The following is a 127,247-nucleotide window of genomic DNA, read 5'->3' on the forward strand; positions in this document are numbered from 1 at the left end:
TTATTTTCCAGATATGCTTTACAGCTTTTGAAATTTGAAACACACATGCCTAATTGGGGTGTTGTCTTAGGACTCTGCTGAATTCAGATAACTTCTGTTTGGTCTGATGTGACCATTAAAAGTAATCTAGAAGAAACTAATAGGTGTTATATGGCCAAAAAAATATAGAGGCAAATGTTCCTCTACAAATTTTCAGATAATATCTCTATTGCCCTCAGCAGGAAGCAAGTCTAATGTGTGGAAAGGATTGTTTCATTCTGGTTCTTTTTCAGCTGATCAGCCCCAGTGAATGCTCCTTTTTCTGAAAGTTCTCAAAAGATGAGCTCCTCTGAATGCAGATGAAAGGCATACACTAAGCTTGTGTTGCTGGACAGAGATACTTTTCTGATGTGGGACCTGGATCTGGGATTCCACAGTTCTCTTCCTTTTCTCTATTTGCTCACCATAATATATTTAGTATCTAGCAGAATGTCCTTTCCCTGGGCAGGGGACTTTGCGACAGCGGTAGCACCAGAAACTAGATGTAGCCTTCACAAATTCTGTCATTATTTATTCAAGTCAGGATCAATTTCAAATATTTTCTACCACAGCATCACTACAGAAATGTATCTTCCTAAAGGCAGCCATCACAATACTGATTTGAAAATCAGTTTTTTGTTAGAACCAAGTGAGTCATACCAACATATTGGGTAAATAATGTTTTTATGTACATTCTTAGATCTGTTCACTTCCAAGACAGCAGGGAGGGATCATGCCTGCCTTTATATTCCTTCCAGCAATATAGAGCATATGCCTGCCCAGTTTAGCTGACAGACACTAATGGAGTTTTGCCCTTGATGGTTCCTGTCTATGCAGATGGCTTTAAAAATGCTACTGGAAGAGAAAACAGCCTGCACTGTAGGAAGCACCTTATACAGGAGTGTTGTGGTTTAATCCAGAGGGCAGCTAAAACAAGCACACAGCCATTCATTCGCTCGCTCCCTGGCCCCCCACAGTGGGATGGGGGAGAGAATCAAAAAGAAAAAAAAGGTAGAACTTGTGAATTGAGATAAAGACAGTTTCATAGGACATAAGAGGAAGAGAATAATATTAATATTAATAAAAGAATATAAAAAACAAGTGATGCACAGCACAATTGCTTACCAGCTGAAGCTGATATTCAGCTAGTTCTCAAGCCAAACTGCCTTCTGGCCCACCCCCCAGTTATATATTGAGCATGATGTCATGTGATATGAAATATTCCTTAGGCCAGTTTGGGTCACCTGTCCTATGTCCCCTCCCAGCTTCTTGGGCACCTCCCGCCTTCTCATTGGCAGGGCAGTATGAGAAGCTGAAAAGTTCTTGACTGCTTGGCAACAACTAAAACATCAGTGTGTTGTAAACATTATTCTCATCCTAAATCCAGAACGCAACACTATACCAGCTGCTGGGAAGAAACTTAACTCTATCCCAGCTGAAACCAGGACAAGGAGACAAGACTTAACAAGGAAAACTGTTTTCATCCTTGTCTCCCACTCAGCTTGAAAACTTGAGCACAATTTGACTGTGGTTCTTGAAACTAGATTTAAACTTATTTTTGTCTGTTATATTTAGTCATGTCAAGATTTTTGACATGATATTTTGAAGATCTCATTTCAAAGATTCATTAGAGGTCTGGATATTTGACTTGCCTATATTAGTCATGTTTTTCATTCCCCTCCAAGTGGATGGAAGGGAAGAATTCAGGTGAATCACCCTCCGCATACTTCTTCGCACTTGCCTTTGGATGGAATGAATCACTCTGTAGAGACGGCTGTGCCTTTCCACTGACTGCAAGGGGAACCTAGCAAAACAAGATGTAGATAAACTATAGATAAGGCCAGCGTTTCATTCCAGAATCGTATTGAAGTCAGAGAAAAAGTTCCCATCACTGTCAGCTGTTACCAGGCCTCCATCCTTTGTCATATGAATTGTCAGCTGTAGGACTACTGCCACCAGTTTACAATAATAATGTGCCTCAGCAAAGTATGTATTTCTTTTAAAGCTGTGGGTGGTGGAAATTCTAGCAACAGGTTTTCCTGATCCAGAATATGATTCATGCTTATTCGCTCATTAAAACAATAATTTCCTGACTGTCTGCATTCATATCTGGCTGATCCCACCCCCCACCTCCTCAGCCCAAAAAAACAGAGTGGTACAGAAGAGCTACCGCTAGCTTTTACCTTGGCCTACAGTGAATGTAAATACCAGAGGTGAAATCTGGCCTTTTGAGCTCAGTGGGCCTTTTAACATTGACTTCAGCAGGACTGAGGTTTTGGCTCAGAAAAGCCCCTTTTTTTGTGGGCTAAAACCCCAACTACAAAGAGTACAGAGCGTAATAATATATTACTTACAAACAATTAACTGCCCGTTTTACAATTCCTTTAACATCAGTACATACTCACCTCATCTGGCAGTTCACGAAAACTGACCATAATACAATTTCTGTCAGGTTCAAGACGATGATGATAGTCTTTGACACTGCAGTTAGCTGACACTGCCGTTGCGCAACAACCACCATATGTAAGCCTGCTATGGCAGTACAGATAGATACGGTGGGCTAGCACTGAAACAGAAGTTAAAAAGAGCGAGCTTGCAGAAATTAATAGATGCCATTAGCTGGGGTAATGGAACTATCAGGACTTAGTGGTTTTCTCATCTTTATGAATTCTAATGGTAAAATTAAATACTTTTAAAAATCTTATGGTAAATTTGTAAACAAATGAAACTGCTGTATATGCAAAAAAAAAAATAAGGAGTGCCTTTGAATGAATATCATGGAGATAGAGGTACATAATCACTTCATAGACATCCTATCACCTTCATTAAATAACAGAAATCAGAAAACAATTCTCTCTGACCATTTGATCTTAGAATAGTCAAATTCAGAAGCATAATCTTTGAAACCATATCCAGTGAAAAGTTCCTGTATGTCAGTGATCACCCATGTACAAGTCTGGAGATAACACAACTGTTGCTTAAACTTTTAAACATCCATATTTTTTATGTTAGACACATTCTCCAGTTTAATTTTTGCCAACACAGGATTCAGAAGCACACAGTAAAGTTGTTGATTTTGAAGCAAAGTTCAATTTTGTACAATGTATTCTATGAAGTTAATCTGCGCTGAATAGAATTTACTTTTGAACTGAAGTTCAGTCAATTTTAGATGAAATGCAAAAATAACTCTGCCTCGGCAGTGCTACAATGAAAGCTTTGCATAAACAAATGGAATTTCTTTTTCTTCATTCTAAGTAGGAGGAAGATTTTTATGCAAAGTACCTGTAGTACTTGGAAGTAATTTACTTCATTAGGGAAGACGATATTATTCCTGGGAAAATTATAATGAAAGAGATGTAAGAGGCTGTCAGAAGAATGTTTTGTGTTAAAGACAGAGGTTTGTTTATCAGTGTTTATCGAGTGTTCTGAAGAATGAAGTAACAGGTAATTAGTCATCACTCTAGACCCACAGATATTTACTCCAATCAGAAATATCAATTTCCTAGACAGGCAGCAGGCTAGTAGCTACTTCAGTGTAGCTACTGTATAGAACTGGAGTGTACAATTGTGTCCCTGCTGACAGCGTATTGTGAAGCTGTTAGGTACATCTGAGAGCCATTTAAATGCAAATAGGATGGGAGTTTGTCAGTGACTAAAAACAGTCTTCCAGGCAACTGCCTTAGTAATTAGAAACCATCTGGTATCACGAAAGAATATAATACTTTCAATATATCCACAGGCCAAAATGATGCATTTTGTCTCCTACAACAATAGAAACACCTATGCTTATATATTAGAGCCCTGACAATTAATATGTAAAATCAGATCCATCTTGCTGTTTTTCCTCTGCGTCACTCCTGGAAAGGAAATAAATGAGAAGCGTGGAAGAGAGAGTGCCATAAACTACAAAAAGGCAATTTAAGAAGAACACACACAAACAGATGAGTACCTGACAAAATGAAAGAGCCTTGTTGAAATCTTTACCTCCTTTTTACCTGATAAGATTATGAAAGACATCACGCAAAAGATAAGTTTGATAACTCACCTGTCAGATTGCCTTACAAAATTATGTTCTGTATTTTCAGTGTGTGGTACATAGAAGCAGATTCAAAATAAACTAGTTTATCTAAAACCTCTCTCTTCTCTAGCCCTTAAAAGCTCAGGGTTTAGGGTTCTAATGCTGCAGAGACTGAAATGAAAATATTCTAGTTTGTCAATCTAAACCTAAACTACCCTTCATCATCTTTGTTTCCTAGCTGATATACCCTACAGAATATATGGGAGAGGTTATTCTCTATTGAAAAAAAAAAAAAAAAAGAGAAGAAAAAAAAAAGAAAAGAAAGAAAAAAAAAGAAAAAAGTAAAACATCACAACTTCAGTGCTAGTCTGGGAGAATAAGTGATAGTTAAATACTGACAACAGGTAATTCGAAATTTGAATTGATAGTTCTAGTAGTTGTCTTCTTCAACATCATATTCACATAACATTTACAATTTTCAACTTCATTTGGCAGTTTGTAACAGCTGACAGCAGTACAGAACTTCAGCTCCAGAATTTATTAGTGATAACTATTTGTTAAGGATATGGAAGAAAGCACTATCAAGATATTTTATTTTGAGAGTTTCAATAGTTAGAGGAGTAACAGGAGAGGCCCACTGTAGTCATGCAAAAGATGTAGTTTTCATGCATAGTGAAACTGTTGAAACATTCAGGTCTGTGTATCTATAAAAAAAAAGAGGTGGTGGTTGATCCACAGTAGTTCTGTTCAGCTCGCATGGGAAAGATTTATCAGAGCCAACAATGCATGTTGCCAGGCTGATTAAATGTCTTCTGCAGATCATCTTAGAGCCTGTACCATCACACAGCTGTGCTTCTAGGACTATATACTACAGAAACTGAAGCTATTTCTATACCTTATTCTTACATGTGCCAAAACCATATCTCTATTTGCTGTTCATACAATTTATGCACCATCTTCTTTCAAAACCTTCTCTCAAAAATAAAACACACCAGAAGTACTGAAACTGAGTCGTCAAAACAGTGAATATCACATGAATCAACTGTGTGTGAAGAGGGTGTCTCAGTGTCTGTGTGTCTGTGTATGTGTGTAGTACATTTTCACAGCTCAGTTAAGAAACAGTATTTTTTCCTTGTATGAGTATGGCAACTGAGACTTTCTGTCAATCTCTTTTCAAGACTCAGGATTTCCTACATACTAGTACTTTGGGATATACCAGCTCTGAACAATGGAACTAATTTCCAATGACATAAATCTATTTGAGACTATCAACTGTGAGTCGGAATGCTTATTCTGTTTTCTGGGTGTAAACTCTCAGGTAAGAGGCCTTAATATGGTTTCTCTTCTAACATGCATCGCTTCTGTACAAAATCAACATTATCACTCTCTAGTACTCATAAAAGACATCTCTCCACATTAATGGATTGTTTTATACCCTTATTTCAATCATTGCATGCAGTATAAAAAATCAATATTCTTTGCCAACAACAATGCTTCATTTAATATCCCTGTGTGTAATAGCTATTCAACTAATTAATTTTCATATCAGTGCCCATTTGTTCTTTTTTTTTGCATATGAGAGGATGAATTATTTTTCTGTATACTTTTGAGTTATTGTCCTAAATAAACCTTAATCAATGAGAAACAAACCTCTATAGACATTCAATTCCCCATAACTGTGTATTGGTTTGGTTTGGGGTTTTTTGCCAACTTGCCCATCAGAATGTTTTTCTAAAGTTCAGCCATTTCACCTCTATTCTCAGCTACTGCACACACATCAATTTGATATGAGAAACTAGCGATATGAGAAACTAGCAATAAGATATTCCTGATGTATTTGAAACAGTGGTAGTTTCATAGATAGCTACATAGCTAACATCACTTAAAAGATTCTTAAAGATAAGACTGTGGCAACTCTTAGGTGGTCTGTAGATAACATAAAGTTCTAGAGATAACATGTAAAGATTCTGCAGAACATTCTATCTGAGCTGGGACAATATGCCATTTGCCACACCACAGTGGCATATTGGTATGAATTCTGGCATTTCATATTTATGTGTTATCTCAAAGAAGAAGAAAAGAAAAGAAAAGGATAAAAAATAAATTGTTTTATGTAGACACCAGAAAAGGAAGTTTATTGACATCCTTGTAATTTGGTCACTTTCAATTATCACATTCTGTAAAACATATGCAGATTCTTTTTCAAGCTGAAGATGTAAATCATCATCCATAATACTAAATACAGTCCTTCTTTTGTAAGATCACTCACACAACAGATCCTCCGAATCCCCATTCATACTTGCACATGTATTTTCATTGCATGATTTTTTTTTTGCCAAAGCTGTTGAAAAGTTTATAGTCTGTGTCCTTCAGAGTTTGCCAGCTCAGCTTTACTGAATTAAAATCTAATAACATAGATGACAGAAACAATTTGCACAGTATAGAGGAAAACAATTCCAAAACTTTCCAGCAGTGTTATCATACTATTTTTTCAAGAATATAAAGAGGCACAATACCAACATTCTCTTGCAAGTTAGAAAAAGCGATTCATTACAGCAGGCAATATATTATCAGTTTTAATTAGTGTTCTTGCATGAAGTCTAAGAACTAGCAATAAGAAAATTATAAACTGAAGTGAAGAGACTATATCAAATAAAAGAACAAGTGAATGTAACATTTATTAGGAAACTACACAATATAAGAGCAAGCTTCAAAACCAGCAGCCCAAAGTCAACCTCAAGACTATACTGACAGTTTACATATACAGATTTACAGTTTCATTGCATTATAAACTAGTCATGCCAATCTGACCCACAGAATATAACTTTGCAAAACTTAATACTGCATCTTTCTAGTGTTCAAAGAGAATTTTTGACCTATACAAGATTTTAAACTGCACAAATGGGGTCAAATAGAGTCACATCAATCAAGGGAGATACGAACTATCACAAGAGTAACCTAGTAAGAAATGTTAACTTTTTATAAGAAAACAAATTATCAGGTGAAATAATGATCCCAATTATGATACATACTTTGACTATAAAGTTTCCTACAAAATTTGCTGTAAGTGAAAAGATTAATGTATTCAACTTGCAATGGGAAAAGAAATTTGGATTATATACAAAAGCAAGAATTCTTGAGGAGTTCTACCATATCATTCTATTTCCAAAACAGATTTTTCAGGCAGCTCCATTTTTAGTCAGCCAGGGGACTTTACCTTTATGGAATTGTTGTAGAGGATGGAGCCACCTCAGAAGCACCAACAACTTGGCTCATACTATTTGTTCAGTAGAAATTATTAGTTTTGTCAAAGATTATGCTAATTAAACACTACAGATAACTCTCTTCAGAGGTGCCAGATAGAACAAAAATTTCAGAGATATCTGGAAAAACAAAATATTTCTCTCTATGCATCTCATTAAGCCTGGGAAAGGAGCACAGAACTATGCTAAAAAAGTGACAATTTTTTGACTGAATTTTCTACAAAGTACCAGAAAGTAATTGCTTCAGGCTGTTGGCCAGAAGTGAAAGATATGAGCATCCTCACATGGAAGGAGGAAAAGGAGAAAGTATCAGGAGTGTCTGGACTTGAGATGTCTCTGAACATCTGGCAGAAATCTTTCAGGCTCCCTTTTCTTCCCTTTTCAAAACACTTGTTTTAGAGCTGTGGAAATTGCATTGGCAATGTCCAAGTCCTCTCACTTTTACAATAAGGATTGCTGGAAGTCCAAATGCTTGCTCAGCCACTTACTTCATTCTTGAACCTCTAGCATTGATTGCAAGCTTTTTCTTGGTCCTGATCAGAAGGTTTTAAGGTTCTCAGTTTGTATCAACTGAGGAGGGAGGCAGAAGCAAATCATGTGCTCAATTACACACATGTATTTTGAGTCGTCGTATTTATTCCTTTCATAATCAGTGGAGGGACAGAGGTAGTTTTGGGGCATAGTTCATCAGATCGACTTTAAATGACTGCATAAGCATGATAAGACTTCTGCTACAAAAGTGTTATCTGTAAAGGAAATCTTGGCCAACTAGCTCAGACATCGAGATAATACTGCAGATGTCTAAAAGTCAGACATCACATAACTAATCAAGACTATGAAGCCAAAAGCCTTGAAGCCATTGCTCAGTCTGTGGTCTCAGGCATTCTGGATTTCAGACATTTACATGGCTTGAAACAGAACTTTTCCCTTGGAAAGTACATGGGTTCAAGTGATAGGGGAGGATTTAATTTTTTTCTACTTGTTCTTTAATTTAGGAAAATTCTTTAAACTTATTCAGGAAAAACAACAACAACAAATCAGGAACGCTGTAACTCCCTATTATTTGTCCATTTTAAAGAAATCCTTTAGTTTTCTTCAATTTTGTAACATATTTAGATCCCTTTTATAGAAATAGAAGTTTTGAAAATGGTCACTCCTCATAGAAGAATCGATGATTTTATGTTGGTATTATGAATTTTCATTACAGTCATTGTGACAGAAAGTGAAGTCTCTAGTGATATCATTGCTTTTAATTTCTGAATGTCAAGGATTCATGTCCTAGCATTCTGGGAGTTTTAAACTTAAATTCTCCCCTTCCCCTTGGGAACTAAGAAATACTCAGAAATTTATTTGCATTGTTTCTCATAATTTACAAATTTATTATATGAACATATATCCTTGCTTTCTAGATCAAGTGTTCTGAATGTGACCAGCAACGCTTAGATTTTAAGAGTTTTCTTACACTGGGTGCTCCCCATGAGCAGTGAACCATACATACAGCCATACTCTTGAGAGAAGTATGAGTATACTATTATCTTCAGCATCTTCTAAGATCTCAGGAAAGGATGCCACTTGCTTACAGCAGACGTTCTCTGTGAGTCTATTCATTTTAGGAAGTAAAGGCCTGATCCAAACCCCGCTGAAGTCAATGGAAAAAGACTCCCATTGACTACAATGGGCTCTGGATCATGCCCTAAGTCCAATCTCTTCTTTAATGCAGGATTAATAATAAGATGTCTTTCCAGTGGCCTGGAGTACCTAAGGTCCCAGAACTTTCAGCTGAATAATTTCACTTTAGGTTGCCGTCCATTGGAATTTGAAAGGTGAAGCCAAAGTCTTTTTCAGTGACAAGAAAACCTTAACTGGGGGCATTTTCAGTTCCTAGTTATATTCAATCCCACCAGTTCAGTCAAAATCCTTAGGCATCCTAATGAGAAAACAGCAAGAACAAGTGAAGCCAAAGAATTATATGTTGTTCAGTGCACGCTTCAAAAACACAGTAGGCTCTGTTTTGACCAATGGGCAGACGCACGTTGATGCTTTTGGAGAGATCAGCGTAGAGCCTGACTACACAGGACAAATTAAAAGATTATAGCACAGTTAACTATATAAGGTTTTGGTTGTATTTCTTTTTAAACTAACATATAAGGTGAGATACAAGGCTTCTCAAAGTGTTTTCTCAGTTTGCATAACAAAGCACAATCAGTTCATAAATAATGAAAAGTGGCAGAAAGATATTAACATTACAAATAGTAATAACACTCTTAAGTTCTCAGAACTTGCAGATGTGAATTGTGAATGTTATATTAGTACAAACTTTGTCAGACAGAAAGTAAATGGATAGAATTACTATAGTGTTATTAAATCAGATACAAAAATATATCTGTATTATAATCAGTTTGATATAAAATAAAAGTCTGAAATAAACACTTTGTGCTTTTACTGTTTAAAACTTGTATTTCTGATAAACCACTGGACAGATCAGTCAGTCCAAAAGATCTCTAGCTTTATCCATTGCTCACATTTTATTAAATTGCAATTAGCTGTACTTACTATTTTACCTGGGTCATTTATACTGACAAGAATGGCTCAAAAGTTGAAGCATTTTCTTTTTGTAATCAATAACTAATCATTCCACTAAAAAAATATCATCCAGCCTGCCGTGCACTTTATAATAAAGATCTTTCTAAAGTTTTATTCTATTGCTTAATAAATAAATAAATAAATAAATAAATAAACAAATTCAATCTAAATTTACCATAATTTCAATAGGATTTACTATGAAGAGATCAGCACATTCATACTTGCAGGCATGTCCCATTAAGCCAGTGAAATAGATCAATTTAGGCTAAGTTTTGAGCTGAAGAACTATTTTTGCCTTCACTTTTACTGCAGAAATTTTACTAGAGCCATTTCTGCAGTAGTTTGACCACTCAGATTTAGCTTTAAGCAACTCAAAAACCTGTTGATAACATTTATACTGATTAATTTTAGAGATAAAGGAAGCAGATCTTAAATCTCTACATCAAAATATGACAGTTTTCCAGAGGAATAGATTTATTTTGCATATGCCTAAGTACAAACATGCTCATCCACGGATTCTCCTCAAATATGGAAAAACCTCAGGTTTGCATCCATGGTATGAATCACTTCATGGTATGAATCACCATCATGTATTTCTCTCCAAACCACCTGAATATTATAATAAAATTATGTGGTTTGGATTTCTTTCTTTTCCTTGTTGAATTTAAAAAAAAAATCACTTGATTATTTTGTAAAATAAACTGATGTCATTTTACAAATCTTACCAGTTTCTGGTAAAGGAAAAACTGCCTGGCTCTACAGCATAACTTTAATCATCTCTAAAACTCACAGAATCATGAGTGACATCAAGGAACACCTGATCTGAGATAAATGTCTATGACATTTATTTCTTTTTCTTCTTCATCCAACAAGTTCTGGCCAGATACACTACTTCAGCTTAGAATCCAGTATTTAGTAACACAAAAGCTAACCCAACTGCAAGCCTGATGAACAAATGAAGTACAAGGCCTGTTTTCAGTTTAACTCAATTTCTGTTTCCATCCCTTCGTTCTTGTTTAAAATGATATGTAATCAGTACTGTTTCATTCAAACTGTAGTCTCTTAAAATTGATGGAGAAAATGAAAGCATCCCACAACCTGGATCAGGTGGAAAAAGAAGAAAATTTATACAGTTTATATGCTGTTGGCTGAAGCCAATATAGACAAAATAAAGTTTCACATCTATTTGTTTAAATAAAAGGCATTAATTTGCTTTGAGGTGGTTTTCAATTTATCCAAGGATCTCCATTTATCACTTTCCAAATGAAAGGTATGGTTATAATCAGCAAGATCGATAGGCATCAAAGCTCTTAAAGCAAGGTTTAGCAACTGCTTGCTCAAGGCATATATAGCTTGGCTACTAAAATCAGCCTGGGTCGTTGGATTATAAATAACATCTTGATCTATGGGTCCCATTTCATTTAACTAAACAACTGTTAAATTCCTGCCCCTAGAGTCTCACAGTGACACTGGCCAAAATTAAAACCCTGGAAGTTGTCCAGGATGTACAGTGCATAGAAAATGTTCCCCATTGATTTTCAGACAGAAGGAAAAAGTATTAATCAAGATAAAATACTTTGGTGGAGAGGATTTCACAGCACAATGCTGTATTGAGAAAAAATCTTTCTTGCCCTTACTACATCTACAGCAAGGAACTTAAAGTGTGCAGAAGGATGCTCACACCCCCTCGTCAGAGGGAATAGTTAATGCCATGATGACATCCAACACATTGTTTAAGCTAGTTTTAAATTCAACAATTAGACAAAGGTATTTGTGTATTAAATAGATTGTTTTCAGCAGTTCTAAGTCTCTCACTATACATCTGAGACAGAAATTTCAGATCAGTGTGTAATGTTCCCTGGAGGCTTAGAGAAATGGATAAACAAGGCCATAATGAATTCATAAGACAGTTTTGTCATTAGAAAACCTTGTAAGCAGCCAACAGTTTAATTCTTACAAGGAGTGGGAATCTCTATTATGCATCTAACACCCTAGACTGTGTAATTTAGATTTTAGAATAAAAAAAGTTAGCAGACTTAATTACATTGTACACCATTATAAATAACTTCTTACTGACTTGGCAAGTCAGTAGATTGGATGGGATTTTACTTTCTCCTCTTCTATCCCCCTACAGTTATTAAATCCAAGTAAAAAATTATTTTTTCATTAATTTCAGATGCCCTACAAAGGTCTTCCACTATCATCTTGCGTATACCAATATGTTGTATGTACCTGCACAGAAGAGAGATAACTAATATCTTTTTGGCCTTGCACATAAGGCCTAAGTCAGCAACTGTAGTGCAAAATCTTCGCTTAGACCAAAGTTTTGATTTTCAAATATGTACCTGAAAGGAAGGCAATACACACTCAATCAACTATTAGCCAGGCAGCTCTACTGGTACACATCCTGCAACCCAACAAGTACATGGTCACTAGAACAAATCTGAATGAAAATCAAGCCAAATCATTCTCTTTATCTTTCCCTTCTGCTCGCCACCACTCAAGTAAATATCTTCCTTCTTCATGGAAGAACATGCCAACATTCAAGTATATTTTTACAGGTGTTGCTTTGCCCACATCTCTTCCTTCACGTTCTTATCTGAATCTGTAGTCCCTGGTATCACATTCTTTTCACCCGTATTGTCCTTCATAGCAACCAGTGCTACGAATTGGATCAAAAGGCATTACTTTTAGTTGTCAATGATGTAAAATAATAAGCACTGATCTGACAGGTTTAAAAAGAAGGAGTGGATAAGAATGTAACGAGGCTTCAGAAATGAAACCAACTATCAGTAATATTAATCTTGTTTTCACAATGAACGTTCTATGAAAGAAGAGGTTTATTTTCTCTGGAAAGCCTTGATGAGAACCAGGATTCTTATTAATCAAATGCTTTTTTTTTTTTTTTTTAATTAAAAGAGGAGAGAGTGCATGCTTGCTCTCATATCCCTTATTTGTCATCTCATTTCCAATTCATCCTCAGGCAAGCACACTTGGTAGATTAGGCCTCCACTAGAAAAAAACTCATGTTCATGTTTTTTTCTCTTTAGAAACCATCAAAAGTGAAGCATATCCTGAAAAGTTTTAAAATAAAACAGCCCCCCTTTACCTACACACAAAGGAACTCTTAATTAAAACTTAAGGACAGAACAAAAAGCAATAACACAATATCAAGGGACAGGTAGACGAGGAGGAAGCATTCACCCTGAGATATTTAATATTTTAATTGGTTATCATCTGGAAGAAAAAAGAAACTGAATGTTATGAGTCTGACTCTAACCTTATTAAAGTCAGTGGCAAAAAGCCCAGTGACTTCAATGGGGCCAAGATGAAGCTCTAATTGAATTAGGAACTGACTTTAGATAAAATGTTATGCTCTTCCCTTCATCTTCCCATTCTAGCAGAAAGAAAGTAAGAAAAATGTATTGAAATGTGTCACAAAGGCAGGTAATTAAGTTTGTTTTGACCTGGATCAAAAGAAATAAGTACTCATGAGGAAAGTAACTTTGACTACGAATTCACTGAAATAACAATGCTGGACACTGAGTTTTGTGATAGAAACTGACTGCCCTACTGCACTACTGCAGTGTCTAAAACCTGTCCTGCACAAAAACATGAGGTGTCTAAACACCTTGCTGATAAGGTAGCTCTATTTAAACACAATAAATATTGAACCTTGCTCTGAAAAAAAAAAAGTAAATGCAAAATTAGTTGAAGGGGGAAAGGCACATCTGCTTGTGCTTACAGTCCCCTCTGCCAGTCAGCACTTGCTGTAAATTCACATTAAGGTGTAAGTTTGCATAAGGAGGAGCTGCCCAAAGAAACCTTCACTCCCTTTTACTGGAGGCAAGACGACTTATTGGTTGTTACTGGTTAAAGAGCAGTAATAATAGACCAGGAAAAGACCACCATTTCCCTTTGCCAACACCACCACCTCAGGATCTCAGTCCTTCAGCTACTACTGGTTGCTGCCACCTCTTTAACCTTGATCATTTGTGAAAGTGACTGAGCTGGGAGGAAGGGAAACTCGGCTATCTAAGGCATATGTTGGGGAGCAGCCCTTCTTCTGTAGGGATTTTCTTCCAGCCCTCAGAAGCAGGAGGTTTGAAATTCTACTGGAACAGCAGAACTGAAGCATGGAGAGACAGATGCAGTATCACACTTCTCTTCAACTGGAAGGTTTCAGGTAATGCTACCTAAAGCTGTGAATTCAAGTAACTTAATGGAAATAATGTTTTATTCTAAAACTAATTGCCTGCAAATGCAACGCTCTAGCTGTTCTTGCATAGTTCTCTGTTAAATTACTCGTGAGAGCTATTCCTTTTCTGTTTAAAGACAACCATTCATTAGAACAAGAGGGAAAGTGAAGGGAGAGGAGTGAGGCAAAGTCCAACTCTTTGGCCTAGTGGTTAGAGGCCATTTTCTTTCATGTGGGAGACATGAAAGCTTGGTTTCAGAAGGAGATCGGTTTCAGAAAGAGACAAATTCTATTTATTGAAAACTAATACAGATGAACAATCACCTAGTAATAAACTAGAAGAATGTCAGACAAATTGAATGTACCTCTCATACCCTTTTTGATGACGGCAATAGATGTACTTTTACAGAAGAGGGACTCTGCAGTGCTTTGGGTTTTGATGTACAATAGATTTAAGGAGTCCAACAAACCTCTAGCAGTTTTTCAGAGAAGGCTGTTTCCTTCCCTACTCTCCCTGCAGTGGCAGAGGCTTGGGGAAATGCCAAGTACCCATCGTTCCCTTTGGCTCCTGCTGTATTTATCCCAGTAAGGGTCCAACCCATCCAAGATCTTCTTGAAGCAAGATTCGTTTTTGAGACATTACGTACCTTTGACTAACAGCTTTTAATATTCATTAAGAGTGACTGAAAGATATAAAATCCAATACCAAAATACAAATGAACTGAGTGTGGAGTTTCTTTAGTCATGATCTGGTAGAACAGATGTTTTCTAAGTATCATGACCTTTTAGCTACATCTTTTTCTCCCCCAGAATAAAACACTACCAGCATCTTCAGAAAGCAAACTGATAGATCTTTTTAATTTATGTTCATCATCATAGCAGTTGAAATACATTTTGTAATGCCAACCATGAAATGTTCTGGAAATGGATGAAAGCCTTCCTTTGTATTTCTCTGTCCAACTTCTTTGTGCAATATCAGTCCAAATACTTGCAGTATTATCTTGGGCACATTTGCAGTTTTCAGCAATTTGATGACTGCTTATTGCTGTCTGGGGACATATAAGCTCTTGTGTTCATAATGGAGTATCCACGTACCTGGGAGATATGCATACTAAGTGATGGAAAGCATGCTATATTAGAAAATTGATTGAATATGTCAGCATATGCACCACATTTTTACAAATTAGTCTGCGTTAAACTCCACTATATGCGTGACTGGGGGGAGGGATTCATGACTTTTGTTCAAACTTGAGCTTCCTGCAAATTTTTAATCTGGAATGTATTTCCTGTTAAAAACAGCAAAGGCAAAATGCTGTAATATTCTCATATCGTGTTTATTGGATTTATGAATTTTATGAAACTTCAATAACAAGCTTGGGGGAGGCTTGCATAAGCATCAGCATTACATGTTATGATTGAAAGCCTGTATCAGCACAGAATTCTCTCCAAATAATACATCATTCAAGCAGTAGATGTAGAGATAAGCATTACTATTATCCTGAAAGAAAAAAATCTGGATTATGTTTTTGTTCTTCCTTTCTCCTTCACAATGCTTGTTATCATTTTAGACATCAGCATACGAAAAAGGATAAATTCAAGCTCCTCAGAAATAACTCTGCACTGCCTTTTCACTAAAAGGTCCTTTTTCAGGGTTCTGTGGACTGGGTCCTCAAATGTGACCTTACATTACATCATTGCATTTTTCCCCTTCAAACAATGCACTATGATTACAGTACTGGCTAGATGCCATAGCTCTGCAAAGTTTTTCTAGGGTCAACAGGAGTTTCATAGCGTAGTTCCTGTTTCTAAGTGATCTATAAAATACATAGAACAGAGGAAGGTGTTGGAACTGTCTGTCTAACAGCTTTCAAAAGTATTTAGGAATGTAGATAGTTCATAATAAGAACTAGATGAAGCAAACATAACTAAAATCTTAGCAGACAATCCCTGATCCATGTCTAAAAAAACAAACCCCATAAACTCATTAGAGGATTTGCAAATTGTCCAAAAGCAAAAGAAGAGGCTCCACTCCATGGCATGCTGTACATTAATTTTATGCACAGTGTACAATGATTTATTTACTTACCACTGCTGGAGTTTTGGATGTTTTTTTTCTTAGCAGCCTCCTTTGCTTTCCACTTTCTCTTGTATGTACTTTGAAGCTGAGGATAATACAGACTGTTTTCACATGGCAAAAATACAACTATGGCATAAACCTAGCTAGTTGGAATTTTCAGGGTTTTTTTCTCCCCTAACAGTAGAAGGATCCATGTGGCTTCAGTAGTCAGGTTGTTCTTCACATCGTGAAAATATTTTAGCAATCTTCAGATGCAAAGATTTTCTTCTTTCTTCTGACCCAGCTGGTACTCATCACTGACAAAAGTCAGCTCCAAACTGGATAACAGTTTCTGAGAGGCTTGGAGAGCTTTAAAATGTTAATAAATGCCAGGGGTGGGAGGAATACAAAAATTTAGATCTTCAGAGCTTCATGCTCAAGCTAAATGTTGTTTGAGCCACAACATTCAACAAGAAATTCTTCAGATACATTTTTATCAATGAACAACATGTCTCAAGAATGCTAAAGAAAATCCAGAGTGATAGAATGTATTTTAAATTAAATGAACTACCCTTGTTATTTCTACTTTGACTGCTAAAATATAAAGACAGATGCAGATGATATAGATATATAGTTAAGGCTTGACAAGAACAAGTTCTCCATCACCCACTAACTTCTGTAATTACCATCATAGCTGGAGATGGGATTTGCAGTGCTAACAAAAATGACAACAGGTCTGTCGTGAAGAGCATCGCCTCTGAATAATCAGCCAATTTTGTGTTACCAGCAACAGAGGGTGGTGATCCCACCATCACAGATTGAATGACAAGATCCTGATTCAAGAACTAGACAAGAGTCTCAGTAAGAAAAGAACTTTCCTAGTGACTTCACTGGATATTACCCCCTTGGTATGTAGCAGCTTGAAAACATATGTCTTATTGTAAGGAAACCAAAAAGGGAGATGTTAAGTTTTGCAGTATTTCAGAGTAGTATTTACTAGGTTCAGAATCATACACCATACTTCCAAACACCATGATCTACTTCTGTTGCTTCTTAAAGACTGCATTTTATACCTACTATTTAAATGTTTTGTTCATCACAGCTCACAGATTCTACAGAAAGGAGCCTGTGCAAAATCTGTTTGACTAATTCTGAGATAGAAGAACCATTCCTTTTCTCAAACCATTAAAAAAGTTCCTAAATGTTCCCTTTATTTTCTCCATACACTCCAAACAGATGTGTGTTTAAAACTTTATGCTATATAAAGTTTATGTCCCTATTGAGATTTCCATAAAAGTTTATGCCTGTTGAAATTTCTGTCTTTTGATCAAAGCCAGTTGAATAATAAAATCTTAGAGAACTAAAATCAAACAGAGCTTCTGGAGTACTTTCCTATTTTTATTTTTATGCATCTTGGATCTAGTAATTTTCTAGCAGCACATTAAATGATTCAACTAAGCTCTGACACCTGATAGCCTTTTTTTGAAAAAGCTGTGTATTATATGTTATCGCAGCAAATATTTTTTTCCTTTTGAGTCCCCATCAAGATAAGCTACTGAATTGCAAAAGAGATGTTCATCCAATAAACATATACAGGGTACAAAGTTTGCATTACAAAAGGGTGAGGGGGAGTAAAACTAAGATTTCTAGCTGAATTTACAAAGGAGAATCACACACCTGAAAACCCATAATAATAATGTCACATTATCTTTGCTCCCTTCTGCTGTGAACTGAATGTTTTCCATGTTATTATCACTCTTTCAATCATCAATGTGTTGGTGATATTAAGAGATGGAGATGCCATGTTTATATTATTTCTAATAATTTAAGACTTAAGTTATTACTAGCTAACTAATATTTGCCTAGATTGGTGTAGACTTTCCACCAACACACTAAAAGTTAGTGAGATCCTTTACGTCACTAAAGTTACTCTCAAATGACAGCATAAGTCTCTGGGCCTGGATCTTTGCCATGCAACTTAGATAACAGTTGAAGAAATTCCTCCTGCAGGCAAAGCTGCAATGTACTGTTTCATTACTAAAGAGGTGCCAGATATGCTCAGAATATCAAACAAAACCACCCCATGGGTGTTTTCTACACCAAATCAACCAGTAGAATGTGGGAGTGAAAAAGTTGGAAAGGAATTAAAAATTTCTTCCATTTGGCAAGGAAAACTCAAAATGCAGGGACTTGGCTCCGAAAAAAAGAAGAAAATAATTCTTTCTGGCCAGAAAAATCTGTTGTATTTAAAATGTCTGTCCCAAAATAAAGGATATCAGCTCCTTGATACAGATTTTTAAATGTTAGATTTATAATTTTAAACTGGTATACAAATATAAAAACATTCGTATTCCTCAGCTGAACTCCATTTTATGATAATATGAAATTTGTTATGCAAATGGGGGTTAGGATTGGGTTCGTATAGTAACCAAGTCTTGGTTACTGTACCAAGTCAGCTGTTTGTCTTGTAACTGTTAAAAATGTTATTGCTGCATTAATCATTGAGAAAATATGCTTACTTTAGATTCTGGCATTCTCTTTCATTGTTTTACTTCTTTTCTAAATAACATGGGTCAGTTAAGTATGGAGCATTACATTTGCTTTGAATCACTGATTTATCAAACAAAGGGAAAGAGCAACTCATCTATATTTTCACTGATATTGAAAACTCGGCTAACACTAAGCAAGAAATGTGGAATGAAGTTCTCTTTCCCCAATGTAAATTGTATTCTGTGCTTCACTAAAGATGGGAAAAACCATTAGCTTTCAACAAACTGATTTTTCCTAATTAAAATTTTCACTGAACTCAGAAAAAAACAGCATCTAGAGGGATAACGTGAATAGACCATAAATCAAGCCCTGCAGTTCTATTAGCAAAATCTCAGATGGAAGGTGTCTTCATTTACTGACGCAGCTGATGCAGCTGAATGCTTCGTGTAACCAGATACACATCTCTAGGATCTATGCAAAAATCCTTTCTTATTTATTTATTTATTTATTTATTTATTTATTTACAGTAGCTGCAGCAAATGCCATGGATGCCATTCACATCCAACTAAATTAAATGCCAATTAATTACTTTCCGATGAAGCCACCATTTTAGAAATAGTTGAGTGTGTTTACTACGTCTCTCACTGGAGCTGAGGAGGACAGACTGAAGAATGGCAGACTTAAAAAGTGGAAGTAACTAGATGTTGCAGAGATGCCCACTGCACGTTGCAGCACAAGACCACCACTACAGGCCCAGTAAGTCCTTGTCTGCCCACAGGCATGCAAGCAGCTGTTGAGTCCTTCCAGAGCCCTGAACAGAATCGGTACTCACAGTTGTGGTATCCTGCTCCCTGGGATAAAGAAGGATCGCACTTCTTTCTTCCCTTATCTGAGAATGAAGAGATGAATGCTGCTGCATGGTGTTGGTCAGGCCTGTTACTTGGTAATGAAATCTGAGCAATCTTGTTCCTTCCAATTTTTACCATGGGCTGCTTAGATTGTCTCTCCTAGTTATGGTTTGTTGCTTGAAGGGGACGGCAGCTTCCCTTTTTTCCTATATTGACTTTATTGGGAGATTGCAGATCAGCAGGACTCCTTTTCCTGGGAGAGAAAACGGAGGCAAGCAGCAACTCCTGCTTCTCCTGGTAGCTGATGTTCTTACCTTGCAGATGATAGCTCTGCCACACCACTGGCAGGTGTTTGCCAGCCTATGTGGCTCAAATGTGTTTTAATAGGCATGTGAAGGAGGCTAGGACAGTGATTTATGTTGTGTGGAGGGACACACTAATAAAAATACAGCACAGAAGGAAACACAGAAGCACTTGAAACAAAACTTGTTTTGACAATGGTGCAGGTACCACTGGGAGAAGAAAAGGGGTGGAGGTGAGTTTCTCTTTGTGGCACACTGAGGTATGACTATAGCAGGAGCAGGCATGACAACCCAGAGCTAGATGGCCCACACAAAACTGATGCACAGTCATTACAATACAAATTTTGTATCTCTAAAAAGTCTGTACTCCAGTCCATCCCAATACATCTTCACAGTTTTTGTTGTGTTGCATAAATTAAAGGTAATTAAGATATGCTGTGATCACATGTTTTCATTTTGCTGTTTATGGGCAGGGTGAGGTTAAGATGGCTCTGAAATGATAGATGGGAAAGAGCCAGGTGGATGAAAGGGTAACACAAGGTCAGTGAGCTGATAAGATTTCAGCATTTTCAATTAATTTGGAGTAGAGAAGGGAACAGAACTAAACTCACTGTGGACAGGAATGAAAGGTAGCAGTGATAAAGATGTAAAATGATCATCAAAGAGCAAAGAGAGATGATGCTAAGGTAATGATGAGGAAGAGCAGTGGAGCAATGAGTCCAGGACTTCACATCAAATGTTGAGTCAGGAATGAAGAGATAAGAGACTTCCAGATCAGATACAGACTTTGGTCATAGGCTTGACAAGCTGGTGAAGAAGGCTTTAAACAAAAGTTGCCAGGGAAGGGGAACGTCAATCCATTCCACTCCTACCAGTTTGATGCCAGTGCCACCAATAGATGCCCAGAGATGGGAGACGGATTACAGGTCAGCAGGAAAACACCTGAAGTGCAACACAAAGGAATTCCAGCAAGTAAGTCAGCTTCTTCATGAGCCCAACCTAAATGCCTCTGTGCATACATATGTAGCATGAGGAATAAAAAAAGAGGAGTTAGAGATGTCCCCACGCCTGCAGAGCTATGATCTCATTGGCACCACGGAGACATGGTGGGATGGCTCCTATGACTGGAATGTTGGAATGGAAGGATACGGGCTGTTCAGGAAGGAAAAGCAGGGGAGACAAGAAGGCAGTCCATGACCAGCTGAAGTGCATGGGGCTCCACCTGGGGATGGATGAGGAGCCAATCAAAACCTTATGGGTCAATATTAAAGAGAGGTCAGGGACAGGGGACATTATAGTGGAGGTGTACTACAGGCCACCCAACCAGGAAGACCAAGCGGATGAGGCCCTCTATAGACAGATAGGAACAGCCTCTCATTCACAAGATCTGGTCCTCGTGGAGGACTTCAACCACCCCGATACCTGTTGGAGGGACAACACAGCAGGGCATAAGCAATCCAGGAGGTTCCTGGAATGCACTGATGATAACTTCCTTCTCCAAGTGATAGAGGAGCCCACGAGGAGAGGTGCCATGCTGGACCTTGTTCTCACCAACAAGGAAGGGCTGGTGGGGAATGTGAAGCTCAAGGGCAGCCTTGGCTGCAGTGACCAAGAAATGGTGGAGTTCAAGATCAGCGAGGGCACACAGCAAGTTCACTACCCTGGGCTTCAGGAGAGCAGACTCTGACCTCTTCAGGGACCTGCTTGGGAGAGTACCATGGGACAAAGCCCTGGAGGGAAGAGGGGCCCAAGAAACCTGGTTAGTATTCAAGGGCCACCTCCAAGCTTGGGAGTGATGCAACCCAGCAAAGGGGAAGTCAAGCAAAAATGCTTGGAGGCCTGCATGGATGAGCAAGGAGCTCCTGGGCAAACTCAAACACAAAAAGGAAGCCTACAGAGGATGGAAGCAAGGGCAGGTAGCCTGGGAGGAATACAGAGGAATTGTCTGAGTAGAGCAGCCAGGGAACAGGTTAGGAAAGGTAAAGCCTTGATAGAATTAAATATGACAAGGCGTGTCAAGGGCAACAAGAAAAGCTTATATAGGTACACCAGTGATAAAAGGAAGATAACAGAAAATGTGGGCCCTCTCTGGAAGGAAACAGGAGACCTGGTTACATGGGATATGGAGAGAAGGCTGACATACTCAATGACTTTTTTGCCTCAGTCTTCACTGGCAAGTGCTCGAGCCACACCAGCCAAGCCTCAGAAGGCAAAGGCAGGGACTGGGAGAATGAGGAACTGTCCACTGTAGGAGAAGATCAGGTTCAAGACCATTTAAAGAACCTGAAGGTGCACAAGTCCATGGGACCTGATGAGATGCATCTGCAGGTCCTGAGGAAACTGGCAGATGAAGTGGTTAGCCACTCTCCATCATATTTGAGAAGTCACGGCAGTCTGATGAAGTTCCTACTGACTTGAAAAGGGTAAACATAATCCCCATTTCTAAAAAGGGAAAAAAATGTGGGGAACTACAGGCCACTCAGTCTCACCTCTGTGCCTGGCAAGATCATGGAGCAGATCCTTCTGGAAACTATGCTCAGGCACATGGAAAATAAGGAGGTGATTGGTGACAGCCAACACGGCTTCACTAAGGGCAAATCGTGCCTATCAGATTTGGTGGCCTTCTCTGACGGGGTGACAGCATTGGTGGATAAGGGAAGAGCAACTGACGACATCTACCTGGACTTGTGCAAAGCATTTGACGCTGTCCTGCATGACATCCTTGTCTCTAAATTGGAGAGACGTGGATTTGATGGATGGACCACTCGTTGGATAAGGAATTGGCTGGATGGTCACACTCAAAGAGTTGCTGTCAACAGCTCAATGTCCAAGTTGGAGACCAGTGATGAGTGGTGTTCCTCAGGGGTCGGTACTGGGACCAGCACTGTTCAACATCTTTGTCAGCAACATGGACAGTGGGATTGAGTGCACCTTCAGCAAGTTTGCCAATGACACCAAGCTGTGTGGTGTGGTCGACACGCTGGAGGGAAGGCATACCACCCAGAGGGACCTTGACAGGCTGGAGAGGTGGGCCCGTGTGAACCACATGAAGTTCAACAAGGCCAAGTGCAAGGTCCTGCATGTGAGTCGGCACAATCCCAAGCACGACTATAGGCTGGGCGAGGAATGGATTGAAAGCAGCCCCGAGGAGAAGGACTTGGGGGTATTGATTGATGAGAAGCTCAGCATGAGCCGGCAATGTGCGCTTGCAGCCCAGAAAGCCAACCGTATCCTGGGTGGCATCAAAAGAAGCATGATCAACAGGTCAAGGGAGGTGTTTTTTCCCCTCTACTCCATTCTAATGAGACCCCACCTGAAGTACTTCGTCCAGCTTTGGGGCTCCAACATAAGAAGGACATGGAGTTGTTGGAGTGAGTCCAGAGGAGGACCACGAAGTTATCAGAGTGTTGGAGCACCTCTCCTGTGAAGACAGGCTGAGAGAGTTGGGCTTATTCAGCCTGGAGAAGAGAAGGCTCCGGGGACACCTTACAGCAGCCTTACAGTACCTGAAGGAGGCCTACAAGAAATATGGAGAGGGACTTTTTAAAAGGGCATGTTGTGATAGGACAAGGGGTAATGGCTTTAAACTGAAAGAGGGTAGATTGAGATTAGATATTAGGAAGAAATTCTTTACTGTGAGGGTGGTGAGGCACTGGAACAGGTTGCCCAGAGAAGCTGTGGCTGCCCCCTCCCTGGAAGTGTTCAAGGCCAGGTTGGATGGGGCTTTGGGCAATGTGGTCTAGTGGAGGGTGTCCCTGCCCATGGCAGGGGGGTTGGAACTAGATGACCTTTAAGGTCCCTTCCAACTCAAATCATTCTGTGATTGTATGATTCTATGATTCTCTGTTAGAAAGATTTTTGAATGGTGCAGTTTTCATACTTTGTATCACTTAGTTCTTCATCTGTGCTCCCTCAGCTGGAATATCTTTGTGCTACCAGGGAGATTGCATATAAAGTAGCAGACAAGAAAACACAAAAGACCAACTTCTTGTTTGCAGGACAATGTTCTATAAAGCAGAGGTATTATAGCTATCTTTTGGAGTTGGGCATGGACAGTACATTTTTATTTGGTGGCTAAGGAATTTATCTGTCCTAAAAGTGTCTGTAAATTTGTGAATGGGTATAACCAATAATTCGTCATACTCTTCTTCTTATTAGCATACTTTTCTCTATTTCTTTTCTTTGTCTGCCTTTTTTTTCTTTGTGTGTGTGTGTGTGCACTAGCAATTGCTTTTGAGCAGGAAACCTTTCTACTTTCTCTCATTACCTCCCATTGATTACATCATTGCTAGGTTCAAGAGAATATCTCCAGCATAAAAATTGGAGAAAAATAGAATGAGGCACTAACATTTCTCAGAGTCTTTTTTTTTTTTCTTCAAGCTGTTTTTAGAATTGGGAAGATAGAAAAGGTTTACAGTGAGTTGGTTTATAAAATGGACTTCCTGAGATTTTTAAATTATGCTGCACAGGAGACTTCACAAACTGAAAAGACTATATTTCCTGGAGCAGAGAAAAATGGTTGGGAGTGGTTGTTCACACTATCATCTAAAAAGAAAAGTATGTACATATCACTACGGCCATGGGAGAAAGGAAAAAAAAAAAAAAAGCAAAGCTATGAACAATATGGCAATGCACTGTGATAACAAAAACTCATCTTTAAAAAAATATATAAGAAATAAGTGTACTGTCAACACGGCTATACATCACACACATTGCACCAGTCAAACCAAAATGGTCTAGTAACTACCATTCTTAGTTTTAGCTTAAGGCAAACATGAGGTAAAATGCATGAAGCTAAAACTACCAGCTCAGCTAGTCCACAGTAATTTACTAGGTTGTTACGCAGAATATATGTAGCGGTGTTAATTTAACAAGCCAAATCTTCTTTCCATATAATGGAAAAGGTGTGATAGAATAGGTCAAATTTCACTTATAGTATGTGGTCAAATACCAGTTTCAAGTATTCTCTTTATAGCTAATTGAACTTGCATGAACTTGAAGTTCCTTGAACTAGCTTGTCTGAACTAGCTTGCTTGAACTGCTTTCTGCTTTTAAAAAAGTGAAAATGTCTTTGTAATAATAAAAAATACTCACAGGAAAGGCAAACTGTTTACTTTCGGCAACAACCCCTTTTATTTTAATATCTTGAGTTTTATAGATCACATTAAAATATCCTGCTATTGTGTGATACTAAAAAGTTATCAACTTCACCGTTTGCAGTATAGTGGACTAGGCTATTATTTACACTGACTATATACAGAATATAATTACTTATAAATTAAATATTTAAATTCTAATATTTTAATTTGGTTTGAATTTATTGTTACTTCTCTTTATAGATAATTTCATAATTTGATGCTCTTACCCCAGTATAGACATATTTTGTCAATTACAGTGGTGTGTTTTTTAAGGGTATACTTAGCTATTAGACAACATGTTTCTAAAGGAGTTTCCAAGATCAAGTAAGCATTACCATTCTCACTTTGCTTGACCTGCTCTATTTACACCGGGGTTTATGTTTCTCACGCATTTTCCCTGATGCAATTAGGTTTTTGTAAGAAAGCAAGGATGTGCATGCAACAAAATTATTAATATCCATTTCTTCTCCAGTTAAGTTCTCTCAGTCATATCTCCACTGGAAAAATCATAAAATGGATTTCATTGTGTGCTTGTCTAGGAGGGACTAGACCAACTCTATGTTTCAGTGGGATTTAGGCACTTATATATATAGCAACTTTGACATCCAAGGCTTGAGCATTTTTCTAGGTGACTAATGTAATTAATTCAAGGCTAAATTCACATATTTAGATTTCTCCTTATATATTTATTTATACACTATCTCCATTAGCAAATATTTATAAATATCCATAAATGTGTGTGCATGTATATGCATTTCTTTCAGCAAGTCTTTCATTCTTCTTTGATTTTATAATGGATGCGTAGATGTATCCATTTTAAGCATGGATGTGGCAAATAACATAATATACTTAAGAAAGGATCATGAGATAGGACTTGGAAAGATTAAGGAAAAAAACAGTGATAAAGTATATAAACTTGGAAAGAGATACTGATCTGGAAATGAACTATTAGTGCATGCTAAAAATCTATGTAACTGAGAGATGACTCAATGACTCTCAATGACTGCGGAGGATGAAGGACTGTTTTTTGCAGCTAACGTGATAACAAACAAATTAATCAAGCTACAATCGAATTATGTAAAATACATTGCAAACATAGTGTACAAAAAAGGAAGCAAAATACCTGAAACCCTTCTTCTTCTCATGTCATTTCTAAATCACATTTGTAGAAAATGCTTTGTAGAAATCAGATTTCCTGTATTTTTAATTATGTAAATTATGTACTATATATTTAAAGAGCTGATATCGATCACCTTAATTTTTATGTCAGTCTTTCAGGTTTTCCATTTTCCCATCTATTTATGCTTTGGGAAGACCTATGGAAATCTTCCCACTTTTTCAATAAAACTAGCAAAATTTTTATACAGAAAAACCTAACAAGCATGAATGACAGAATATGTTTAAGAAGGAACTGGGATTTGTTTTGAAACAGAATTTGGAAGACAACACTTTAAATAGATAATGAAACTATGGTTTCAGGCATGGTTATTGAGTTCTTAAATGAGGGGGGTTTCAACTTTACATTACTGTGGCTTTTCAGCCTACAATAATTTCTTAATAACTTACACCTGTCAGATTTGATTTTGGTGTTGGTTACTAATATTTATAGCTTGAATTATGAATATAATCTTATCTTGCATAAGGAAGTGATTTATATCTGTATCTCTAAAATTGGAGCCTAGCCATAACATTTGTAAAAATTATAAAAATCTGCTACTCTCCTACACTGAAGCAAACTTCCTAACAATTGTCATGGAAATAAATTAGTTAAGAGTACAGAACTGAACACAAAGGTTATCACGAACCTTTTAGCTGAAATTAGGTGAATAACTTTATGTATTATGAATTAATTTGAATCTCAAGAAATAAATGTATTTTGCTTTTCAGTGAGGGATGAGAGCTGATTCTCTGATGTATCTGGCTTTCAAGTTCCTAAAACCTATGTTTTGAGCTTAATGTCCTGAAATACACAAAATTTGTAACTTTGGTAAAAGAAAACATTGCCATTAAACTCAAGGTAAGAAATTATTATACATTGTTTTATGTATCTTTATATAAAAAGTTACAGGTAGCAAGCATATGACACAGAAATGGAACAGTAACAGCAATATTTGTGAATGCATGCTTTTTACAATGTATCTAATAAAGGGATATTTGCCAACTCAAATATTCAGTAACATACATGCAGATTATTTTCTCAATGTCAAATTCAGTCATATTGCTAGATGCTTATCCAACAAACATTTCTACTGAAGTGATTATGAATGGCTAAATACCTGATTTCAATAAATTGTTCCTGAAATTGGGAATTTAACTTGCAACGAAAAGAAGAGAGAAAAAGAAAAAGATAAATGACCAATAAGCATAATAACCAAAGTCTTATTGCCTTCTAGTAATTTTACTCAACACTGTTTGCTGAATTTTGTCATGATATGAGATTAGCTGGTCAGAGAGTCCATAAAACCTCTAGCTGGTGTTTCCAAGGACGATAGTTTCACATTTCATTGTAGCATGTTCAAAATCACCCAGGAGCGCACTATTCTCAAGCAGTCTATATAATGAAAACAACGTACATATAACAAAAATTCAATGTAAATCTCCTTCCACATATCACACAACAAACAAGTAAATAACAGACATAAAACATATCAACTGAAATAAAACTAAGATTGAAAAAAAAAAAGGGGGGGGGGCAGGACAGTGTCAGTTAGGAGCTAATTTCTTCTTCAAGTTTGCAGCAAATCTCCAAATGTATTTAAAAACTAAGGAGCACTTGGTGGCCAGCAACAAAATTACAAAAGAAACATATTATTGTGCAACGGGAATATCTTGCTAAGGAGATAAGATATGTCTGTACTTCTTAGGTTTGGATAAAGGCAATGAAATGAAATTAGAAACATGTCCACTCTCCCTTTCAGACAGCTGAAACAATTCACTACAGATTTTTTCCATTCAGAGTTTGCATGACTGCATGAATAGTTGTCTGAAAGCAAAACAAAGTTAAAATATGTTCTCAGTATGAGGAAAAATATAGACAAATATTTACCTAAACTATCTAGAAGCAATTAAACCATTAATGGATTCTTTCCCAGCATAATTGCTGTATACATATATACACATATAAGCATGGATATATGCATGTCTGTATATATACATATACATATGTTAATTGACATAGTAGCAGCTTTCTATAACTTCATTATAAACTTCTGAGATTATGTTTATTGAGATCAAGTGTTGATAACAAATTAGACAAAATGAAAAGCCTAGGAAAAGACTGAAAATAGGGAGTTTACTTTGCAAACATTAACATTAGTGCTACAGAATCCCTGACTTTATCAGTACTACCATAGACCCTTCCCCCAACAATTCACAAGGTTGAATGAATAAAATGAACTGAAAACAGACAGTTCCACATCTTCCTGTCTTGGGTTAGATTGCCAAGTTTTACATGCTGGGACTCTAAATTTTATATTCATAAATTAAAAAAACCCACAACAACAACAACAAAAAAATCCAAAAACAAAAACCCAAAACAAACACCAGAGCCATGCAAAGCATCTGTTGTCTTTATAATGTGTTTGGAATGAAGATTATATTTAGCTAGGGGATGATTATAGTGCTGTCAAGAATAAGGAGTTAATAGATTTTACTTAGTTTACAAGGCTGAAGTGGTCTTTCAGTTTTCTCAGTATTCAAACCTGGCTCTCTCCATACAAAGTGACATATAACTTGAGAACTAACATGCATTTTAGCCATATAACAAATAAAATGGAAAGGAACAGATGGTTCAATTGTTGTATAGGTATGTTTACTTACCTTGAGTTTGTCTCTTAGACCCTAGTTGTGTTGTACTCAGACTCATGTTTGCTTAGAGACCCAATGAGGCAGAACCTGGAATGTTATGGCTATTTCATTCAAAATAATAATGTTTGCATAGAAAAAAAGAAATATATGCATATAGATACTTAATGAACAGTACACCTTGATAATCTGATCAATATTCATGAAGTAATTTACGTTGGCATGCAATTAGATTAAAATTATCAAATAACTTATTTTTTTAAGAGACAGAAATGCCTTAATGTGCAAAGAAAATATGGAGGGCATGTAATCAGTCACAAGAAGTGCATAAATAATGCATGCAAGAGAAAACACAAGTATATATAAAAAGTTTCTGTCTTCTTTTTCAAATAAATGGTTCATAAATGTTTCTGCTTTTCTTTTTCTTTTACTTGCAAACTTTGTCATTCATATTTACAGTCATTCAAAGTGCAATATACAGTAGAAATAGCTTTTATTAAAAATATCATGCTTGAATTTACTTTTTTATTGATTAGAAAGTTCCCTTTTAACTACATTCTTATGTGTAAATATATGAGTATTCTCTATTCACTATGCTGTCTCATGTTCTAATCAATATATATATATTTATGTTAATATGACAAGCCAAGATACTGTGATTAATAATGGAACAGATACAGTAAAGTTTTGCAAATATTGTCATTCATTATATAAAAGATAATGTTTCATGAGAAAAGGGGTTTCCTTACCCCAGGATTGAGTTTCTCATTATTGTGCCATGCATCAAAATGGATACATGTATTTTTTTATTTACTGATGTATTGATTTAGATATGTTAGACCAACAGTGGATGATACTCAAGGCCACCTCAGTTACAAGGAAACCACGTGTATGTGGCTCTTTCAAAAACTAGATTCACACAAAATCTTCTTTGGTTTTTAAAAATTGTACCTGTTCTCTGTTGATCTGTGCGTGTATGCATGTGGGTATGTGTAAAATAGTAAAAGAAAAAGAAAGATATAAAGTAGAAAGGTAAAACTGAGATACAAGATCCTTCAGGAAACAGGAGCAGAGATGAGAGAAAGAGAGACAGGAAGAGAGAGAGAGATAATATAATGGTATGTGCTATCAGGAAACAGAAATTTAAACAATAAATAAAGAATAAAGAAAATATGTCTTTACTGAATAAAGAGTGACTATGTTTGGGCAATCAAGTCCTTACACAATAGTCTTCATCAAAAATCTATTGATACTGACCGCTGAACAGCTTTATCATGTCTGGACAGCCTGTGACTTGTGGTTGGTACCTCTTCAATTTCGTCTATCTCACACGCATCTGCAGCATCTTGTGAGTAGCTATGCTTCATGACAAGGATATTTCTCCTGTTCACGGGCTGAATGAGTGGTTTTACAGGCTGGGGTTGTATTTCTGTCAAGACAGAAGCATCTCTTGTGCTGAGGTTACTACGGCTGCCCTTAATGCTAGACACTTGTGATCCACAGTGATGGTCATGAATGCATTTTGAAGATGATCGCCGCAGTTTATGATAATTTTCAAAGTCATCTGCAACATCAGCAAGGTCAGCTGTAGGCCCTGTCCCTCTGAGGGTGCATAACTCATAATGAGGAGGCTCAAAGACCTCCTGGAACACTGTTTGATCAAAGTCTGTTTTCCTTTGGACAAATTTTTTACGAGGCTGCTTGATCTGTACTATAACAGAGATAACAATGAGGATGATCACAATGCAAGAAGTCACCCCAATTATAGTCCCACTGGTATTGGTAAGTTGGTCCAATAGGTTAGCTTTTCTTTTTTCTGTGATAGGAGGGGGGAAAAAAAAAAAAAAAGCACAGCATTAATGGCAGTTCAAGAATAAAAACAACCATGATGGGTTCTCAGGTTACTGCAAAGCTGAGCCTAGTCTATGTCTGAGTTCACTTAATCAATCTCACTGACAAAAACGAAAAAGGAAGAAATCAGGTATTCATGAAAGCCAAAGAAACAACACACAGGTCCTCTGTGTGCCTATTCACTTGGAAAATGATTTATTCAGGGTGTATTACAAGCTTAATTAGATGAAAGAATTATTTACTTTTTTTATAAAAAGCAACCACCATAACAAGCAGATGGCTTTAGTGTCACCTCTGAACTCCATTTGCTGCTAAAGCCCCCAAGACTGTTACAGATGTTCTCTTCATTATTTTCTCTCTCTCCCAGTAAATACATGCAACTAGGACATTAGGACCAATGAAAGAGAAAGGCTTTACAGGATTTAAAAATAAATTCTTTTTTGCATTGGGAACTTCAGTGAAATCCTAATATTTATGAGCTGACTGGGACTGTTGACAGTATTCAATGAAAAAGCTAAATCAGGAGAAAGTAGAAAAGTTATTAAAATTGAGATTTCAGAAAGAAAAAAAAAAGTGTGCAAGTTATTGCTTTTGTTCCTGCCCTATTAATTACCACAACTTTTCTAAACATCCATAAAAATCCAAAAGCTGATCCTACCTACTATCATTTACTGAAGGGCCTCTAGGAAGTTAGCCAGCAAATTCAGTGTTGTGAATGAAGAAAAACAGAAAATATGCAGGAAAATAATAAAAAGGAAAACAGTTTCACCCTACTGTTGTGTATATTTCTCTGTGATTTATTTTCAGATGGCTGCAGACACGTGAGACGGTGACTGAGCCTTGCAGAAATCCAAGCTGAAAGCATTCGCATCAGTCTCTCTCTCACAGGCATAGCAAGACTTGACAACTGTGATTAAGTTTCAACACCCAGTTTAGTGTATTTTTTTCCTGGCAACCTACAACATATCAATGGAGTTAACAAAAAGCCTTTGAAATGAAAGTTATTGGCACCAAAACAATAACATCCATCTCTTCATAATCTCCTAGATACCAAAACCGAACGTACCAGTACTCCCCATTGCCTACTCCTGTGGATTCACCTGGGGTTTCTCTAACTGACACAGACTCTGGGGAAGTAGCAGAGTTAGAAAAAGCAACACAGCAGCAACCAACCTTTTTGCTGGAATCAGCAAACCGCCTTTTTCTAGTCAGAAAAACAAGAAAGAATAAATGCACAAGACCAAATAAAAAGATACTTGGCAAATGAAAGATTAAAATCATTCTGGAAATTAAAGAATGGGGAAGGTTTGCTGTTTTCCTCTGTGCTGAAGAAGTAGAGAACAGATAATTATTTCCCAATTGTGTGTTACATTCTTTGAAGAATATTATTCCATGCCACAGTTTTGCTGTGTTCTTTTGAAGTATGTTTTCATTTGTGTTTTACCCTATTGCACTGCTTGTCAGGATTTTACAGGCTTCAGCAGACTTATGGGATGACTGCTAATCCACCTCATTCTGAATTTTTTTCTTGATTGGTTCCTAAATTTGGCATATCCCATGTTTCCAGGAACAAATCTGCAGCAGCAAGGAGGGGCGAGAGGGAAGCAAACTGTCTCCCTAGCCTGCAATGTAAGTTAGTTAAGCTCTTTTCCCTGAAGACAACACAGATGTTGATTTTTTTTTTTTTTTTTCCCCAGAAACACAGAGCAATATTTAGAAACCATTGTCAGCACCTGGTCAGGAACATCAGTTCCTGTCTATGTACTAGACATTACAGCTGCTTGTTCCTTGCTCTTCAATGTCACTTGATTATAGGTAGATTTGGTTGCTTTCTTACAGCATTAATTCCACTTCACCTTGATATTTTAGCCCACCTGGGCTATTATAGACATGGTATGCAGCTGAAAGACACCTGCTACCCATATGGTACTCCACTACAAAGGTAACTATGGCAAAGGAACCAAAATATGACTTTCAATTACATTTTAGATTGTACGGGAAACAGAGACGAAGTGATCAGAAAGCCTGCCAGGACATAACCAACCAGAAGGACATAACCAACACAAATCAGCACCGAGCAAAACAAATGCAAACACTGAAAGTAAAATCCATCTGTATTTTTACTTGTCTTTGTTTTCTCTGTTGCTTTTTGTATGCTCTCCCTGAATTACTCTTCCTGAGCTTTGACCCATCTGGCACATACTTAAGAGGAAACTAAGGATAATATGCTGTATCCCATGCAGCCTAAATGACTTGACATTTTGAATTCCACACATTACCTTTGCAGTGGTTTTCATCCCAAGGATACACACAATTCTGGAGTCCATTGCAGACCAATGTATTATTAATACACATATTACTGTGGCAAAAGAATGTGTTGGCTTCACAAGGGGCTAAAAACAAGAGAGAAAAAGCTGATATTAAGTAGTAAATCATTCAGTTCTCCCCAACAAACACATCTAGGAGTGATCATGTAATCTGTAATAGGAAAAAGCGATACAACACAGGTTCCTTGAGCATATTTAATACTTGACATGCAGCAGTGAGAGCACTCAAGTCACACGCTGTTTATTATTCTGTGGCAAGAGATGCTCAGTTCTAAGATGGACAGACTTTCCCGTAGTCTGACTCTCATGGCTGTAGTGGGTTGGCCCCCCATACATTGGTGGGGGGTCACTGATGTGTTATCAACAGTTTTAGCCACAGATCCAAAACACAGCACCCTGTGGGCTGCTATGAAAAAAGTTAACTGTATCCCAACCAGATCCAGTGTATGGGAAATAATTTGTTTTAAAGTTTATTGCCAAAGCTCCAGTTTTATAAGAAAACTTGTGACTCAAAGAAGATACGTACTTTAGTGCCCATATTAACAGTGCTTGAACATTAATCCACAGAGAAAATAAAATTATTTTAAAAACATTGTGGTCACAAGAAAGGCTACAGTAAAAAATAACCCTTTGATCACAAGTGTGAAGATTAAAAAAAGCAACAGTCTTCGGTGTCTCTGAAGGCCATGGTCTAGGAGAATCATGAAGATGAAAGCTGCAGGATGAAGGCTTTACTGAAGGCCATATACTGTTACTGTGAAGAAGCAGGTTAGAGGCCGTCAGAAGGAATTGTACACGCTACTAAACTGTGCTACTTACTCAAGTGTTGGGAGATCCTTAGGTGTTGGTTTTGTAAAGATACTACTTCAAAATTATGTCACATAGTAAAGATAAATTAGTCCTCACATTTCTTTTATTAAAACCAAACCAGAAGATCTACCTCCATTTAGAAAACATTTAGAACTATAAACTTTATCAGTGTTAAACCAGTAAAAATGAACCGTTTATGTATTTTTTAGCTCAAACAACCCAAACCCATTATTATAATCATTTTAAAGGGAAAGTTAAAAAATAACCTAAGACCTTTAACTAATCAGAAAAGACTTATGATGCTCATATTATTGATACTTAGAATTTGATGTTCATGGCTATTTTTCTCCTCTGCAACTTTAAAAGCAGTTCCTGTGACAACATATATGCATAGTGACTGGCTCAGAGCAGACAACTGTTTCAGTGGTTTGCCTACTAAGGACAACAGAAAGGATTTATATTGTAGAACTCAATGACTCCATATATCATGTCAAGAAATCCACTTTTCAATAAGTGCTTAAGTTCAGATATCCATAAGTGACTATAATGGCTTCTTCAGAGCAGTTATGGTCTGTTAAACAAATAGCAAATGCCATCAAAACTTGTACACAGCCCCAAATATGCAACCATCCACTTAGATATAACAGCATATGTGCACTGTATCTCTTAGCCAATGCAGAAGATGGATCAGCCAGACTAGTTCCACCCACTGTTCAATTTTTGGAAAAATCTGGTATACCATCTCCTAAGCTGCAGTGACCCTGGACAGATGGTGAGTTTGGTACAGGGAGGTTTTTATTTCAAATTGCGCAGAAAGTGCAGAACCGCACATGTGCATATTAGAAAGGGAGGGTGCTTCGGGACAGCCCTTATCTATCTGGTGCTGTAATTTGGGGACAGTGAGGGCTGAGCCTGGAGGATACTGTGTCACATCATGATGTGACACATCACAGAGGGGACCCACCAGAGGCATTATCGTCCCTTCACACACTAGCTGCAATCTCTGTTTCTGGGCAAGGCGAGGATTTTTTGGGACCAGTTCTTTCTAACACACAGAAAGAGTCTCGCTGCCTGCTCTAAACAAAAAGGTGAAAGAGAGTGGGAGAGAATTTATGAAAGGGAAGCCTAAGAAGACCTAAGCAGCCACTGATTCAAAACACACGGTAATAGATAGAGAGCGCACAAGAAAAGAAGACCTAAATGACAAATGGGGAAAGCACAAGAGTGACAGGGGAACAAGGGGGAAAAAAAAAAAAAGAAGCGCAGGATTAGGAAAGTTTATGCTACCAAAGCCATAAAGGAGAAAAAAAAAACCCACACCAAAACACCAAAAACCCATGCAGAGTGGCATGAAAGGCCTTAGAAGTGAAGTGGTGAGTACAGAGTGCTGTGTCTGAACAGAACCTCTTATATGTCTATGACTTGCTCTTGCCACTTTAAAATCAGTCTGATTTGATCCTGAATGCAACAGCAAAGAAAGGACTGATAGTGGAACAACAACCCCCAAAAGATAGAGAACAATTTAAGGGAAGGAAGGACAGTTGCGCAAGGCAGAAATAAAGGAATTTAGAAGTATAGTGGTGGTAAGTAGAAAAGGAAGAACTAGAGGAAGGTTGTAAAGGAAGTGAAAGGAAGAGGAAGAAAGAGAGAACCGCACAGCAAAAACAGACGACACTTAAGACATTCTGCACTGAAAGGAATGACAAGAGATTTTATATCAGATGAAAAATATTAGGAAATGTTTCAGAAATAAGAGAGAACAAATAAAAGCAGTACAAAAGACATTTTTTGCAGATTTAGGAAGAAGGGATAATTATGCAAAGTGATGGCAGGGAGATCCCTAAGTGCCACATCTACACATCTTTTAAATACCACCAGAGGTGGTGACTCAACCAGTTCCCTGGGCAGCCTGTCCCAAGGCTTGACAACCCTTTCGGTGAAGAAATTTTTCCTAATATCCAATCTACACCTCCCCTGGCACAACTTGAGGCCATTTCCTCTTGTCCCATCACTTGTAACTTGGGAGAAGAGACCAACACCCATGTGGCTACAACGTCCTGTCAGGTAGTTGTAGAGAGGGATAAGGTCCCCCCCTCAGCCTCCTTTTCACCAGGCTAAACAACGCCAGTTCTCTTTTTCATGTTTATAAAATTGCTATAGTCAAGTCCTCTCTGTGGTCCCTTGAACCTGGAGTGATTAAGCTGGACAAGAAATCAATATATTTTCTCCACTCTAATGAAGGCTTTTTGTTGGAATGAATGAAAGCATCAAGGGAAGCTGAAAACTTGTCAGTCCCATTGTACATTGGAAGAATTAGGTTTTTTGCCCTGAAGAGGCACAGCAAAGGGGTCTTGGGATGCTGCATCAAGGACATTGTAGTAATAGCAAAAATATAATGAACTGGTAGTAAACAAGATTCTTTCACAGCAAGATGGATCTGGTCCTGATGCTTTCCTGAAGCTGTTACAGAACCCTGGATGGGACTGGAATCAAGCAGACAAGGTATGTGACAGCAACACTTGATAGCTTAACCTAAGTCTTGAACATCATGTGTGGCAATGCCTCAATAGGAAAACATTAAAACATGAGGAAAAGTTGTGGATGTTTTCACAAAAAGAAGCTACTGTTATCACTAGCTTCAACTAGGTGAAGCAGCACAAACCTCTTTACCTAGCAGAAGCCCTACTCTATCAATCTATGGTCTTCCCCATGACTGTGTAAATGACCTTTACATGACAGAGCAGCAGGAACGCACAGAGCCCTGCCTTGGGTCGAGCGATGAGCCACGTGAGGTTTTGGGTCAGAATTAGTGGGCAGCCCAGTGTCAGCCCACAGCTACCAATATTGTAGTAGGTGTCTGCTATGGACTACCTAATCAGGGACAAGAAGTAGATGAAACCACCTTCAGACAGCTTGAAGAAGCCTCACATCCGCAGGTCCTTATGGGGCATTTTAATGACCTGATATCTGTGGAGGACAACACAGCAGGGCACAAGCAATCCAGGTTTCCAGAGTGCACTGATGATAACTTCCTGATATAGGTAATCAAAGAGCTGATGAGGGGAGCTCTGCTGGACCTCACACTTTTATAAACAAGCAAGAACCGGTTGGGGATGTGAATGTCAGGTGCAGCCCTGACTGCAGTGATCATGAGATGGTGGAGTTCAGAATGAAGGCAAAAAGTAGGATCACAACCCTGGACCTCAGGAGAGCAAAATTTCAGCATTGAGGGGTCTTCTTGGAATAGTGCCATGGGAGGTGGTCCTGGAAAGATAAGGGATCCAAGAAGGTTGATTCTATAAGATCACCTCCTCCAAGCGCAATAGTTGTCTATCTGGACAAGCAGAAAATCAAGCGAAGGTGGCAGTTAACCTGAACGGATGAACAGTGAGCTCCTGATAAAACTTATACATAAAAATGACACATGCAAGAGGTGGCAGCAGAGTCAAATGACCCCAGTAGAAATATAGGGGTACTAACTAAAGATGCAGTGATACAATTAGGAAAGCTGAAGCCTACCTGGAGTTGAATCTGGTGAGGGCTGTAAATGGCAACAAAAAGGACTTCTACAGGTACGTCAGCTGCCAAAGAAAGATGAGGGAAAGTGTGGGTGTGATGCTGAATGAGGTAGGGGACTTGGTGATAAAGGATATGGAAAAGGCTGAGGTACCAAATGCTGCCTTCTCCTCCATCTTTTTTTGGTGGGATTTGCATTTTGGAGTTCCAAGCACTTGAGATGAGGGAGAAAGCCTGGAGCAAGAAAGACTTACCCTCAGTGGAGGAGGACCAGGTTAGGGAATATTTAAACAAACTGTACATACACGAGCCTATGGGCCCTGATGGGGTGCCCCCAGCAGTTGGCTAAAGTCATTATGAGGTCAGTCTTGATTATTTCTGAAAGGTCATGGTGATTGAGGGAGGTTTCTGAGGACTGGAAGAAAGCAAAAGTTCCCCTGTCTTTGAGAAAGGTGAGAAGGAGAATCCTGAGAGCTACAGGTCAGTCAGCCTCATCTCAATCCCTGGGAAGGTGACAGAGCAAATAATACTGGAAACCATTTCCAAACACATGAAGGACAAGAAGAGTGTAGCCTACATGGACTTTAAGAAAGGAAAATAATTTTTGACCAACATGACAGACTTCTACATTTGGCTGACTGGCTTGGTGAGTGAGGGGAGAGCAGTGGATGCTGTGTATCTCTGCATAAGAAAAGCTTTCAATCCTGTTTCCAGTAACATCCTCATAGACAAACTGATGAATATGGGCTAGACAAATGGACAGTGAGTTGGACTGAAACTGGCTGAACTGCCAAGCTCAAAAAGTTGTGATCAGTAGCATGAAGTCCAGCTGGAGGCCAGCTACTAGTGATGTACCCCAGGGTCTGATACTCTTTAACCTCTTCTTTAATATGCTGGATGATGGGACAGAATGTGTCTTCAGCAAGTTCACAGGCAATTCAAAACTGGGATGACTGGTTGATAGACCAAGTGGTTGGGTGTCTGTAAGGATGGGTCTTAACAGGCTGGAGAAACAGGAACTTCAAGCAGTTCAACAAAAGGAAATGCAAAGTCCTGTACCTGGGTAGGAATAACTTCATTTACCAGTACATGCTTGGGACTATCTGAAAAGCAAGTTTGCAGAAAAGGTGCTGGTGTGCAGTAAGTTGGTCATGAGCCAGCAATGTGCCCTGTTGTCAAAGAAGGCCACCAGTATACTGGGCTGCATTAGAAAGAGCATTGCCAGAAGGTTGAAGACATGATCCTTCCTCTCTACTCAGCTCTGGTGAGGCTGCATCTGCAGTGCTGCATCCAGTTCTGGGCTCTGCAGCACAAGAGAGACATGGACATCCAGGAGTGAGTCCAGAAAAGTGCCACAAAGACCATTAAAGGCTTGGATCATCTGACATGAGGAGAGGCTGAGGGAACTGAGACTGTCCTCCTGGAGAAGAGAAGGCTCAGCGGGGGGATCTCATCAATGTGTACAAATACCTGATGGGAGGAAATAAAGAGGACAGAGCCATGCTCTTTTCAGCAATGCCCAGTGACAGGACAAAAAGCAATGAGCACTAAATGAAATACAGAAAATTCCCCTTAAATGCAAGAACAAACTTTTACTTCAAGGCTGGTCAAACACTGTGCAGGAGTTGGTTTCCCAGAGATGATGTGGAGTCTCCATCATTGAAGATATTCAAAACCCAACTGGATGCAGCCTTGGGCAACCTGCTGCAGCTGACCCTGCTTTGAACAGGAGGATTGGACTAGACCACATCCTGGAATCCCTTCCAACCTCAACCCTGACTCTCTGAAAAGATGGCTTCATAATTAGATTAAAAGTAACAGCTGGGAACACACAGTTATGTTATTTCTCTTGTGTCCTAAAGCTGCCTTGAGTCAAGCTCTGCCAAGGTAGTGGCCTAGAAATGAGTGAGATAGTGTATTCAGCACAAGGAATGATTATAATGATTATAAGAAAAGCGAGCAAGTTAGAACTACATATATAACTCAACCTGATGTATTTTAATAACTCTAAGTCTTTGATAAATTGTTGGATTTTTACAGCATGAAAGCTCTATAATTTAAATTAAATCACCAATTAAAGAAACAAATTACTAGTAAAGGTTCTTTTTCCAGTTTCGGTTTGAATCAATAATTATTTTTATGTAAAAATGTAGTTTATATAAATAATATATACAAAATTAAAAACTTCAAACACTTTCATTCTACATTATTTTTAATGATAATATTTTACTTTTAAAACTTTGTGTGGTATGTGTAGGAATACTTTGTATTTTAATATACAAACAGATTTTATAGTTATTGAATTAATTATAATGGCACGTCTTCAGATTTGCAACAAGTATTTATACTGAACACAAGATGGTGCACTTATCCTAGAAATATATATAAGCAAGTGAGTAACAGGAACAGACATGATATCCCAGAATGTTTTTCAGGTTTAGGAAACCTATACTGTAAAAAATCCTATAATAATAACCCTATTTCTGTTATCTGGCATGTAAATATATTTTGTTTCTACTACAAGTTAGGAGACTGTTATAATGGAGTTGTCTATATTTTCTCACTATTGGAAGGTTTTGGGAATGCACATGGAGACAATAATCTATATTTTTTTCATTTATTAATGCAAAATTCTCATAAATTCTTTTAATCCTGAATAGCCCTAAGGCAGAGGAACATAAAGAGCATTAATAGTTCTTCCAGTTGCCATGTTTACAATGTAACATGAAATAAAAGCAGTTGTATTTTATGTTTGGGTTTTTTTTTTTAAATACTGCTTTCACTGATGAAATAAAATAATCAATCACAGGTAATACATGCACATTTATACTATAAAATAACAATATTTATAAAGCACTATAGCAATTAAATATTCTGTGTGTTATTTGTAATTACTATAATGTTGACATGTTATGACATTAATAATAAAATACATTATCTCTGTGTGTTAAGCATCATTTTGCTGGCCATTACAGAATACTTTGGGTATAAAATACAAACACAGCCAGGTCAAAATATTTTTAGAAGATGAAGTCAAAATCTGACTTGTTACAGGCCTGGTGTGAAGCCTGGCTGTTCCACTTGAGTGCAGTGCTTTCCCTAGTGTATTTACTCTGTTTCTCAGCACCTTGCAGAGTTAGTGTAACTCCTTTGCTTCTAGGGTGTAAACTAGCTCTGAGCGAGCTAGCTTGGGTATCTACGTCGTACTTCATCAAACTGTGTGGATTTACCCTTTGAGCCTGTTTCAAGACAGGGATTTCAGTCTGGGACTCTCTAATCTTAGATGAAGACCCTACTTGCTATTTTTAGGCTTTGCTCTCTTCCACCCCTTCCCTTCTTGCTGTAAGATTTTTGAGAGGTCTTGCTTTATCCTGAGGGTGAATGGGAAAATTCTGAGATCTTAACAATGGTTAAATGTGAGAAATATTTTACACTGAACTCATTAGACATTTCACGCCTACTCCTCATGTCCTCAAGATAGCTCATTGCATCATGCTCTGCACATGAATTCTTTAAGTATAGATCATCTGGATTTCTCCCACTGTTCCTTACTGAAAAATAAAGCTTTCTTTCCTTCACAAGAGAAAGAAAAAATAAATTCTTCAGATGTTCCTTGAATCATCCTTGAAACAGAGGAAGAAGTTTTCCCTCAGCCTCTCCAAGGAACAGTTCATCAGTCATGCTGAGAGATTGTTTCACTTACTTTATTAAAATTTTTAAGATGGTTTTAGTACTGCACACTACAAGTATATTACCTAAAGTAAAAATACTTATCTTTTCATTTACCACTAATAAAAAAAAATCTTATTAAAATACAGCTATTAGAAACTCAAAAATGAAATGTGCTTAATGCTGAATTTTCTTTCTCAGTCACCTTCAGACAGCTCTGTTCAAGCTAAATGTAACTTTTATGGATAGTTAATACCAGATACACATCGATAATCTAGTCTTTAAAAAACACTTATCTGTGGTTTGGGGGGGTGTGGGGCGCTAAATACGAACTCACCCGAGAATGGCAGCTCAGGAGCGTGTGCCCGGAGCTGCGGTCCGGGTTCGGTTTATACGCTCTAGGCACCACAAGCGGTGGTTTTGTTGAGGGGCAGGGAGGCGTTGGGATGCTTCGCCAGGGAGGGTTTCTCACTACAGATAGCTGCTAATAGCACAAAGGGGCAGAGCACAGATGAGTGCTCACCAGTAAGGAGGCAACCCCAGTGTTTTCTTTCGTATATATTAGCGTGGAAGCAGGGAGAAAAACCAGCAAAGCTGCAATCTATTTACACTCCTAAGACCTTGCAAAGGGAAACCATCTCTTCACATGTGTTGCACTTAGCGCTTTGTTGTTCCCTTTCTCAGTAGTTCCCTTTGCATTACCACAACAAGCACGGTCATTAATACTGCATACCTGCAGTGCCTTTTCCCCATTAGAGAGCTGCCCATGCTGGGGTGATCATCTTCAGCGATTCTGGCTGTAAACAAGGACTTGAGTGCTGTTACTCGATAAAGCTGTGCACTACTCTTCTAAACATGGCCCTAGATTTCTATCCAAATACAGGTTTTGTAAATAAAAAGAAAATAAGAATGATGGATCTTGTGCTCCTTTAGGAAAGTCACGTGTGACAGGGCTTCAGAAACAGGCTTAGAGCTCAAAAGGGCAATAAAAGAAGAGGAATTATATTTTTATGGCCTGGGGTTTTTGACGTAGGGTTATGACGGAGAAGAGAGCAGTGCTACCAAACAGCAGTCAGAGGTGAGAGAATGAACATCTTGCCTGCTGTGCATACAGAGGGATTTTCTCTTATCCCATATGTGCCCTGGTTCTACGAATCTGCTTTTAGGCTAAAGCGTAGGTGTGTCTGCTCAGGAGCAGCTCTTTGAAGAAGCTGTAGGTGTAGCATGTCTGTCATTAATCAGGCTGCAGATCACTCTCACAGTCATGGAAAATGAAATGAGCAGTTAGTCAGCGGGTGAAAAACAAAGACTCATTTTTCAAGTCTTCTTACCAGATGAACAGACAGCTTTTGATAATACCAGTTTTCTTGTTTTCCTTTTTTCTGATTCTTAAATTAATTTATTGGATATTTGAAATCTGTTGTAGACAGTGACTGCCATACAGAAAAATATGATTAGATATATATGCTTAGAAGATATATTAAAGATTAAAAAGATAAGGACGTAAGTAGACAAAACCTATAATGATAGTTGGAATAGCTAATAATGTTGATCACAAAATATCAGATCACCACTCTAAATTATCAGCTATTAAGAATTAACTGGTTATTAAGTGTTACTTAGAGCTCTACTACTATTTTGATGATGTGAGAATCATTACTGATTTTCTGGTGTAGGAAATTTAACGACTTCTTGCATTGTATGCCTTTCCTTCAGACATATTTATATCACTATTGCTCTGCAGAGCATCACTGCTACAGGTCTGGAAACTTGTAAGACTGCTTTTTAGATGCCACCAAAAAAGACACATATATTTCAAGTATAATTGGAGCACACTGATCAAACTGAATGAAAATAATCACATAAGAAATCTCTAAGATTTCTCTGTTCTACACAAATATCAAGTCCCCAGGAAATGGCTCTGTAACAAGAATTAACGCTGAACAGACTTAACAATAAAAAAAAACATTCCTGAGGCTAAGTAGCCTGTTTCCACAAAAAAAACCACTTCCAGTTCACAGAGCCCTATGTAAGGGAAGACTGACAATATCGACAACTTAGCTCCCGGAGTTCCTCTCCTTAGTGTGGAGTTACAAATCACAACACCCCCTGGCCATTCCCAGAGCAACAATAAATACAGAAATTTTACTTTGTCACTCTTTCCCATGCACATAACCACAACATAAATGTGGTCTTCTATTTTGTTTCTTTTTCAGCTCTAGGTGAACAAAATAGATTTTTTTCCTCTTTGTCCCCAAGTAGAGACACAGGTGTCTGTTCCCTGATGCGCATCTCCCTGAATGAGGTCTGACATTCCTTCTCTTCCATGCAGATGATCTAATTATTCCCACACGCTGCTGAAAGACGTTGCAGTTTACATGCTCTGAGCTGTGTCTCTCAGTGCACACACCAGGTATCTGCTCTAGCTGACTTCTGACAGCCAGCAACAGTTTGCAGCATAGGGCAGCACCTACGGACAACTGATATGGTACAGCAAGTACAACTGGCATCACCTTTAAACCTTTAAAGTCAACTTCCAGTATTAAAAACACAGATGCAGTTTCTTCTAATATTTATGAGCAGGCTGTGTATACATATCTCGAAGCACAATTTAGCCCTTAATAAATTTTGAGCTTTTAGCGTGCAATGACTGTTCAGAATAAATTTAGAGAAAACACATCATGTTGATATTTTCAACTCCCCAGTTAGAATACCATGCAGTAGAAACTATCGTCTCTTTACAAGAACGGAGTAGCTCATAAGATGTAGCATGTCAGGTAAACACATTAGGAATACTATAAGAGAAAAAAAAGCACATTTTAACTTATTTTCCTTTAAAATATGAAAGCCTTGCAAACGCACACTTATTCAAACCTTCACTTCAAGTTAGTCATCATAGTGCTTCACTCTCCGGTTCTTTATATGCTGTAAACCTCCAGTGTCTATGCAGTTGTTTCTAAGGTAACAGATCAGGATGCCTTGTGAAAAAAAATGAATCAGATCTTGAATATTCAAGACATCTCCAGTTGCAGAAATGAGAAAAGGGCAGTATCATCTCAAATGAGGGTTCTCAATGTCTTTTAGACCCTGGCCTGATTTACAGACAAGAAAAATATAATCCGCCCTAAAGCTGCTGTGTGAGAGTACAGTGGCGTATGCAGTTTCAGGCATGTAGACTGTCAGAAATTTTTAATCAGAGCGATAATTAAGGAATTACGGAGGCTGTTCTCAACAGAGTCTCATTGCCTCATTGCAGGGTACACACACAGAGAATACAGATGAAGAATGTGTTTGGTAGGATCACGCCTTTATTCCAACCACTGACAGCCACACAGAAATCTTCCTGTCAGACATGTGATGCACAAACCAAAAAATACATTAAAAAAGAACATGAATCAGCATGTAAAAATAAATGCATATACTCCTTCCTCAAGGGACCAAATATGCATTATTTCCATCAAAGAAAGCAAATCGATATCTTTCACAGTTGGTTAAGTGAGTCAATCATTTTGAGTGAATGGGATTATTGGGTTTTGTTGAGGGTTTTTTGTGGTTTATTTGTTTGTTTGTTTTAAAGTGGCTAGAACTACTTTTTATTTCTTTCAGAGGCTGCTTTGCTTATTATCTGACTCCAGAAATAATACAAACATATGAATGCAGGCAAGGCGCATAGAGAAAATATTAACCAAAATATCACATAAAGCTTTTAGAAGACTTCTATTACTACAAAAAATTAACTGAATTCTTTGCTTAACAATATATGACATATATGTTTATTGATATATGCATTCTGGAATATGCACAAACACACCCACCATCTGCAATAAAATAATCATAAAGTATTTTTCAAATGCCCATCATAATGAGTTCTAAAAAATCAAATTTATAGAAAAGGATCAGGCTTGATAAAAACCTTCAGAGCTGTATTATTTTCCATGTTGTGTAAGGGAAAACGGAGAGATAGCGGCCCGGCAGCTTGAGGATCAGATAAAAGTAGCAGTCATACGACTGGACGGGTCATGACTACTCATACCCGTCTTCCTGTCTCTGAATCCTGTGCTCTATCCACTGCACTACTAATCATTGCACACTATAAATGCTTGGAATAAAAACTGTTCTGAGTGTTTATGTAACTTGTTTGGGAACATTCTTCAGTAACTACTCTGCATGAAGTAAAAATTAACAGTTTTGGGGACTTGAATCATTTAACAAACTGAAAGGCGACATTGATTAGGGTCTTACGTTCTTGGAAAGATGTGAAGAGCATCTGGAATCGGCTGCTTCGACTGCCTTCATCTGCCCACATGCGGATCACACCGAGACCTGTCCGCAGCATTACATCATTAGCAACAGTGCTGCAAAACTTTGCTTTCAAATCCTCCACAGAGCTGCTTCCGTCATAGACAGCTACAAAATTCCTTTTGCATTCATTGGAATTCTGCATCTCATAGTCCAAGAATCGCAAATAGATCTATGAAACAAAAAAACAAAAGCAATATGTACAGACATTTGAGAATGACTAAACAAACATTAAACAGCTTTGCTTTACCTTGTGTGAGAAAGACTACGCAACACCAACATCAAAATGATTTTTCTGAAGCTAGTGATCCACAGGCCACTTCCCTGGAAGGGCATTAATATGGAAACTGAACCATGTTTATACTTCCTGGTATTTTGTCTTGCTTCAAAGTAGAATCCAGCAGAGGATCTAGATATTTTTGTTCTTTGCAGTAAAGGTCCTAATTTCCAAATATATACCCGTCTTTGAGAAGTATGTACAACAGTGCTTCAAGCTGAAGGACAGACAAGCTAGAAATTTCTTCTTTCTCTGGCTGGCACAATATTGCTCTATTACTTGCCTGACATGGAAAATAATAAGGCAAATAATTGCTGCTCCCTCCCCAGAGTCAATATGTGTCATCTTTGTGATATGTCTCAGCTACACTGATTCAGGAAGTGAGAATCTGGGAGCCAGGCAGAACTCAATCATTAATCTTTTTATGTTTCCTCAAGCAATTTGGGCACCATTGCAGCTTTTCTAAACGAAGTCCTATGGTATATATCTTCATAATTTAACAGGGTTGAAATCAAAGTATTTCGTGGAAACTGCTAGAAACCTAGAAAGTTTGTTAGGAAATGTCTCTTGCATACCAGCTAAGTTATGTCATAAATGTAATAGATGTCTTGCCCTTTGCAAAGGACTCTTTAAATCTACCCAGAAAGAAGCAGGGGTGAGGAGAAAATGCTATTATTTAATATTCAACTCTATATGGACTTTAATAGGGAAAACCACTCATTTTAAAAGCAATTGCTAATACAAGCAACATCAAATATTCCAGTAACAGAGAAGCTAAGTAATATTTTCAATAGACATATGATACATAATCAAACTGCCAAGTGTACCCAGGAGACTTCAGGAGAATGATATAGAATGGTGAAGTAGGGCAGAAATGGCATAAAAAGCCAGTAAACATATTCAGCATCCGGCTATATGCATCTTCACTTGGAAAAATAAGAAAAAAGAAACTCCACTGTATTTGACATCAGATATACTTCTTTACAAACAATCTTATTAACTTCAGGTAGTTTTTTACATGCACAGAACAATTGCTTAAAAAGCTTCTCTGGATTTGCGTAAACATAGCATATCCTAGTAGCAACAGGACTCACCACTTCACCTCATTAATACATTACAGCTCTTATGGTTTGAGAATTATGTGCTATTAAGCAGTCTGCCACAGTTTAATAATAGCTCAGATTGTTAAATGAGCCTTTTCAGGTAGTGTATTATGGTACATTTTCATTCCTTGTTATGCTTTGCAACGGGTCTCTCTGAAAAGAATATTTGTAAAACAATTTTTACTAGCATATGAAATTTGGTATACCAAGTTTCATTTTGCTTGCCTAACCTTTTTCTAGCATGTTATTGCTTACAATAATCCTTACCTACGTTCCAACATTGCCATCCTCCCGAAGAACTCAGAGGTATATATTTCAATTAAATTGCAGGTAAGTGAATTCTACTTTCGCCATGTATCCTGGGTTTTAAATACTATAAATTAAGGAAGCTGCTTTTATTGATCTCTACAAAATGGATCACCAATACACAAAGTAATATTCAGATGACAATACCGTATATCAAGGAATACTTTTTATAGTGTTTTTCATTTCATCTACTGGTTGCTCCACCCCTGCAGTGGAATGAAAAATTACTAGAGTTCAGTCACCCGGCATTGCTGAAATTTTCTCACAATATCCATCACTTTTTATAAATGTGTTGTCTTGAAACGTCTCACCATCTCCTCTCCTACTGGGGGACATGCAGTTTCCATTCCTGTTAAAACAGGTTGCCTACTTCCTTGGTGAAGTCATACTTAAAGGCTTGGTTTGAATTCTGAAGATTTGTTGAGTGCATAAAATGCACTTCTGAAGTTCCTCTGCACTGGCTACATCCCTTTACAAGTCTCTTTTTCATTCTCTACTCTCTTCCTCCCTTCCCCAGGTGCTCAGACACATGACCCTTTAGTCCTTCTAGTGCTCCAAATCCTGGTTCTTGGTGTTCTCCAGCTATTTAGAGCATTTCTGTCTTGCCAATGCCTGTCTACTTTAGCCCCTCAGGTGTTCCTAGTCTTCAGTGTGGTTCCTGCTCTTTCCTGTTTGTATAACATCAGCCACTTCCATGGCCACCAGGCAGATGGCTGACCTTCACTGCCAGCTACTTCCTAGAAACTGTTGCATCTCTGATAGGAAGTGTATGAAAATGTGCAGAAATTAACTGGAACCAAGCAAAAAAAGAGCAGCAAAAGGCCAGCAAGAGAGCCACAGACAAGAATTTTGGGCCAGTCAGTGACTTGAACGCAGCCATGAAGAACTGGGGTGGGCAATGTGAGATGGGCTCTTACTGCTCACTCCCATGGTTTGATAAGACTCTCTTGTACTAGTGGCTCCTGGGGTCCAGCTGGAACAGTCACAGCATTGTCCTGCCAGAGCAAGATTATGTGTGAGGGAGGGATGTATGGGAAGAGGCAGAGGTACGATGCACACACCCAGCAACTGGCCATAGCTGGGACACACCAGAGAGCTGCTTCTGTGTCCTCGGGACCAGTCGCTCCTGCTCAAACAAGAGCATAACAGGCACTGTGAAACCCTGGCACCCAGCTTCTCCTGTGAAGCTGCTGAGATAGTCCATAGTCCATCTCTGCATAACGTTTCACGTAGAGCGGGGAGTTAAATGTGTGCCTAGCTTTTCTTTCCTCTGCTAACATAATCTGCTGGCTTCATTTGGGGGGTTCGGTGCTTGCCAGCTTTGTCACAGATAATGTCATAAAAACCTTCTGCAGCTGATTATATGCAATATTGTATATACAGGACTGTTTTCCAAGAAGCAAAGCACATCAGATAAATGTCTCGTAGGAACGCACAGACGGCTTCCAACACATTATTGTCATGAATAATTATTTTAATGCCATATATGCCTATCATATGTATACCACATATATGTTCTAACATACCATGTATAGATATGATAGATCATACAGATATAATGCAATGTACATATATTCCTCAGGAAAGCTCTTACTTCAGAAAAAAATATCTTGATCTGACTGCCAAACAATAGTAAAACTATACTTCATCTAATGGAGGAAGAACCTTTTATGCTTGCTCACTTGTTCTTCATTACAATCCTCCTGTCATATATATTCATTTATATGTACATATGTATGGGTGTATACATCTATATAAGCACACTTATATCTTGTATAGGGTATTCTGTTTCAGTATTGAGAAGGAATTTTATATCAGCTTTCATTCTTACAAGAAATGTGGGCTAATTCTCACTGTGGTTATAAAATACCAGCTCTCACAGCAATTTCCAGCATTCATCAATTATTCCTGATCCGTTCAAACAGATTGTTCATATAACAGTACAGCCGAAGTCTTACTTATATGGGCTTATCATTTGACATTCTCTAGTTTCTGGTGACATGCTAGCCTTATAAAATAGTAAATATTTCTTAGAGAAGCAGTTATAAATGCTGAGAAAGAATCAAGAGAACAATAACTTTGCATTTGACTTTGAATCGTTCCGTGAAGAAGCCAACACTTTCAGTTCTTCCCAAGCCTGAATTCTGCTGTTGGTTATAACGGTTCATTTCTCTGTGTGATAAACTCAGCTAAGTTCATAACAGACTTGATAGGCACTGGAACCACTGCAAAGAAATATTTGGCTTTAAAATCTATGTCCATCCTTCAGAAGAAAGATGGCACCTTCTCCAATGGCATGAAGTTTCATAAACTAGAGAAAATAAATTCCTGATATTCTGAGGTCAGTTGGAGTTTCATTCTCATAGTCTCCTTTGGAGATGACTATTCCCAGAACTTTATGTAAAGTAATGAGGACTTGATCCAAAGCTCACTGAAATCAGTGGGTATCTTTCCATTTACTTAAGTTCATTTGGATCATACCTATGGATTAAGACTGAAGTGCATTTTTAAAAACTGGAAACTGATTACACAAACTGACAACCTGATATTGGATCAGATTTTATTTCAAAGAGCTGGAATAATTTAATTGCATCTGCATGCCTCTGCCAATTTTTATGGTTTTATTACTATATATCTGCCATTGTCACTGGCTGCAAGACCCACACTGTCAGAAGAAAATGACTAATAAATTGGGCTCCCTAGGGAAAGAATAAAACTGATTATATGACAAACTGTTATCTAATGCAAAATGTTCCTGATACATAGTTTTCTGAAATCAGTAGCAATATTCTCATTACTTTCACTGGTATATGGATCTCACTAAAAGAAATTAAGCAGAAAGTGAGAGAAAAAATATCAATATTTCTGGTTATTTCATTTACTGAGATCTTAGTCATTACTTCTACCAGCAGTGGATAAGAAACTTTTCTCCCGCAAAAGAAAACAAGTGATCAAAAAAGAGGTCACGAACTCAAATGCCACTGTCTGCCTTCATTAAGCCTTTTTTCATTGATGCCAATGGGAGCTTTTAGAATGATAACATTTCTGTAGGAACTGACACATTATATTAGCATAATCGGGACATTATTGTTGAAGAGAACAGCTTATTTGAAAGAAGCAGCATAACAGCTGTATCTTCTTTGTTCGCATTTTTCTTGTAAAGTTTTAATAAGGTACTTTCCTCAAATCATCAGTTCCACATTACTTAGAAGAACAGGGAGCTAGTGCACAAGTATTAGCTTTTATTGAGCTTCGAGATGTCACTGCAAATGCCAATGCCATTAGCAACAAAACTGATAAAACCTCACTGCAACTGTGGCATATATAATTTACACTCAGTCACATTATATTTTAAATAATTGTCTTGTCACCTTTAAGGTTTGTATTGTCATCATAGTAATAAAAAAGGAAATGCTGGATAAGTTTTGCTATTTTTTATTTAAATTTGAAAACAACAGAAATCTCTGACTGCATATATTAAAAAAAGGGAAGAATGGTTGTAAACTATGAATAATATATCACCTCAGTAAAATGGTCAGATTATAATCTCTTCACAGTGAATCACTTTTGATGAGTTCTGCTTTTTAATCAATCACTGAAGGTTAAGGCTGACAACATGATTGATCAGGCCAGTCAGAAAAAGCTTCAAACCATATCCCAGCATATCAGACTTAATATATGTGCACAGACATTCAGTCCTTTATAATGCATCAACACAAACCAAACCAACCAACTAAACAAGCCATTGTTCAACTGCCAAAAGTAATTTAAACGTAAGACAAAAATCTCCTCTTCCTCAGGGCCTAAAGTCCAGATTTTGCATATTTGGCTTCTGGGTTCAGTCAATTCTCTTGCAAGCACAGGACTGTGTTAAATGGTCCTACGCCCTTCCCCGTTGCTTAGTGAACAGTTACAGCGTTTGCTTGTCCTGCATCTTGTTCAGCTCTATGTGATTAGTAAAGGAGTTTCAAGATGATACCTCCAGTATTTGGGCCTGGCAAGCCCAGTTTTTTTAAAGCAGATTGGGCAACACTAATTAATCTCCTTCAAGGCAAAAAGACAACAAGCATATCAGCCTAAAAAGCATATTACTAACAATGCTGAATTTGTCTTCTAAAGTAGCCTGTCCTGTTGTTTGGCTCCTAAACTTGTTTTTTGAAAATCAACCTTACTTCACCCTGGAAATGTTAGCAGTACATATTCTGTTTGGGTTTTTGTTTGTTTAGGTTTTCTGACATTTTTGGGCCTGCTGTTACCAGTCTGGGACCGTGCTGTGAAAACAGAGAACTCCATACCTCATATTTTCCTCTCTGCTGGGGTTTGGAGAATACTGTCTCTCAAAGGTGACAATCTTATACGGTACTTCCTCTAACACCCTGTGATTCACAGTCAGGCTCAGATATCAAAATACCATTTTCCTGGACAAGTAAAGCTCTTCAGATTTCTTAGCTTTGTCCTACTTGTTTCTTCAGACTTCCTCAAGTCCCCAGTAACTGACATTTATTCTAACTGTCAAGTCATCCTCATTTTTCTCTCGAACAGTGGAAAAATGCTCACAAGTGACCACCTTTACAGCTTCTTGGTGCTGTTCTGCTTTTTAACACTGAAAACTGTAGATCACATCCTGATTCTGCTGTTCTGTTTGGTAGATGTTTTATTACTTTCATCAGTAGCTTTCTTTTTATTTGGTTATTTGGTTTGAGGATGCTGAGGTTGATTATATTTCTATACCTGAATGGAATAGATTCATGCTAACTTAAAAGTGTGGGGTTTTGTTTGTTGGGGTTTTTTTTGTCAGTGCTACTCTTGCATGTGTATTACCACGCCTGCTACACACGTGCTTGTCTTGCATCATCATCTAACAAAACTGTTTCAAAGAAGTGATTTTGATGGTTTAACATAGTTAAACATTATTTTCTACTTGTTTAAACATAATTTGTTCACCTTGTTCCAGGGATGCCCTATAAATGTGTGGGATTTTTTTCATTCCTAGTATTATTTGCATTATCTGTATGTTAGCAAGCTTCAGAGCTTCTTCAGAGATGGAGCTCATCTGAAGCCTATAAAAGTGTCTCTGGCTATTAGGCTTTTCAGTCTCTAAATTTTATTTTTCTGTAATATTTGAGGAATCACCATTCAAATGCCTCCTATTAAACTTTAGTGTACTGCTTAAAGCTTCTCTTCTACATCTGATTAAGAAGCCTCCAAAAATTAGGTATATGCTAGCCTGCTAGTGCCAACGGCTGAAACTGTTTTTCTCTCTCATCTGAGAGCACAAGTTTCCACTTCACATGTGAGAACAGAAAATGTTTTGATTTAGTCAGTTTGGTTTATACAGACTTATAGCTCTGCAATTTGCTTCACCATGTGTTTCTTCCTAACTGTCTAGGAAACGTGCGTGTAACAGCTCATCCTCTCTCCAGACTACATTCGAATCTGAAAGTCAAGCACCTGGAACCAAAAGCATCATCTCTCTCATCAGGTATGTGGATACAAGGCCCACCATGAAAACAGTGATAAGTGATTTAGAGCCTGTACCAGGTAGCAGTACCCATCCTTTATAAATGTGCAAGTGTTTTGGTCCCACTTGGGCTTTTGTCCCATGCCCAGCCTCGAGTCTCACTGCTCCGGCCTCGCCTCGCCAAGCTGCCACCCCATCTCAAGCTATGGTTGGCCCCATCTCAAGCTATGGTTGGCCCCATTGCCACAGGCAAACCTAGCCACCGCCGTGCCCTGGCTGCCGTGGCTGGGCCTGCCCGGCTCTCCCTGTCAGCCATGTCCTGGCCCTGTGGCCACCCTCACCCTGGCTCCCCGCCACGTGCTGCGCATCCCCTCCCACTGCTTCCCCAGAATTTCTCTATTTGAAACAAACGTGACCGCTCATAGATAGTTCAGGTTTAAGGATACTGCAATAATATGTCAAAACTAGATAGCCATTAATTAATCCTTTCAGTTTCTTAAGCTTTTTATTAAGTCTTGCAACCTATAACCTGTAAAGATACCTTCTTTGCCCAGTAACGTGCTCAGGTGGGGTGGGAAAATGAGGCATTGCTTTGCCTAACTAGCTTAAAACTTCATTTTATTTCTGGTGGTGTGTCTAGACTCTTTGCTCAGTTTAAGTGTACTTCTTGCTTGTTCCTCCTGAATAGATAACTTCCACTAGACCGGATTCAAATTAACGCTTTATCTGTAACTTGGATGCTCTTTCCCAAGCTGGTCAGAGCTTCTGGTTATAAGCATTGCTTACTGTTTTTTCCAAGCATCAGAACATCTTTGTAAAGGTTTTATTACTTTTACCATCAAATTCTACTCTCTTTTTTTCCCCTACAAAGCCTCTTAAGGAGCAAGCACAATACAATGGCACCTTGCTGGGAAAGTTACCACCAAAGGGAGTGCTACCTGAGCACAAACATGCATTCTGTCTTCCTGGGGGGCCTTGTGAAACTCTGCTGACACATCCAAAATAGAAAAATGCTTGTTGTCAATGTTATCCTCTAACATGTCACCCTTAACAGAAAGTGAGAAAATACTATCATTCTTTTCATTTTCTTATTTTCTATTCATAAACAGAGGATTCTTTCTTATCCACTGCTGTAGCAAATGATACCTCTGAAATTTTTTAAATCCCAGTGCGATAAGCTCATCCACTTCCTCCTTTGGGCTTTATTCTACAGTGAAGAATTTTGGGATGGGCAGGTTCCTTCAGCTCTTTACTGTTTTGGGTAGGTTGGCACATTTGGTCAGCAGCTCTCTTCTTCATTTTCCACTCTTGCTCTCTACTGATTGAAGTCTGCTTCCATACGAAGTGCAGAACCCTCAGTCAACTCCAGATTCATAGCTATCTTACTCATCGGGAACTGACTTTGAATGATTACTAGAAACACACACTTTGCAACCAGTCACTGTCAAATAGGAGGTTCCAGGTGTATTGGTTGAAGTCATGTTTAAAATGCCTTCTGCTGTCTTCTGAGCTTCCAGAAAGTTTCAGTTCTGCATTCATTTTCAGCATTTTACTTTTGGTTCTATAAGGTAATCAGTGATGGCTCTATTTTAAGTGTGTGCAAGAAATTTGCTGTTCTCTGTCCCATTGAGCTTGCTGAAGATAGCAGCAATGTTACACCCAGACTGTCAGTTTGAAGCTCAGACTTAGAGATCTCAAGTTCATACTCCTTGACTGATCTCATTGCTCATATGTTGAGCTCAGACTTGGCTTGAATCTGGAGTTGCAAACCAAGGAAAGGACTTGCATCTTGCTTCTGCAGACAGTTTAGATTGGATGAGCTTAAGCCAAATGAAATTGCAAGCAGCCCCCATTCTGGCACAGTTTAATTAGGAAACTGTAAAGATCCAACCCAAACTCTGTCTGAGAAACTCTGGCCTTTTAGGCATAGTTCCCAGTAACAAACTGTGCAGCCCAAAGTACAGGAACATGTGGATTTAAAGACGTCTGCTGAGTTCTTACTGTTCTTAGCAGGAAAGCCTGTTTTCATAGGTGCAAGCTGCCATAAATTAGAATGATGTAACTGAATTATTATACTGAGTATGTCATTAGTTCAAGGTTAGATAAGCACAAAGGAAGCTGACTGTAAAATATGGACAATAGAATCCAGTTCAATAGAATTAGGCCCATAAACATTCTTACCATAAATCTTACTTCATGCAACGTTTTTTAAAAATTTATCCACTAATTCCTTCCTTAATATCTGCCAATTTTTCAACCTTTCTCAGTATGGCAATACCATAACCGTATGTGTGTGTGTGTATACAGTTATATATTTGTGTATATATTTGTATATATACATATATATATATGTGAAAACCACACTAAGAAAGTTCAAGTGCTAAACTGGAGTTACCCCTCGAAGATGAATCTAGGCTTGAAAACTGGGTTTTTTTCCTAGCCCGCTGAAAAAGCTTTCAACTTCATGTGTTAGGAAATACTGATTTATATGCTTTTATATTGCTCTATCTCTCTACCCAGAAAATTCTGTGAGATGGGAGCAATAGGATTTGTCAAGAGATGACCCAACTCACCCCCTCTGCCTAAAGGTACGATTAGTAATGTTTCACTTATTTTTCGTAGATTTTTGCCTAACCTGCACTTTAAGATCGCTAGCAATGCTGGCTGAACAAACTTGCTTGACCAATCATTCATAATCCCCTCCCTGCTGTTAGAAATTTTCTTCCCTGATATCTAACCTGAATCTTTTTTTTCAGAGTGCAGGACCATGGCTTATCCTATATACATGGACATCAGAGCATTCCTTCCTCTTTGTAAAAGCCTTTTATTATCTGGTATCATGCTCTTTCACAAAATCTTCTAGACAACATTAAACAATTTCCAGCCTTTCCTGAGGTTTTCTAGAACCCTCTCATCACTCTCCCTTCCAGATGCTCTTCAGCTCATCTACATTTTTTGAAATGCAACACAACTAAACAATGTTTAGTCCTCTATTAATGGTGATAGTGGGGCATTCTTCTGTTAAACACTGTGGTTATGGTTATGTAGCTACACAATTTGTATTTCTACATCAGGACTGAAGTGTGAATAAATCCTACAGGTAAGTAAATATGGTATTTCTAGCAAGACTTTGAATCATACAGAACTTTAGAGTTAGATCAAGTAAGAGTATCACAATGACATTTTCTGACCAACTAAGCATAAACTAAAATTAAGATTATAGGACAATTTTATGAATTTAGTTGTACGGATTCTAATAAGCACAATTCTAATTATCTGTTTACCTGATTTCTTTCTACTAATGGGTAATGGGCACAAACTGGAATACAGGAAGCTCCATCTCAATACAAGGAAAAACATGTGACAGAGCACTAGAACAGGCTGCCCAGGGAGGCTGTGGAGTCTCCTTCTCTGGAGATATTCAAAACCTGCCTGGACGCGATCCTGTGCAACCTGCTCTAGGTGATCCTGCTCTAGCAGGGGGTTGGGCTAGATGATCTCTAGAGGTCCTTTCCAACCCCTGTCATTCTGTGATTCTGTGGATATAACATATGCAATAATCATTCATCATTCAAGTAATTTCACATCTATAGCTATTTACTGTAGCAAAGTGGGAAGTTCATCTACTTAATTGAAAATCTCTATGAATATTAAATTTATCCAAAAGTACAAATATATATATATATATATATAAAACTATATTCTGGAAATAACTTACCTGTAATCTTTATGAGCTAACTATTGAACTCCTCTCCTAAACTTTGACAATAGAAAAATGCTGATACTAATGACTTTTTCTCTTCTGGAAACCCTTCCTCCTGTTTATCCAATACCAAATGCTGAAACAATTAGATATATTCAGGACAGTCTGCGCTGAGATTACACAAAAAAACCCCCAAAACTTATCTATTTAAAGATGTTAGAGATTAGTGTATATATAAATTCTACCTCGTAAAACCTTTCTTGTCCAATAAAAGACAGCTAGAAAAAATATAACGTGGAGTTTTCTTTAACACAGTGAATGAAAGTTGGTGGGAGGCACAAAGCTGTTCCAGTTGCAGAGAGAGGAGAAATGGTAGTGTAACCAGCAACAATTAATCCATATAATAACTGATAAATCATGGATAAGAGGGGACCTCAACAGAATCTAAGAACTGTTAAATTCATTGCAGCCTTCCCCTGCTTGTTACAAAGGCATGGCTTGCTGACTGTGGTGGGAGAGAAATGAGAACACTATCTCTTTTTGTCTGTGGCTCTAAACCAAATGAGTTAAAGGTCTCATACAGAGGAACGTGAATTTACCTTGGCTCCATTTTCACAGTTCCCAGATGAGAAACAATGATGACCTTAGGGAGGCAGAAGTGTTCCCTTACTAGTCTGTATATTAGGTATTTAAAATATATTGAAAATTAAAGTGATAAGATTACCTCCCGCTTAAGAAAATACATTGATTCTTTAAAAATATGACAAAAATTAAAGATTAATTTAAGAAAATTACTTATGGCACAAAAAGCACATTAATGCTGCCCACATTATTATTTATAGAGAAAGAAGGTTATTTTGGCTGAGGTGACAAATTACCCTTCCGTGGCAGAAGGAAAAAAATAGTTTACAAGTTCAAGCTGTAAAGTTATTAAACAAGATCTGACTGTACTAAGAAATGCACAACATATTAGAAAAGTCAATTTCTTAAATTAAATGGCAAATCAGCAAGTGGATGAAGGACTGACCTTGGATCGGGGTGGTGCTCGGATGTACCATTTACAGTCTACTGCTTCAGTTTCAGAAGCTTTTCCTTCTTTGACAATTTGTACAGATTCCACAATTCCTTCAGGTCCTCCCATCTCAAACTCACAAACTGAATAACAAAATACCAGAAAAAATGAAACCTGAACAGCAAACAAAAATATTTTCTACAGAAGAGTGCAAAGGCCTCCAAGTTAAAAAAAAAACCACAACACAACATACCAACCTGGCAATGGTTTCAAAACGCCAAGGTCCTTAAAATCTGGATCTTAAAAATTGAGAAAGAAAAAATTAGTTTTGTTCAATATCTTGGCTATAATGTCAGTGTGCTAAAATTTGACAATGCACTTCAGTGATATAATTATACATACATTTCTTGGAAATGAGAAATCTTTCAAAACAATGGCAACACCCTAATTATTAATGTAGAAATTACTGATACTATCATACCAAGTACTTTTTTTTTTTCTGTTATGAAATCCTACTTTTCTCTGCCTCGCTCTTTCAGAAGAGTGAGTTCAAAAATATTTCTGCATACACTAGCAAGCAAGAACATCACACAGCTAACCACATGATATTTTAATACATCAGTCTAATGAAAGAGGATATATTTACAGATCCATTCAGAATCCTTTTGCCTATTTTGCATTTTGCAGTATGATTATAACACTCAACTTAACTAGAGAAATCTAAACTTCACTCTGTGTTTATGAGTACTCTGCCATCCCCACTGAAAAGAGGAGACACTTTCTTTGTCAGAAGTACCCATTTGGTCTTCCTGGAATAAATACCACAAGGATTTACCATGGAATTCATTGTGCTAACAAATTTAATACATGTGCTATTTTCAATCAGAAAAACTTGATTATATTTTCTGTCTGAGATGCTTTGTATCATGTCTTTATAGTCAGCTATAACACATAGATTAAATGAGTTTGGTCTTAGACCTATGTCGCAACAGAGAGCCATCCATGGACAAATCATCATTTCACAAAATTTGGCCCAGTTTGAAGATACTGTCCAAAACCAGAAATGTGAAAGAGGCTAAAGTATTTCAAGAGAAGATGATCTCTTCAGAATAGACTGGTCCTGTCTGGGAGATTTTTTATCACTTGCACTGCTTTTCTACCTAAAATGAATGTTCTGCACTGTTTTTCTCATTTTTCAGGAGGGAAAAAAGAATAATCCACTGGTCTCTACTTTTTTTCTGGAAAGTTGATAGGATCTGGTCTTCTGAAATCAATAATAAACACTTATATACAAACACTCTTCATTAAGCTTCTCCTGAGCCATGTACATACTGCCCATGCCTCAAAATGTTTGAACAAGAGAAAAACAAAGGTAAATTTGAGCCATGTAGTCTACTCATGGAACTGATCTTATTGTTTCAGAATTGGCTCAGTGTAGTAAAAAGCTATAAATAAAACAATGAAGAGAAAGTTTGGAAGTAGGAAATGTATCAAATAAAAAAAAATAGACAACTCACCACCAAAACTGCTGTTGCCCTCTAGCCTTAGATGAGTCAGGACAGTAAGAATCATAACCAAACAATATTCTGAAAAAGCCTAGTGCTGTATAAGCGAGATCAGTGATTTTAACCCGAACAGTGAGAACGTGTTGACTTCAAAAATTGGAGCTGTAAAATCGCTTTTTTAAACTGTCCCTCTATAACCAGGCTGCTGTTGTTCTTCCCAGTTATCTTTTACACTTGCACAATATAAATCATGAGTAAATACTCATGAACTTAAGGGACTGCAAATATAATTGAGTAGGCAGTTAGCATTAATTGTTAAGCAGTTTTATAGATAAATAGATATGATAACCAACAACATTAAAAGTAATTAAAAATTTCAGTTAATGTACTCAGATGTAGATATATAGTGGTGAAAGCAAGATACTTAAAGGAAATCTACTTTGACTACTGGTTCAAATTAACATCCAAGCCGTGTCTAGTGTAACCATTACATTTCTTCCTATTGCTGAGTTTGCAAAGTACAGAGGAGGAAAGAAGGAGAAAAAGGCCCTGACAGGGTTTCTCCCATATGAAGGAGTTTTCATATGAAGGAGTGCTAGTAGCAAGAATCCAGGCTGAAGTGTAAATTAGACCATGCAGTTTGCCCCAACAACAATTCTGAAAGTATATTCTCATTTGTTAACAATACAGTTAGAGCAAAACCACATAAAAGTGCACAATCTGTTAAAATTCTAGAAATTTGGTACATCCTGCTCAGTTTTGAAAAATGATCTTTTTGCAGCTTTTCAACATCTCGAATAATATTGAAATAAAATGTATGACACCTGAGGTGATACACTTCAATAAACATTAATAATATACCAATGTTATTATAATAAAAACAACAATCTGTAAATAAGATATTATCAGAGATGCTGAAAATTCAACCATGTTTAAGCATATTTACCCAGCAAATGTTTGTTTTTTAAATAGTCTACCATTAAACAGATTATACTTTAGCAACTCTTCTGTATGTAATTCAATCAAATTGTTATTATCAGTCTGGCTGAGTCAGAACCCTTTTAATGATATCTAAACACTGACTGGCTAGATCTTCCGATAGACAGAGAGTCCTGACGAAAATCATGTTCCCATTAGGAAAACCTCACAAGACAGTGGACACGCTGGAGGGAAGGGATGCCATCCAGAGGGACCGTGACAGGCTGGAGAGGTGGGCCCGTGTGAACCGTGTGAAGTTCAACAAGGCCAAGTGCAAGGTCCTACACATGGGTCAGTGCAATCCCAAGCACAACTACAGGCTGGGTGGAGAATGGACTGAGAGCAGCCCTGAGGAGAAGGACTTGGGGGTATTGATTGATGAGAAGCTCAACATGAGCCAGCAGTGTGCGCTTGCAGCCCAGAAAGCCAACCGTGTCCTGGGCTGCATCAAAAGAGGTGTGACCAGCAGGTCGAGGGAGGTGATCCTGCCCCTGTCCTCCGCTCTCATGAGACCCCACCTGGAGTACTGCGTCCAGCTCTGGGGGCCCCAGTACAGGAGAGGCATGGAGCTGTTGGAGCGAGTCCAGAGGAGGGCCACGAAGCTGATGAGAGGGCTGGAGCACCTCTCCTGTGAGGACAGGCTGAGAGAGTTGGGGTTGTTCAGCCTGGAGAAGAGAAAGCTCCAGGGAGATCTAATTGCGGCCTTCCAGTACCTGAAGGGGCCTACAGGAAAGATGGAGAGGGACTGTTTATCAGGGAGTGTAGTGACAGGACAAGGGGTAGTGGGTTTAAGCTGAAGGAGGGTGAATTTAGATTAGATGTTAGGAAGAAATTCTTTACTGTGAGGGTGGTGAGGCACTGGAGCAGGTTTCCCAGAGAGGTTGTGGATGCCCCCTCCCTGGAAGTGTTTAAGACCAGGCTAGATGGGGCTTTGGGCAACGTGGTCTAGTGGAGGGTGTCCCTGCCCATGGCAGGGGGTTTGGAACTAGATGATCTTTAAGGTTCCTTCCAATCCAAACCATTCTATGATTCTATGATTTTGCTGTGAAAAACAGGATTGACCACCTATAATGAGAGAGAAAAATAGGAGGCAATAGGCCTTGAGGGGAATGCAATACATGTAAATTGTTATGGGGCTCTCCTTAATGAGGAAATGAAGTATGTAAAGAGGAAACCAGGAATTTTCATAGGAAATGTGAAAATGTGTAAAGGTTATGTAAATGGAAGACCTCACAGCCAAAAGACATTCTGTGGCTCTTTCCTGAAGCATTGAATGTCTCTTTTAAAACCAACCAAAACCAACAAAATAGAGGTTATCCAAAAATTTCCTTTGATGATATATTACAACCTATTCCACAAATAACAGATTACTGCAATGTTTAGTTACTATAAGCTTTTCTGTAAAGTCTCTGTGAAGCACAGAATTATATTTGAAACTTCTTACAAGATGCAAAAATCCATGCCAGGTTATTTAGAGTTATTGGCAAACAAGTGGAATGAGAAACTTTAGAATGGCCTGAGGAGAAAATGGTGATTCCCTTAACCAGTAAAAAAAAGGGGAGGATGAGCAGACTGGGAGGTGGACTGAAAATTGGCTGAACAACTAGGCCCATGATGGTGGTGATCAGCAACAAAAAGTCTAGTTGGAGGCTGGTAATGAGTGGTGTACCCAAGGGGTCAATACTGGGTCCAATCCTGTTTAACATCTTCATTAACCATTTGGATGATGGGGGAGAGTGTACTCTCAGCAAGTTTTTTAATGACACAAAACTGAGAGGAGTGGCTGATACACCAGAGGCTCATGCTGCCATGCAGAGGGTCCTCGACAGGCTGGAGAAATGGGCTGACAGGAACCTTATGAAGTTCAAGAAGGGGAAGTGCAAAGCCCTTCACCTGGGGAGAAACAACTCCATATGCTAGGGATTGACCAGCTGGAAAGCAGCTTTGCAGAAAGGGACCTGGGGGTCCCAGTGGACACCACGCTAACATGAGCTAATAATGTATCCTTGCAGCAAATAATGTCGCCAGTGTCCTGGGCAGCATTAGGAGGAGTGCTACCAAGAGGTTGCAGGAGGTGATCCTTCCCCTCTACCCAGCACTGATAAAGGCACACCTGGAGTGCTGTGTCCAGTTCTGGGCTCCTCAGAAGAGTATGTAAATGTCTCTGTTTACAAGCAAACTGCAGCATGTTATGTGGTTGGCCAGCTGTGGCATATCCAAACAGAAAGATGTTTACCCACCTATGCATGCATGTATGTATGCACTCTCTCACTCAAAGTCACTAATGCTCACTCCAGACTTGGCTGGCTACCTGAACTCCCTGGCTAACATTTTACTTTATTCTCCTATAAAATAGTACCTGATACTCTTTTTATCCTTCATGAAAGCAAAAAATCAAAAGTAAAGTGTCACTGAATACCACTTGTCTTTATCAGTCTCAGACTTCAGTAAAAACTAGGCAAACACACAACTCTCAGGTATGCGTTACAAATTAACAAATATGTACAGTTTAGCTATCATGATATAAGCAGAGAGGTTATGGCAGAAAACACTGTTTAATTAGATATTAATTTAGTTCATACATAGCAATAGGTTTAACAAAAATGCAATTACTGAGTTAAAAGAGATGAGAAAAAACACTCTCTAAAGCACAGTAAGTAATTCTAATCTTTGTTCATCACCAGCATGATTCTCCAGACTTAAAAAAAAAAAAAACAGATTGCACAAAATATGCCTAACATATATTCTTCACTGAGCACACACCTACAGATACTTTAATACATGATTATCTATATTTTAGTCTTGCACCTAATATAAGACATAGAATGAATTGGTTATGAGACAGACAATGTTCATTACCGCAATACTGCATGCAAATTTGAAAAGCAAATTCATGTCAGCATAGAGCACAGACCTCATAAACTTTGGACACATAAACTAACATTTTATTCTATTCCAGAACCTGTGTCCCTGTGCATGGGATTCATCTCACCCAATGTCAGAGGTTCAGCCTGGGTTAGCTGACCAGGTTCTCTGTACATTCCATAGCCATCATAGATGGGCACCTTTGGAAAATGATGCATCCCAATTTTTGACAGTTGTCTAAAGCAGAACAAATTTTTTTTCTGGGTCTCTTGCTCTACTGACTATAAGAACAGGGAAAGGTTCATTTGAATAAATGCCTACATGTTAGAATTAGGTGTGATAAATCCTACCACACATGCACTATGCAGAATTATTATCTCATGGAATAAGAGCTAGTAAATTTTTCCTAACCTATAGCCATAATAGAAAGTGAAATTCTTTAAAATTCTATTACTTGAGTGATTTCTGTTAAGAAACAGGTAGGTAGTATCTAACAAATTAAGGAAAATGCATGATGTTCAAACTAAATACTAGCAACATGATATTCCACTGGTGTTATTACAAATCTATTTATAAAAATCAATTTCTGAATAAAAAATACACAGCTATCAAAACTGTTCAACTTGTCTTGAAAGATGGATTCTGCAAGGTTATTAAAACTAAAGTCATACAGAAAAACTATCCTATTTTCTTTCTTACAAATGTACAAATTTGTGAGTAAACCTCTCGCATTTTATTCATCAGTTTCTGTAGCTTTTCATATAAAGTTCATCTGGACACTTTCTTACACTGTCGGCATCAAACCTGTTGCTTGTACTGACAGAAATAATAGATATCTCATTCTTGGAAGTCAAAAGTCAAAAAACCAACAACAAACAAGCCCAACAACAAACCCACTAAACCTAAGTGAAATAGATGTGCAAAAATACACAAAATTATTGTCATGTTAGTTGAAAATTAAATTTGTTCTGATGAATTTTTTCATGCCTGTTGTCTTGTTGAAACTTCAACATATATCTATATCCATATTAAAGATACCAAAAAGAAAGCTTATAGTTTGCTGGACACCCTGAAAAATAGTTCTGTAATAATTATAGCTGGCAATAGTATGTGCTGTATTTGCTCTTTGTTTTCTGTGTTCTTTCTTTTAAGAACAATATTGTGAGCAAGGGCAGCTATTTTAGAGGTTATATATTTATAATCTAAAACAATACTTCTCAAATTTTTCACTCCTTAGCACTGTCATGAAAGAACTCAAAGGTGGTAAGTACAAATGTAGCAGTGAACATGACTCTTGGTATTTCACCTAGAAGTTCTACCTGCTATTAGATCAACAAGAAGTCATATGAAGACAAATAAGCCAAAAAATATTTTTACTCTGGAGAAGTTCAAGAAACTCTGTTTTTGAGGATGTAACTCCATAAGGAGACACTACTTTGTCCTCCTTTTGGTGATCTGACTCACAGTAAAGTAAACTAAAGCTGCTATTTGTCTTAGGAAGAAATTTTATAAATTAATGCTGTGAGCAGCAGATGATGTAAAATCGTATTCAGAAAAAAACAGTCAACCTACTCAAGTTACTTTAAACAGATTCCTTGTATTGAAATAACACAAACTGTCACCGAGAAGTATGATTTCTAAAATTATTTTTTTTAGTTTTTTCTTTTGTCACATTTACTAATCTCAGCTCGTACTCACAATGTATATTTATAGTGTAATTAATATATTATACTGATTTATAAACTGCACAGCTATGGTGACCTCATTAAGATGAGGTATACTGCAAGTGTTAGCAATAGCTGGTCATCTATACACCAAAGGTTAATACTTGTTTGTTTAACATCTGTTTGGAAATGAAAAGGCAGTATCATCAGAAAAAGAAAATCCATCTCTTTGCATAACTTCTTGCTAAGATTGGTCAAACTGAGCAGCCGAGGAGTGCCTGAATGAAGTCCACTAAAACAGACCACAGAGGTTGCTCCTGGATTTCTCTTTTCATGCACACAGTGGCAAGCTTTGAGATCTTAGCCTGCTTGCCTCCCTTGTCTACTCTGTAAACTGTTTACAGTACAGTTTTTCTCCAGTGTAAATTCTGTATGAGTGGGAACCATGTTAGAAGGTAAGAGGGCTCATGAGAGCCTGGGTCTCATCCTCAGACAGTGTTTGGACTATTAGATATGTGCACCTAAATCCCAGAAGTGAGAAGTGCTTCCTGGAAGTGACCTAGTGAGAAAGAAAAGCAAGAAAGGGCAACAAGGTCATACTCAGGCTGCTGAGTGGAAAGAGGAAGCCTGGGAGCCTTGATGATATGTGTGGGATTATTTGGCAGATCATTTTTATTATGTTAAATATTTACGCTAGCAGCTGAGTGCTTCAATTAAGCATCATATTCCCCTTATGTAGCACACTGTGTGTGGAAACACAGGAAAAAATGATCCTATGATGAATATTTCAGGGGCTGCATATAACTTTATCTGCCAGTTGCCCAGAATCGTATGAAACAAGACCGAACGAGCTCAGGAGCCCACTTTATCTGGGCAATGCAGCCTTGCTGCAACAGGGCAGCTGACTTGACCGCCAAGACTGACTATCAGTCAAGGGCAGGACCTCGTATGCATCTCCCCACAGATCCCAGTGGCTTCCTGTGATTGACTAATGGTCTCTGAACTTGACTAGGAAGAAAGATGTGCGACACAGAAGTGCTATGAAGCTTTTCCCAAATGATGTTGAATACTAAGTATGGCCTAATTGTGCAATTTTGGCACAATACTACTAAGGCTTGGGATTTGTCTCATTGGTTTGTTAGAAATGACTCCTAGCCCAGACCAAGGAAATAAACCTTTAAGCTCATGGCATAAGTATAGGGGAAAATGATCCAGAGGGTTTAGCCACAACTGATTGCTAGGGATTACTTCTTCAGAATGAATCCATTTATACTTGGTTATTGCTTGGTACATGGTGCTAAATCTTCATGTCCTTTTTAGAGAGGCCATTCATGCTGTATGAGTCCATAGAGTAGATTTCCCAGGACAGAGGGAACTTATGGGAATAACTTGGTGATATAAAGTAACTTTTGTTATTTTATCATATAAATAATGCTTTCTGCTAGTTTTACCTCAGAACATTCAACAGAATTAATATATTAACTGCAATTTTCCCAATTCTTTTAAAGTTATGTCTTTTTCAGCTCTTATAGTCAACAGAATGCATTACTTATGATACTGCAAATAGCAGTGAATGAGCTGTAGTTGACTGCATGTTAAGACACATTTCCAATACAAACAGAAACATCAGAATAGTGTTTACACCTACTAACATTCCTTTGCTCTAGCTAGCCATTATGCCAGCTATGGCATGTATGCTATTTTCATCTTTTTGACAATAACTGCATCTCACATGAGAAACTCAAATATCTCCTCTAGCTCCCATGTGTGAATAGTTCATCTTCCACTTGAACAAGAGATTTCTTGCACTTTCTCCAAGCATTTTTCTCTTACAGCCTAGCAAAGCACTAGGTGGACCTTTGCTAAAGTGAATAACCACGTCAGAGAGCACTGGAAGGGAACTGAGTTGTGTTTGTAAAAACAACTGATTGCTTAATCATCTGGCCATATAAGATACCAGAAAGAGATGAACCAGGCAAAATACTCCTGAAAATATGATCCTTAGAGTGGAGACAAGTTAAATAGCCATAGGCAAAAAGCCATTCATTAGTTTACTGTGCAACTGCTAGATTTTTGAAAGTTATTGGATTAATTATATTGTAGTGCTCTCCTATAACAAAATCTTTGTATGATTCTGAAAGCCAATGTCACGGGATGTTTTAAAAAAGTACTTTATATCCAGAGTAGAAATCTGTTGGTGTTTAGCATCAAAGGGAGAATTCTAGGTTTTCATTCCCACTAAAGCCTGAATACTCTCTTTGTAAAGGAAAAAACCCCAACAAACAAAACCTCAACCAAACCAGAGGAAGAGGGAAACTCATTTGTTAAACCAAATTGTCAACTCTAATTGTAAATATATGTGCCCACCACAGACAATGCAATAGAGCTTCTAAAAGCCACACAGATCAATGAATTGCTGTGGAAGGCATATCAACATCAAGTCAAAGAAACAACTGTGGGAAAAATAAGTCTTCTGTCCTGTCCTTTCAGCATCCATAGCAGTATAGCTTTCAATGACCCCAGAGTTTTCCTTCTCTTTTTGCTACTGATAGGAGGTTTCCTGACTAGATGTCGTCCTTTTGGGGAGCACTGATCTGTTGAACCCAGCAGTCTTCCCAAATGTACAAAGCCCCCTCTACAGGATGAGAAGATGGGTTTTCATCAGCTTTAGCTACAGAGTACACGATGGAGCTGCCTTGGAGATATTCTTGCATTTTCTTTTGCTTCTTCATCTTTTTAACAGCATAGGGTAGAAGTTTTCTCTGAGGAAGAGTTTCAGTATAATCCAGTTGTCAGAAAGATGGTAATTCTGTGTGTTAAACTGTGAATTCGTACTTAAATTACCCATAGACTTATGAATTTTAGATTTTATTATACAAGATAAGCTTCAGATATTTAAGAGATATAAATAATATATGGGAAGGGAGCAATAACCCTTCCGCTCTTTCCAGTATTATGAAATTCAACTTCTCCTGAGATTATGGGAGGAAAATATTTTGATAAATTTTTGGTTAAGTATGGTTTTACAGCTGGTTTTTTTGCTGCTTCCTGGTGGTTACAACTGCATGAGGGTGACATTCCCTTTTGTTCAAAAAGATGTTTTTCCTCCAATTTCATGCAATTAAAAGTTCCAAAGAACAGTCCAAGCCATGATTAATTGCTAATACTGACCTAGCGTAGACATAATCTGTTAGAAACAAGACACTAGGTCAGCTGGGACTACTATTATTTTGATGAGGAAAGCTCTACTGTATATTTTACTATGTATTTGACTAAACCAAACATAATTCATACCAACCATAGTCTCAAATGTTTTCCACTTAAATTAATGAATAAAGATTGCTGCTCATCAGTAAGACATACTTTGTTGTATGCCCACATGAAAAAATCAACAGGATGTTAAATTCTAAATCAAAGGTTCTTGTCTTCAGCCTTTTTAACTTTTTCTTTAAACAGTAAGATCCTTCTAATGGATCCTCAGTCCTCTTTGAGTATCATTTATGCCACATGCCATGTGTTCACCAGTTCTCAAACTGATTTGTCATGAACATCAGCAAACAAATGGGTCTGTGGATAACTGGAGATCTGTAATCTAGAGTTTCAACAGATTTAGATTTGTGTTTATAAAAACTCAGTTACTGCTGACTTTTTCACACTCCAGAAACTCCAGATCCAGCTATCCCTAAACAGTGATTATATTCAGTACATATTAGCAACTTTTTAATTCTATGTCATAACTTGGGAATTTAGATTTTAAAAAAAAATATAGTTTCCATGGAATTTAACAGATTTTCAGGTTTTCTCCTCTATTCAACCTGTCTGAAGCAACAATTTGATTTCCACCATATTTACCCACAGTTCTAATATTCATTCTAACAGAAGCAGGTTTAGGCCCACAATCTGACCTGAATTTATAATTGCTTTATTGAGCCCTACACTGATTGACTGGCTCAGACTCATAGAAATAATGAAAACCGGACTTTTGCATTACTTTCACAAAGAAAAAGCCATTGTGATTCATTGAATCACATTTTGGAAAGGAAATGTTCATAAGTCCTTATGCCTACTTTATACAATATCCAATATTGCCTTAACTGGCTAAAGAGACTAGGAAAAGAACAGCAAATTGGATACTGATTGGAGATTGTCCAGCTCTGCCATTGATGTGGTAATATTAGAAGAAATGGGGTATCAGGACAATTTTCACTTTCAGCAGCAGCAACAGCAGGTCAAACATGATGGTCAGTCACAGTACTTGGGATTTTTAAGTATGGGTCAGCTGCTTATCCAACAAGCAGGCAATAATTAAATGTCATTTGACCACATCAAGTTTTTGACTGCCAAACAGCTGGATTTTTTTGTAGCTTGATTTGAAAGAATCATTTAAAGCTCTGGCGATAAATAAATAAATAAATAAATAAATAAATAAATAAATAAAATCAAATATAAATAAAACTTTTCATTTAAAAGCACTTGGCAAATCATTGATCTATATGTATATTGGAATATCACTGATATGTAATATTCTGGAATACAAACAACTATATTAATGTTACAAATAATTCCTGTGGGGAGAGCACATACAATTACAGAGATTCAAATTACCCAAATCTGATTTTTAAACTACTAAGACAGTATGCATTTTATTAAAAAAACCCAACCTATAAACTTATTTTATATAAATTCAGTATGGACTTTCTAGTTGGTAGTAGTTAATACACAACTGTCATACACATAATGAAATCAGCATTAAAGAACAAAATACTTTAAATAGTAATTTTCTGCATTCTCTTTTAATATTAATTTTCATATAGAGTTAAGAAATTAGCTACAGGAAAGAAAAGAAAGGAAAAAAATCAAGAGAAAACAAGAAGTAGTATCATACAATCTTTTATTAACCCACATACTGCAACCAGTAGATTTGATAACATTGTCTCTTGAGCTTCAGCTATCAGATAACATCTGGCAAATGATGTTTGTAAGTCCTGTTACACAACATCTTTCTGGCTTCTCAGTGTCATCTAGGGGATTGATATGTGACTAGAATAACACATTTCACGCTCCCTGCTTCTGTCATGCTAGTACAAATTTTTAATAATGGATGTGCCACAGACATCAGTTTATTTGAATTTGAATTCTCAGAAAATATTTGGCAATTCTGTTCTCATCATCTTACTCATGACTCAAACAATCTTTCTTAACACAAATTGCTGGATATTAGATATTAGTCTTTTGACATCAAAGTATTCAAATAACCTTTCTGCATCTCTAGTGTGGAATGATCTCTGAAGCAATATTTATAGAATGTTGATCAAAAGCATTTGCTTACTTATTTTTACAATTTTGCAATGAATTTATTCCTTTCAATAGCATTCTCAATTGTTTGGTAGATCTCATCACTCTAAACATTAAAAAGGAATTTTAATTGCAAGTCCATTTTAGACTGTGTAGCACAGACCAAAACATTTTGTTTCACTGAAGTTAAATTCTCCTCCTCAAATCTATTTGAGGAAACGCTAATATCAGACATTCACTTAGTGAATTGCAGACTATGCTGTGATCACGTAAACAATATGCATTTGACATAATCAAGCAGAGTCTTCAGAGCAAGAATAATCTGAGGGCACTGGATCTCTCAACTTCCAAAGATATTTGTGTACTTGAATATTTCTGGGGTTTATTATATCATGCATTTTTAATAAGAAACAGAAAATGTCTGTCTTGAGAATTGCTCTCTAAGGGCGGAAGCAATTTTGCTAACAGTAATGTTACCTGATTCGATTATGAATGACTGGCATATTTTTAATCTACAGTTCTCAGTTAGACTGTATGTCCATACGATTGCAAAGTACTCTTAAATCAGATTGGAAATACCATGGCAGACCAGAATACAAGACCAAACCCAACCTGTCTGACCGTGCATCCAAGTTCATTGGTATTAATTGAAGTTCGTATTCTTAAACCAGAGAAAAATTTGGCCTGTTTAGCTGAAATCTTTTCTATATTGTATGAAACTGTAGATAATGCTTTAATGCATCAGATTATACTAGTTAAATAATCATTAGACTGCAGTGAAACCACTTTGGGAAAAAAAATTAAAACTTTAGGAAGACAAGAGGGGTTAAGGAATGCTGTAGTCTTCATTCAGTAATTACAAATGCAAGTTTTGAAAGTAGTTTTAAATATTTCCTTATAGTAATAAAATTATCACATTTTTATTAATAGAACATAATTTCTAGCAAATAACCACGTATTGGAGGTTTATTTTTAGCTAAAGGGCAAAGAAAAGGCAGATAATACAAATTATAAAAATGCAATGGAAAGATAATGAAGTGCCAGGTCCACAAAGAAAATAAACTTCTTAAATCTGAATCTTCCTAAATCTAGTTCTTTTCCTTAAACAATTGTTTATTTCAACAGATGGCTCACCACCTAAATGTCTTTATGTTTACTCCTAAATGAATTGAGAAAATAAATGAACAGAGAATGTAGGCACTTTTAAATGTCTGCAGATTGCTGAATAAATGAATGAGTAAAGAGTAAATAAACCAGTGGTAAGTAGTCATAGCTGCCAACAACATACAGCATGGGAGGCAGACACCATTCTTTGGAAGATCCGCAGCTATGCTAGCTCAGACGCAAGAGATCTGAGTTTCTTCATTATTCGAAAGGCATGTGTCCTGGTTTCAGCTGAGATAGAGTTAATTTTCTTTCTAGCAGCTGGTATAGTGCTGTATTTTGGATTTAGTATGAGAATGATGTTGATAACACACTGATGTTTTAGTTGTTGCTGGGTAGGTGCAGTGCCTACACTAAGCCAAGGACTTTTCAGCTTCTCACGCCCTGCCAGGTGCAGAAGAAGCTGGGAGAGCACAGCCAGGACAGCTGGCCCAGGCTGGCCAAAGGGACATTCCCTGCCACAGAACATCATGTTTCCTATATAACTGGGGAAGCTAGCTGGGAGGTGGGATCACTGCTCGGAAACAGACTGGGCATTGGGGTTTGTTTTATTTTTCCTTCTAAATGTGGTGAGCAATTGCATTTATGCATCTCTTGTTTTATTGTTGTTGTTGGTTGTTGTTGTTGTTATTATTATTCTCTTCGTTTGTTATCCTATTAAACTGTCTTTATCTCAACCCACAAGTTTTCTTCCATTCTCCTCCCCATCCCCTTGGCAGGGGGCAGGGTGACCGAGCGGTTCCGTGGTGCTCAGTTACTGGCTGGGGTTAAACCACGACAGCATGCAATAGAGGCAAATACTCCTCAATCCTGACTCCTACTGAGTTCCAAATTCATCCAGAGTGAGGAGATGAGATTTTGCAGACAGAGCAAGATACTAAAGACCATCTTGGCTTTCCCTAGGTACCTCTTGTTCCCATTGTCTGGGAGTTTAACTGCCAATTTTAGAGAAAAGAACACATGATAACACAAAAAATCACAGGCTTCTTTTCCCATCAATAAATAATTGTACCTTTCAAAAAAGTATCCTTAAGTACTGCTCCATTTTTATTTTAAAAAACCCATTTGGCAATGGATGCACTACCACAAGTTTAAGTAGTGGGAACATAGTAAAAATCTACTGGAAACTGTATTTTACATTTAAAATTTAAAATTCAAGGAATGGAACAGTAGTCATTGCAAATGGTTGCAGAACCAGTATCGCTTCATTTTACAACTTGTAAATCTGATTGACAAACTGAGTTGGACCAAAAAACTTATCTGAATGAATTCAGGTCTAAGCATGGCTGAAGAAAATTGTACATTTTTATATACAGAAAAATAATTTCATTTCAGACAATTCTGAAGTGACTTTTTAGGGACAACAATAACTAGAGGAAAATAGCACAGGAAGACAGATAAATCACTAGTCATGATGTTCTAATGCCAACAAAAACTCAACTTGCTGCAACAGAATATGAAAACAAGTGAAACTGGGAATCAGTGAATAAGTTGGGCCGATTAAGGCTATGCTAGTGTGATATTGATCAAATAGACAAACACTGAATAGATAAATATCTAGCACATAATTTGTGTAAAGGTAGAAAACTAGCTTTTTGACTTGTGAAAAGAGTTGACAAAACAGTAGTTCAGTTCTCCACAATCATCAAATATTTCATTCTGACTTAGTTCAATAGATGAAAAGGTAGAGGACAGTATTTAAACATACTTACCTTTAAGTAAGTACCCAAGCCTAGAGATTGCCCAGATTTAGGCACATGCTTAAATGTAGGCTTCCTGAAGTTCTTTGCTAAATTGGGACTAGATTTAGTGGCTTGTCAGTGAAGCATTTGAGTATAGTAGGCTTAAGCAACTGTTCTTTGGAATTATCCTTGGGCATATCAGAAAGTAATTTCAGAGATTTTTGATGGATTACGGTGTTAAATTATAGTAGCTGTTATTTTTATTTGGCACGAAGGTCTTAGTGAAATGAATAGGTTTTGCAGAGAAAAAAATAAAGATACCTAGCATTTGGACTTGACACAATAAAAACCATGTGCAAATTGAAAATATCTGCACATTGAACATAAATTAAACAAAAATGACTTATTGGCTTTCCCAAACAAAGGAAAAACATTAGCTGTGATAGTGGCATTCTGCATGTAAAGATGATTTCAAAGATTTGTGGGAATGAAAATACTGTGAGAATTTTTCTTTATTTTAATTCAAAGCTAACTAATAAAACAGCTACAAGATACAGTGTAAAATATATTATTCGACATTATAGAAACAGACCATAGGAGGCTAGCAAATTCTGGAACTTTAAATAGAAATGTCAGACACTTGTGGCATCCTGTATTTGGTGGTTGAAATTTTTGTCAGTCTTACCCCATTGACTGGAAAAATACGCTACTCATGAGATTTTAAAGGAATATATCTGCATAATGTGAATGAATATTATAAGAAAAAAACCCCAAACTTTAATCTACTCAGCATTCACAAATATTAAACAACACTTAGAATAAGCGGGTGACTCTTACATGAATTCATTATTACCATTACATTTCTCTTCATTATAGATTTCCATATTTTAAAGTTTGGATTCTTTGAAAATTGGACTTTAAAAATTCAACTTCTCACTTCCTCAATTTGTCACAGTCATTTGTAGGATAACATACCTGCATTTATCATATACATAACATCAGCTAACGTTACTGAGATGGAGTTTGTTTGTAATTCCTCAGTGTATGTGTAAGGTAAAGGTATATATGGTAAAAGAGCTTGTCAGTAGCTTCAGGTAGGTTATAATTGCACAGAGAGAGAGAGTGAAGGAGAAAAAAGGAAAAAAAAACAGGAGTAAGAGTAAGTCCAGGTGTCCAGAGGCTTGATTCAAGCTCTTGATTGACCACCAGTTCTGTGTCTAGCAATACTTAGATTGGCTGGAATTAGCCTTGCAGATGATATCTACCTCTCTCAGAAATCTTTGTGTTTCTGTTCCTCACATGGAAGGGACTATGCATGATAGCATTTCTCTACCCCTTGTGAGTAGTGTGATATTGAAGACTGCAGAGTGTTTGATATCACATAATAAGAGAGAAAGAGAAGACAGGTCAAAGGCATAGATACTCTAATGGGCCAGCTAAAAGTTCATTTACAAAAAGTTAGGACAAAATTTCTATCCAAGTTGAAGAAAGCACGATCTTACTTTTGGACTTGAGCACAAAAAAAAGCTCAATGTGATATCTAAGATGAAAGAATTACATAGTCTACATTACTCAACTGATAGTAAACAAATTAACATTGGTCATAGCCATCAATATCACAAAAGACATTAAGGTGACAACATACACCTACTTGAACTGCAAACATACAAAACAATATTCAATAACATTCACCTCTGTACTGGTAAGTCAAAGAGATTCTCTGGATTGATCTCTTTATAAAAAATATAAATACTACCCTAAGAAAATGAACTGGTGCTAAACAGTTGATGAGTATACACAACAAAGGCAGAAAGAGGATATATTTTGAATTTGACACATTTACTACCCATTGTATACTGCAAAAATTTTCAATTCTAGCAACAGAAACATGACTGTCTTTTCCAAAGTCTACAGTGTGCAGAATCAGAGCTACTAATTATTGGGCAAGAACTCTTTTTATTAGTTACAGAGGACTGGGAGCTTTCTAACAAGGGTTTGTCTGCATTCTTTAAGGAGAATTATCTAGAAGCACTATTCAAAGAGTAAAAAATCTGTTGAGGAAAGCTAAGTATGTCAATAAAGTTCCTTACTTATTGCTGTTAGAACTGAGAAATACTTCATTAAATGAACAGATGATAACAATAAAATCAACACAGTTACTTGAATCAGTGCAAATATCAAATTAACAAATATGGGTGACTGAAAACAAGTGATATAAACATGGTTTTGTATCTAACATAAAAGCATCATTTTCTATACAGACAGCTAAAGAATCAGACCACTTGCAGCTCTGTTGCTAGAATAAAATATAGTTTCTCCGCCTAACAGAAGAGCCCCAGTCATGCTGATTAGACAAAAGCACTGAGGTGATTGTCAAGATTTATTGGCTATACCCGTAACACCTCAGAAACCTGTAGATACAATACATAAAGATGAAAATTCAACGGCTTAAGGAATGGATAAGTAAAGAAAAAGAATTGCTTCAAAACGTCAGCAGAATCTCTGCAGACATCCACATCGCCAAGGTCACTAAAAGAAACTATTACAGACAACAGTGTTGTCAGGATGAGGCCACAACACAGTCAGCCAGAAGTGCATCCCTGTAAGAGCTATTAGAAAATCTGCCAGATAAGGAAGTCAGATGAACTGGAACAACTCTGAAGAGTATTCAGAAACTCCTTACTCATTACATATGAAGCATGAAGTCTCTCATTTTTTCCCTGAAGAAATAGGTGTTAAAATGTTTCAATGAGAACTACCGGGTAAGATAGTTAACAATAGGTTTTAGAAGTGCTATTCTGAACGCGCATATTAGTAGTGAAAATTCTCATTACAAACAAGTTGTTTCCAAACACTTGTGGAAGACAACTACTCTGGCTTTCTGTTCAGTACAAATTCCATATTATCTTCCCTGCTCTGCCATTTCCAAGTGCTTCACAAACATTACAGAGAAATCAAGAATTAATAGGGAAAACAAATACCCAGGGCTCACTGGTTATTTCCACATTTTGCAAGTGTTTAAAGCAAAGGGTAATCACTCTATATCAGACCTAAGGTTAAGCTAATTCAGTATAGTATTTGCATAAAGCCTTAGGGGAAAGAGCATAAGAAAAGGACCATATTTAAGGAAAATCCTCTCCTGCCTCTAAGTAGTAGTTTAAATTGTTCTGTAACAAGTAATAATATAAACTATTTTGAGAATGATGACAACGGTGGTGTAAAAATGCAGCTTAAGAATGTTGGTGTACTAGTATTATTTTTGAGTGCACATCTAAGCCTGTTAAAGGTTCCTCCCAGGTGCTTCTGAAAAGAGACTTTTTGTCAGAGAAATGTGGTCCTCTGTAAATAATTAGAAATGCAACACCATATCTCCTTTATTGGTGAGATCACCTGCATATCAAGAGAGGTATTTCCGGTAGAGGTAGAAAAGATTTATTTGTACCTGTACTGCAGTACAATATACTAGTAAACCTCCTCTAGAAGTCTGTGTTCAACTTGTTGTGGAACAGAAACAGAAAAGAAATTCTTGGAGGGAGGTAGGGTGGTACCAGGCAAACCCAGCACATGATGACAAGGGGAACAAAGAGCCTATGGCATAAAAAGGGAATACAACTTGGCTTGTGTAGACAAGCAAACTGACATCTTAAAAGAGAGACGACTGCCCTCTCTAACTTCATGATGCAGCGGCATATAGTCCTGGTGAGAAAAAAGTTTTCAAACCTAACCAGTGACGTTGGTATAAGAAGGCAAAGACATTAAATGGGCTGTGAATAATCTTAGGTAAGAAATCAAAAGAGCATTCCGAATAAATTGGATGCTGGAACAGTCTTCCATAGCTGAAGCAGAAAATACCCAAATAAAATTAACTCTGAAAGTCCTCTAAGATCCATCAATAGAAGGATATGAATTTAAACATTTGTGACATGAGTGAGAAACTTGCTGCTTGCAGTCCCAGTGTGTGAGACAACACTACATGACCTGGAAAGCCCCTTCGCTCCGATGTTCAGACTCAGTCAATACAAATGACACTCTAACATCTCTAGTTAATGCAGCTCTTACCAAACCACGTGATAGGGTTTTTTCTGTCTTCCAATGTCAGAATACTTAAAACTATATCTTATTTTTTTATTGCTCTTATTTTTACAGGAAAGCTCAACAAAGTAGGAACTTAAGTGTTCAGCTTCTTTCTGTTGGTAATATGATACTCCTAGTATGCAAGGACTTCTAAAACAGGAAGTTCTGTAGTTGCGTTTTGGGTATTGTAGTAAGAAAAATGTAAGTATGTGATAACAAGAGGTAATATGGGACCTGATAATCCTGAGAGATATTTTAGATACTCATTTGCTCCACACAAGGAATTACTTTTCACTTGAAATTTAAAATAAACATATTATCCCATTACATTCTCATATTTATGGTATTGAAATACTCTGGATCTATTCCTACAGTTCATGTAAGATAATGGAATATATAGAACAGCACAACACAAATCAAATTCCCTTGTAAGGACCATACTTATGTAGCTGATCATGATTTTCAGTGTAACATTCTGTTGGGTTTGTGTGGCAAGGTTTTGGTAGCAGGGGGGGCTACAGGGGTGGCTTCTGTGAGAAGCTGCTAGAAGCTTCCCCTGTGTCTGACAGAGCCAATGCCAGCCGGCTCCAAGAAGGATCCGCCCCTGGCCAAGGCCGAGGCCATCAGCGCCTCTGTGATAACATATTTAAGAAGGGGAAAAAACAGAGAGAGCTTTTGCAGCTGGAGAGAGGAGTGAGAAGGTGTAAGAAACTCTGCAGACACCAAGGTCAGTGCAGAAGGAGGGGGAGGAGGTGCTCCAGGCGCCGGAGCAGAGATCCCCCTGCGGCCCCTGGTGAAGACCATGGTGAAGCAGGCTGTCCCCTGCAGCCCATGGAGGAAGGATGAGGCGGTGTAGAGATTCCACCTGCAGCCCATGGAGGACCCCATGCCGGAGCAGGTGGAGGCACCTGAAGGAGGCTGTGGCCCGTGGGAAGCCCACGCTGGAGCAAGCTCCTGGCAGGACCTGTGGACCCGTGGAGAGAGGAGCCCAGGCTGGAGCAGGTTTGCTGGCAGGACTTGTGACCCTGTGGGGGACCCATGGTGGAGCAGTCTGCTCCTGAAGGTCTGCACCCCGTGGGAGAGACCACGTTGGAGCAGTTCATGAAGGACTGTAGCCCGTGGGAGAGACCCATGCTGGAGCAGTTCGTGAAGGACTGTCTCCCGTGAGAGGGACTCCATGCTGGAGCAGGGGAACGATGAGAGGAGTCCTCCCCTTGAGGATGAAGAAGCGGCAGAAACACCGTGTGATGAACTGACTGTAACCCCCATTCCCCGTCCCCCTGTGCCGCTGAGGGGGGGAAGGTTGAAGCCGGGAGTGAAGTTGAGCCCGGGAAGATGGGAGGGGTGGGGGGAGGTGTTTTAAGAGTTGATTTTATTTCTCATTGCTCTACTCTGTTTTGCTTAGTAATAAATCAGATGAATTCCCTCTCTAAGTTCAGTCTGTTTTGCTCATGACGATAATTAATGAGTGATCTCTCCCTGTCCTTATCTCGACCCACAAGCATTTCGTTATACCTTTTCTCCCCTGTCTGGTGAATGAGGGGAGTGATAGAGCGGCTCTGGTGGGCACCTGGCCCCCAGCCAGGGTCAACCCACCACAAACATGCAAATGCATCATCCTAGATGTTACAGTGAAATTTCTTCATGTTCCCAAGACCAGATGCCCCAATATGTTATAAACAACAACGAAGTGCCTGACTGTTATGCACTTGTATGAAGATACTAAAAGTTCATAACTCAAAGAAGCTGCTTATAACAATTTGACGTATTGAGGGCTAGAAATGGTTTTAAACTAAAAGAGGGTAGTTTTAGACTAGACATAAGGAAGATTTTTTTTAACGATCACAATGGTGAAACACTGGAACAGGTTGCCCAGAGTGGTGGCAGGTGCCCCATCCCTGGAAACATTCAAGGTCAGGTTGGACGGGGCTCTGAGCAACTTGACCTAGTTGAAGATGTGCCTCCTTATTGCAGGGGGTGTTGGATTACATGACCTTTAAAGGCCCCTTCCAACCCAAACTATTCTATGATTCTATGAAAACTTGTTGTCACTGCTGTTAACTTAGAAGCAGTCGGACCAAGTTCAGAAGAGAACAGGAAAATAAATAAACAAACAAATAAAAGCAAGTGAGCAAGCTCTCACAAGTATTCAGCTGTCCCAGATGCTTGAGAAATACCCCTTCCTTAAATGCACGCATTAGATGGCAAAATGATCTGACAATATCTTATCTAAGTTCTTTAGAACTGTGATTAAATTTAATAAATTCACACTAATTTTTTCAACAGTCCTAAAATATGGAAATTCTCCAATTGGGAAGAATTTGTTGTTTTGTTGTGGTTTTTTTCCTCAAGATAGATGATGTCACTATTCTATTACTCTCACATTCTACAGCTACTTGTACCACTGCAATGGGGATGTAAAAGTACCATTATTCTGATAAGACAGTGTTTTACGCTCCACTTTTCGGGACATAAGAGTATAAAGCTTTTTTTCTTTTTCCATCATCAGGCAGTTGAACAGAAAACATTACTGACTGACGTTTATATTAATGAGGCTAAATAAAAACACAGATGGCTTCTACTAAGTGAAGGAACTGAAAGTAATGATGTGCTATCTTAAGCCACTGTCCTGCAAAATCAGGGACCAGGATAAACAGAAATCTCATTATTCTAGCAGAGTAAGAAAGCTCAAATAAACATATCCTTTCTCTGTCTGCATCCTTGTCTACAATAAAAAATTGACTCATTTTAAAGAATGGTTGTCAAGAAGTAATTGACGTAATACTTGAATTTTTCTACACAAAGCAGTGATTTAGCACCATTTCAGAAAAAGCTCTTGACACATAACTTTTTAGGAAAAATGAGGGTAACAGATTGAAACCAAGGACCCAGAGATTTGAAATGGAATTTCATGTGAAGGCCTTTCAATGGCCCAAAGAATGACAAAACAAGAGCAAGAAACAGTTTTCATGTGACTTGTCTCATGTGTCTTTCCCTAGCCAATCATATATGCATTCAAAATGAACCAGAGCAACCTTAAAATATTGTCATCTGATATGTTATTTCTTTTATACATGAGATTGGGGGAAAAACCCCAAACAAATAACAAAATATTTATATGCATTTATGAAGGTTTCATAGTTTCAGATAATTTCATTTAGAAATTATCGGTTAATTAGCATTTAACAATAAAAATAAAATTAAAATAGTACATAAAGAGTAAATATGTAATAATATAAAAAAGATAACTTCTTCCCTTAACCCAGAGCTTTGACATTTAAAATAGTTGATCCTTGTACCATACATACAGCTTCATTCAACCACATTTTGTTTAACCTTATAATTTATAAAATCACAAAAATGAAGGCCTAAATTATCCTCTTAATAAAGAACTTTTTTGCAAAATTTTCCGTAGTTTTATCACTTACTGAGTGTGTTTGTGTTGGTTTTTCTGTGTAATTCTGGATTTATCATTAAAGTTTTTTCTTCTGCTAGATCTCACTTTTCAGAGTGTTGAAAAGTGCTCTGAAAAAATCTATTTAAATGGAACAGAATTTATGGCAAGAGAATTATGTTCATTTGAAGATGCCTGAAACCCCAGCCTGTTGAGAGACTGCTGAAACTCCACTGGACTTTTCCATTGGTGGATGGAGTTCCAACCATTTCAATACCAAGGAGTCAAAGAAATTATTAAAAAGAAAAGTTCTAGCAATTGCAAAATATTAGTCCATTCCTCAGGATTGTTCTATATAATTTAATTTTTTAGGACTTAGTCCAAACTAGTTCTAAAATGCCTCAAGTGACAAGGCTCTTTCCATTGGCACAGACTAATAGATCTTCATTGGAACATTTTTCCTGATACCCTAATTGATCTTTTTTTTTTCAAGTTCATCCAGTTAGCTGTTTTTATACACCCTGGAGACATAGTAAATAATTTCTTTCCCTGTTTCCCCAGGTAACATTCAAATAATAGTAAATGGCTGCAGCTTCAATTTAGTCAAATTTACATACTTAATTTTTTTTTTTTTAATCTTACCACACACTCACACATTCAACATCACATTTCTTGTCTTTATCAACAAACCAGGGCCTCCATCAAGACACCGAATGCAAAAGTGGCAGCTGAGGAACATTTCAGGGATGGGTGGGGACCACACAGGGGAGGAACCTCAAAGATTGGTGGTACTAAAGAACTAGTGCTGTTGCGATTGTCACTGGGATGGAGAAAGGCTCCTATGCAGGCTGCAGCTAGGCAGAGTGTGCTGCTTGTGCCCACTGAGATGAATGCAACAAACTGCATCTCCCCTGAGTGTTCAGCTGCTCTAGACACCAGTAGTTTCCAAATGAGTCTTTGCTTTGGATGATTTTCTTGATGCTCTTTAAAGAGAGGTTAGCTGAAAATTTTCTTTGGATCTCTCCTTTGTTTGTAATTTAATTTTATAAGTTGTCACTACCCAAGGTGGATCTACATGGTTTAGGCAATAATTTCTGGAGGCAATTCCTCTCTATGCTACTCTTTTATGCCCTCTTGAAAGCCATCACTCTTTTTGATGAGTTGACAGTGACCCCTCCCACTGCACACATTTGGACAACAGATCTCAAAATGTCAAGCCTTATCCCTGCCTACACAATAAAGGACTGGTCAAGTAATCATGTGGAATGAGAACTGCTTCCTGGTACGGGTGATCAAGGAGGCAGCAGTGCTGTTTTGCACTTGTCAGATTAATCATGTTCTTATTTTGGCCAATATTCCTAGAAACCCTCTATCATTTGCAGAGCTTTCTACTCAAATCTATAGGGAAAAATGAAAAAACAAGAAAAAAAGAAAAAAAAAAGAAAAAAAAAAAAGAGAAAGCAAAAAGAAAGACATAGCTATTCCATCTGAAGTCTGGAAAAATTTATGCTGCTATAGCAATTTACCAGCATTGATCTCTGTGTAGAAATCTACCTTATATCAGTAGAAAAGGAATGAGGATAAAACATGGTCCATGCAATTGTTTTTCACCTGAGAGTTTTTTAGACAGAATAAGCTGCAGATTGTGCTATGAACATCTTTTCAACCATAATACGTAACGCTTTGAAACAAGCAGGACATGAAATCTAAAGCAAAGAACTTTTGGCGGAGGTGGGAAGGAAAATGGCAAAAGCCCACAGAGACATGGTAAATGAGATAAAAATTTAATTCACTTTTCAGAGACAAGTATGTGTGGATATAGTAAAATTTCAACCATTGTCTTTATGCTTATAACAGATACATATATCTGGCTATCAGGTTATTTGCTACAGAAATTCTGTGTTCTGTTGCTGTTTGAACCTTCTAAATATGTTTACCCTCTGGAAGACAGTATCTTTGACTTAAAAGAAAATTGAACTATGCTAGGTAATTTTATAACTATTTTCCTTGCATTAGGGAAAGAAAACCACATAGAAGAACATTCAAGTAGTCCTGCTGTCTTCCAAGATGCTACTGGAATAATTAAGCAAGCAGAATTTGGGGTCTGTTAATTTTAGCAGATATTCTAAAGAATATTGTTCCACTTGATACAACAATTTAGCTGAAACAATAGTGACATAATTGACAAAATTACATAATAATTACACTGCTTTAGAGAGAGCTATATTAAGGTATGACTCATCACTCAATATATATAAGAAGGTACAGAACTACGTCAAATCCAGCAGTGCAGTGCAGTATAGGGTAGCTGCAGCCAAAAATGAAATTTAAAATCAGCAATCTTTTGTTAATAAGTCTGAGGAGGAGGAGAATTAATGGAAAGTATGACTATGAATTTTGGTTTACTTTAATGAATTCAATTTGAAAAGTGACAAGGAATAATTGTACAATTGCAATTAAGATTTACGTCTTTTTTAGAAAAATATTTAATACATTTTACTCTTTGAACCTCACACTTCTGGCAATACTTTTAATAGTTTGCTTTATTGAAAAGGGAGAACTATTCCACTCTTCAGTTGGGGAAATGTTTAGCGAAGTGGAAAAGCAATGATGGCATTTTCTGAGATAATTAATTTTTTTTATTAAAATGCTTTATCAATGATCATTTTGAAAGAAAAGCTGCACAATCAAGCATAAAACACATAACTTCCCATGAAACATTTTGAATGATTTTCTATAATAGAATTCAATTGAAAACAGTTCTTTTAAAAAATGCAGAGGCCGAATATATGCATCTTGGACAAAGCTGTTTTGAAAATGTCTTCCTTGAATAAGCCTTACTTGTTATGCAAAAGATGCATATACCTTCGATCATTGTCCTATCTGTTAATACTTTCCTTGATAATAAACATAGTCCCAGTTAAATTCAACAGCACAATTATACATCATTAGCAAAGTTAATATGCTAAACTTTTTCTATCAAAAAGTGTGATAGTTTGTACTCACCAGGGGTAAAATTATACCGAGCAGAAAACCCGATAGATTCCAGCTCACCATCAGCAAAAAATTTAATCCATAGGAATCTGCCACTGGATTTTATCAAAGGTGGATTTTGCTGCCCACAGAAACGTCCAATGATTGGGGAAAAGCCAAAAGGTCCATCTCGTACTTCAATATGGTCAAATTTACACTCCCAAGAAGGTTCTATGGAATATTTTTCATCAAAGTGTAGTTCAATGCATTGTCTAGGGGCAGCTAGAGATGAAAAGAAAATTCTTATTATTTTCTAGACCAAGACCCTTCAAACCTAAAAGAAAATTAAAGAAAATCAAATATAGCAATTTTGTATGCATCTCAACATTTTGCTTAAAAAGCTTGTTTGAAAATTAGTACATCTATATTTTTATAGATTTTACATCATCAGCTTACTTGTCTATTCTTTTCCTTTAAAAAAGTGCTCATGACAGCAGTTTTTAGCAAAACTAAGAGACCTATCTATGATGTAAATCAAAATACAGTTTAGGAACTATTGGTTCAAACACAAAATATTTCTAAGAAAATGATGCGTCTGGAAAAAGTGTTTTCTTATATTGGGGAGGGAGATGTTAATCAGAATACTTTTTCATTTAATGCTCACAAAGAATAAGAAAAAAAAAATGATGGGAACTGTGCTACAGTAAGAAGGACAAATTCTGTTCCTATATGTATTGCAGTCAATAATGAGCTCGAGTGTAATTGCTTATACTCAGAATTACTTATCATCTCATTTGAAACATAAGGACAAGTGTAGTGAATTCTAACTTAGGAAACTAGATAAGGATGAAGAAAAATTAACATCTAACTAAAGAGTAAATAATATTCTACTGAAAACCTTGAAGAAACTTTATAGTGGTCACTTAATTAGACATAAATCCCAACTTTATTCATAGATACTAAGGTTAGTGGTAGCCAGAATGACCTCTAAAACAAATTTTCTCTGGCATCTCCTGTATAAAGCAAAATATTTACTGGTTGAACTATAGTATTTTCTCAAAAGGAGAAAAAAAAAATCATAGTTTTGTCTACAAATTTTAACAGAAGCAGCATCCTTGAGGTGCATTGTTCCTACACTTAATCCTGTCCATAGCAAAAAAGGTATGCCTTCAGTGTCTAGATCATGGTGTGATATAGCCTTTTGCTGACAAAGCCTTCTCTAAGACAAAGGTTTGCTGTGTCACTGCCTGCTGTGCTTCTCATGGGATCATGTCCTACACTTTACACATATTAGAGGAGGATGAAATTGCTATGAACTTTGCCTGAGTTACCATTCATTTCACGTGAAAACATGCAAGATGAAAATCCAAGCCGAGTGCATAAGCTTAACATAGACACTGCTCCACTCCAGCAGTCAGTATCTTCCATTTATTTCCTCAGAAATAATAGGAAAACTATCAATGTGACCAAAATCTAGATCTTGTATGTATTTTGAAATGTTTTAAATTGAAGCTTTTGGGATAAGCTCATTACTCACGTAAGAAGGGAGACTATTTAAAATTAACTAAATAAGAAGACATTGGGTAAATCTTATAATCTATACATAAGAGCACACAGTCAGATCCATTTACAGCTATTTAATGTGAATAAAACCACCCTCATTTTATGACTATTGAAGAAGTAAAACATGTTATTTTAGAAAAAAAAGATTATTTTAATAACGTTACTTTCAATGCGAATATAATTGGGTGATTGATATTTATTGAAATATTTAATTTAACATAGGAAAGAAAGCTTATCTACTGTACTCAATTTGAAGAACTTCCCCTCTAGGGAAGTACTTACTATTGGCTTGTTGTTATTTATACCAATTTACAGGAAATTTGTGATCTTTGTGCCCATACAGATTCAATAGCAAACTCAAAACCTAAAGCTTTAAATATAATTGCATCAAATTCACAGTCCGTGGAAATGAAACTGTTCTGAAAGTATGAAAAAAACTTAAAAAATTAAAATCAGATAATAAAGTTTCTAAGGAAGATCTTATTAATGCTACCCTTGGTGAGGTTTCAAGACCAAAGCAGATCTTTTAGATTATAGTAAAAGACTGAATAACTGGAAGACATCATTGATTAATTTTATTCAGATGTTTCTACCTCTGACTTCACATACTTATAACAAATATTGATTTAAACTTAACTAAACAATATTAGGGCAGAAGAGAGAAATCAGCACCTTTCAATCTGGGATCATATTTTGTATGCTCTTATTCCACTTAAGGAGATTTGTTGAGAACTACTCATCATTCACCTAGAGACTGCAGAGTCAGCTATCAGAAACTCCATCCTGACAACACTTTAAGTAATCTTAAGAATGCTCGTTAAGACTTGAAAATCTTATATACTCACTATTCAAATATTATGCTATTAGCCTACCTAAAGCTTTATTGTAATGTATTGTAACGAGATATGAAGATGAATTCTGCTGGTATTGTTAGTGTCAGACAGCATCATACCACAGTGTGTGGCTGCTCTGCTTTCCACAGCAACAAAGAGATACCTGCTTCATTAACGTAACACATTTTTCCTTTATAAAATTCCTGTGTTAGACCTTCACTACTCCTCCAAGAGGTGGCTTGCAAGTGTTGGCCCGTACTTATACCCTTAACAGGTCTTCTCTGAATCCAAGACTCAGGTAACATATGATAAAAATGGGCATAAGGCCCCCTCTGAGTTATAGCTCAGTCATTCGATATGATTTTTGGTGTTGAAAAGGAGCCCTAAAGCCAATTACAGCCTCAGTATAATATAAAAGGAGTCTTTGTGGGTAAAAGAGAATCAGGCCTACAGAGTTACGCCTGAGATCTATTGACTCAGTGAAAGCACGGCCTGAGAAAAACCTGCACGATTTCCACAACCTCATGCAGTGCGCTCTGAATCTCACATTGCAAATTAGTTTTATGATCAGAATATTGCTATAGTTTACTCTGCTTTTATTTATTTTTCAACAAAGTCAAGACAAGGCTTTTCCTAGTGAAGCTCAGTTCTTGCTAGAGGATCAGAGAGAACCACATCAGCTCTAGGAGCACTCAGGAAAGAGTTTCTACCTTACCCCAAAGCTCCCCTGTGTAGAGGCTGCTCCACTTCAAGAGTGGAACACTGACTATTCATTAGCACTGTTTCTCCACTGCTAAATAAAACAAGGCTGAGGAATGAGTTTGGGGGCTGGACTGCTGACTGTTCACACTCCTTAAATGTTAAAATCAGCTCCTGGCATCATTTTGACCACATCAGTCAGAACTGCCAAAACTCGTTCCTAGGCACGGTGTGGTGGTTCGTGTCAGTCAAGGACCATTCATAGCAAGCAGGTTGTATCTGTACTCTTGACTGGGTAGGTGAAAGGAGTTCATCTGTACACGTGTGATTGTGCCTGTTGGCCTTAAGGCCTGTGAACGTTTCCTGACCTGTTTTAGGTATTAGTATAGGTACTGCCTGTGTCCCAGCCTGCTCTGCTAGTCCAGACAGGACAAGGTACTTCCTCCTAACTCGACCGAGGAATGCAACACTTTGCGTTTCTGTGACCGTGAAGACTGTGGTGATCACAAAAGATGGGACAAAGGGAGGAAGGGTGCTATACAGGCATCCATGCACCTTTTCATCATGTGCTTTTAAATGCACCTTCGTGCTTCATCTTGCATAATATTTAGACTTAAATGTTAAATGTTATGTTTGCAATAATCTACCTAAGAAATGAAATTATTCAACTCTTCCTGGAAATTACCATAAGGGATGAAACCACACAATTCAAACTCCCACCTCTAACTTTCTTTTAGCGAAAAAGATACTGTTTGGGACTTACACTCTGGCTTCAGCAAAAGGTTTCCTTGCCAAACGCAAGCTAAACCAAGTAGATATTGTATAAATACACATCTTATGCCACAGCTTTTGCAACAAAGTGTGTACAAGTGTGGTCAAAGTAAAACTTAGAGAAATACAGTGAGAACACATCCATAATAATGACTAATAATAATGTATGTAGAAAGCAAATCAACCAAACAAAAAGCCCAGAATATGCAATTCTTCCAGACTGGATTGGAATCTGGCCATCTAATCAGAAAAGGAGGGATGGAGTGGTCATTTCTAGTATCTGTATTCACAGGTAAAGCCCGTTCACATCTTCAGAACTTTTCCTGCGGCTACCATGTCAGGAAAAGCTGTTGTCAAGTCCAAATGAACTATATTGAAGCTGTCTCATAAAATGATTTTACTTCAAATCTTAAAAATCTTCCATATTTAGCTTTCCATTATCATTCTTCAAAAATGCTTAATACCATGAAAAGACTACTTAATGCTTGCATGTCTTGTCATATTTTTCATCTAATTATCTTACACAAGTGCTGTCTTGAGATTTTACATTCAGTGAAAAAAAAAGGCATTTGGTTCCAACTTGTGGTAGAAGAACAGTTGCAGCAAAACCACACTATTAAGTTTTTAATTCTGATCAGCCTCTAAGTCTGTGTAACTGGCATCTGAAGTTAAGAGAAAAATCTGTTTCAATTTACCAGACTTCATGGAAATGAGACATTAAACTCAACACCTACCACCATCTGAGTTGCTACAGTACTAATAGTTTTCAATAATCCTTGGTCTTTCTGGTAGTTCAGCGATTATTGATAAGAAAGCCACCTATAGCCTCCTTTTAAAAGAGGATTCTTTCCTTGTTTTGATTAAAACCTTTTGAACACAAAAACCACTGTGAAATACAAACGGCCTTTGAGCAGAGATTTTTGTACAGTGGTACATGACCACTTTCTAACACCTGTGAAATATCTAGGATTAAAGAGTTTAATGGTCTTGAGGAAAACATGGAAGACCTTCAAGAGAGCTGACTCTAAATGTCCACAAACATATAAAATGGAAGATTTATTTTATATTTCCATAAAGCAATTCTACTCCATACCTATATTTATAAATAAACATTTAATTATTAAAAACTAAAGAATGAATAAAATCTTACAAGTATTTCACTTACAGGATTTCCAACCAATTCTTAAGATATATTGTGTAAAGTATGACTATCCCACCTCTCAAATATTGTTAACACAAACAAAAGCCTTTGCTCCTGCAAAATCTCCTTTGAGAGTTTCCCTTTGGAGCACACATGCCAAATTTTCTGCCGTCTGGCAAAGGCTAATGCTGCCACTGCTGTGGTTCTTCTGGGCAGTGGTGAATTTTGCCAGGTTAGAGTCACGAATATGTGAAACAAGGGTGAAATTGGGCCCAACAGGGAATTTAATGTGTACGCTCAGCTATTTCCTATGTTTTCTATATTCCAAATAAGACTGAAAAAACCCCACACCCAAAACCAAACCAAACCAAAACAAAACCAAAACAAACAAAAAACCCCCACCCCAACAAATTCTCAATGCATGTTGAAAGGCTTTTGGATTCACAAAAATGTCCTCTATAGCATAATAATTTTTGTATTGAGTCCATGACTTCTGGATGACCTAAAGGATTTCTTTTAGAAAGGCATCCAATCTGGACTTTAAAATTCCTAGTTGTTCCAATAGTTAATTGTCATTACTACTAAAATGGAAGAAAAGAAAAAAAAAGAAAAAGAAAAGAAAAAGAAACTTCTAGCTGTTTGATCTGCCTTTGACTGCTAGGATAGAAGCCTCTGCAGTCAGAAATCCTCTTCTCCTTTAGAAATTCACAGTCTATGATCATGGCAATTTTCGCCAGCTCCTTTACTTCACCAAAGTAATTTTGAAATGATAAAAGGCTTGCATACATTTCAGATGAGCTACAATGTGGGTTAAAAAATTGTATCATGAGATGAAATTCAATTTTATTACAACACACTACATGCTGGAGTCCTCACTCAAGTCCACTGAAGTCAGTAGGAATTGTGTTTGAGGGAAGCCATCAGAATTTGCCCTAGGTTGTGTTTGATAGCAAAAAATGAACAAAAGCAAGCAGGCAGGAAGGAACCTGGTAATTCATATACGTATTTAAATTCACATCACCAGCTGTCAGTATGGTATATACAGTCCTGGTATGCTGAATTCTCTAAGACATATGAAGGGGAGATAGCAATGTGTGAATACTATTATGGATCGTATCTACAGTGCCCCATGTTTGGTACTTGGTATTCAACAGCAGCCAGAAGCTATTTGAAGCAAGCTCGAATCTTAATAATAAATACAGGAATAAGACGCATATAGAGATGTTTCTGGCTTACTCTAAAATTGAATGCATGTTTGTGTCCTGGATTAGCAAGGATTATCCACTCTGTAGATTGTTATCCTACCTCAAAGTTGTTGTTATTAGTAAAATAATTAATCCTTTTTTTACAGTCCTTTAACTTCACTATCTTATGCCAAAGAGTTCCACAGAAAAGATACGGGGAAAGGTTTTCACTCGCTAGCATTCTTTATAATTTTCCGCCATCTTTATATGTTCTAAAAAGAATAAATATGAACAACTAGTTGTCTCCAATTACAAAATTATTTCTGTTGTCCTTCAGTGTTTCTCCTTTCGCCTTTTTTGAAAACTGCCACTTTTTAAAATGTAATTGTTCCGACATCTTCCTATTTCTCTGTTTATTTTTGTGACGTTTTTCAGACATGACTACTCCTGATCTTTTTAGAAAATAGAAATAGACGGGGAGATCAGAGCTGAAAATGTTGTGCGGTATGCATGGTTCTCATCAAATTACATACTGATAGAGCTGCTATCATCATAGGTTTTAAAATACCCAGTTGCAATCCAAACTGTTGATTATGGCTGGACAGAAAGCAGAAAATATTGGTGTCATAAGAAATTATGTGCAACTATTTTTTGCCAAATTGATTTGTCCCATAAAATATAACAATGTCTGTTAACTTCAGATTATTCCTTCTACTATACATTGCTCCAAACTTGTCAACATGGAATTTCATCTTCATCATGGGAGCTGTTTCATTAAATATATCCCTCCTAAATTGTTCTTAGAGATTTCCAATTTGAGCTATTCTAAATTAAGCTATTTCAATAGCATATCTTGCCACCTTTCAGCTTATTAACTATATTTTTATAAGTACTTAACTAATATAATAAAGATAATATATTGTCTTTACAATACAGGTCTTTCAGGCACCTTCTTACTAAGAGGAGGAGCGCCTTATGGCTTGAGATACTGGACTAGGGTTTACGAAAATGGTTACATATTATCTCTTTTTCAACAGACATTCTCTTTAATGATAAAACACATATCTCTGTTTCAGATCCTTGAAGATAAACTAGGCTTACTTCTTCCCAGCCTCACAGGGATATTAGAAAGATAATTTGATTAATATTTGCAAAAAGACCTGGACCTAGCAACATAAGTGTACCAAAAATATAATACTAAGAAGTACATATTCAATCTATACATCTATCTTTTTCAAAAATGATTTTATTTGTATTTTAAATCAGTTACAAAACCATGAAAGAACTTAAATGTTTATCACATCTGCTTAAATTCCAAACTCAGGAGGGAAGACTGGACAAGCATAAATTTTCTTTAAAGGGCTTTTTTGACTTCATGATTTATAATCACCTCTTTACTTCTGACTTCAGTCACGTTACCTAGCGCTAAAGTGGAATTCAGGGATCTCAGTCATTTTGCTGTGATTTTTTTTTCCTAACCAATACATACAACATTTACTATCCATCATTTCCCTGGAAGATTTTTATGAAATATATTTCTTTTAGTAACTCAGCACTAGATTTGGAAAGACAGAGTGGTTTCTAAAAGTGCCTAGTTGGGGGTTCTAAAGCAGCTAATTCAGTTTGAATTAGCTATACACCTTTGAAAATCTTTCTTGGAACCACCTGCATCTTTAGTAAAAAAAAATATTTCTATAATTCCTAGTTCCATCGTTTGTAGTTAATAATTCCATCCAACCAAGCATGGATAGAACAAGTGTAAGTGTTGTATTCTGCACGTATTCACAACTCATGAATGAATCTTTTTGGTTCCAATGACTTACCATTCTGTAGCTGATTCATCTTTTCTGCTACTAAGCTCTGACAGTATCTAATCTCTATTACTTTCCACAGATTCGTTTTTACAATAATCCCTTCAACATCCGTTGTGCTAAGACTGACAAAAAGACACCGTGTAACTTGTTTGTGATACACCTCTAGCCTTTCTTACATCACCTCCATGCCTGCAACTGTCTACCCTTTAAAAACTGTGTCTAACAGCTGTTTGGTGTTAATGATTTTTCTTTTCTGATTTAGGTTTGGTTTGGGTTTTTTTTTTTCATTTCTTTTCATTTCTCATGAATACTTGGATGGGAAATAATTTTTATACTCACTATATGGATATTTTCTGTATGGCTTTCTTTAGTGTATTTGCCTAGCTAAGCTTGTCATCCCTGATTTAGTTATGATAAGTTTAAAATACCTATATGAAAGTCAAAAGCATTTTCATTTCCTGTGTTCACTTTTTTTACTCATTTTTAAATATTCTTTCTTCTGTCATGTTACAGCATTTAGGTTCTATTCGTTCTTTGAATATCTTGAAATAAATTATACTGTGTTTATTACTAAGTGACTCATGCATACTTACCACCTGAGCTAATTTATGAATGATGTCAGGAAATAAATCCAGTATTTTACAGTATTCCTTAGTATGGTCTACAAATTTATTTTTTTCTTTTTTTTTTTTAAAGGTAAACAAAAAAGTGCAGAGGTAGAGCTTCTCTAAATCTTGTGTCTTGAGAAGACTTATCATGGGCATATAAGCTTTACCAATGCTTAACATATAATGAAACAAAACACTTTTTTTAATACACTTGATGATAGAATATAAAGATTCTTCGGCTAGTCACCTTCTATAATGTAGACACACTCTCTGTCAGGAGGATACTTGTTGGGGTAATTGGGAGAAGTGAAGATGCCTCCTTCTGCATATTTTGTCCAAGTTCCACACTGCACTGGTTTCTGTCCTTCGGAAGTAGTTTGCTTTTCTGTGAAATGATCACATTAAGCATTATATAATTAGTTCACAAATTATTATGTCCCTATGACACTTATAACTCTCTTACAGAATAAAACAGTCCCTTCTGTCAGTGGCTTCTGTTTTTTTCTGTTGAGACTAAGAGGATGATCTTTGACCTGGGGAAAAATGAGGGGTAGAAACATATAAGTCTTACTCAAAACATTTTTTCAAAGCAGAGAAGAGGCTTGGATGTTTAGGGGTAGACATATTTATATTGCTTTTTAAATAATAACCCTGTAGGGAAACCACGTGCTCAAGAAATGGGAGACATGAGTTTCCCACTTGTATATCTGAAACGGCTCAATCATGTGCTCTATCAGCAAGCTGCAGCTCCTGCTGTAATACAGGAATACATCAGAGTTGCAAAATGAAGAAAAAAATGCAGAATTATGATAGAATATAAAAATTGTTTTTAAATCTTAGTGGCTTGACTCTATATTCACCAGACAGAGATGGACGGGGGAATTCCTGGATTCTGGTTCACAGAATATCTTTATTTTTATCTAGCCGTTTGCTGTAAAATTAATAAATAGCTCTGGGGCCAGGAATCACAGTCCAGAACTTTCCTCCTCCTAGGTGAATCATCAGATAGCAGAGTCAGACCTTCTTGTTTGCTTTCTTCCTAGCCCTGAAACTCTTGCTTTCCTTTCTGCACGTTGGCAGAGAGCCTGGAGACAAAGGTTTGAGTCTGCTCAGGCTGAAGAAGATGAAGAATCACTTCCTGGGCATCATACTGTAACAAGTAGGCTAAAATAAGATGGATTATTTGGAGAGAAAAATATCTAGGCTGATATTAAAAGGAAGGATGGTAGGTTCTTAGACCTCACACAGGTGTCCAAAGAGGACTCTGGTTTGCTCTGAATGAGGTACCGATATCCACGGAGTGTCGTATCTAACTTAAGCCTCCGATGTGTGGAGCTGAGTTGTTTGAGGCTCCCTCTTACAATCAGCGGAGGGAGACAGGAGCCTTCCGAGGATGATTTTAACCACCTGAGACCCGCCTTACGCTCTGCAGGTGTTTCTTCCTGGTCTGTATCCAAGCTGAGGACGACACGGATCCTCATTTCCTGAAATGAATTCAGGCCTGCAGGGACGGAGCATTCAGACCCAAATTCAGACACACACTGTGCTTCGCAACTCTCCCTGCTTGGTTCTCACCGCAGCACCCAGGGCTTTTAAGAACCTCTTTCTGTTCCCACCCTGCACAAAATGCACCCATGATACCCAGTTTCAGATTTTGAATTCTACTTCAGCAAGCAAAAAGATTTTAAGAGTAGACAGCTCAGTGCCCAATCTGGACTCCCCAGTGGGAAGCGGGGCTACTTTACAGTCTTTAGTTGGAGTCAGGCTGAGTCTTTAGTTAGATCTAGCTGTGGATCAGATCACTAATTTGTTAAAAAAAATACCACTGGATTTTTTGGTGTGTACGGGCACGCTAGTACTCAAAACAAATGAACAAACGACAGACACTGGAAGTAGGTGAACTACTAAAAAATTCAAGACCTAAAACTAACAACTCAGATCCATACTTTGGACTCTAATATAATGTCTGAAAAAATGTCTGAAGTTTACATACCTGTTCCTTTTTTGGTTGCCCCAGACAAATGTAGGATGATTAGACTTGCTACAACTGAAAGAGAAATATACATTAAATATCACAGTGTGATAGTGCCTGCAATCAAATTAACTGTAATCTTCTATCTTAAAAGAATAAAATTAAATAGAATTACCGTAAAAGAACCCAAGCTTTCATGTTTACCTGCATATTTAAATTGCACATTTTGTATAAACAGGTTTCTTTTTGTGATCTGTCCTTGTAAGCATTTATCTTTGTAGATGTATCCAAACAAAGAGGAGATCCTTTGGGTTTAAAACAAAATTCCCAAGCACTGATGTTTCCCTCTTATTTTTTTTAATTTTTTAATATTAGAGAACAAAAAAAATTACCAATATTTATTTATATAAATAGCTTGGGCCAGTAATAGAGAAGTGTGTTCTTTTAACAGAGAGAGACAAAGGCCTGCTAAGTTTCAATGCCACTGGTCTCATATCTCTCGCTATGACATCATAAAATTTAAAAATGAGTTCTGGGAGTATGAAAGAAGTGAGGGGTTGGGTTCTTCACATCCATCAAAGCATTTGCAAATACTCAGTGAAGTAAATTATTGTGTGTGCTTAACAATCTCATTAATCTAGTTTGTTTGACTTGTCGAAGGGATGTTGCTTTGTGCTGCAGTAAATCTGCAGCCCATTTTACAAACAGAAATCTCCTATCTCCAACCGTGATAGGGCAGCTGTGCCTCTTGGGAACAAATGTGGCCTTTCTTAGACAGACTTCAACCTGGAGATAATTCCTGAGTTTCTGGGAGTTTCTGAATATAACATTTTAACTAGAAAAGGCTGAGGCCAGTCATAATGAGACTGCTTTGGAAGATCAAAGTGACTAGCTAGCTACCTGATAAAGAAATCATGTACTGATAATAGCATTTTCTCGTCATCACCTATATCTTTGGCTATTGGAGAAAGTGGGATAGCAAAAGCAAAAGAGAACAGATCCATCAGTTCCTGGAATGCTTGGGGTTTTGACCCCAGTTAGTTTGGCGCTAAGCCCGGACATAGTGCCCAGGCTGCACTAAAGTTAAAGCGGAATGAAGTTGCATGTTTATGCTCAGTATTTTGGATCCATCAGCTGCCATTTGTATTGTTGACCATGATGAGGAATTGATGGACCTGTGGTCTTTAACAAATGCAATTGAATGGCACACTTTCCTCCTCTTATCGCCAAGAAGACACCAAAAGGCATCATAGGCTAGTGACAAGCTCCCTAAATGATCCTTTCAGAAATGGTTCTTGCATCATATTCAGTTTTTATATTGCAAGTTGTGTGCAATTTTTACCCCAAAGGAAGCCAGCCACTCCATATTTCCAGTATTCTAATGACATTGAGATCTCTATTTCTATGTCTTTGACCCTTTCCATGTGACAGAGGGTTTGAGGCACGGATGATGGCTATCTTATTAAACAGGGAAAGGATGAAGTGCTGGGAAAATGAAGGCTTGGCAGCATATTCACAATTTCTTGGTCAGGCCCACAAGCCCCTGTGTCTTTTTGAATCCCCCAGCTAACAGAGGCGGATGTTGACAGAGCTGGTAGTTAAAAACTCTTCTGTGTCATGGGCATTCAGTGAGAACATTACATCTTCTGCTTGCATGTGAATGCTACCCAACCATTCATGCCCTTACTCTCCTCAGGGATGGATTCTGGAAATACATGCTAGCTGGGACTCTGCCCGCCGGCTGTGTCAGAATCTGAAGGCAATGAAGGATTCACCCATTTACTAAGTTGCTCATTTACTTTAGCTTTGTTTCATGCAGTGAACATACTGCATCTATGCCTGTAATCCTCAGCAATCAAAACCTAATTTCTCAATAGCGTTAAGGTGGATTGGTTTTAGAATACGGAGCCAGCTGCCGGCTTTCTTTCTGCCCACAGATTTATGGAAGCTAGAATAGGAGGCACAGAAGCTAAACAAACCCGATGTGAGAAATGTTTCTTCTTAGGCAATTAATAGCAATTCATATCTTATTCTTACAGGTTCATTTCAAGAACCGTTATCTATTAGCTCTCCCCTCCTTTTCTATATGGAAAAAAATTAAAGTTCAGAGAAGTGAAGAGAGTTGGTCCACATCACAGAGATATTATTACAAAGATGATAGAAAAACTACAGGTCTTTTCAATTCCAGCTGTAACCGCTAGAAAGGATGCTTCCAAGTTGCAGAGCCATGTTATTCCAAAGCAAGGAGCTTTACTTACATATCATCATGCCAGTGTTCATCACTAATAAGGAGTCAAAATAATCTTGATAATAAAATGTAATAGACAAGAAGAGACTAAGAGCTTAAGTTTTTTCTGGACATATCACATCTAGCATTTCGATGAAGTAAAATACTTCTCTCATATTTCCAAAAAAAGAGAAAGCGACATTAACACCAGCATCACCAGAATCTGTATATTGCCAGAAAGTAATTAAAATTGTGGGCATTATAGGAAACGATAACAGTATTTTTTACATAAGCAGTTAAGGCAGTCCATTTTATTTTATGACCCCTTGCTTTTTTCTTTCTCAAGCCACAGGAAAAGAACAGTCCTTCTCATAGAGAGAAAAAAGAAAAAGAAAAAAAAAAAAGACGCGAAAGAGTCCAATCACGCAGTCTTCACTTATTCAAAACTGTCACTCGGGAAGCTTTGACAGTACGGCAACAATATTGTGATTATCTGGGTTTGGGAATGATTTTAAAGAAGTTTCCACAAAATTTCTTATTGCATTCTCTCTGTCTTCCTCCTCCCCCTTTCCCTCCTAATCACGGGTGTAATTATAATCATGCTTTCTAGTGCCACTCATTATGCATCTTTGCATCTTTTTGGATCTGTGCGTTTTTCCATTACAAGCTATACATTAAGAGATGCATCTCTGGACCAGGCAGCTTTTTGGAGGCTGTGATTTGGCATAGACACGGCTTAGCCTAGCGAAGAGTTGCTGGACAAGAAATACCTGGCCTTAGCGTTGCTATTTTACAGGTGTGGGCATAGAGAGAGGTGCTGGAACGAACAGTGGCCAGTCAAGCCCCTTCAGTGGAGTGGACCCTCTGCAAAACTGAGGCGGGAGAGGGGGTCCCATCCATGGAGCCTGAGGCCCCTGGGGGTCTTCGACAAGTAATCGTCACGTTTCGGTGCCTCCCTGCTGCTCCTGGAGGATTTCTCCCGAGGGGGCCGCCCCCGCCCCGCAGCCCGCCGGGATCCGCGCCCGCGGTGGTCGTCCCCACCGCGGCGCTCGGCGCTGCCCCGCGCCCTCTCGCCCCGTGGTCCGTGGTTCGAGCCCCGGCTGGGGCGACCCCGCACCGCCGCGGACGGCGGGGGCCGTTCTCCCCCTCTCTCCCCCCGTCACGCTGAAAGCCATCAGACGCGTCGCGCCCAGGTGAAAGCCTCCAGCCCGCAGGAGCGTGCCCCCCCCCGCCCCACAGTGCGGACGGACACCAGCCTCCCTGCGCTGTACCACGGACTGGTGGGGAAAGGGGTGTTGTGTGTGCTTGGGGGGAGTTTTACCCCCACGCCGCGGAGGTCTGGGCGTCCCGTTACGCTAGTTGTGGAGACAGCGGAGGGCAGGAGTCCGTGCGCGGCGGCGGAGCTTAGCCGGGGGGGCGAGAAGGGGGAGATACTCACTGTGAAAGAAGCTGCGCCCATGGGTCATGTCTGTTCCTTACACAAGGGGCTTCGGTCTCCACTAATTCCATTTAGATACGGGAGGACTTCCAGTGGCTGGGAGATGATGGAAGTAGGAAAAGAAGAAGAAAAAAAAATCCCGAAGCCCACACACAGCAGAGCGGAGCAACCCTTCCTCTCGCTCTCTCTCCCTCGCCGCCTTCAAATAATCACCGCCGGCTCAATCCCATCACACCCGAGCTATCATCAGCACCACCATAAGCGTTGCATCGCGGCGGCGGGCAAGGCGGCGGCGGCGGCGGCGGCCCGCGCATCCAGGTGCCGGCGGGCGGCGGCGGGGCGAGCCGAGCCCCTAGTCACCAGTTTCATACAAAACCAAAAGCAGATCGAAGCATTTCCTGCAGGACTCCGAGCCCAGCGACTTCCAGCCCTTCGGCTTCTTTTGATGCATTGAAGAAGGGATTAATGGGTCCGTCATCAGCTCCCTCTGCTTGCTCCTCTGAAGGGGTGGGGGCGGGCGGGAGGGAACCCAAAGAGGAAGGGGGGGGGGGGGAAGAAAGATTTACCAAATAGGGGATTTAGTCATATTTGTGTGCAACGCGATCCTTATTAGAGAAGAAATCCTTTAAAATCGAACAAATCCATTTTTGCAAAACCCCTCTCCCTGCGCGTAGCACAGTATCAAGTGGCAGCAGCGGCAAGAGGTTGAAAACACATTGCACCGTCTGAAATCCTCTCAGGAATGGATGGAGCGAGATAGAGATGGATGAGGGTAGAGAGATGTCCCCTCACTTCTCAAGTCCAGGGCGAGGAGCAGAAGAAAACCCTGGAGACTCTTCCATTCATTCAGTGCAGGGGAAGAGGAAGGGAAAGGGGAAGGGGAACGGGAAGGGGAAGGGGAGGAGGGTGGCGGTGGTGGGGAAAGAATGATTTCAAAACTGGGAAAGGAAGAGTAAGAGGAGAGAGATCGTTTCCCCTCCCCTAATCATTTAATGGATCGGGCAAAATGCTCATGAGTTCCTCCTTGAACTGCACCTGCCAAAGGGAAATTGAAAAGATTTTCCCCCTTGAGAGGCGACTTCTCCGTTTACACACCCACACACACGCACGCACACGCACAAAAGGGAGCAATAAAAGTTTAGCTGCTAATCCTCCGGCCGCAGATACAATGATTGCCTCTTCCAATCAGCCCAGAGACGACAGCAAAATCTCTCCCTTTCGCTCCCCCCTCCCTTTCTCAGGCTTATCTTCCTCCACAGCTATATCCCACCCCGAACATCCATGCCTTTGACGAGGTTGAGGAGGGCTGGTGGCCAGGGCGGGAAGGGAGGGGGGAGACTAGAGTGGGGAAAACATATTAATAATAAGAGTACCGAGAGAAGCTGAAATGATCTCAGCAAAAAAACAAGAGAGGAGGGGGAGTGGATGGACAGAAAGGGCAGCGTCCCCTCTTGGCCCCAGCAACCGGCCCTGCTTCCCGCAGCGCAGCGGCCCCGGCACCCCGCGGCCCGGGCAAGGGGAGGGTGGCGAGGACGGACGGGGGGGAAGCGCACCGCTGGGGCGGCGGGGAGGGCAAAGGAAAAGGGAAGATTTGTGCCACAGAGGTGCAAGGGGAGCAGGATGAGATCCCCCGGCCACTCTACATCGCCGCTGCTGCGGCGGCGAGGCTGGGGAAGAGCCGGCGCGGCAGAGGGCATGGGGTGCAGAACCGGGGCACCTGGGTCTCGGGGTACACCCAGACCCTTCCCCAGTCTCCTCACGCCGCAGCCAGCACCTCGGAGGTAGGGGCGTCCCCGTCCTCCTTTCCCGCACGTGATGCTCACGCCGTTTGCGACGAGAAAAGTGTGTCTGGAAGCGCGCACCCGAGGCGGGAGGGGGGGGAGCTGTTGGGGAGGAGGCTGTAAATCAGTTAAAAATAAAATACACTCCGCGATCCACCTTTGCGCGGATAAAGAAAGGCAAAGGGGAGGCCAGCGCAGGCCAGACGGCGCCGATCGCTGTTTGCAGGCGGTCCCCGCGGCCGGGCGCGGAGGGGCAGTGCGCACCCGCGGAGCCGGGCTGCCCGCCGGGCCGGGTCCCCCAGCCCGTCGTCTGGCGGCTACCTGGTGGACAGTAATAACGTGCTCGGCGACCTGTTGTCTTTAAGGTAGCTTTTCAATGAGGCAGGTACCTTTGCTGCCTTTGGGACAGCACTGAACCGCGCAACTGCTACTCCAGGAGGTGAACGATGAGAAGCCTCGATTTTTTTTTTTTTTCCCCAGTAAATCACCAGGTTTTAACAGAGAACCTCGGGGTTTTTTTTCAGCCCGTGGATTGTCTGCTCGGTACTCTGAAATCAAGAATATATCGGCCATTGATGCTTATGAATGCAGACAGTCAGCAATAGCGGCATGCTATTAGGATGACTCTGAGGTGATCTTGGCTAGCAGAATTCATCCATTCAACCAGCCAGCCAGCCATCACCCCAGCCAGCCTGACTTGGAGCATTGAAAAATCCTGCACAGGATTCAGCTACAGGGCTCTGCAGTAAGCTCCTTATAATAAGGAATATAGAGGATATAAGAGTCCATGAGAGGATTCACCTATGTTTTGTGTAATCTGTCTTGCCATTAGCAACATAAAGTCTGTAGCTCTTAATCTTAAAAAATTGTCCTACTCTGTTTTCCAACCCTCTCAGTACTTTCTCTGACCTTCCCTGTACTCTCCCGCCTCAAGTTCAAGAACTTTATTTGTGCAGCAATTGAAAGTCACCTGATTTATCCATAGGATAAACTTTTCTATTACAGATGTGCAGTCTGCCTTAGTCAAGCAACAGTAGAGTAACTGAAAAAAGATAGTGTTGAAAACAGTCATAGGAGTGTTTATAGACAGTCAGATGTTTCTTCTGCAGGATGATGCAGACATCCATATGGCTAAGTTTCAAGTTATAGTTACTTTAAAAAAAAAAAGATTATAGAACAAGTAGGCACAAAACAGCTGATTTTGCTGTTCTGGGAAAATGTGCTGTGTCACATCATATAACAGCGAGCTTCAACATTTTTCCTTTTCTGAAATAGGGTGTTTTCATCTTTAAAGATCTTAGATCTCTCTTGACTGGCACTCTTAATTTTAAGGACACCATTGCAATAGTATTGATAAATAGCATGTGGTACATACCAGGTATGTTTAAAATAGGCCAAAATGTAATCAGTCACCATCATTATGAAGTGAGACATCCACAAAATAGCTGAGGAATGGCCACAGTGGCCATTGCATGTTCTGCTAATGAGACCTTTCAGGAATACCTCAGGATCTACATAACTGGATGCTAAAAGCTTGTTTAATATGTTCATAAGCAAGCACACAGGGTTTGTAAATTAGAGACAGGTCAAAATCACTTTCTGCCTCAATAGATCTCCCTCCTGTAGAGAGACTGAAATTTTGAACTTCATACACCTACTAAAGTCTTCACCATCACCTTTTTTTTTTTTTTTTCCTTTATGTCTCATTTTGTTGCAAAATCTGTTGATCTGAGTTTTGGTAAATACTCTTTCTAAAAAGGTACTAGCTCACCAGTCAGCATGCATCTTTCACTGCCCTGGTTTTGTATGGGCAAATATTTATATGCTCAGTGTGCATTTTTTGCATCCTTTATTAGCCAATAACCATACCCTTATATTTCTACTAGGCAGTAAACTTAAAAAGGAAGAAAAGGATTCACATTTAATAAAACATGAAATGTTAAAAAAAAAAAATTGAAAAGAATAGTGACCATAGAAATTGTCTCAAATGACATCTTAGTAATGTTTGGAATCCTTTGTATTTTTCTTGGTAAGAGGCCTACTGATTTTTTAAATGGTTTTAAGGGTTTTTTAAGTTTTAAGTTTTGCATTTTCCTTAGAGTAAGAACATTGCGTTATTTTATTACATGGAATGACAGCTACACTTTTAGATTAGATATGTACTTTTATTAGTTCTTTATTGGATGTCAGCTGAAATCTTATTTTTTAAAAATAAGCAAGACAACCAAACACAATTATGCTCCTTGATTCAGTACATACAATGATGTTCTTTGTAGTTTTAAACCATCCATTACACAGTAATCTCTTCATATAGCACATTCTGTCAGCCTCTCTCACTTTCACAGCTGAGTTTTTCTATTGATTTTTATGGAAGTTTGTTTGAACCCAGAATATTTTATTCAGCAAGATATGAAGCACTTCTTCCTGTGGTCTAACATCTTTAGGCTAACCTAAGACACTGATCCACCTGAGGATGGTTAGCATCCAGAAAGGAGATCAACCATTTGGAGACTAATTTAAGCACTATGGAACATCTTCAAATTGAAAGTACAAAATGAAAAAAAAAAAAAAACCAACTACAAAGATATTTCTGGCAATTTTGTCAGAAACAGCAGTGTACAGTCTCCTATTGACAGCTAAGTGAAGGGCTGGACACTTTAATGGACAGAAGAAATACTTTACCTCTGGACTGTATTATGCTGGTGTTTCGATCACAAGAAAAGAAAAAAAAAATTTCTGTTTTGCTTCCCCCCTTCTGTGGTTAATCTATGTGTTTATATGACAAATAGCAGAAGTAAGTGTTGGGCAACTGGCTGTAGGTGGCCCTGCTTGAGCAGGGGTGTTGGACGAGATGACCTACAGAGGTCCCTGCCCACCTCAACCATTCCGTGATTCTGTAAGCAACGGGGGACAATGGATCATAAAGGAGGGGAAGAGTTTCATTTTTATGGTTAGTGAGAAAAAGAAACTCCTTAATATTCAGGATTGAATTAGCGTGCTTTCATTTGTAACATATAATAGAATTAGACAATATATCTGGATTATTTTCTCCTTGAACGAAAGGAGATTATTCAGACTCAGTTAAAAGGGAAAATTATTCAGTCTCAGTTAAAAATTCCCCAACACAGAGGCATCCTAAGTAAATTGCCCCTGTACCTTTCTCCATTAAAATCTTTCTTGTGAAAACAGAAACTGTCCAGCATTTATACCTTTTCTTGGCCACTTCAGATAGTCTTGTGCTATCCATGCTCTGCCATTGACTACTGTTCTAATTATGCCCCTTAATAACTAAGTGAAGTAATTCCAATTTGTGTAGATAAAAGACTCAAAAGATTCAAAGTAGCCACGAGTTACCCACATTCCTGCTGAAAGACTCCTTGAACTGCAAGAAAGAGCAAAGTTATGAAATGGAGAAGACATTTGCTTCCTGATTTATGGAGAGCAATGTACCCATCCAAGGGTGGGAAAGAAGAAATGAGAGAGTGGTATTTCACTTCTCTACATTTTCTTTAAAAACAGTGTGGATTCTGTGCTGACGTAAGTAATCACAGATGCACGCTTTTTGTCACGATCTCTTTGTGAATGGTTTTTGTTGCTAGAATGTAGCAAATCCAAACTACAGGCTCAGAATAATACAGCTATACACAGTGTGACATTTGGAAACGCTAAAATGAATCACCAAGCCGATCAGCACATCTACGTTCGTGTTTTAGTTCAGATTAGGAGTGTGGATTTGAAGTGAATCTCCCAGTTGCCCCCACTCACCGCATTTTGGATTGCAAATTGGAGCAGTCTTTGAGCGTGTGAGCTGTTTTACTTAGGGATGAAACTAAGATGAGAGATGTGTTCCAGGAGCGGAGTCTGTTTTCCAGCTTCTAAAGGGCATGCAGTCCACAGGAACAGAGTAAAACTAATCCTAAATAAATATCCCTTAAAGCAGATACAGAGAAATCATGGAGATCTTAGTACCAATCATTTCTTCTTTCAGACAAGCTCCTTCTGCACTGAGTTACTTATTAATGTGGACTTATCCAATATTTCTTTCAACTCAGATAGAAGCTGAAACAAGAAAAACTGAAATATGCTCCATTCTTTTTGTGATGAAACACCTACTGAGAGGCATAATACGTACAGACACTGGTCCCTGTTTGATATCAGGATAATGGTACCTTTTGGTCCCTTAAAATAAAATCTATTCTCTTATTGTCCATTTTCTGGGCATTCACAGACCTCTTTCCTGTAAGTGCAGGAAGACCCTGGGTCTGCATCCTCCAACAAAACTTTCTTGAACACAACAGGGTTGGATCACCTCTTTTCACAAACTTTTCTTGGAAATTGAAGTGTGTTTCCCTTCTACAAGCTAGTCTGGGTGATAATACTTAAATATGAGAAGAAAACAGTTTAAAAAAGGAAAGAAGAATAATCTGATACTTTTTATCAGCAGTTACTCGTAATTAGCCTAGGATTTACTAAGTGCAATTTGGATTTACACGATACCCCATGATTTCCATCAGATAATAGACTTCTCTTCTACAGGATGTTTGCCTTTTTTTCCCTTTTTTTTTTTCCCCCTTCCTATTTGATTAGTCTTATTCTGAAATAATATTAATGAAAAAGTATTTGTTGTGTGACACAGGAATTGTCATGGTTGCTTACTGTACTCAGTTTTCTTTGTTTTATCTAGATCAGTGGTCTCCTAAATGGGGGGAGATTGTGCACTTATGGGGTGTACAATACAACCCGTTGGAGTGTGGGAAGAAAATATTTTTTTCACCATTAATAAACAACATAAAAATATTTTTAAATAGTGTTTATTTCATCTTTATCTCATTCTTTTTAATTTCCATTTTTATATATGTTTTATAATGTACAAAATACATTAGTACAGTAGTATGTGTATATATTTTATAAATAAATAAATAAACAAACAAACATATATTGGGGGTGCATGCTCAAAAATCTTTTACTAATAGTGGTTCGGAATCAAAAAAGTTTGGAGACCACTGACCTAGAAAATCACTGCCAACTATCCTCTCTGGAGCAAATGAGACTTGCGAAAGTGCTAGCCAGGATTCCAATTTTTAGGCTGACATATATTTGGCACTTAAATTAAAGGTTTCAAGAACCTTTGATTTTGCCATTTAAAGAGTAAGGGTCATTCCTAACGGAACTTCTTAGTACAGAATATGGGAATTTTTTCTGTAATTCACATGTTAGTGAGTTAGTTTATGAATTAAACATAGACATATTGTTATCTGAAAGAACTCTTGAAATTCCATGCGTATTATTGGCAAAATCTGGAAGAAAGCTGTTAAACAGGAATATTTGAAAATATTTTCTCCTTTCTAACTCATTCAGTAGGAATTTTGTGATTACGACTCTTTGGCTAAAATAACTAATCAAAAAAAAAAAAGAAAAAAGAATGAACAAGAAAGAATGATAAATAATCAGTTTTCAAAGAATCAACTGTAAGAGTACATGAATCTCATGGTAAACCTTTCTCAAGATTATATTCTGAATCATCAATCACAGGCTAAGAATTTGAAGACGACTGTGGAAGATAAACCATGGGAATGTACTTAATTGAAAATTGAAAACTGAAGCTAAAATTAATTTTAAAATACATAAGTTACTTCCTACAAAACTTATATAACTTACTACACAATAAAAACTTTAAAAAAAATTGTTAGGTGCATTTTTTCTGAAGAATAACTTCCAGCCAGTTTCCACTCAGTGGACATGTTGTGTGAAAGTAAAAATCTGTTTTACATAGATCAGTCTAATCCAAATCACTAATATTACAGTAATAAAGTTCTACTAAATTTTAGTACCACATAACATTGGCTGGCCCACATTTGAGATGGAAGACTCAGGTTTTTATATCACAGTTAAGGGTGACCTTTTAAACCTGATAACCACCATATAATCAATAATTGGTATAATAAATTAAGGTCTATTGCAAAGTCAAATGCAATACTGTTTTCAGCAGTATGGTATGTTGGGCAAAGGCATGAATGAATTAAAATTATCTGATATTTATTGTGAAGTAATAAATTACAAATATATCATTATATACTAATGGTAAATATTTTAAGAGTGCTTCTGTAATTACGTTATTATTAAACCTGCTATTCAATACTAAGAAAGAACAATATGATAATAAAGGATTCAAAGAATTATTAAGAATGGTTCAAAATGCTTATATACCTACCTGTTTTTAAATCCTGAATGTAATCCCTTGGATAGGAAAATATGCTCCTCTGCGATTCATATTTACACAAACAAAAGTTTGTGAATTTTTCAAACCTGTGAAATATCTAGGCCATCTTTCACTTTTATATCCTAAACTGTATTTTACATTTTTAAATCTTCCTAAAATCAAATGCTACATATATGCATAAACATAGTCATATGCATATGCAGAATTTTGGAATTAGGGATTCATGATAGCACTGCTTTATTTTGTGTAATGAAGCCAACTTTGAGGTTTCTAACTTCATCTTTTTTGAACTATGCCAATTCAAGTATAAATACTCATATAAGCCAGAGCATTCATTTCCATATTTACTGGAATTAAAAGGAGTCCTTGCAGAGATTTACTCAATCCTAAAAATAGAGGGAAAAAGAATCCTCCCCATATGATGCCAGCTGTAGAAAATGTTAATTCAAAAAGAAAGCATCTGATAAAATTGCAAGGTTCCAAAGTGGAGGAGTGAAAAGTAAATTGTAGGATGGATTTTTCAATAAAATCAAGTGACTGCGTACTCCACTGGAGGACTCCAGTGCCCATAGATAACCAACAGAAGCTGTTGATGAACTGCAGGAACTTTCTGCTCACGCAAGTGAGACAGTTTTGGGCCTTGCTCCTGTTGCTCTTCTGAAGGAGAACTTTCCCTTTTGAGTCACGAGGGAATACAAAAGTCCTCTTTAACTAGTTATATGCAAATACAATAACAGAGCACTCATTTGCCTATTGGTCTGCCATGTATGAATAGAAAATGTCTGGAAATAAGGCAGATAACTACTGCAGTAATAAATTGTAGCCTGATGATTGATGTCATTGGGACCTCAGCACAGTATGCCGATAAAGTAGACTGTATAGCTGTGTTCTGGTAACATTAACTGTTAGCTGATTCACCTGCACTTACCTTTGAGCCATCCCATTGCAAATTTCCCTGCACTCTTTTTCCTGTATCTGTATTTAGGGTAATTATATCCAAATATAAAATGGGGGTCCCACCTGAAAATTGTATTTAAAAATAATGTGACATATGTAGGGACTGTATGTACTTGTTTTTCGCTGCATCTTAAGGCAAAGTTTAATTTACTTATAAAGATACTTGCATGTTTTCCTGAAGCTCATTAAATATTCTCTTTGACATTGACAAAAGAAATGACCTCCTTATTAAGACAAAACAGCATTGTTTCTCCTACGTAATAGTATGGAATCTTAAAAGAATTAATTGGAAAATTCAGCTAATTTTTATTCCATTAGTGTTCCAGCAGAACGCTGTGATTAAATGCATTTTTTTCCAGGGGACTGTTAATAGGACTCAATTTACATTTTAAGACAGATACTCTTTTTTTACACTAGGGAGGCAGGGCGGGTTGTCTTTATTATTTAAATAGCATGTTTGTAATATCATGCCATGGAAAGAAATGAATCACACTGTCTTACCAAACTTTTCATCACTGTGAGACACTAAGAGAGGCAGTGGCAGGTCACACATTTTTGGACTTAAATTAGTTATTGTTAGATACCATGAAAATATTCATTACTGTAGATCTGGTTCAAAAAGGGCACTTATTTATAATCTCTTAGAGAAAAGGAGTTTGAATGCTGCATGCAATTTGCTAACTGCGAGGTTAGCATCTTTGCTATATCTAGCACATGAGTTATATATGTAGCATATACAGCAAAGCTACAAGTAAATAAATGACGTACTGAAAACTAGACTGAGATGACAGTAAAAGAGGAAGAGTTATACGGGAACACTGAATTAGAAGCAGAAACCTAGCTTGGTCAGCAGGTGTAAATCAACAGAATTTCACTGAAGATGTTGGATACACATTCATCAGTCCAAATGAAGTCCTATTTTAATTACTAGCTTCTAGATTAACACATAGTTTAGACTCGCATTGTATTGTTCTGTTCTTAATCTTGAGATGGGCAGAAAAGGGAAGGTTCGTAGGGGATGGAAAGAGTAGAAATATGAAGGCAAGTGTGACATACTCCTAATGGAGATACTTGGATATTAAGGGATAACATTGCAAACTTAACTGTTCTTGGGTAAAACTGCATCTTTACAAATACTTACAAATCCAGAAAGCTCTGCTATTAAATATCAGATCATCATCTGGCAGTAAAAATCTAAATACTTCCGAGGATCTGAATTCACTTGACAGAAATAGTCAGAGACAACCTCTGCCAGGGTAGGATTCATTCAGGATCATACCACCTAGCTTACAGGAGGTGTTTGACTTTTAAACGTAGTGACCATGAGGGAGAAGAGAATCAAGCTGAGGTTCTCAGCAATACAAGCAAATTCAAGTGATAGCATCCCCAAATGGGGACAGTTGACCTGGGCAGAACATGAGAAGCACTCCCAAGAGTCACTGCCCCAGCAGCACCTACACAAATGGGGCTGGCAACTGCTGCTGCAGGGAGTGTTCATTAGCACCTCAAATGTCTGGAAGAGACTGTTGTGTATTGGTACTGGTTTTGGCTGGGATAGAGCTAATTTTCTTCACAGTAGCTAGTATGGGGCTATGTTTTGGATCTGTGCTGAAAACAGTGTTGATGACACAGGGATGTTTTCGTCACTGCTGAGCAGTGCTTACACAGAGCCAAGGGCTTTGCTGCTTCTCACCCCACCCCACCAGCGAGGAGGCTGGGGGTGCACAAGGAGTTGGGAGGGGACACAGCTGGGACAGCTGACCCCAGCTGACCAAAGGGATATTCCATACCATATGACGTCATGCTCAGCATATAAGGAGCTGGGGGAAGAAGAAGGAAGGGTGGGACATTTGGAGTGATGGTGTTTGTCTTCCCAAGTAACCATTATGCGTGATGGAGCCCTGCTTTCCTGGAGATGGCTGAACACCTGCCTGCCCATGGGAAGCGGTGAATGAATTCCTTGGTTTGCTTTGCTTGCACACGCGGCTTTTGCTTTACCTATTACAGTCTTTAGCTCAACCCATGGGTTTTCTCACTTTCACTCTTCCAGTTCCCTCCCCCATCCCACCAGGAGGGAGTGAGTGAGCGGCTGCGTGGGGCTGAGCTGCCTACCGGGGTCAAACCATGACAGTATCACATATGGTTCATACAGCCAGTCCCTGTCTATAATGGCCCAAGACACACTGATGTGACATCTGTCCTTACCTGGGTATTTTTCCTGCTTCCAGAAATGAGTTGCCTTATGTAGGAGCCTACTTTATTAATGCCTGAAGTTATCTGGATTGTTTTTCTTTTTCTGCATACATGGCGGTTTTATTTTTAGGAGACCAGCATCAAAATATTCTAAATGAGGCAAAATGATTCTATCACACTTTGGAACAAAGTGTTAGTAGCTATTAAGGTTGCAATTTCTCCAAGAAGATAACTATAAATACAGAGTCCTTCCTTGACTATTATTTACATCAACAAGTTGTTACCAGGTGAAATCTTTTCTCAATTTCTAGCTTAATATACATGTTCTGTCATTTAAGTCCTATAACACTTCATAGTTAAGAAAAATACATTAAACCCCAGCATTTTTAGTACACATTTCCTGCAAAATGCAAACTATTCTTTTCCAAGGGCTGGGCTCATGAAAAAATAATCAGCTGTCTTTAAAGTCATAGCTAGGGCAAAATTTGGTATCGTGAGGTCAATAATGTTAAAATTAGCTTTGATTTCCATCTTTCGAATGGCCTTTCATTCACAGTGTGCATATGCAAATTTTCACAGAGGTCTTCTGGTTAAACGAATAGTATGCACTTGCACATGACAGGTTTTTTTAATTACAGTTCACCTTAGCGTATTCTGCATCAGCTTTCTAAAATTAATAGCCTCAAGTTTAGCTATTCTATTTTAAAACTGCCAAATATTATTAGTAAAGCAGAGAAGCAGTTCAAAAAAGTAATTAATTCCAGGGCTTAGAGTAAACTGTATTTTAATTAAAAGAACACTAAATAATAATGTCCTCCTTCATTTTACTTAGAACATGGAAAAAAAAAAAGTCTAAATTAGTTACATTTAATATATTTTATATGTAAGTTGAAATATATTAAAGGCACATGTCCTGTTCCTGCTATTTATAAACTAACTCAAAAAAAAAAAAAAACAAACCCCACACCAAAGTTAGATCATATACCATATTTTTTGGTTATGCTGTGCCATTTTTCTTACTGATTCTCTTCCAACTTGTGCTGAGTAGGAAAATCAACTGGTACATAATAGGTCTTTTCATCATATTCATATTGCATAAGATGCCAGACCTCAGTTGTGCAGTTATGACAACTGCCTCCTACAGCTCCACAGAAGATGTAAGGTCCAAAGCATTTCTCATCTGAAGCTGTGGAGTAGTGCTTCCTATGCTTTGTAAATTTACAGCTTCTCCAGGTTGTACAATATGCACAAGGAAGGCACTCTACATGTGAAAAACCATGAATTTTAGGAAGTTTTGTTTCTACGACAATTTTACAGTCTCATTTGGTGGTTCTGTCTCCTCATGGAGCACTGAAAGCCTCAGCAGATGTGTCTGCAGTGTGCCATGGAGCACAGTACGGCTGCTCCCAAACTAGCACTGATCCCACTTGCTGCCAAACAGGGATCTCCAACAGGATAATCGCCATGGCCTGAAGAAGTTTGAGTTACGAGGCACCCATGGGAGACATGGTTTGTTTTCTAGAACACGACGCTGTGTGTGCCACATGATTTTATCAGCACTGCTTGGGGCTAGCTCAGGTATCTATGTACGAAGCTCCTTTGCACAACAGAGATCTGCTTTATTACTTATGCCCGTCACGCTTACCTCACCTCGTAGTTGAGCTGCAGGAATACAATAAGCATCACCACAAAACTTCCCTTGACAAGAACAACAGACTAGGCTTGTCCTTCCCTCTCCATGATACTTGACTTTCCCTATGATTTCTAATTTAATTGCTACTTTATGGCCAGGGCCCAGGGAAACTAAAAGATAAATTCAAATTTTGGGGAGGAAGACAGAGACAACAGGATTACTCTTCCAGTAAAAAAAATAAAAATAAAAAAATAAAAATTTGCTGTAGATTGCAGGTCTAGCCTGTAAGAGCATCAGATAAAGGTTAAGAAACTGTTGCAAGGTTTTATCATCACTGTGAAGCAAAGGACAGAAAAATACTCCCCTTTCTTCCCAACCACAAGGTTCATTTCTTTGACCTTGTCTTCTTTAACACACTTTAAAAGACTTGGACAGGAAACCTGCATCTGGAATCTAAGAAATCTTGGTTCAAGTATTTTTTTTTTTCTGATTCAGAATATGGATTTAATCTAGGGGTGCTACATCCTAAGTAATTATCAAGATGTTGACTATGGCCTTGTCTTTTACTTATTTACTTTTCCTGGAAAATCCAATGCAAGAAGAAACTTTTCTCAGAAGATGTTTTCTTGAGACTAGCTCATTGCTACAAAAAGTTTCACTTCAACAAGTCATTAAGATTTAATTAAAAACCAAAACCAAAACCAAACAACAAACAACCAGACCTCTTCCATCAAACTGCTGCACTGAAAAAATCCTAGCCCTTCCAAAATATGAGATAATATGTTCACAGACTAGAAAAACCAAAACACAGTATTCCACTGCATACTCAAGACATTGAGATATCAAATACTCAAATTATGTTAGTCACACTAATTGGTGCAACACAAAAACTGTGTTGGACAGTCCACGAGGCTTCTTCAGCTCATATATCAGGTAGGATCAACTGCAGAGTTAGAGACTAAAACTCCAAATGTAAAGCATAAATATCGATACCACAAGCATTACTGAATTTGGCTCCTGAATTTACATTACCGGCAGAGATGCCCAGAGAAGGGTGTTCAATCATTCATTCTCTGCTCAGAGAAAGAGTTTAATCATTCAACGAGTTGGCCATTCACTCATCCAGGATCAGTGAAACTTGCTTTTGATGTAGGGCACACTTGAGTAACTGCTCTTTGTCTACAGATAAAATTTTATGTCATCATCTTCTTTATGGGAGAAAATTTTATCAGGATTATCATGGTATTATATGAGACAGAATTTTTTGCAAGCTACATTATTGTCATGTGACATGTTAATATTGGCCCAGTGCTACTGATACGAGCACATATCCTGGATGGTGTATCAAGGTTTATCTGATGTTTTTCAGCATTCTCAATTTTAAGAACCATTGTCAGTTTCTTATACTTTTCTAAGCTTTATCAATTTGTGTAGACTTTTTCTGCCAAGTATCTGATTCTGTCTTCATACTTTGGAAAAATGTCAAGAATGGCATGGCCATTTCTCAGTCTGATGTAAAGGAAAAAAACTCTGCTAATTAATTATTTATCTTTTTGACAATTATTTCACTGAAAAGTTTGAGAGACCTTATTTTAAACAGAGAGATATGAACTTAAGTTAAATTTCTAGTGCCTTATAGAAATAATAAAAGTCTACCCAAATTTGACCAAATTAGGATACCAAGTACATTAGTGTTATCTTCCACCCAATAGGAAGGAAAGAGAAAAAAAGATATGAAAAGACTAACATATAACTGAAGGTATACTTCTTCTAGATGGTGCTATTGCTTTGCTCTTGTGGGAAAAAAAATCTTTTTAGAAAAAAAAAATAGATTGTGATAAATTAATTAGAGTCTATACTATTGTTATACAAACAAGGGATATTATTAGGATATCAAATAATCTCACATATAGTATACGTAACCTCTGAATGCATATTATATTTATGTTTCCAGGTACTTTTAAGGTAATTTTCAGTTTTATACATATTGCCATAACTAAATTACATTGCGGTAATTAACACTATTGATTGGATTTCATCTTTAAAATTTATACCAAAATGAGCCTTTGGTCACAGAAAATGTGCTTTTTTCCTTTGACAATATTAAAAGGCTTGAAAGCCAGAAAGGACTCATACAGCCCTCTGAGATCTGCATGTACCTGTTACTAATCACATGACCTGCACGGCGATCAGAATCGAAAGAGGTCTCCAAGAGCAAAAAGAAAATGGACTAAATCAGATAAATGTTCTCTATAGAAGTATTTACATTTATTAGCACCTATAGCATACTAATAAATTTCTAACAATCAGAATGTGTTCCCTTCTGTTCAGATGCTTAATTTACTTATATGGATTTAAGAATAAAGTCTTCACTGGAAAGAAATTGAGGGATTCAGTAGTGTAAGTGTTCAGAAAAGCTGTAGTTCAAAATCACTTACCTGGCAAAAGTCCCAGTTGTCATCTATTCAAAACATTATATGGCTCCATTACTGCAGTCTGTGAGCATCTCAAAGCTTTTATTCTATTTATTTTCAAATCTTCATAGAATCACAGAAAAATAAAGCTGAGAGGGACTCTAAGAGGTCATTGAGTTCTCTGGCGCAAGGCAAGATGAACTATATCTTTGTCATTCCTGATACATGTTTGTGTAGTCAGTCCTTAAAAATCTCTAATGAAGGAGATAAGTCTTGATGGGCAATTTCTTTCCATGCTTCAGTAACCCTATTATTACAGTTATGCTAATGCATTGTTTTTTGCATGGCAAGGTTTTGGTAGTGGGTGGGCTACAAGGGTGGCTTCTGTGAGAAGCTGCCAGAAGCTTTCCCCATTCAATACCACCCGGCTCCAAGACGGACCCGCCGCTGGCCAAGGCCGAGCCCATCAGCGATGGGGGTAGTGCTTCTGGGATAACAGAGTTAAGAAGGAACAAAAAACAACCAGTAGCAATTTTGCAGCCAGAGAGAGGAGTGAGAAGATGTGAGAGAAACAACTCTGCAGACACCAAGGTCAGTGAAGAAGGGGAGGAGGAGGTGTTCCAGGCACTGCAGCAGAGGTTCCCTTGCAGCCCACCCAGAAGACCATGGTGAGGCAGGCTGTTCCCTTGCAGCCCATGGAGGATGATGGGGAGCAGAGATTCCACCTGCAGCCCATGGAGGACCCCGTGCCAGAGCAGGTGGATGCCCCTGAAGGAGGCTGTGGCCTGTGGGAAGCCCACACTGGAGTAGGCTCCTGGCAGGACCTGTGGACCCATGGAGAGAGGAGCCCACGCTGGAGCAGGTTTTCTAGCAGGACTTGTGACCCCGTGGGGGACCCACACTGGAGCAGTCTGCTCCTGAAGGTCTGCACCCTGTGGAAGGGACCCACGCTGGAGCAGTTCATGAAGGACTGTAGCCCGTGGGAAGGACTCACGTTGGAGAAGTTTGTGGAGGACTGTCTCCTGTGGGAGGGACCCCACGCTGGAGCAGGGGAACGATGAGAGGAGTCCTCCCCCTGAGGATGAAGAAGCGGCAGAGACAACATGTGATGAACTGACCACAACCCCCATTCCCCGCCCCCTGTGCTGCTGGGAGGAGGAGGGAGAAACTGGGAGTGAAGTTAAGCCAAGGAAGAAGGGAGGAGTGGGGGGAGATGTTTTAAGATTTGGTTTTACTTCTCATTACTCAACTTTTATTTCATTGGTAATAAATTAAACTAATTTTTCCCCAAGTCGAGTCTGTTTTGCCCATGACAGTAATCGGTGAGTGATCTCTCCCTGTCTTTATCTCGATCCACGAGCCTTTTGTTATATTTTCTCTCCCCTGTGCAGCTGAGGAGGGCAGTGATAGAGCGGCTTTGGTGGGCACTTGGCCTCCAGCCTGGGTCAACCCACCACAGCTAATATCCAACCTGAATCTTTTTGGATACAACTCCGCCATGTACTGACAAAATACCATGGGTCAGCTGGATGTGTTTAAGCATCACAAGACTCTGGGTTTACGCTGCTCTGGGTGCAGTGGTGCTGCTCAGTTGAAGCTTACTCTCCCATTAAGGGAACTACATTCTGCACTCAAACATTATGATCAGTCTAGTCTTTGGCTCAAACAGAGACTACAAAAGAACAGTACAAAAAAGAGATATCCCAAAACATAAACTGTGGGCTTAACACTCATAATCCCTCCCTCCAAACTACCTGCAGAGGAACTCTTTGCCAAACTATTGCCCCTGCAAGCTTATATATGGGATACTTCACGTGATTTCTCGCTGGTTTATGGAAAGCATTGCAGTTTTAGTTCACTTACACCATTTATGCTGTTTGTGGTATAGGATATAATATGACACCACATCCCTGAGACAATTGGGGCCCAAGTATTCCTTCCTCATTCCCCTCCTGGCTGCCTAGTGCAGCACATGAGATGATGCCCCTCACTGTTGCTCACCTTGCCCATTTTGGTTGCTGCTTCTAATCAGAATTTGGTTCTCAGAGCCCACCTCTGCATGAAGCTTTAATAAGGAAGAAAGAAGGTAAATTACAAAGTAAGCACAAAGGTCTTTATGCTTTATCCACAACATATAATACTAAGGTACAGTCTAACACAAAGGCCTGTAATCAGAACATGTTTATTGGAATCTAAATAATTCCCAGATAATCCCTTGATTTCCTAATAAATCCCAGGAACAGTCATATGATGGCATTTGTGAAAATAAAGCAATAATCCTCATAGATCATACCAGTTCATTTTAAAAATACTCAGAAACTCACCTGCCATACAGAAAGGGAGAAATTACAGGTGATAACATTTCTGAGATAATTCATAAGTTAATTCAAGAATGCTCTGAGAGTTATTGTCTGCTCATCCTTTTGTGTGATGAATACTGTTAGAAAATTTATACTGTCTTAAACTTTTCTTTGAAATGCACTTTTAAAAATGGACCTAAATTCATCACTAAATTGTCTTTACCCTTGCAAAATAATTTCAATTAAAAAAATCCTATTGATCAGGTTTAATTTCCACAGTAGATTTGAACTGAATAAACATATCACTAGTTTCATTTAATGAAATGCTGTTATTTGCCAAAGAAGTCCACCACCAGCCACATTTACATTCTGAGTTACAAGATGAAAATTTTAATAGGATTAGACCTGGATTTCATACTACTTTCAGAATACATGAGGTAGTGGAAAAGAGAATGTGTTCATTTAGTTTCCATTGCTTCATAGTTTAATGAAAACCTGACAGGGCAGATATATAAGGCATATATAAGGCAGATAGAGACAATATATAGAGAATATGCAAGAAAACTAAAGTTTTATCAGAAAAAGAAGTAGATAAAGTCTATGTATTGGTTTTCATCACAGAGTAGGTGAGGATGTTCCCTCTCTGGAACTATGCTTTATGGGTGAGTATAAAGTACTGCTTAAACTGGAATTGGTGCTGGAGGAATAAAAGGTGACAGTAGCAATGCTAGCTTGTGAAAGAAAGCTGGAGAATGATCTGGGTAACTACAGATCAGCCTGAGCTCCACAGTGGGCAAAATGGTAGAAACAAGAAGAAAAGGTGACCTGAGGATAAATACTACATGTTACAGAGAGTTGACACAGTTTTTGTAGAAGCAAGCCATGTCTGATACATCCACCAGAGTTCTCCAAGACAGCAATAAACTTGTGAGAAAATAAAAGGCAATTTGGTTAATAGACCAATCTTTGCTTTTCAGTATATTTTACACAAAAGTTCCTAAATAAACTAAGACGTCAGAGATACAAGGTAAGATTTTCCCATGGTAGGGAACAAAACACAGGAATAAACGGTCAGTTATAACAATTACAGGGACTTCTCAGAGGAATCCTTTTGGATATCTGTTGTTAAATATGTTCACAAATAAACCTGAAAATTATATGAGAAACGATGTGATATAGCTTGCTGAGAATACAAAATTGTGCAGAAGACTCAAAGCTGAATGTGAAGTATTACGAAAGGACCTTTAATATTTGGATGAAGCCTCAAGAAACTGGAAGATAAAGTGGCAGATTCACTCAAACAAGATAATACAAGGTAATTTATTTAAAACAAAATCACCCAATGACATGCTCACAATAACAGACTCTATTATGATGAATGAAAGAGCTCTTGAAGTTTTTGGAGGTAGTTCTTTGAAAATGTCAGAGAGAATTTTCAGCAGGTAAAAAGGTAAAATGAGTGTTAGCCGTGATCAGGAATAGAGAAAGAATAAAATAGGCAACTTGGTTAGAATGTATATTCTTACATGCTGCCTACAGTACTGTTCACCCCATCCCAAATTTACATTAAAATGAAAAAATATGGATCAAAAGATGTGAAGTGTGTTGAGAGAAATGTAGTAGCTTCTATAGGTTTGGAGAGGATCTACTGACAACAGATATGATGGGGGCCCCAGAGAATTATTCGTGACATGAAGTGGGAGAACTGGGAAAACTGGAGGATAAATACCTTTTTTTTTTTTCCCCTTTAAGAATCTGTTCTTGTTGATTGTGAGGGATATGATATTGAACAAGATATTGTTTTGAAGCAATGCATAATTTTTTAAAGTATTCTCATTAGCATTCTTTTCAGACTCTCTGAAAAATGCATGTCAAAGTATTGTTTGCATGTAATCTGCATGATAAGTCTAAAAGGAAAGAAATTTTTACCTGAACTTGGTCATATCACATGAATTGCTGGCCAAGTACTAGTATGTGCTGGTACAGACTTCCACTGGGTGATGCTGGTTCTTTCAAAGCTATATGTTTCCCCGTCAGGCACCTGGTTAAAACCCCTGCTACAAAAGACCTGAAAAATTCTTCCTTTCCTTCCTGTGTATTCTCAAGTAGGTCGCAAGGACGTGAAGATATTCAGATTCTCAAGCTCCAAGGGCATCCTGCCAAGCAATCTTCCTCTGCCTTGGTGACCACAGAGCTCTTGTCCCTGAGGTGCTTGGAAGTCCCAAGGGTTCTTAATCTTCCTATGTGTCCTTGAATGAGATTAAGAGTTTGGAGTTTTCAGGTTCCTCCCACTCCAGGGGTGAGTAGGAAAGTCCTCTCTTGGCCAAACATCCTTCCTGGGGTTTCTGGAGTCCCTGATTTAACATTGAGCAGCTACAGAGTCTGGAAATCCTGGCTTCCAGACTGGCTGTCAGTATACCAGTAATGTCCCACAGCCTGTGCTTATTCTCCAATTTGAGTAAAAACCTGTAGCCAGTTACACGGCTTTAGTGCTTGAAATATATACTAAACTATTTGATCTGAATCATTTACATTCCCAGAGGCAAAACCTCAGCTTAAATTTAATCAATATAGGGATCGAGCTGTTAATTCTACAACTCAGGTTTGCTACAGCCTGCTGTAAAGAGTGCAGAGAAACCTTACCCAACCAAACCAACCCCTCAAAACCCAACAGATCAATATTCATTTTACAGAACTTTATGAAAAAGTTAGAAGTTTGGCTATAATAATAAAAGCTGCATTTTGAGTCTTTTCTCTGTTTCACAATCCTGAGTAAAATACATCTTGTTTAATTTCTTTCTCTTTTCATAATGCTGCATTAAAAGGCCATATTTAAAAGAGAAAGAATGAAATTCACTTGTATTTTATGATTGAAGGTGCAAAAGGAAAGAAATACAATTAATTCCGAAGTTTTTCTGTTACTTAGTCCACAATGTATCTGCATTTATGTGTGTTTTGAATGCACTGAATGAATGATATTCCCAACATATTGCTATAACCACAATTTACAATGTAATACTCTTAGCTATACATTAGAAAAAAAGCTATTTGAATTCTTGGTTTCAAAGCCAGTCTCTCATCCTTAATCACAGTCTGAATTTCCTTTCTTTTCTTGTTTTAACATGGACCCATAACTGATATTCATATTTTACCCTCTGCTTAATGACAGGCCTACTGGATTCTTCTTTTAAACTGCTTTAGGTCTGGACACTGCAGTTTGAATGGGAGTAAATGTTCTGTTTGTATGACTGACTAAATGAAGAGAGGACAGAATAGAAACAAGAATGAAAGCATGATGAAGATGCCAGCTAGTAGGGTTTATTTTATTATATGCCTTACAGATGTCATAGATGAAAGGGAGTGTTTGCTCCATGGTGAATCTGACATTTTTGAGAACTGCATTAATAAGGTTTGGCCAGAATAACCACAACTCTTTCTGGAGCGTCTGTCACAACTTTGCTTTCATTCTCCTACAGCACAAGAGGAAGCAACTTCTCTTTTGAACATCTAACATACCCATCCCATCTACCCTTCTCAAAGTATGATATGGTTGTTGACCACCTGATTTGAATTGCACGGCAAAGCTTGAAGAGTTGTTGTACTTTCACAGGTAAAATAAACCCATTTAAAAAAGAATACGTGCCTCAGTAGTTGTGTGTCAACAATTACAGGAGTACAGCAAGATTTAAAAAAAAAATTAATTTGTGAAATTTTTACCTGAGCAATAGTTGTGCCTAGATAAATACTGAAACGTGCAAAATGTGACTGTTACAGGATGTTTTAAAGATAATAATTTTGACTAGGAAAAAGTTTACACTGGATGAAATTTTAAACAGCTGTGAATGAACAGACATCACACAGTGCATTAGAAATGATGAAGAACTTACTTTCACCATTAATGTAGCAATAAGCTATTTCAAAGACATCATAAAGGAAAAGCTTGAATGAGGATGGACATTTACCACACAAGCACATTAAAAGTATAGAAGTACAAGATGGCTTTAGCTTTCAAAGTTGTAGAATCCTAACATGCATCAAAAAAGATCCAAAACACATGACATATTGCATGTGAAGATAAACAGACTTCAACAGCAGACTACCCACTTACCAAAATACAGCCAAGACGACTATATGATCAATTGACTCCATGAAGAAAATAAATCATTATACAAAGACTTGATGATGACCAAAGCACTTTGCAAAAATAAGACTTTGGTGTTGCAGTCTTTTCCTCATGGCTGCCCATACTGCTGGTACGGGGCGGGGGGAATGGAGAGGGACATTCTGATCATAAGAGAGCATAGATGATCACTTTACGTAAACTACCAAAAAACCTGTTCCTCTGACCTTGAGGTAGTGAAAGGTAACTAATTAGTCTTCTCTGCTTTGACACCTACAGTTCACTGTCCTTGGGGCAAGCAATGTGTGGCAATTTATCTCTGCATTATTTAGTAGCTTGAAAAATGAGACGATAAGACATATCTAGGTTTGCGACTAATGTTCATGTGGTCGCAAGAGTGTCTTACATTGTCAGAGATATTAACATAACGTTAGAGTTTCAAAATCATCGGGGTATTCCGTAATGTAAAAACACTCTGCGCAGAAAATGCTTTTCTGTCTGCCAAATACCCTTGAGCAGTACATTCTACTATTTCTACAGGATATCCATTGCAATGTAGCTCTTCCAGGAGGTAATGAAAAGTCAGACAAGATTTCATTTAGCAATTACACCTGCAGATGCTCATTTTGAAATCTTTCACATGGTGTCAAATGCTGATAGTGTCAAGAATAATAAGGCATTTCTGAATATATTGAAAAAGGTCATGGAGGAAAACAAACGTTGCTAATGGTATGGTCACCTGTCTGGGGATATGAAAGTTTTGATAGTGATTTATTTTTGAGGGAGGCACGTATTATACAAGCTGTTCAAGTACCAGTTCGTGGGTAAATATCACTTAGAATGTTGTTAAAGGCAGCCTAATATGGTGACATGAATGATAAAGTGATATTAATAGCAGGTCCTTAGGCCTTTTTTTGTTACAAGTTGAAAACAAGCAACCACTTGAATTTCCGGTATCTTATGAACTACCAAGTGACTGCTGTAATCCTCTGTAAAGCTGATATAGATCTTTGCCTTAAGCTGCAAGATCTGTGAATAGAACACAACAGACAATAATAACTGCATTCTTCTTATGATTTATTTTCATTTTTTGATTCAAAAGGAAATAGAAGCCTTTGAATGTGTGCTTTTTAAGTGTAAAAGTTGGGGTATTCACTTGGGTGCTAAGATTCAAAACAGGTTTTGGTCTGCACTGAAAAATCTCACTCAAAATATCTGATGTCTACAGGTCAGGACCTTGAGCAATCAGCCCGAGATAACGTTTTCACCAACATAGGGAAGCAATGCAATACAACAAAAAATGTTCTGACATAAGATGAGGTCACAATTACTTATTTCTGAGCACATTTTTGTCTCAGAGTCTCCACTCCGATCTATTTTTGTCAAAACACTTTCAGAAGACCTCAAAAAGTTACAGCCAGCAAATGTTTCCTGCCAAGAACTGGTTTTCTTTCAAATACAGTAAAGCAAGAATTCTCTATCATATGGTTTAACAGTCCAGAGAGAAACAAGTCTGATCATATTTACTGTCGGCAGGGGTTATACTTCCATTCATTTCAATTTTAGTTAATCAGGACACCGAATTGTAAAGTACATAAATGAGATTTTTTAGGATCCAAGAAACAGAGCTACATAATGTGTTCCTCTTTATGTTCTCAAAATACTTTCTGAAACATTTATGATCATATGTGCTTATGACTAGGGAAGTATCCTGTAAATACAGATGATGGCACAGAAAAATTGATCTCAAAAGTTCTCAGGAGCTCAAGCTACCAAGTAATATCAACACACCTAGCTTGCATTACTCCATGCACTGTAACTTGCATTTCACTTATACGTGAATTACTACCCATGGATGCAGTTCTATTTTGAGACACATTGAGAAATGATAGGTGGAAGTATTAAAAGCTGTCTTCTCCTTGATCTTCCAAAGCAGCTTCATGTTTCAATTCCTAGTCTCAGTTTGGATGAATCTGTGAATTTAAGCTGAGGAATAACTAAGGAGACCATTATATGTTTGCCAGCTGGATAATTGCAGTCTGAAGGGAAAATCAACATTAAATCAAGGCAGATGAAGATGTTTATCCTACTAAAGAAACACAGTTATAGAAATTGTTTAAAACTTTATGGCAGTTTTGCTAGTTTCAGAAGGGTACAAGGTTGTGCAGGTACTTGTCTTAAGGCACTAATATAAATTATTCAGCCATCTTACTTTCTCTGTTCAATGACAGTCAGGAAGAATGAATGGGCATTATGACCAAGACAATGCCCAGTAATTTTTCAGTGACAATTAAAGCAGGTTTCTGAACTTACCAACAGGTCTTGACAGCATAAGTAAAAAGATACGAATGAATGAAGTGATTACAAGAACAAAAAATACACGAAAATGCACTAACAAAAAAAAATCTTTTCTTCATCTCATTATCCTAATTTTTACATCTTATGTATTGTAAGCATCCTAACCTTTTCAAAACTACAAATATTTTGTGACCTTACTGTCTCCTGGTTAGGGATGACTAACTTATCCCTGAATGGTTTTAGAAAAGCAGAAGTAGTATCTTCCCATTAACAAATCCCTGTAGATTGGCCACCTGAAAAATGAGTCACAAGCCATCAAACATTATAGAAACAATAAACCATACGTTAAGGTTTTCCAGAGAGCGTGCTTAAATAGACAAGTCAGACAAGTCAATTCATTACATTGTAGGCAGACAGAAACTTCTTGCCTGGAAAGAGGAATGAGAAAATGTGTCTCAGTGCTATGTGACACAGGTTTCTAATATCTAGAGAAATCATCTGCCATGCACATTCAAAGTTCAATTACCCAAATATACCCTGAATTTATTGCCTAATTTCACTACATTTTCAATGCATTTGGTTTCAGCAGATTTTCAGTCAGTAAAAATTCAGTACCCTATTTCCAGCTGCATTGCAGTAATTGCAAAAATCATTTCATTATATTGTGCACAGTGAGGTGAAATACACCAGAACTCCTTTAACTGCCGCTGTTCATAAACTCCTGTGCAGTTGTTTTGCCACCTAAACGTCCTCCTCTTTCCATGAGTGATGTGGTGGCTCAGTTCATACTGGCAGTAGGTGAGGGGTCTGCCTCAAGGATTCTACATCTTTTGGGTTTTGGCTTTTTAGGTTTACTTTGGTGCAAAACGGTAGCCTTTTGCTGCAAAAATCTCACCAGATTTTTCCATAATCTGATTTCAGGAAAAGAATTTATCAAACCAGTCAAATATAAATCTAACAAAGAGACATACTGGCAGATAATGTCAGCTGTTGTTGATCTTACTTCTCTTTAAACCTTTGGCAATGAATGCAAACTTACAGTGGCATTTCTATGCCTTGATTATTACAAGCAAATCAAACTAAATTTTCAATCTCTGGTTTGCATTTACAAACAATATTTGCTTATATTTATTTTTTTCCCAACAATATTTTGTTAATTATCTTGTCAGATTGTTGCACGTGCCAAAGAAAGATTTTTTGGTAGTATAATCACATGATGCTCAGTATAAGTTCTCCACAATATCAGGCAGTAAAGTGCTCTTTTTTTAAATACATACTTTTTCCTCTCATATTTTTCTGCTCTTAGATGAGCTGCAATAGCACTTTTCTAGATCTACAGCAGATCATAATAGATATGAGAGATTTACTTTTTTTCATTCAGTTACAAAAGAAACCTGGAAGCTTTAGAAAAAGGAAAAATAAATATAGAAATGTGAGTGGAAAAATGTACTTTAAAATATTATCAGTTTATTTTTGTAAGATTTCTAAAATACTAACAATGAATGGGTTCTTCTTGATTTATTCCCTCAAGTTGCTATTACTACTTACTACTTTCTAGAAATCCTAAAATTCCTCAGCCTTTGCAATCTTTCCTATCATCTTGATCATTTGATCAAGAGATTTCTTAACCTCAATTACTTTTATGTTACACAGCAGATCCCTGGAAGCTCCCCTGTCTACAGTGAGGACTTCAGTAGACATATACTGTGACAAATGAAACCATAAAACTGCATGGCTTGATTAAAATCTTGGTTATACTGGAATAGTAGGAAAAAAAATGATTTATCTGTCTAAGAAATAGTTGATTTCTTTCCAATCAACTATTATACAATATATTTTAAAGGTAAATTGTTTAACTTGTCACACAAATTACATTCATTTATAGTTGATGATAAAATCATAGCTATTCTTTCAATCTAGGTTTTATATTTACTGCCCATTTGTGTGTGTGTGTGCGTATTCATAAATACACAATTTGTCATTGACATCAGAAAGTCTGGTTTCCTTTTGAACATGAAAATTGCTTTTAGACACAGGTAAACGCAGACCACTGCCAAGAGGAATAATTACTTAAACTGCAAGTAATTTTCTTTGTCTTTTATTTTCTTTCCATATGCAAATTCTGTGGCCAACTTCTGAATTGCTGTACTTGCAACTGTGGGGTACTAAGGAAAAAAAGCACATGGAACATAAAAAAGATCATCTGGATTGACACGGGAACTCTTGGTTCAGTGATAGTTGAAAAGAATATGACAGGACGGGTTTAAGGATACTCTTTGTTCCTGTTAACTAGACATGTTTCAGATGAGACTGAAATTATAGAGAAGATGAAAAGAGATGTTAGTCAGTTACACTTCAAAAGGTTTTCATGATGGCTAAATTGTCTGTTCTGTTAGTGTCACACATAAGGATTATGCATGATTTAATGCGCCTTTTGCAAAATACATATAGAAACTGGTCCTTGCTTTCTTCTCAGGGGCAATCTGATAGGACCTGGGGATTACACAGTGAAGAGAGGGAAGGAGAATGGGCTCCTTATTTGTTTGGCAAAATATATGGTGTCCTTGAGGCTTTAAAGAATGTAAGAGCTAGTATTCACACCATAAATGGCATCACTCATAATTCAAACATCTTGGTGTACTAGTAAAAAAGAAGTTATAATTCAGAAAAAAACCCAAATAACAAGAAGTAACAAGCTACCTACAATAGATGTCCTTGCTTTACTATTCAAGAATAAGAGATATCTCTGAAAATACTAAGATTCAAGTTTTTTTCATTATGCAAAGAATTAGTTAAACATGAGCAACCATCGCATTCCTTAAAATAGTTAACGGTCATTCACACTCAATGAAAATAGGAAGAGGATTTTGAAAAATTATTTACTTTGTCATTCATTCTGTAAGAATTAATATCCTAAATGCAACCTCCCATTACATATATATCAGATTTCATCAGAGCTATAAGCTTTTCACCTCTCTCTGCGATCATCAGTTTGAACCTTCAAAGCTTTTAGTGTGATGTAATAGATGTGGTTTCACAGTAGTGAAGTAAGGTAGGCGAAAGTCTGAAATGCGACTTAGGTTTGTGTCATCTGCTCACACCACTCAGAGAGGTAATTCAATGTTTAAAGGAATTAGCTACTGCTTTAAATAAAACTCCAGCCTTGCTGTACTTGGCAATAATAGATGTGATTTTTAGTGTTTCCTATGACAAACTGATTCTGTGGTAGATGCATACAACTACCATAATTGTTCTTAACAGGGCCAAGGTCTTGCTTTGCTCCAGAATGATGGAGTGCAGCACTTAGACTATCATCATAAGAAAAATGTAGTTTTATAATTTGAGTCGGTCATAAATGGCCCATAACTGATTTTAAAATCAGAATTTAGAAAAAAGAAAGGCATAGAAGATGGTGATGGGGAGAAAAGGTAAAGAAGAGCAAGGAAGTGCAGGAGGGGACAAGACAAGTCTTGGGTCTCAAATGTTCCAGGTGAGCTCTCCAGGTGAATTGTAGGTGGATTGTAGCTTGTAAGAATAGCATGTATACTCTCAAATTTTAGCTTGAGAGGTAGAGAGGTAGTGCCGGTCACAGATTTTGAACCAGGAAACACATCTAAATCACCGAACTATGAATGTTACTGGATCCTCAGTGTAAACTAAGCATCAAACAGTGGTCGAATATATCCAGATAGAAATATGCCTTATTTCAGAAAGTTGGCTTATAAGGGTCCTTTTGGCATTAAAATTATGTTCTTTGGAAATTCTGGAACCTCTGCAGCTATGAAGAAATTTTAAGGATCTAAACTTTGGATTTAGACATCTAAAATGGCAACTATCAGTGAAAAATCTTTGTCTCAGTAGTCTTATCTCTGTCTTATTTTAAGACATCAAAAACTGTTCAAGATAAATAAATTCTAGCACTCTCCTTTAGGGTGTTGTGATCTTTGAAAATATGTTTACATATTCATTTTAATTGATTTCACCATCTGTTCAGATGCGAGTGGCTGCTAAATGATGATCTGCATAATGATACTTAAAGTTTCCTTCACACGTTGGAAGCTTTCATTACAAAACCATCTTTGGCTGCTGCCCTACAAACTAGTAGAGTCACTCACTGAGAAGTACAGGAAAACTTTTTTAAAAGTGGTTTTGTAAAGGTCTTTAAAAACTGTGAAAAACCTGAACACATAGTGCAGTTCATCTAGCTCTTATTATATTGCATGCATTTGCATGCAGTGAACTAAAAAACATACTTAAATTAAGAATACATGTTCCTTAATTTGAAATAAAATGTTCAAGATTACACAGCTATGTGAACTATTATAGAAAACATCAAAAAGATGTTTATATATAGATTATGTAAGTGTAGAAAGGATATTTGGAGATCCTGGAATTGTTTCACTTGACAAAAATAGTGACCTAGGATGTCCTGCGTGGTGTTTATCAACCAATAGCCACAGTGTTACTGACTGGTCATATTTTAGAAGGTTTGTCAAGTAGTGACATGCAAAGATTGAAGCATGTTGCCCTGTCATTTCACTCAGATATTCTGTGACTGGTGGGTCAACATTTAATTTTATAATCCTCCACCACTTAATATGAAAATGCTAATTTCAGGTGATTTAAATTAAGGATAAGATGCAAAAGCTAATTCTAGATTCAAGCACCACTAGACAGTTGTAAGTGGTTCATCTTTGGCTGCATAGTTCTAATCTTAGATCCAGTCACACACATAAATGATTTCCACTTCTGAGGTTTTGAACTACGCTGAAACCCTCTGAGTTTCATTCTTCCAAATGCATCTTTTCTCTCCTTTTACTTTACCTATGTCTTGCTCTAGATTCATGATCAGATTTTGTTAGCAGGGCTATTGTTTCTAACTTCTCCACCCATGAGAAAATATTCTGGTCCTTGATGATGGGTAGACAGGGCAGGCATACATTCCCCACTGAAAATGTTGAGTTAAACAGTGCCCTGCCATAGTGAGTGGACTGCTTTGAAGAGCCTACAGAGTCTTAAGTGATTGTTGGGAATGCAACAACAACAACAAAAAAGTGCCAGGGAGAAGCAACAGGAAGTTTTAGCCCAAAATTTCATGAAAACATTAGACAGCATGAGGTATCACTGTCTCCATGAGAAGCCTTGCCTTTTCTTCAGCCTAGCAACTCATTTCTGCCTTTGTGTGACACTGAACCAGATGCAGAAACTGATCTTGCTTTGTTTTTTCATTTTTCTTCTTGATTTAGTTCACCAGTTACTATCAGCTAATGGCAAAATTCTGATGTGGGCAATGCCCATCCTCTAAGGAAATGTTTGTTGGTTTTCTTTAGGAAGGGACTGCCAAGGTTTAAGTGAAACTCAAAAGTGAGAAAAAATCTGAATTGATTTCTGTATTGAAATTGATGAATGTCTCTCTCTTAACAGATTGGGTTTTCCCCAGATAGCAATTTTACAAGGAAATGTCTCAAATGTGGTGAGGCCTTTATTATTTGTTTATAAGGAGACATTTCTGTGTCACTTTGGAAACATCATCATGCTAGCAGCCAAGAAAGTTTCGTCTGGATGAAGACTATAAAAAATGGTCAATGGGTTATTGACAGAGGCAGAACAGCCTTGGGCGTACAAGGGTGCAGAATAACAACAGAAAATCTGTTATTTACAGTGCACACCTTTTGGCTTAGTAAAGGTCTTTCACAGGAAAAAATCTTGACAAATTTATTGTCTGAATCTAACCAAACAAGAAATTTAGGAGCTCATTAGTGTATTGGACATAACTGTCATGGTTTTGGTAGTGAAGAGGGACAGAGGGAACCCATGTGGCAGGGGGTGAGCGGCTGCCCTGTGCCAGACACAGCCCCTTCCAGCCAGCTCCATGACAGACAGCACAGATGATACACTGTGTGCCAAAACTGAAGCAATGATGTGATGAGTTTATGGTGCCTCTGTGAAAACATTTAAGTAATGATGGTAAATGGCAAGAAAAAAATGCCAAAGGAGAGGTGCTGGGCAATGGAGGAGACACAAGAGGTGTGCCAGGGCAGGAGGGATGGTGGAGCAGGAAAAACATCAAAGCAAAGCTAACCACCCTGAGTAGGGCAGGAGCAAAAGAGACACCCAAGTGGGGACAGAGAGAACACCCAGGAGGAGGCATGACCACAAAAGCAGCCAGTGGAGGAGCCCACACTGGAGCAGTTGAGTAGGAACCGCAAGGCACTGACCACCATCTCCCGCACCACCTGTCGCCTCCCCGAAAGGGACTGAGCGTCACCTGCAGCGAGGGGACTGGAGACTGGGAGTGGAGGGGACAGATGTCCGGATGGAAGCTCAGATGTTTTCCCTAAGTGTTTGTTTGTTTGTTTGTATTTTTCAACACAAGAATGAAAAGTTTGCTAATTGGCAATAAATTAAATTGATTTAATTTCCCTGACTCGAAAG

At 37.9% G+C, this 127,247-nt stretch overlaps 1 protein-coding gene across 1 annotated transcript; it reads right to left on the reverse strand.

The window, feature by feature from the left end:
• Nucleotides 1–27,052: 27,052 nt before the first annotated feature.
• NETO1 (neuropilin and tolloid like 1) lies at nucleotides 27,053–97,636 on the reverse strand. Its single transcript, XM_054818291.1, has 11 exons — nucleotides 96,897–97,636; nucleotides 93,253–93,306; nucleotides 91,507–91,644; nucleotides 82,680–82,928; nucleotides 57,310–57,351; nucleotides 57,068–57,195; nucleotides 45,134–45,362; nucleotides 32,849–32,962; nucleotides 29,976–30,534; nucleotides 28,734–28,808; nucleotides 27,053–27,465 (listed from the first exon to the last, which is right to left on the reverse strand). The coding sequence occupies exons 1-10, from the start codon at nucleotides 96,922–96,924 to the stop codon at nucleotides 28,748–28,750; spliced, it is 1,602 nt and encodes a 533-aa protein (XP_054674266.1). The 5' UTR covers nucleotides 96,925–97,636; the 3' UTR covers nucleotides 27,053–27,465; nucleotides 28,734–28,747.
• Between the last annotated feature and the right edge of the window lie 29,611 nt (nucleotides 97,637–127,247).

This window comes from Grus americana, chromosome 2 (assembly GCF_028858705.1).
Source record: "Grus americana isolate bGruAme1 chromosome 2, bGruAme1.mat, whole genome shotgun sequence".
Taxonomy (NCBI): domain Eukaryota; kingdom Metazoa; phylum Chordata; class Aves; order Gruiformes; family Gruidae; genus Grus; species Grus americana.

Excerpts from the sequence above, each read along its gene's own strand:
- NETO1 (XM_054818291.1), bottom strand. The coding sequence starts at position 96,924 with ATGACCCATGGGCGCAGCTTCTTTCACA. Across the intron at positions 32,963-45,133 it reads CTTCACATCTTTCCAAGAAC|CCCCTTGTGAAGCCAACACA; the intron begins GTAAGACCCTAA and ends TCTTGTTTTTAG. Across the intron at positions 30,535-32,848 it reads GGATGAAAACCACTGCAAAG|AAAAAAGAAAAGCTAACCTA; the intron begins GTAATGTGTGGA and ends CTCCTATCACAG.